Here is a 144179-nt window from a genome sequence, read left to right as displayed (position 1 = left end):
GGATAATATTTAGCTTTCTCCACAGTGTATTTAAAAAAGTAAATTTACACTGGTGCCTCATATGAACCTACACTTATTTTGTCAAGCATTTTCCATGTCTACATGTCAAAACTGCAAATGAACAGAATACCCTTATTATCTTCAATTACCAAAAACCTCTATAAAAACCTCATGTTTGCACTTCTGCACATGCTTTTAAATAGCTTGTAGCTTGCACTTTTTACATTTAGAATATAGTAACCTTTTTAAACACAATTAATCACATTTTTGGAGAACAACAAAAGGACTTTTGTGAAAAATTAGTAGTTTTTGATGTTTGTCAGTGTTTCTAAGGGAGAACAATTTTCAAAAGCCAAACAACACAAAAGCTTAAGAGTTAGGTACTCACCATCATCTGTGATAACTCTTATACACTGAATGAAAAAAACCAAAACATTGCATAATGTTATGGCCCGTCTAGGGGTGGCCAGACCATAACATAAGGGTGATCCATCCCCGTATGACCCCAAGCAGCACATCACACAACGAGTACAATTTTGATGGTGATGTACCAAACTTATCTATGAAAAGAATCAAACCAAATGACAATGACTTATCTCCCCAACTAACAAAAACATGAGAAAAAGGTCATCAAATAAAAAGGCAGTCCACCCCTACATGCTCCTGTATAAAGAAACAGCGGTCGGTTAAGGTGAGCTGAGGATGAATGACTGGCAGTCCATGGCGGTGTCATCATATACGTTGTCTCCAGGTAGTTAGCCAATCCGTACATGTTTTCTTGTCCGCCCCCTGTATGCACAAATCACGGAGAGGCACCTGCACACTCAAATTTGCATATCAGCCAACATTACGACAGCAGTTGTAACCAGTGTTGGTCAAGTTACTTGAAAAAAGTAATCAGTAACTAATTACTGATTACTTCCCCAAAAAAGTAATCTTGTTACTTTACTGGTTACTTATTTTCAAAGGTAATTAATTACTTAGTTACTTAGTTACTTTTTAAAAAACATAATTTACAACCTGAATAGGTGATAAAGCGATAGATCTTTCAGCCCAATTCTACTTTTTCTGCATAATCCATCATACAAAAAGTAATCAAATGGAAAAGTCTCTTTTTTTTTTAACTTGTTTTATCAGTTTTAATCTTTTAACTTTATGCATCAAGCAAAAATTTAATTATATGCACCATTCTCTGACTTGAAGAAATTAGTTTAACATCCATCCATCCGCTTATCCTTTTCAGGGTCGCTGGAGCCTATGCCAGCTGTCATAGAGCGAGAGGCGGGGTACACCCTGGACAGGTCGCCAGTCTGTCGCAGGGCCAACACACAGGGACAGACAACCATTCGCACTCACATTCATACCTAGTGACAATTTGGATTATCCAATTAACCTATCCCCTCAAGCTGCATGTCTTTGGATGGTGGGAGGAAGCCGGAGTACCCGGAGGGAACCCACGCAAACACGGGGAGAACATGCAAATTCCACACAGAAAGACCCCAGCCTTTCTGATGCTGGAATTGAACTCAGGACCTTCTTGCTGTGCGGCAACAGTGCTAGCCACCGTGCTGCCCTATTAGTTTAACATTTTCTCTGGAACTCGAATGCCACAAGCTGTCGGGACAGTTCACAATTGGTCAAAGTTTGTCCAATTTGAAGTCGGCCGGCACAAAAGAACTACATGCTCCCCCACTCCCCAAAAACTGAAAGGAGGAGGGCAGGCTATCATTAATTTCATTATGCTTCACTTCTTTGTCTGTATTGTTACCAGAGGACTGTAAGAACTCAGCTGTTGCTGAGGAGGATTTTAGCTTGGCATATCGCAGATCGCACTAGCACAACTCATCATTGCTCATCTACATGATTTATATGTTTTCTTGTCACAACACGGATAGTTACTGTATCTTTTGAATAACAGTCAATTGTTAGCTTGATTAAATTGCATCCTATGTGCAATTAATGTAATAGTGATGTGGTTCTTTAATCACGTTGTGTCTTAAATAACTTTTTGTTTTAGTTTTATTTTCTTAGGTTTTAAAAAGTACTGAGTGAATGTCTAAGCATCATCTGCAGACCAAGAAAACCTCCAACTCCATGAGTGCTGCTACCATAGAGTGCAGGATTTCAGCGTACTCATTGAAGTCGTGCTTGCTTATAAGAGCAACACTGGGCCGAACTGTACATTGAGAACATATATTTACTCATGAGAAATGCAGGAGGCTTTTCACTGCCACTTTACACCTTCAGGTGCTAAAACCACCACAAATACCAGGAAGTGTCATAACAGTATATTTGTTTGGTTTTAAATCCTGAAAAAAAAAGACTTTATATCAACAGCATCATCGGCTCTTCGGTGGTATGCTACTGGATTCATTTTCAAATTTTCCTCCCTGCTTAAATGGAAGACTGTAACCTGCATATAAGCTTTTTGATAATAACTCTTGGCAGAGTTAGTAAGTAGTTTTAAAATTAGGAGAGAATTTAAAAACCTACATGAGATAAGATTCAGATAATGTATTTGAGAGTTAGATAAGAAGTAGAGTGAGTCAAGACTAAAAATGTAAATAAGTGAGAGAATGTCAGAGGTTCAGTTTTCACTTTACCATGAAAATTCGAAAATAATTTGACTAAGAAGAAATAATGGCTACAAAATGATCGTGGTATCAAATGTAGGTAAAAGGAGACCTGTGATTTGCTCTAACCTGTACTGAGCAGCCACCTATTGCACTTGGTGATATGGAGCCTTGACAATTTACCCAGAATGCACTTTTTGTACTTTTCTCCAGTAAAATATTAGAAAACAGTCAGTTTCAAATGCATTTTTCATGCCTAATTTTTTTTTTTCATTTTTCATGTGGATATCACCTTATGAAACTCTCAGGGTTAAAAAAAAAATGCAGAAAAATGTGTGAATGTGAGTTTGAATGGTGGGCTGTCTCTCCGTGTTAGCCCTGACATAGACTGGGAACCTGTCCAGAGTCTACCCCACCTTTTGCTCAATGGCAGCTGGAATACGCTCCAGCCACCCTGCGACCCTGAATTGGATGGATGGATGGACAGACAGTCATGGACGGGTTTTTGTAGTTTAAAATGAATGCCATTCAATTGTTCTTCTTTTAAAGACTTCACAGAGTCAGCTAAATGGAGCTGAAGTGGTAAATTGTTCTTGAGTCTTGATGCTGCAGATGAAGAGCTCTGTCCATCCTACTCTTCAGGCTTGAATGAAGGACAACTAATAGAGTATATAGTATTTTAATGAATACAGTGAGCAGCAGTGTGTTTAACAATATGATTTTTTTTTTTTTTTACATTTCACAGGTCTGCTGGTTAACACAGGCGTGCCATCGGTCTGTCCATCAGCTGTCTCATTCTCATTTACATATTTCACATTAATTGTAGTAAATTACCATTTTATTCAAAAAAATACAAATTGATAAAAAATAATGTAGCCTTTGAAAGGTCAGACCAATGATGGAATAAGCATCACTGGTCACATATGGCCAAGTGAATACATAAAATGATAGACGCTGACCCCGGTGAAAATGACACATGATTGATGGTATAGACTCATGTGTTTCTGACACACACAATACTCCTATAAAGAGTCATTCACAAACAGAAATTCAATAATCCTGGTTAGCAGGTGACATCGCTCCTGTTTTCTTCCCATAGCCACAGAACAGCATTAGTATTTTATTTTTTAATAGTTTGGATTATAATATGGCAAAAAAAAATGATGCGTTGTTTGGTTTTGTTTTTCTAGGAATATCAAATTGACATCATCTTTGCCCAGACGTGGACCGACAGTCGCCTCAGATACAACAGCACAATGAAAATACTGACTCTGAACAGCAACATGGTTGGACTTATTTGGCTACCTGACACCATCTTCAGAAACTCCAAGACTGCAGATTCCCACTGGATTACAATGCCTAACCAGCTGCTCAGGATATGGAACGATGGGAAGATACTTTATACCTTAAGGTAAAGACAGAACTCAACACAGACATCTGTTCATGTTTTACTGTAATACAACACAGTCAGAAGATATGCAGAATTGTCCCTCAGCGTACCCGGACAAATATGGAGACACAGTCAGAGAGTGTAAGGAACCCTTTAATCCTGCGAATTGACCTGACCCCCAAAGTCCAGTTCAGTGTCCAGACATACCATGCCCTAAAAATCTAGTGCGATCACTAACCACAGACGCTTCTTCACTTGCAAATGCCTCTGTGAAACTCATGCCCCAGTTACATGCATTCAAAGATGAACCTCCCTGTACTTAATCCATACATTCTTCAGTTAATTTTTGTAGCCGCTTATTAAACTTGGGGGTCGAGCATATCCCAGCTGTCCAGATGGGGTACATCCCAGACAGGTTGCCACTTTGCTACAGTGTGTCTACATAAATAGCTCAGGAGGGTAGATCATCTACTAATCGAAAGGTTAGTGGTTTGATGCTCCAATCTGCATGCCAAAGTATCCTTGGGCAGGATAGTGTACCCCAAGTTGCTTTCTGTTATGTGAGTGTTAGCTAGAAAGCACTTTGGTGTAGAAACAAGTGCTTCAATGAATGTGTGTGAATGGGTGATTGAGGCATGTTCTGTTCAGCACTTTGAGTACTCAAGCAGAGTAGAAAAGGACTGTATAAAGCTCAGTCCATTTAGCCCATGCAGGCACAGGGAGAACATGCAAACTCCACACCCAGCCAATTATTAGGCTGCTGCGAGGTGGTGGTACCAACCGCCACCTTTTGAAGTTTTGAACTGAAAACTTTGAAAGGTATTTAGACCGTTACTGCTGGACTTTGTAGAGCAGTTGAAGCATTGAGTCAAAGTGTTCAGGTGCATTTTAAGTCTGGGCTTTTTGCTGGGCAACTCCAGGACAGAGATTCTCATTCTTTTGTGTTCTTTTGCCTCTATGCTTCTCAGCATGGCTTAATTGTATATGCATAAACTTGTATATCCACTAAGTATGCATGAGGTGCCATAAATAGCATATGGCATACCCACATTCTTACGTCTGTCCCCATATTTGCTTATTTCTTAGTTCTGTTTGTTTTAATACTGGACACATAATCATAATTTGGCAATATAGTATTATGTACACAAATAGTTAAAGTATAACATAGTGAACATAGTATAACAATAGATTTACTTGTGCTTATAAATAAAATTTGAAATGTATGTTGTTTCATTCGGCCCCATTTAAGCTTCTGATACATGTGCTCTCTATAAGGGTCTTTGTATTCTCACTGTGCTCATTTATCCTGTAATTTGAGCCAGTTTCAGTGTTTTTAGGTGGGACTGATGTGCCACCAAATATCACTTCCCTCATTACAGGAAGAAATGCTGCAGTGTGGGCTTTATTCTTTCAGTTGTTAAGATAATGTTACTGTTCTTACTGCTAATTTTGCTTGAGTTAGCAGGAAGAGGCGTTAAGTGATCGGATGTTTCATCTTCAGTATGTGATGGCATTTTATTTTATTGCACAGCATGTAACAGCAATGCAAAACAAATGTCCTCTGTCTGCTTTTAACTCCTTGCAAGAACATAAAATTTTCCCCAGTCCAGAAAATTGCCTGCATAAAACCTGCACATTAATCCTCTGCGTAAACGTGGGATTTCTGTAACCCTGTGACATCATTCCTATGGTACATAGCATATCAACATTTTTTTCCATATGATTTTTGTAATTACTTTTCTGGATCTTGATGTTTTCTGTGCCGTGTCACCTTTGAGCCAGCAACATCCATTCATTTCATCTTGTAAGGAAATTTAGCGTCCTTATTTAATAATAAAATGAAGGCAGCACAATTGTCCAAACAGAGCAGTGCAAGAGCAATTAGCCTCTATCTTCAACTATTGTAAGTGCAAATTGATTGCTTGAGATATAAGACCAATTTACAGAGGCATCTACCCTCGTACCCTCGAGCACTCTTTGTAATTGCAGCACTTCACATTTATAATAAAATGCTCCTTCGCTAATAAGCATCTCTCGACTGTCCTCGGTCTTTTTGTAGCCGCCCTTATGTTTGACATCTTCACATTTTTTAATTGACACTTTCTGTTGAGGCAACTGTATTGCCAAGTATTCCACACGTAGTGTCTTTAAAGGCTATCAGACTTTTTTTATTCACACAGAGTAGTAAATCCAACAAAGAAGTAGCAGCATTTCGGTGTCCAAGTCAAGCCATAAACAAAGATTGGTCCTCATGAAGCTCTATTCAGAAGCGTGCAAACTTTGAGGAGTAATATCCGCTGATGGCATGAGACAAGGCTATGAAATGTCATTTGGTATTAATTGTGCACTGGCTTGGCTGGAGTAAACAGAGATGACATTTTGTGATATCCATGCCTCTCCCACATGCATCGTATTGTCCCAGTTCCATGCCTTAATGAGGCTGAAAGATCATACCAGAGTCACTCTGCAAAGATCCTTCTCTCTGCTGTTCTTCGCTTTTTACCGTCTTTTTGTTAATGTGACACATGTAATCTACACGTACAGAGCATTCCTTTTATACTTCACTGTAACTAAATTGGGAAAGCCATTTTGGAATAATTAATATAATCCTTTAAGATTTTTTCTCCTTATTTTAATGGTTGATTACTCAGTCACATGGTTTGATGTGTGAACAGAACCAATTCCATTATGTAAAAAGAGGTCAAGGCATCCTCATCACTTCCTGTAGCCTCTTTTTTCAGTGAAATAAGAAATGCCATTTGCTCTTTTTGGTTTTGTCTTTTTTTTTATTATTATTATTATTTTAATTATATCTCAGTACAGCTTTACCCCTTTCTATTATTAATTATATTATTATTTTATGTCAAAGTGCATACAATCACATAGACCTGGGGAGAGGGATACAGCAACCTAAATGACTGTCTTTTGAGTTTTATAAATCCATTGAAGGACAATAAAGGCTGTCACAAGTGCACAGTCAGCCAGAGAAAGCCATGAAAACTGTATAAAACTATGCACATTCACCTTGTGTCACTAAAAAAGATCTAAGCCATCGGTCCCCTCTTGCTGTGTCCTGTCATGTGTGGCAGTGGGACATTTAGAACATGGAACATGGAGTAGAGTTAGATGGACTATTCTCAGAGAGATATCTCAGTCCTGAGCAGTTATTGTGCTACTGCCCATTAATCTGGAATGGGCAGTAACAGTGAGCAGTACAATGAGAAAGATTATTCATAAATGAAGAACATCCAAGGCAGTGGATGTCGTAGTAAATTCACTCCAAGGTCAGACCGTGAAATCCTCGGAAACTGGAGGAAAAAAAAGTGCTACATCTCAGACTCTACAGGCTTCGGTTAACACGTTAAATGTAAACGTTCATTACAGTACAATTCGAAAAAGACTGAACAAGTATGGTTTGTTTGAAAGGAGGCAGGAGAAGTCTCTTTTGTCTAAAAAGAACGTGGCACCACAGCAAGGTTTGGAAAAAACTTCTGGCACAACGTCCTTTGGACAGAGGAGACCAAAACAGGGATGCCCTTCCAGAACACACAAACCAAAACAGCGCATTAGCACTGATACCTCGTACCAACTGTCAGCACGGTGGTGGAGGGCTGATGATAGGGGCTTGGTTTTATAATTTACATTTTAAAATTTGCCTCCATTAATACACAGTGACTGGTGAAAGGAATATAATGTTTCGTCTATTGTATCGGCTGTCTACCCTGAAACAGTGACCTTTGCCCCAAAGGTGAACAGACAAAATGACAGATTAACGAGTCCAGAGTGGCATCTTCAGATGTTATTCAGTCTCAGTTGCAATCACAGAATTTTCAAGTTTTTCATTGTAAAGTAACTTAAAGAATTAATGACTGAAATACGTCAGCGAGTTCAACAGCAAAACAGAGTTAGAGCTTCGCTTCCAGGATATGAAACGCATAAGTGAGATGTGGGCTAACCTGCTGACCGAAAATAAGAAACGGGCCAACAAGAGTTTACCCGCCAAGTACAAAGTCTTGCTAGGAGATTGAATACTTATTTCACTCAATGACATGCAAATTAATATGCAACTTTTATAATATTTGTTTTTGTTTGATTTTAGTTTTTTGTTTGTCTCTCAAACTAGAAGAGTCTGTTTGTTTCTTTGTAAGTGAGCAAACTTAGCGATTCAGCCCTGGATCAAATAATAATTTTGGCTATTCTAAATTTCTAATTTATATTACTGGGCTTAATCTGAAGCCAGCAATATGCAGGCAAAAGAGCAAATAAAATTAAAAAACACCCCCAAAACAAACAGTGCAATCAGACTCCCAGAGGCACAGGCTGAAGCAAGAGTTTAAGGAATGGACAACATTGACACAGAAGGAAAATCTGAAGATCTGTTTTAACAAAGCTGGAAAGCTTAACTGCAAAGAGTAACGAGGCATTCAGCTTGTATAGCTGAACAAGGTGGGCCAGAAACCTCATAGGAAACTAAACCAAACTGGAAGTAAAATCCAATAAAATACATAACATGAAGTGCTCTATATGCTTGAGTCTAAAAAGGATTTGAGCACATTTTTGAGATTTTGTAAATCATTAAATGAGTATGTGAAGAAACAAAATACTTTCTCTCTTCTTTCACTTTCTATCAAGTCAAAAAAAACCCCTCAGTATTAACATTATGTTACACAGATGTTTTGTTTCATGGCCAATGTTTTCTTTGGGTAGAAATGACCATGGAAGGGCATAAAGAAGCATTTTACAGGGGTTACAAAGGACAAGCTGAAACTGAAATGGAAGAGTAGCTTCTTTGCCCGAGTGTGCAGTAGCTTTGTGATTTAGACGTTTCTCACACTTGAAGCTGCATCACACTAGCTGATTATCATACTTGAATCCCTAATATGTAGCTGCGAGGACGCTTTTATAGCTAAATGATTGTTCCTCCTTTCACATTCCACCGATTCCATCGAGATCATACTTTGAAAACCTGAATATGAATTTACACCATCTGGAGCAAAGCAGAAGAGGTTCATTACAAGAAAATCTTGTTCTCTTTGCAGGTTGACCATAAACGCAGAGTGCCAGCTGCAGCTGCACAACTTTCCAATGGATGAACATTCATGTCCGCTCATCTTCTCCAGCTGTGAGTACGCTGTGTTCAGTGCAGTGTTCATCTTCTCCTGTATCTTCCATGTTTATGAGAAGTACAGGATGTATTTTACTCCTCTGCATTTTCAAATTATGTGCATTGTTTCACCATGAGCAGAGCTATACGGGTCACACAGGATCCATATGATCCTGCTTTGTATACTGGGATATATTAACATGTGTTAATACATAAATTGAACAAACACGGAGAACAATTAAGACCAAAAATGACCTAGGTATAACAAAGACTTTTACATGTCTGCATCCAGTGGCCTATTGCGTTAAATCTTCCTGTACATATCATGTTTCCAAAAAGCAGTTGTTCTGTTCAGTTAGTAGTTTTGTTTTGGGCATTTATTTCTTACAGTTAATGTAAAGGATGTAGTATACTTCAAGGAAGAACCATAAAACCACCAAACGATTAGTTTGGTAGTTCGAACCTTGGCAGCTCCAGTCTATATGCCAAAGTATCGTTGGGTAAGAAACTGAATTCAATGATGTTTTCATTGAATTGTGAGTATTAGATAAAAAAGCACTTAGGTGTAGGAAAAAGAGCTTGTGTGGATGGGTAAGTGAGGCAAGTTGTATAAAGTGTTTTGAGAGGCATTATATAAGAACCAGAATGTGGGAACATTCCTGACTCTACAAAGGCTTTAAAACTTTGGCAGAGCAGATGCGTTCGTCCACCTGGAAAAACTGTATTAACTGATTACTCTATGTGTGTGAAAGAGAGTATGAAGACCCATGTCACATGTCCCAGAATTGTTGTGCTGTTGTCCAAATGGTTACCACAACTCTTTAATTTAATTAGGTATTTCTGAGAGGCAGCAGGTTTTATCCTCCGCTTTTCATTTCAGTGTGGTTATAAGTAGTCATGGCAACATTTGAGCAACATCTCTTTGGGTAAGCTCATACAGAAGTGCCTGGACATTTTAAAGAAAATAAGCATGCCATAAAGCAGGGGTCAGCAAAAGAAAACACTGTGAGCCGCAAATACTTTTTGACATCTAAAATCAAGATAACACTGTATATATTGTTTTTTACCTTTATGCTTTGTGTGAACAACTAAGGTGTGTTGCTTATGAAATCCATGAAGTGCTACAGAGAAAATTACATTTTATTTATGTAATTAACACATTTTGAACTCTTAAAGAAATATAACAAAAGGAAAGACACCCAGCTGAACTAAAACGATCCATGTAGCAAATAAAAACTGTTGTGAGCCGCCACCCTTATATCGCCTTTGGGCTTTTGGAGCCTTGACCTGGCTTTTAAAAAATAATTGGAAAAAAAGCACTCTTCTGCTGAAAAAAGAAAAATAGATATTTGCAAAATTCTGCCTAAATATGTATTTTACCTGGTTAATGTGTGTGGCGGGGCGTGGTCTAGGAGGACGTACCTGAGCGGCACCCGCAATCACGTCTTTTATGATGTTTTGGGCCTTTTTAAAACAGTGGGCGTTGTGTAGAACTTCCAGTGTGGGGAGAGGGCAGCCAGTGATCTTTTGGGCGGTGTTAATGATCCCTTGGAGTGCTTTCCTCTGAGCCCCTGTGCAGCTAGTGTACCAGATGCATATGCAGTAAGTTAGAACACTCTCAATGGTGGCTCTGTAGAAGGACACCAGCAGTTTCTGTGTGATGTTATTCCTCCTGAGAATTCTCAGGAAGTACAGTCTCTGTTGGGCCTTTTTCAGCAGCTCGGAGGTGTTCACACTCCAGGAAAGGTTCTCCTCTATATTGACTCCCAGGAAGCTGAAGCTTGCCACCCTTTCTACACAGTCCCCATTTATGAATAGTGGTTGGATCTCTGCCTTTTTCCTTCTGAAATCTATTATGAGTTCTTTGGTTTTTGAAGTGTTGAGGAGGAGGTTATTGGCCTTACACCATGACGTCAGCTGCTCCACCTCGTCTCTGTACGTAGACTCGTCTCCCTTGGAAATGAGCCCCACCACTGTGGTGTCGTCTGCAAATTTCACAAAGATGTTGCTGTGGTGGCGAGGAGTGCAGTCGTGTGTGTAGAGAGAGTAGAGCAGTGGACTGAGCACACAGCCCTGGGGTGAGCCAGTGCTGAGACTCAGGGCTGAGGATGTGTGATGGCCAACTCTGACTCTCTGTCTACGGCCCGAGAGGAAGCTGTTGATCCACATTAGTTAAAGTTAAAAAAGATCTAAAATAAATAAAATACACTTCAGCTAAATACTTCTAATTTATTTTCCCCAAGTCACGCGGAGCCGCACTATACGGACTAAAGAGCCGTAGGTTGCCGACCCCTGCCATAAAGCATGGCAGGGCCAAAAATAACAGTTCATCCAAGATTCCATTTGAGGCTGGCTTAAAAGTGAGCAAGTCACCATACACAACAGTTTATGAACATAGCTAACCAGTGTTAGCTGATTATTTAGCATAATTTAGTAATTTCTGTCCTCAAAATACTAAAACCGATGCTTTGAAACTGGCAGCCAGAGGGGATGTCACAGTGGCTACATCTATATTTTATTACAGTCTGTGCTTGTGTGTTTTTTGGTGGCTTTTAAACATCTGTTACTTGTAGCAGATCACCCAGTACAGATGTTACGGTCTAGTTTTATACTTCTAGTCATTGGCCACTTGTTTTGTCCACAGGCCAAACTGAAGGATCTTTAAACATTACCGCTTTCACCAGACTAGCATGCCTCAGCTAACAATTACAGCTTCACAAGGATATCATCAGATGGAACAATGATATGATGCTGTGGATGTTTACATCGCAGTTTCCGTCTTGATTTCAGGCTCGCTCCTCCCTTACCATCCAGTAAACCTGGCTCACAGTGAATGTAGAAACGTGTCTAACTTGAAGCTTGAGGTGTCTGTGATGTGTTATTTGCAGTGGACCTTCAGTGGCCTCTCAAATTAGAGGATTGAATTGGTGTGATGAGACCTTGCGCCCTGTGTTGCCTATTAGGGTTTAAAATATTCTCGCCGATCTGCCTCGACTGTGGACCCATCCTGCTGTGATCCAATAAACCCACTTTCTTACCAACTGACATTACGCTGGTTTCCATGACGATGTGTCAGTTTTAAGATTAGATTAAGTCAGATTTGCTTATTTTAAAAGCCATCATGCCTCTGGAGGATTAGAATAATCAACACGGCACATGATTCAATGCAGTGCACACAGATGAAGAGAGCAGGATATAGATTCTGTAGCTATTCAGCAAATGAGAAGCAGAAAACATGCAAGGGGTTTCCTCTGATGTCAAGTTTAATCCTAAACTTAAATGTAAACTTCACAGATGTTTTACGGAATGTTTTATAGTCTTTCAACTCGTTGTTCTGATTTTTGTTCAGACCCATCAGCAACCTTTTTTCCAAGCACTCAGGAGGCTGACTTCCTGCTCTTTACAGCCTGTGGAAACAGACAGCAGACACACAGTGAGGAAGTAAATAGTGAGCACAGGGAAGGGCAGGTGTAATACCTGTTGGCTGGAAACACAAACTTAACATAACTTTTGTCATAATATTTTGATGTACCTTCATATTTTTAGGGAGTTTGATAGCACCCCATCTAACATATTTTTTAGCTGCTCTTTGTAACTAAATTGTTCAGTAACATCAGGCTGTCATCATCCTTAATTTGAACTTTATGTACATCCATAAATCAGTGCTTTCTGGCTGAATTAAGGGTGATGGAGACAGTTTTTGAATTTAAGCTTTCTTACTATTTGTTTAAGCAAAAACAGCCCAGGTGTGGTTTACCCGTCTGTGTTATGAAAGTTACTTACTCTAAAGTAAGAAAGGTTAGAATGTGAAACTGTTCATTAATGTTAATGCATAAAGCTGAGCTAAAGACCTAAAGAACTTTTTGACCTGACTTTTATTAGAATTAATATTAATTCTGCTCACACTTTTTACCTTTTTTAGATTACTTATTGTACTTTTTATCCTCTCAATTATTGTTCTTTTAATTTTTTTTTATGTGTGTGTGTGTGTGTGTGTGTGTGTGTGTGTGTGTGTGTGTGTGTGCGCGACTATGCTAGGGGCTGTTTTGCATATGTTGTTCTGTAAAGTACTTTGAGCTGCAAAGCTGTATAAAGAGTACTATCTCATAGACACGTGCTGGATTGATTGAAGTTATGCATTCTTATCACACTAAAACTTTGTATCCAAAAATATTGTTTTCATATATTTTATTCATGTTTTGAATGTTTCTGGTTTGTGCAATATATCAACTATATATAATAGTTTTATTTTCATTAATTACTGAAATAAAGACCCTACACGATTACTGTAGGGTCTTGGTCTTACAATATAAAGCACCTTGAAAGAACTGTTGTTGTGATTTGGCATTATACAAATAAAACTGAATTGAATTTATTAGGTGAGAAAGTTATCAGAGAAAACTGCTCATCAACCTTAAAGTCACCATTAACTTCCTCCATTTGTTTAGTCTCACACTTTTTTCCTAAGAGTTTGTTTTATTGTCCTTTTTTAGTTGACTTCCAAAATCATGTCCATAAGGAGCTTACACATCCGGCGAATGTACTTATTAGAAACTAGTGTTCACTCTTATTCTGTTGTTATTCTGTTTTTGGTCATTGCCATGCTTTTAACCACTGCACTCTGTTTACCAGCTATTTGATAAATGTGTCTGTAGATCATTACTCTCCAAAAAAGAATTTATCACTCGGTTCTTCTGCATGTTTTTGTGAGAAATTAACATTTTGGAGGGAATATTGTAACTCCTGGTAATAAAAACTGTTTACTGAGGATATTACATGTTTTCAGATGAGTCCTTCATTTCCAGGTCATTACTGAGAGCTATCCAATTTCCTGCAGTTTTAAATGAGTAGTGTTATTGTATGATCCTGATAATCTCTTTTTCACTGGATTTCCTGCAGAAATGATCACGCAAAGCCACTGACCTATTTTTCTCCTTTGGGAACCTGTGAAACAGCCAGATGCTTCAGGTGCAGCTACTGTGGCTTCATTACAACAGAATTAAACAGAAAAAACAATACCAATGACAAACCTCATTCGTCATTGTCAGCTAATCAGCTTTATAGATCTGCACACTTGCAATTTTACACCAGAGCTCGGGGAAAAATCAATTGTAGAAGAGACTGAGATACCAGCTCCAATTGCAGCAGAGGCAAAAACCACAACACTGCACTTTCAGTCAGGAGCATGGGCTGTATATAGAAAAAATATACAATCTCTGGTAAGGAGCATGACACTTTTACAAATAGGAGTCCTCACTCCCATGTCAAATTTCTAGCATTTTAAAGACAAAATTCCCTCACTGATACTTTTAAATACTAATACTTTGATGGTTTTGTTTATTATTTTTAATAAAGTTCTTTTTCTTAAAGACCAAACCAATATTTTAACAGATTTCCAAAAAGGAATTCAAATAAATATTTCCATGTAAACCTGGAAATGATTCAGAAAATTTGGAGACATTGCTCTTGAACTGGTAACCACCACCAAAATGTCTCCAACCTGACCAAAAGAAGTAACTCTGCGTTCTTTAGGCACCTGTGTAAAGAGCAGCAGTTCTCTGCCTTGTCAATGTCAGAGGTCAGAGGAGAGATGGAGAAAGGCCAGATTGCTGGATTACAGCAGCATCCCACACTGGGTTACACTGCTGTCGGCTAAGAACAGGAAACTGAGCTTACAGTTTACATGGGTGCATTAAAAATTGGAAACATTTTGCTTGGTCTGATGAGTCTCGATTTCTTCTACTGTCAGTAGAGTCCGAATTTGGTGTAAACATCATGAAAGCATTCGCTCTACCTTGTGTCCAAGGTTCTGGCTGCTGCTCGTGTATCAACTGAGCATCATATAAACACACAGCCTGACTGACTATTGTTGCTGACCGTATCCATCCTTTTATGACCCCAGTGTACCATCTTCTGATGGCTGCTTCCAGCAAGATAACACACCGTGTTGCAAAGCTCAAATCATCTCAGACTGGTTTCTTGAACGTAGCAGTGACTGAATGACTGTACCCACACTCACAGCCTCCACAGTCATCACAGAAGATTCACATCATACACGTGCAGTCGACAAATCTGCAGCAACTGTGTGATGACAAGAGGGCCAACCCGCTACTAGCAAGGTGTACCGATTAACAGTGTTGGGAAGGTTAGTTTTAAAATGTATTCCACTACAGATTACAAAATACATGCCCCAAAATATATTTTGTAACGTATTCCGTTACGTTACTCAATGAGAGTAACGTATTCTGAATACTTTGGATTACTTAATATATTATCATGCTTTTTACAACTACATGAATGTACTATTGCTGTGTGGTTTCTTACTATTGCTGAAGGTCTGCGGCTCCGAACCGTGGTAAAGGGACCTCTGGCTAATACGTTGGGTTCGTGTTGGGCTCGAAGCCGAAAACTAGCTTTACCTTGTTGTCTGGGTCAACTTTGCTTGCGAGAGACAGAGAGAGGCTTTGAAAGGCTGCTCCAATGGAACTTGTTGTTTTTGGAGGAAAACACGAACACAGTGTACAGTCGAGTCTTAATAGCTTACTTACAACTGGGCTTGTCAGGCACTCTTCTTGGCTGCTGTGATTATTATTATATTTACATGCTTCCAGCTCCCATTTCTGCTCAATGACAACTCTACTTTTCCACTCTCCCTTTTCCCCCTCCTCGTGCTCACAGACACATAACGTGTATGGCAGTCCATTCTCCCTGCAGCATGGACTACACTGCCCATGAGGCTACATTCTTTAGGGCTATGCCTGTAGCATTCTGCCTATCCGGTTGTTCAGTCTGACGTCACTAGCTGTGTCTGGGTCTAAACTCCGCTGCAGGTCCATATATCAAACGATCACTATGGCATTACTGAGAGTTGAAAAACTGTCTAAAGTCTTTCATCTTTAATAAAATTATCAGCGTTCTGCTCTACCAGGTGTAACAATTGAGTTTAACATCCAGGCATCCATGAAAACGGAATTTATGACATTAAACCGAGTTAGAAGTTAGCAGGGAGTTAGCTCGCTAGCTTCTATCTAAATACAATATAGCATGTCCTGACTGCAGGGTTTTGGAAACAAATTAAAACGTACAGCTCTGCTATCACTTCCAGCATAAATAAAAGTTAACGTGAGTGTTCTCGGTGGTCAGAAACAAATGTAATCGCATGGCAGAATGCTGTAAAAGGACCAAACTTCAGCTAGGAGAACAACTGAGATAATCCATCCACAATACGAGGTTAGTCATTCATATACTGCTGCATGGGCTGGGCTGTAGTTACATCCTAAGGTTTTAAAAACTGAGCTTAAATAAATGATTAGCGGTAATAAAAGCCGAGGAGGTCAACAGGGATCACTGACTGTTTTAGGAGCTTTTTGAGATCAAATAGAAGAAAATACATAACATTAAACATGTTAACAACACAAAAGCCATATTAAACGCAGACTACTTTAGACCCGGAAGTAGGATTCGTCGCGTCATCACTGAACAACCGGATTAGCTTAGCACAACAACAACAACAGCTCTCTCACCCAGGAAACACACCCTCACCCTGTAACCATGGCAACTGTAACAGAACATAGCTGTCAAACAAAACCCAAACAGTCCTGACCCGCCACAATATGAAACAAATATCGCTGTGTAATCCATTTATTTCAACAAAGTAACTGTATTCTAAATACCACCTTTTTAAGCGGTAACTGTAACGGAATACAGTTACTCATATTTTGTATTTTAAATAAGTAACGGCGGTACATGTATTCCGTTACTCCCCAACACTGCCGATTAAAGTGGCTGCTGATACTGATATTAATGATGATATATTACAATGTGAACAGTGAACCCACAGTCATCTAGAAATCCCAGTCTCTGAAAACATGCATATGGATCAATACCTGCTTTTGCTGGTTATGGGATTAATTTGACCAAATAACCACAGATTTAAATTAAACACATTTTTATTTGTTGTTGTTCTTGTCGTGTCATATCTCTCGGATAAATCTGTTACTGTTTGTATGAAACAGCTGACGTCTGAAACAACCGTTCTGCCTCGTGGAGTACCTCAGGGATCTCTTTTGGGTCTGATTCTTTTGCTTTAAATTAGATGGCATATCAGCTTCTTCAGACTTTTCGGTTCAATCATGCTGGTGTCAAAGGCTGAACTTGAGATGAATTTTCATGCTTTTATCTCTTCGTATTTGGAATTTTTGTAACAGTCTTTTTACTTCAGATTTTAAGACTGTGCAGAATCCTGTCACAGAACTTTTAACTGGTGCCAACAGAAGATCACTCACCACTCCAGTTTTGGCTTCTCTTCATGTTTTACCAAACATTTTAGAATTAATTTTAAATTTTTAGTTTTAACTTTTAAGACCTCCATGGTGGATCTCCCCAGTAAATCATGACCTGCTGAAACCTCAGACTTTTTGCTGCTGGCCCCACTAACAGCTCTAAAACCTGTGGGGATCGGACTTTTCAGGCAGTTTTACCAAGGTTGTAGAATTCTCTTCTGCTCTCTCTACACAGCACAGACTCTACTTCCTCTTTTAAAGAAGCAGCTGAAGATATTTTTATAGAGTCAAGCTTTTAATCAGCCTGTTTTATGTTGAATTATATTATGCTTTACATTGTTATGATATACTTTTAGCTAACTATTGTAACCTTTCTTGCTGATGTGCATTATATGGATTTTGTTCCCTTGCAGATGCATTACGTATCTTCGAGCCATTACTAATGCTTTATGCAAATCCAGTGTAGGAGGCCATGAATGAAGTTAGTTTGGGTAAAGCGGTGCTCTCAACAGATGTTGTATTCTATACATTTTTAGTTTTACGAAGGGTTTGGTAAATATTTAATGACAGCATTAATGGCGAATGGAAGACTTGTGGAAAATGTTAATAGAAGTCATTCATCAAGCATGTTTGAAAACAATTAGCAGTTCCCTCACGGTTAATGTTTTTTGTTAATTGAAACCCTATTAAATCAAATTGCTGTCAGGCAGGATCATAATTTTGTTAGCCTTTCTACTTAAAATGATTATGTGTGTGTTAAAGATTCAGGCTAGCATGACACCAGAGCAGAAATGGAATCATTAACCCATCGTTAACCTCACATGATCAATTGTAAAAGCGCTTCCTGTGTGCAGCTCGTGAAGGTCAGACGTAACATTTAGATGGACTCACTACCTTATTGAACCAAAGCTTTCATTTAATCTGCTTTATTTTTGCCTCTGCCTCATCCCAGTCTTTTCATTAGCCAGCATCCACCTTAAGACAAATGTTGCTCCGGGTGGCCCTAGGTCTGTCTGCACAGGGTATCCATCATTAGGATGTGACATGTAGTGCCAAGGGTCACACACACATATGCTCTGTGTAATTGCAGATGGATACCCACAAGATGAAATGATTTACAAGTGGAGGAAGAACTCTGTGGAGGCGGCTGACCAAAAGTCCTGGCGTCTGTACCAGTTTGATTTTATGGGCCTGAGGAACACTACAGACGTCATAAAGACTACAGCAGGTAAAGAAGCACAAATTCATCTGTTTAACATTCGTAAACATTGCTGCTAACAGGCTGGAAATGGGTTGATATTTGGAGTCAGCGTGCATTGAGACAGTGCCGCTTCATTTCCACTCCTTCATTCTTTTATTGTGCAACGATTTGTGTTACAAAATCATGTTTAGCCAAACTGTTTGGAGACTAATTTGGGATATTAGATGACTATCATGCTCAGAAAAGAAACGGCAACAATAATAAGAAAATCTGGCAAGAAACAACAGATAAAATATTCACAGGACTTTCACTGCCTTCCACTCCCACTGCGGGATTTCATCCGGTTTTAATGAAAAATGACTTCTTTCTGTTTAAACTGCAAAGTCAAACTCTTGCTGTCCCTGGGAGGTCCCTACTAAGATAAATACATATTCATTAGTTAGACCACTTACTGTTATCTTTTTGTTTACACTGAGATTACAAACAGTAAAGGTCCCCAAAATACAGCTCTTTATTTCTCCATCTGTCATTAAATACAGTTCACTGAACGCGTTTTTGCCCAGTGGTTCCCAAAGTGGGTGAAGATGACCATAGGAAAAATATATAATATTATGTATAAGTATATAATACATATACTCATCAACTCCTCGTGAAGTGGTAAAGAAACTGAAAAGTCTAGCAGGAAATAGAGGCCCTTCACCTTCAAACTAAAATCTACACCTTTTGAAACATGTTGGTTTCAAAGGCACTTTTTCCGTTTCTGGTTTGATTTTTGGTTTTCTTTCACAACCAGTTGGTGGTTAGTTGGCAAGTGTTTGCAGACTAATTGGCATCATCTTGCAAACTATAGATAACAGCAATCAATAAAAAGAAGAACGCGTAGGATGTTCCATGAGGATGAAGTAATGCTTCATCAGCATGAGGTCCAGGACACCATTATCACACTTGCATCTAGAAGGTTTCAAAGTATGGCAAACTAGCTACTGTAGCAGCTTATTAATGTTAGTGTGCTTTATTGCCAATGCTTTCGAAGCCACGTCACTATTACTTTTTGTCTTGTGTGCAGTTTGTGTTGTCACCTGCTGACTTGGTGGACTCGGTACTTGAGAGTGTTTGGATTTCCACTGGAAAAAAATCAATTTCCATAACATGTGTTAAACTTCCATAACTTTTTTTTAACTAAAATAAAGAGTCAAGGGGCAACTGCTGTTGTGCATCAGTACCACAGAAAACAGCATTCATGCTGAAACGCATTCACAGGCTTTCAGAGGCGTTGAGGACGCTCTCATCTTTTAAGATTTGTTACAGTCTGCTGACATAATGGCAGTAAAAAAAACTTATTTTTTTCATATTCATAAAATTCTTATATATATTCTTATATATTTAATTTCAGCCCTACTTGCCTTCATTAATGTTGCCAGTTACTGTAGGAATAGTGAACGTCTGTGTCCACAAACAGTTTTTTATCTTCTTTTTTTTTTTTTTTTTTTTTTTTTTTTGACATATTCGATGAAGCCCAGCATTTACACCACTCACACTTCTCACTGCCTGTGTGGTTGGGAGATGAGGCTGATGTCACTAACATGACAGTAAATGAAAACGTTTGGAATTACTTTACCACAGACGCTGATACTAAAATACAGAAAAGCAATTACAGAGTGTAAACGGATGAAAAGGTTTTACAAAAAAAAAGAAATGACAATGATGTATATGTAGTATCGAAAACGGGTTCTGATGTTATGTCAGCAAATTTCTTTTAGGGTGTAAGTAGTTAACTTCATGGATTATCACTGACTGAAAGCATAACTTTTTCTAATGTATTTCAGTGTTCCTCTCAGTAATATTAAACATCGGCTGTAGAGAGAAATAATTTATAAGGGCCCGCATTCACAGGAAGCTGTATGTGATTTGCATAAGGCTGACTCAGCTCTTGTATTTTTAGAAATGCTATACAGTACTGTTCAGAGGTTTTTGGCTCTTAAAATTAAGTAAAAACTCTTCCAAAAGTAAAGATACTTCATACAACATGCAGTAAGCAGAAATAAAATGAGGCAGGTCATTTGTTCCAAGCATCTTGTGGAACTTTCTGCAGCTGTTCCGTGGATTTAGTCTCCGTGTTTTGTGTCTTTGTGTAATCCATATGTAATCTATGTTCGACTCTGTGGTGTTGTATTCAGGGGTCTGTGTGCAGGCAAATAATTCACAAGCAGCTGTGAGACTCTTTTCAAAGGCAAACTGAGGAAAGTTTCATTACTCACTGTAGAAATACCTGAAAGGAAAAATAAATTCTCAATATTCGCTTATCAGATTTCCTCTGGAGGCGTTCATTTATCATCCGAACGAAGCAATTTATAATTCATCTATATATGTGCCAACATAAATTTGATAATTAGTAACAATCTCTCAGAACATTAAACTTTAATGAAAATAAATTAATGGCAAAAACCATCAATAAAGAAATTTTAACTGGAACTGTTGCATTTTATATGACCAGACTTCCATTAACTGTCACGTATCTAAATATCCTTATACATGTTCACAGTGATACTGCCCATTGAGGGCAAGGGCAAGTACACTGACTGTGATGCTGGGAAATAGAGGCTCACTGCACAGTGCTGCCTTTATTAGATTCAACAGTAGAATTACCTGATCTTGTTTTTTAATGGCTGACAGATTACATGTTACTCCCCGCTGCCTGCCTGCTGTCTTTAAAGACATGTGATTGTCAGCCAGGTGGAAAACAAAGTGATGATTATGATTCTGGTCTGTAGTTCTCGTGTTACCCTAACTCACAGTTCCACCTGGCTACATGTGCAACAGTATCTTTTCATTTGCCATGTTTAAAAAAAAGAAAAGAAAAGAAAAGTTAATACTTGTTACTTTATTGGAATTATTATTTAATAATAAATTAATTATTATTAGTTATTATTCTGTAACATGGCCTGAAATGTCATTATCACATAATTACTCATTAACAGTATAAACTACACACACACAAATAAATATATAAATGAATAAGCCAAAAAAACACTTCAAAGTGATTAATCTGATGTGCAGGTAGAAATGCAGACTACGTTGCTCATCGTCACACACTGGTTTTTGGTCAAGTAGTCAATATTAATCCTACAGGATTTGTGTTGGAGAGCCACCACTGGTTTTCATCCATTCTATACTGGGCCATAATTGGACAGATTAGGCAGCCAAACTGTAAAACCAGTATTTAATGCTATAGCAATATAAACATCTGTATACTTAACTTATTTTTACATAATCTGTTCATAACTATTCCACAATTTATACTACCCTTATCTGTATATAATCTACTCTTATAGCATTTTCTGCTCTTGCACTTCTGATTAGATGCAAACTGTATTTCGTTACCCTGTATTTATACATGTGTAATGACAAAGTTGAATCCTAATCCTAATTAGAAATTTATGTTAAAATCATATACAAATAATGTATTACTGCACCAAATCTAAAGGACTGAAGTAAAACCACAGACAGCATACAAGAAATCACATATTGGCTTGTATATCAAGTCTTGTTATGAAGCCTCGATAGCAGCTTTTTAGCCATTGCCATCTTTGCGCTTTTAAACCAGATGTGATAAGGGGAAGGGGAAAGCGGGAAGTCATTAGCCAGTGAGCATACCCTGGATAATCTTCCTCTTGGAATGACCGAAATGTACAAAATGAACTTGATGTTTTAATCAGCATTACCTGATATAAGTTACTGAGCCCATAAACCAGAAACAGTACGTATTTATTTATACAGAAAAAGAAAGTCTTTTTGCAACAACGGATGACGCCCCTCTGGTGGCCTTTAAAATAAATGCATGTTTAGGGCACTTTTGATATACTTTTTAGACCATTTTTTTTTAATGCAGTTGAAAAACTGTTTGCACATTTAAACGGAACTTGTGTAACTCGTGTATGATAAGTGACCTTAAAGGTTATTTTATTAATCTTTTTAGCTGCTTCATAGCGAGCTGTTGTCACTCACTGCTGTTTGTTGGTTTGTTTGGGACATTTATGGCAAATGGCCTGTATTTGTATAGTGCTTTACTAGTCCCTAAGAACCCCCAAAGTGCTTTACACGTTCAGTCATTCACCCATTCACACACACATTCACACACTGGTGATGGCAGCTACATTGTAGCCACAGCCACCCTAGGGCGCACTGACAGAGGCGAGGCTGCCGGACACTGGCGCCACCGGGCCCTCTGACCACCACCAGTAGGCAACCGGTGAAGTGTCTTGCCCAAGGACACAACGACCAAGACTGTCGGAGCCGGGGCTCAAACCGGCAACCTTCCGATTACAAGACGAACTGCCAACTCTTGAGCCACGATCGCCATTTATGTACTTATTTAAATGGTAACAATGCAGGGATTGCAACAACAAAAAAAGAAAGAAGAAGAAGACATTTGTGGACTTTTCCACAATCTTTGTTTCAGCTTGCATTCTTTGGCCAGATTTACTAATGCCCTGCCCCAGCACAAACTGGGTTTGGCATAAAAAAAGTGTTTTCTATTTACAGAGTGCAGTAACAAGTGTATGGGAAGTCACAGTTTCACAACTGACCCTGTTGCATGAAATTCCTTCTGAAGTCGCAACATATAGGGGGGAGAATATTTAAATAAAGCTTGTAAACTTTTTTCCCAACGTTTGCGATATGTAGTTAATGGTTAATTGCACCAGTATTTAACATGTCTTATTTTTTGCACTTAATATCGAAATGAAAAGAACCACCCCATTGTGTGGAATTTTTTACATGATCAGAACAACTGATTGAACCATCCAGAAGTTTCACATGGTTGTTATTTTCACACACAGGCGACTACGTGGTGATGACCGTGTACTTTGACCTGAGCAGAAGAATGGGCTACTTCACCATCCAGACATACATCCCCTGCATCCTCACTGTGGTTTTGTCCTGGGTGTCCTTCTGGATTAAAAAAGATGCCACTCCAGCCAGAACAGCTTTAGGTACAGTGAACTGATGACACCTGAGGGTCTGTCTTTAAAGGAACAGTACTGCACCGCATTAAATACATGGAAATAATACAGGAAGCATTACTTCAACATCCCACTTACAAGATTTAAGTTTGCACTTTTTGGTTATGTGTTTTTGAGGATTCATCTTTATGTGCTTCTCAGATATTTGTCACTAAAATCACTCCATCTGTCTGCTCTTTTGTGTTTTTCTCTTTCGTGCATGCTTTCTGTTGTTGTGCAGTCCTGTGGAACATTTTTTGTGAAGGTAACAATTTTTATTTGCTCTCTTTTTCTCCATTATTCACATCTGAGTGAGGAAATATTGACCCAGCCTTGAGTTAAAGGATTGGATAAAATGCTGAGTTTAACCACTAAAATTTCAAATTTATAAGCCCTCTAAATGTAGCTGTGTAAGCTGTTTTTACCACTGTTGTGTGAAATTATATTTTTGCTGATGAATGTGCTGTTATTGGAGCTAAAAAGGAAAATGCTACAGCTCGGTGTCACAAGGCTCCCTGTATCGCCCACCATCACCGTGTTCGATACTGTTCGCTCACACAGAGTTAGAAAATGAACGAGTGCTTTTAATCTGTCATCTTTGCTCTAAAGCATGCCGATCAATCGCTTGCAAGTCGGGAAGAAGAATGAAGATAATGAATGGATCTTAGATGTAAGCTGATTGTAAATGTATCTGGCAAGCCAGGCCAGTGTGGGAGTAAAGATAAAGCCCCTTTAGGACTCAGTCAAGGTCAGAAAACCTTTCAGCTGACTTAAACACTTACACTTCTAACTTTGTTTAGTAGCATGCTTATACTCTATGAACATTTCTTTACAGAACCTCATAGTTTCACACTTTAAGCTGTCAGTAAAAATGCCTCCGAGACGTTCCTCTCATCCAGCCTGCTTTTCATGCTGTTGTTTAGAGGAAAAACTCTGTGTCACAGCAACAGCAGAAGTCAGGTAAGAGTAATCACTGTGGCAAGCAGAGGCTAAAGGAAAAGTGCGAGATGTCCGCCTAAAATAGATGGGGCCAGCCTGTTACCATAGGAACCTCAGTGAAACAGTAACGGATGTTTTTTTTTTTTCCTTTAAAGGCATCTCTTTAAAGCTCACAGAGGAGCGAGATTGGCGAGCGAACAAATGAAATTATTCAGAGATGCTGGAGGGATAGAGGTCTTCATTATATCTAATTAATTCATCGTTTGTCACATAAATGACACATTTGGCTTCTAACACGACTAAATAGCACAAGCAAAATAAAATAAAGGCCTACTGTAACTAATTTAATACAGAGCGAGCCACGACAATTAATAGGAAAATATGAATTAATACAACATAAGAAATAACTGTGTGTTTGGAGGACTGCACGTAAATACGCTTCTGTAATTTTTACATGGGATGAATTCCCACACGTGTTGCTCATTATCACTCTTCATGCCCATCAGTCGCATCAAACCCCAAACACAAGTGTTGTTGTTGGTGCTGACAAAGGATATGTTAATCAAAAACATTCGAGTGATTCAGTCACCTACTTTGTCACTTTTTTTGTTTTTACGTGCTATTAGTATGATTGCTCATGATTATTATTATTTATAATACAGAGGAGGTACAGGAGTTAGGACAGTCTCCTCACAACACGAGGTTCCTGAGTTGGAACTCTCCATGTGCAGTCTGCACGTTCTCCTGGCGTCCTCCCACAGGCCAAAGACATGCATGTTAGATAAATTGGTGATTCTGAATTGGATATGAATGGTTCTCATTGTCCCTTTGTTAACCTTGTGATAGATAGACTGGTAAACGGGTTGTACACCTCTCACCTGGTGACAGCTGGGATACGCTCCAGCTCCAACCCACCCACACCTGCCTTACACCCCATAAATCGAGATGGAGCTAGGAAAATATATAGAACTAAAACAGAGGATGAACTGAGAGGCCTGTTTTGAACACGCACAGCTACTCTAGAGTCCAAAACTAAATATGTGGAGCTGGTGATCAGCACTGAAAGGCAACTTTAACGAATGGGTAAATGGGTTCTTTGCTTGTGGTGATCTGTTGTGTTTAAAGCAACAGTATCACTGATCTCTTCACTGCGACTACCTTGTCTTTGTGTACTCATCGGTGTTTTCAGTGCTGCACTTTCATTGAAATGAAACCATCAGTGTTCTCTTGCGTCTCAGCGTCTAATGTGATCATAAAGGATCTCGAGGCAATCACCTCACAGATGTGTCGATATTTATGTCGATGAGAATCTCTCGGTTGTGTAATCCTCGTCCTGCCTGGCTTTTGCCGGACTGTCTGAGACACTGAACACGCAATGCTTTTTTGAGTTGTTTTTCCACAGTTATTGTTATAATTCTGCATCACCAGCTCAAGTGTCTGTAGAGATTTTAATGTCGGCATTGTGTCACTTTATAGTGATGTGGTTAGCAAGCGCAAACAACAAAACTCAGTTTGGACCAAAGTCACATTCCAAGTGGAAACAGATCCAAAAAACTTGTGTTTGACTGAGACGACTTTTGTTTGTCCTTCAGGTATAACCACAGTTCTGACCATGACCACTCTCAGTACTGTGGCCAGGACATCACTGCCCAGAGTGTCTTATGTCACCGCCATGGACCTTTTTGTCACCGTCTGCTTCCTGTTTGTCTTTGCTGCTCTGATGGAGTACGCTACGTTAAATTACTACTCGTACAGCGTTCGAAGACCCAGCTACATGGAACCGAAAAGACTGGTGAGCTAGTTTGTGCATTTCAAACAGATGTGTTAAATAGTCTCACTGAGTTAGGTCGGTGAACTCTGAGGAAAAAAACGGTAAAATGTATGCACAGGATTATTGTCACATGTTAGAAAAGTAGTTTTTTTCTGATAGTGCTTCAGTTCTGTTATCAAAGGATTGAAGTAAGAAAAGTGCTCAGAGATGAGATGATGTGATGGTGCCTTATCTACGCGCTTTGATGGGACCATCACTATTTTACAGGACAGGCGGGCCATCAAATACAGCGAGAACAGAGTCTACCTCATGTCCTGTGCTCTCATCTTACACTTAGTGTCGCACATGAAAATGTTTCCAGACACTGTTAGTGGACACACAACAGACTCAGATGTTCTTTTAGTTCGTCCACTCATGTCAGCAAAGTATCTACAAAGTATCTTTCAGCTTCTTTTATCAGCATCATGATTGCAGTGTGAAAACGTTCCCTGTCAGATTTTTAGACATCATTTCTGACAGCTTGCAGATTAATCAACAGGTGGAAAGCTGTTGAATTTTACTCTTTCATTTTGCCTCAAAGTTTCCTTACAGGGGAGGTTATTATGAACGATTATTTAAAAAATAGATATAAAGACATTTTAATTTGGACTTTAAGAGGCTACTGCCCGTGTTATGGCAAAAATGATTTACTGCCACTGCTGCACTCACTATTTCCCTCATGTCTGGAGAACATGTAGATATTAGACATGTTAAGAGTTTGTCCAGACTGAGCTGCCCTAACAAGGGTACAAAAACACACAGTTGAAAAACATAATCAATGGATATAAAGACGTAAGTTATTCTCCCTCAGAATACTTTAATCTTACTGAGACTAAATGGCTACAAATTGGACCTCAGATCTGTAACCATCAAACTTTCTGGACAATGTTCTGCTTTAAGAAAAAAAAACCTTCTAATGTGATGGGGGGAAAGCATTTGGTACTCAAAAGACTTCTTGTATTTTCAGAACTACTCAGTCCTCGATGTGAGACCTCCTCCACACACAGTCATCGCTTTAAACAACTCCATGTACTGGCAGGAATTTGAAGACCCTTGTGTCTACGAGTGTCTGGACGGAAAAGACTGCCAGAGCTTCTTCTGCTGTTTCGAGGAGTGTAAAGAAGGCGGTTGGAGGAGAGGCCGCGTCCACATAGATGTACATGAACTGGACGCATACTCCCGCGTTTTTTTCCCCACCTCCTTCTTACTCTTCAACATCGTCTACTGGGTAGGCTATCTCTACCTTTAGCACACTGAGGGTGCCTGCTCGGTTTCAGGAGATGGACAGTGCAGCTTAACAGAGGTAATTCAATCTGAATAAAAGGTAACACCAAATAAACTCTTTCCTGTGGACCCTGAAGAAGTTACCTGGAGATGAAAACACAGTCAGGAGGACTGTGTGTTTGTGGTGTGTGTGTGTGTGTCTGTGTCTGTGTGTGTGTGTGCAGCCCTGTGCCTGGCAGAGATTTCAGCCTCAGTGGCTTCAGGTATGAGAATACATCACAATAGTGACTCTCTTCATATGCTGTACACAGAGGGATGTCAGGATGGACAGTGCACTAACGACGACTTGAAGACGAAGAAGAAAATGTGTCCCAGACTCCTCAGTCAGGAGGATGGCTTGTGTTGTAGGGAATGCTTTTATCCAGTCATCAGTCAGATCCAGATGATGAAAATCCAAGGATGTTCAAACCACTCATAGTGCCTTCCTCTGGAGGGGTAGATACTATCTGCTACAATAATCAGGGAATAATGATTTATTAAGAAAAATAGAAGAGCCTGGCTTTGACTGATTATGGCTATTCTCATTCAGAACCCCATTTAAAAAATGGCCATTTCTTGGAAAACACAAAGGATTATTAGATTCTTATCACTTCATTATGACTTTCAGCCACTAGACATGGCTCATCCCTCCTTCGTCACAACACTTTGAGTTCTCTGTATGTTATAAAGATCAGGCTGGTAAAAGGACGATTCAAATGAACTTGACAGCCAAGATAACAGCGTGTGCTTTACTGGTATATTTTTAATACATTTTATGGTGTTAAACCAATTCTTTCAATGGTTCTTTATACTGTTTGTGTTACTATAGTAACAAGTCAAACTGTGGGTTTTACTTATTCTAAACCCAGAGGGGAGAGGAAAATTAAATTACTGAAGAAAAGTCTGTCTTTGGCACAAAAGACCAGCCAAAAGAGATCAACAACCACATGTATGCGCTTATGAAAAAAAACTTTCATTTGAAAGACGTGCTTTTTCTATATTCTGCGAAATACACCTGTTGAATTCCTTGTATTAGATAAGAAGACTTCTTCCAGGACCTATATATGAATTTAGAGCTCACAGCTGGATCGTTTAGGTTAGCATAAAGACTATCGTCTTGGAGTTTATGAATTTTTCCTCCCTGCAATTTGGTTTTTGCACATACGAGAATAAGTCTACTCTGCTTCACTTAGTTTGGCAGGACCAACATCAGTCACACCAATAAATCTGTAGGAACATGACAAAGATGTGGCTTCAGTTAAAATTATCCCATTTAACTCTAGAACACTAATGTGCAGTTTTGTAACATTATATTTAAGTATAAAACATACTTTCCATCAAAATATATTAAAGTACAACAATACATAACAAATTGAAGTACTCTTCCTTTATTTCCCCTATGATCTAATGAAATAAAACGGCTCTAGAATAAGTCAAAAATTTAGGAATCATTAAAAAAAATGAATAACAAAAAATACAAATAATGGAACTGGGAGCTTGTTTTTCGGTCCACCCAGTCCTGAGACATGTGAGCCTTGTCTGGTGAAGGCACAGTCTCCCTGCATTACAGAAAACAGTGAGCGAGAGAAACACAAAAGCACTTATTCTGAGAGGAGAAAATGATCTGCTTAATTTTTTTTTTTTTTTACCATAAAAATTCTATTGGACATTACCACTAAATGATATTTATTCATTGTGTGAGTTAAAATCACCCAACATTCGTGTTCTAAGGTTGAATTTAAATACATATTCCTGGTACAAAATAAAGTATGTCATAAAAAAGTAAAACTTCATCAACTTTTAATGCAAGAAGGATCTAATAAAGCTATGCCAGCTCCAGATTAATAATATGCAGTTATTAACACAAATAACATTTATAATATCCAGGGATGCTAGGCCTGACCTAGACTCATTTTAAGTTCCCACCAAAACAATAAAAACCAGCTTCCCTCTTATCTAATAAAAACCCAGAGACAGCACAGACAAAATATACAAGACTGCAACCTACCAAACAGTAGCATAAAGCATATAACAATAACATGAAAGAGCTTAAATAATACAGCAGGTCAGGTTATAACAGGCCAAACGAAACCCAGAACCTGCTTCAATCAATCATCTAACTCTGGACACGGAGGCAAAATATTCTAGAATGTGTAATTTTTCCTTTAAAAGAAACCTTAGCAGTGAGTTGTTGTTGATCAATGTGAGTCACACATATGGAATGAACCTGAAGTTTTCTTTTACATTTGCAGTAAGATGTGGAGGCTTTGGAGGTGGAAAATTTTGGGGTTAAATGTATTTACAGGCAGCAGGCGCAACAAAACTGTTTATGTCTACCAGCTGGATTGTCACAGATTGGGCTCCTTTGAGATGAAACACCCTGGGAGCCGAGGCAGCCATGCTTATAATGGAAGTGTTCTTTTTCTACATGAGCATATTCACACCGTGTATTGGCGTCACACAGCAGCCACTTCTTAGCGCACACTAGATAAAGTAACTAGGCAAAGAATAGTGTTTGTTCTGCTGTTTAACTAATGCCTAGGTTCAATATAATGGGTGTCACTGGTACATAATTGTAGGCACAAATACAATAATCCTGCTTATTACAATCACCAATCTCTGTTTGCATGCAATAAACAGTTACAATTACGCTGAAGAGGCTATGTTAGAAATAGAGTTATAGTTTTAATATGGACTGTTTGTATCATAATTTGATTTCCGTGTTTCCACCTGGCATTAGCGACCGTTGAATTGCCTTAGTGTAGCCCACCCTGAGCTGAGACGAACACCAGAAAGACGTATTTACCTCTGATAAATAACCTCAGCGTGGTGAAGACCTCACTTCAGCAACGGTTACTCCTTTGCTTTTAGCAGTAAACCAAGTCGGAACTTTTTATATCCCTTTTTCAGCTTTTTTCTTTTAATTATATTTGCTATGTTTGTGCCAAATATTTCACACAGGTGCCCTCTCATTTGTTTATTCAGACACGCCTGAGCAACCCTAAAATGGTTATTTTAATGTTTTAATACTGAGGAAACAGCACGGTGTGGTATGCTGGAAAAACACTCTACCGGGGTTGACACTGAGTTATGGTACAGGAACGCATACGTGAATAATGAATTCAGAGCTTTTCTTATTTCTTTATTTGCATCAGTTTAATTAAATGACATCTTAAATGGGAAATGTCAACTTGCAAAAGAATATTGAAAGAACATTTTCAGGATTTCCACACAGAAAAAGGGTAAACTATGTCAAGAATGGTGTAAAGTGCCGCCCACTATGCCAGCAGCTAAAATGAATGAAAATGAAAATGTTGGTGTGCGTGCTCAATGTGTTTCTTCAACAAACACAAAATGCTGAAAGCAGTTCTTTTGATCTCTTTATTTCTCAACTTGAACAGCCACGTATCATTTTCTCTGTCCTAATTTGGGGGCAAAAATGTACTTTTATGATCCATGTTTGTGTTAGCGGAGTTGCCCAGATGTGACAGTGCCCCGACTCCCTTCTGCTGACACATGAAGGGCGATGCAATAAGATTTTCTGAGTGGTGCTCTATCTTACACTCTTACACTACATTATCATGTAAAGATGAAAAACAAACAAACACATGCTTCAGTTCTTGCTTCTTGGAGGCCTCGCTTTGCTTTTGTCAAACAGGTGATTGAAAAAAAGGCGGACATGTAAAGGGGATCTCACGCTAGTTCTGTTTCACCGGCAGAATCACCAGGATTCACCAGTCGGTCAGTTTAACCTGCCAGATGAGATCTGCCTGTTCATGGACTCTCCACGCTTTGTATTATCAGGCAACAGAAACTAAAACAACAGAAACAGACATGGAAGTGGTATCATTTAACTCACTAACAGGTCAAACGTTACTGTGAGCTTGGCTCTGTATGATGTTCGGACGTTTCTGTAGGGGTTGTGTATTGCTACTTATGTCAGAGCTCATCTCTGGACTTTACATAAAAATGGAAGATGTTCTTTAAACTGTAAATGTGAAGCCAAAATACTGGCAGAGCCATCTTGTACTGATCATTTGTAACTGTGCAGTAATGACCTGGGTCTGGAAAACATGACAGTTTGCAATTAACACAGAATATTTCATATTTTTATCATTTCTAGTGAAAAATATTTTTAGGACGTAAGTAAGTTTCTGGCTGCATTGAGTCACTGAGCTCTTAGGTCACTAGGTATAATATTAACAGTAACTTAGTTAACCTTCAATGTATGAACGTATGAGCTCGTATGTCTGCCATCACCCATTGGATAGTGAAGCCTCGATCGAAGCTTCTTTTTTTTTTTTAAATAGCAGATGTCAAAAGTCAGACATTTACAGTTACAGGCAAATGATAAATTGTCACATTAAAATATAAATAGTTTTTTGGCCCTTTTGACTCTAATGTGTACCTTAATTTACAAAATTTTTGTTGTATTTGTGAAAATGTTAAACTTGCAGAGTTATCAGTTAACACTATAAAATACTACAATTTTACTTACCAAATCGGGAGCGCAGACATTTTGGACAATCTCTTTGATATTTGCCTTAAAAACGCACAAACATGCTATAGAGGTCTAACTCAGTGGCCAAAATTGGCTGAGGTGAAATCTAGCAGATATCTAGTGGCAAAATCAGCAATCACCAGCCACTCAAAGCAGCCACACACCTAATAATGTACAACTTCAAGCCTTAATTAAAAAAACAAGAACAACTCCACTGCAATTATTATGGAACAATAGCAGCTGCTTAAGCCAGGCTGGCTGTAAACACGTTTATTTCTGCAGCAAAGCTGCCCAAAACAAACCTCATGTGGAAAAATGAAGAATATGACAGAAAACATGTTGTTTGGCTCATGTATGAATTAAACTCCAGCTGGCCGTGTCACCACTAAGATAATTGAGATATTTTGGCTTCACTTCTGAAGAATTGTCTACCATCAAGAAATTCTTTTTTTTTTCATGATATACATGATAAAACACTTATGAGTCTCCATGAGGCACAAAGCTATGATTTTATTGAGCATAATGAAAACTAATATCCGGTCGTTAAGTCTGACGTCACTAGCCGTGTCTGGGCCTAAACTCCGCTGCAGGTCCATATATCAAACGATCACTATGGCATTACTGAGAGTTGAAAAACTGTCTAAAGTCTTTCATCTTTAATAAAATGATCAGCGTTCTGCTCTACCAGGTGTAACAATTGAGTTTAACATCCAGGCATCCATGAAAACGGAATTTATGACATTTAACGGAGTTAGAAGTTAGCAGGAAGTTTGCTCGGTAGCTTCTATCTAAATACAATATAGCATGTCCTGACTGCGGGGTTTTGGAAACAAATTCAAACGTACAGCTCTGTTATCACTTCCAACATAAATGAAGACAGAAAACTAAGCAGTGACGTTTGTAGGGTTACTGAAGTTTGGCTAGCTGGTATATAATGATGTGCTACGTGACCGCTAGCGACACAGCTATGTTAGCATAATATAAACACGCTAACTTTTTTTCCACTCAATAAAAGTTAACGTGAGTGTTCTCGGGGGTCAGGAACAAATGTAATCGCATGGCAGGATGCTGTAAAAGGACCAAACGTCAGCCAGGAGAACAACTGAGATAATCCATCCATACAATACGAAGTTAGTCATTCATATACTGCTGCATGGGCTGGGCTGTAGCTACATCCTAAGGTTTTAAAAACTGAGCTTAAATAAATGATTAGCGGTAATAAAAACATTAAACATGTTAACAACACAAAAGCCATATTAAACGCAGACTACTTTAGGCCCGGAAGTAGGATTCGTCACGTCATCACTTAACGACCGGATAGTGTGCCCTTTTAAATTGAGACGTCATTTTCCACTGACTCTACCGTGTGCTCTCTCCAGTGGCATTTGAAAAATTCTAATTTCTACCATCAATGTCATATTTTCTAGTTTTCCATGGACAGCCCAAATTATTTGGTATTAACTTTTGAGCCTGCTGGAAAGGAAAGGGGTAAACACAGGGAGAGCTACAGGCTGTGATTTGATGCTGGGCCAGTACTGGCATGTGTGTGACTCCACACTGAACCGGTGAACCAGCTCTGGGCTCTGTGTCATCTGAGGATGAGCAGGTCTCAGGCAGATGGGGAGGCTGAGCTGGTGACAGACAGGAAACGTATCCGTCACCAATGTGCTGGGAAAGCTCTTGCAAAGAAAGCTGTGTCAAAATCTTTGCAGTATCGGCGCAGCTTTGATGAGCTGAAGTATATCAAACCACCGAACTTACTCAAAGCCACATTCGGAGTATTGTTGCGACAAACAAGCCAAAGACATTTCTGTTTCATATTCTTCTCCGACGGCTGAAATAATGCTCAAGGAAGCTGGACTTTTTTTTTTCTTTTTTGATAAATGCTTTCCATGTGCTCAGTGCAGTACAGTGAAGTGTCATTGGAATGAAATCTATGAGTGTAACAGTAATAATTAGCCTATAAATGCTCTGAGGTGGTCTGTGTCTTTTTTCCAGTTTGTCCACAGCTGTATGATTTGCAGCAGAAACCCCACTAACAGCTTCTGTAATTGCTGAAGAGGCTTCAGTCTCTGCTGATGTACACAGTGTTTTTTCTACCACAAGCTTTCATTTACAGCCACGTTTTTGCTCTCGCCAGTGATTTTTTTCAGCAGTGGTTTCATATTTTGGTCGTCTCTCCTATTTAACACAAATTGAACTGTACACTTTTCTCCTGCTTTAGGTTTTCAGATTTGTGGCTCAAGTGTGACATACAATAGATGTTTCATTACTCAGTGGTATAGTCAAGTGCAAGTGTTGAGACTGTACTCCTCTGCAGCGTGGTGTCCTGTGAGTTGGGTTCTTTTGTTGGGTTGTTGTTTTTGCTCCTTTGGCTCCACTGCATCTACAGTCCATTTCCGATGCTCATGCTATTTTCATACCCACGGTTCTTTTTATATCTAAAATGTGCATTACTACTGAGGACCACAAAATATGGAATAAAGTTTCTTTTTCATAAATGAACATCATTGTGCTTGATTCTGATGTTTTAATGTTAACGTTTTAAGGCGTTTACAACCTGGAACAGAGGAATAGAGCGGAGGGCATTTGCTCAAACTGGAACAGACATTTTTTTTAACTGAAATTCAAATATAATCATTGGATTAATTTACATCTTAAATATATTACACTGAACAAAAATATAAACGCAACACTTTTGTTTTTGCTCCCATTCCCCATGGGATGGACGTAGAGACCTAAAATTCATTCCAGATACACAATATAACCATCCCTCCCAAACAGCGGTCACAAATCAGTCCAAATGTGTGGTAGTGGGCACATCTGCTATATTGAGATAATCCATCCCACCTCACAGGTGTGCCACATCAGGATGCTGATCTGACATCATGAGTAGTGCACAGGTGTACCTCAGACTGCCCACAACAAAAGGCCACCCTGGAATGTGCAGTTTTGTCTCACAGCAAAATGCCACAGATGCCACAAGCAATGAGGGAGCGTGCAATTGGCATGCTGACAGCAGGAATGTCAACCAGATCTGTCGCCCGTGCATTGAATGTTCATTTCTCAACCATAAGCCGTCTCCACAGGCGTTTCAGAGAATATGGCAGCACATCCAACCGGCCTCACAACCGCAGACCTCGTGTAACCACACCAGCCCAGGACCTCCACATCCAGCAGGTTCACCTCCAAGATCGTCTGAGACCAGCCACCCAGACAGCTGCTGGAACAATTGGTTTGCACAACCAAACAATTTCTGCACAAACTGTCAGAAACCGTCTCAGGGACGCTCAACTGCATGCCCGTCGTCCTCATCGGGGTCTTGACCTGACTCCAGCTCGTCGCCGTAACAGACTTGTGTGGGCAAATGCTCACATTCGATGGCGTCTGGCACGTTGGAGAGGTGTGCGCTTTACGGATGAATCATGGTTCACATTGTTCAGGGCAGATGGCAGCTGAGAATGTCCCAGTTCTTGCATGGCCAGCATACTCACTGGACATGTCACCCATTGAGCATGTTCGGGATGTGCTTGACCGGCGTATACGACAGCGTGTACCAGTTCCCACGAAGATCCAACAACCTCGCACAGCCATTGAAGTGAAGTGGACCAACATTCCACAGGCCACAATTAACAATCTGATAGACTCCATGCGACGATGTGTTGCACTGCATGAGGCAAATGGTGGTCACACCAGATACTGACCGGTTCTGGGTCCCCAGACCCCCAATAGCGCAAAAAACTGCACATTCCAGGGTGGCCTTTTGTTGTGGGCAGTCTGAGGTACACCTGTGCACTACTCATGATGTCAGATCAGCATCCTGATGTGGCACACCTGTGAGGTGGGATGGATTATCTCAATATGGCAGATGTGCCCACTACCACACATTTGGACTGATTTGTGACCACTGTTTGGGAGGGATGGTTATATTGTGTATCTGGAATGAATTTTAGGTCTCTACGTCCATCCCATGGGGAATGGGAGCAGTAACAAAGGTGTTGCGTTTATATTTTTGTTCAGTGTAAGATAATTTCCAGAAAAAAAGAAAATTTCAAAGTTATAAAGTCAAAGTTTTGAGATGGCTCTGCCAATCAGGAAGCTTTGTCATGGTATGTCTTTTCCTTGTTACACAGGAGCAGAAGGTGCAAGTCATCAGCTATCAGTGCTACAGCTGCTGGTCATGAATGAGCAAACTGGTTTTAAAAAATAATGTAATCCTTGTGTTACTAGCTAAATCGCATGGCGTTATTAGCACAACAGCAACTTCTTCATGTTTATATTGCTAGTTTACTGATGCCATCACTATTTGATTTTGAGCGCCTGTATCTGAACCATCTGTTTCCAGGTACTAAAGAAATGATGTTATTCACGGAGCTTCCTGATTGGTACACCTAACTGCAACTTAATAACTCCAAATTTGAAGAAAACAACAAAGATAATTTTGATTTATTCATTTGAGTTCTTCCTTTCAGTGGTGGAAACAAGCTTCCACGTTAAAGCGAGCTAAAAGAGTAAAATAAATTTGAAAAGTTAAAAAGATATTTGTCAGTGAATGACGTCACTCATGATGTCTCTCAAGGCTCATTGTTGTAATCCCAGAAATTATCTGAAAATCCATAAATGAAAAGAAATGTAATAAAGTATAAAACTTACAAAAAAGAAAAGTAATAGCACAAAAATGCAGAACATTTAGATACTGCAAAGTATGTGCAAGTAGTAAAGTGCCAAAAAAATGAAGGGCACCAATAATCTTAAACACCATTTACAATGACAAGGGTTTGGAGTAAGTGTACAATGATCTGCCACACCACACAATAAACATAGCAGAACTGACAGTGTCTATGAATTTGTAGAGCTGGGAGAAATTATTTGTAATAAAATGTAAACATTTTAGGTGCAAACGCTGAAAATGAGCAAATCAGCCAAGAGAGTCTGAGAAAATATGGAAACACAAGATCATTCAACAATGTCTTGCTGCATGGTTTTAAATCTTTTCTATTTAAGTCTTAATCTGCAACAGAAATCTGAGTTTTTGTCTAGATTTGGCCTCCAGGAGCTGCATGAACTCAGCTTAGAGGTTTCCTGCACATGAACAATGATGAAAAAAGCTGTACAGGACTGAATGACAGGTGAATAGGTTTAAAACACTCAAACAATAAACACTGGACTGTAATGAGCATGATGACTAGATCCACTTTCATGCAAACACACCCACATCTAAAAACCGCTCTTGGGGAGCTCAGTGACGTCTGTGATTTTTTTTTATTTTGTGGATTAATTGGAGACCTATTTTTTTGGCAGTGACACAGTGTTCTCGACATGCTTTATGGGTTGTGTTTTTGTTTTGTTTTTTTAACAGTTTTCACAAAATCAGCTGCTGTTTAGGATGTGATGGATTTCATCATTCACTTCCATTAGCGATTACGCTACATGTGTAGCATGCCCAGATCCAACTGAACCCTGCACACACTCTTAATGCAGGCCAGCACATAGCCAAACAAACTTCAACCTTTAGTCTTCAGGCTTCTAGATGAGAACAAAAAGCTTCAGGGATTCCAAGTTAAAATAATTAAGGAATCCTTAAAAAATAAATTCAAAATGCAAAAGAGGATGAAACCAAATGGGGAAAAAAAAGTCACACAAGCCAGGGAGCATAAGCAGCAGCTGTGTGAAAAAGTGTTTGCCCCCTACCTGGTTTCCTAGTGTGTTGCATATTTGTCACACATGTCTCAGATGAACAAACAAATTTTAATATTAGAAAAAGATAACAAAATGCAGTTTTAAATGATGATTTCATTGATTTATCCAAACCTACCCTGTGTGTGTCCCTGTGTGAAAAAGTTATTCTTGTCAAATCATGAATTGTTAACACTTTTAGAAAGCTGAGTTCAGTTTTACTAAACACACTCAGGCCTGATTACTGGAAGAACTGTTCAATCCAGAAGCCACTTAAATAGAACCTGTCGGTTTCTCGGGTGTTTCTTTTGATCGTGGCATGATGTGTTGCTTTTTGCGATCTTTTAGCTTGCTTCACTTTGTCAAAGTCACTGATGGAAAGGATTACAAAGCCATTTCTAAGGTTTTGGGACTCCAGTGAACCACAGTGAGAGCCATTATACAGACATGGAAAGAATACTATGTGGACTGATGAGACAAATAAACTTTTTAGAAGGTTTGAATCTTGTTACATTTGGCATAAAACTAACACAGCATTTCCGAAAAGGAACATCATTTCAACATTAAATTATGGTAGTGTTAGTGTGATGGTCTGGGGCTGTTTTGCTTCAGGACCTGAAAGACTTGTAAATGGAACCATCAATTCTGCCGTCTACCAAAAAGTCCTGAAGGAGAATGTCCGGCCATCTGTTTGTGTCCTCAAACTGAAGCACACTTGGGTTAACCAGCAGGACAATGATCCAAAACACACCAGCAAGTCCACCTCTGAGTGGCTTACGAGAAAACAAATGAAGACTTTGGAGTAGCCTGGTCAAAGTCCTGACCTGAATCCGATTGAGATGCTGTGGCATGATCTTAAAAAGGCAGTTCATGCTCAAAAACCCTCCAATGTGGCTGACTTACAACAATTCTGCAAAAATGAGTGGGCCAAATTTCCTCCACAGAGCTGTGAAAGGCTCCTTGCAAATGCTTCATTGAAGTTGTTGCTGCTAGGGGTTTAGGGGGCAATCCCTTTTTCACACAGGGCCATGAAGGTTTGGATTTATTCCCCCTTTAATAATAAACACCTTCATTTAGAAACTGCATTTTGTGTTTACTTGTGTAAATCTTTGTCTAATATTTAAAATGTTTGATGATCTGAAACATTTAAGTGTGACAAACAAAAAAATAGGAAATCATGACAGGGCAAACACTTTTTCACACCACAGTGTCTCTTTGATTCCTTTCCTTGCTTCCTTTACTTGCTTCTCTTAGCTTTGTTCCTCCACTGCATTTATCAGCAGAGGAGGTTATGAGCAGAGGAGGTGAGGAAGGAATATAATGAGAGAAGAGTCCAAGCAGCAGGCAAAATGAGCAAAATGAGGTGGTGATACTGTAATATTTATCTGACCTTTGCATTGCCTTTAGTGGTCATTATGAGTGTGTTAACAAGTCGTTAACTCAACTGAGCTGGTTTATAACCAAGCCACAGAGGAGGAGCAGTGCGTCACCCAACATTTGATTTGGAAAATAAACTTCTACAGCTCCTAAATCAGATCCTTCCACTCACTAACTCTAGTCCATGAGCCAAAAAGGCTAAATTTGCTGCTGTTCCTGACAAAACAAATGACAGAGCCATTGATTAATTGCCTTAATGCTGAAAATTAAGCACCACACAGGGAACAAAACAGAAAAAGCTATTATATTTTACCCTAAATATCATAACAGATAATAGTCTTTATTCTTAATGTGCAATTAAAATTAAACTATAGCAGTGCTGATGTAGGTTTACAACAGCAAACAGGGCAAAAAAAAGGAGCAGAGTTGCTAGGTCAAGACTATCCCCTCTAAGGCATAATCATAATTTTCATATCTAAATTAATGACGGAGTAAAAGCAAAGGTCTTGGAAAATCTCAGAAATGGTCCAGTAGGTATTAGCAAAGCGGAAGACATCAATCAGAGTAACAGTAGTGCAGCACTGATGTGCAGTAACGTCTGCTGTGAATTGTCTGTTGGGCTCCTGGTGCACACGTTGATTCATTCAGGAAACAGCGTGGCTGCACACTCATTAACGGTCTCCCTCTCTCTTTGTGACAGTGGTGGAGTGCTCCAGCTATAGCTGTGTTTTGCTGCTACAGGATAAAGAAAAACAAGAGTAGTCCATTTCATTCACAGATCAGCACTGTGGCTCCGTTCCCCTTTAACTGCCAACAAATTGCAGGTTGCTATGGTAACAGAGATCTCGCAGACAGAGGTGGACAAAGAATAAGTCCAGGATGGGAATTTGACTCTATCCCATGCCAGCTTGCTCACACAGACAACACAAGCACTCCTTTTTCTTTCTTTCTTTTTTAGGCAAACAGTGTGCGTTGAAGTATTGGGTATCAGAGCAGATAGAAACAAAAACTAATTAGGAATACATCATCCACAGAACATTAATCTACAAGATATAGCTGATCAGGTCAGACAGCATGTTGGGAGTACTGGGATATTCCCAGTTGGTTAAAAAAAAGAACATCACCATGCATCAGAAGTAACTCTCACCTATAGACATGTACACACTGCAATTTTAGCAATCTCCTAAATTAATTGCAAGCCACCTTGTGCAGCATGTATCCAGTAAACTCAAGTAAAACTAAATACATTATTCTCAACTCTCTCATATCTTCCCAAACTGCAGTCTCTGTATTAGTTGTTTAAGTTTAGCGAGCATTCTAGCAATGATTAAATTTTATATTGGATTCTGATGACTTCTCCTCGTCATCCTCCTTTGGGGAGGTTTTATCAGAGTCTGAAGCTTCCTCAGTCCTCTTAAGGTAACTTATCGATAGGTCTTCTTGTGTCTTGGGTGGTTGTAGCTCTGTATGCTGTATGAAGAGCTTTAATTGCTTGAGTAGAAAAGTGTTATATAAGAGCCAGTTCATTTATCATTCACCAAGGCTGAACAGGTGCACATGTCCAACTGTTAGATGTGTGATGTGTGTGTAAACCAATGCAGATAGCTTTCAGTTTCACTGGCTGCCATATTCATAAAGCTGGTTAGTTAGCTTGGTGATTAGGTACATGACCAATTGTGACTGTGACATAATGGGTGGATAAAACTGCTTTTCACTGGTAAATGTTAAGAAAAAAAATGTACCCACATGAAAAACACACTTTACTCATCCCAGTATTTTTATATACTACTGTTACGTTCCCCTAAAAAGGTCCAGGTGATGAAAGAAGGTAACAAAAAGTGTCCAGGTTGAAAAAAGGAGACAGGTAGGCAAATGGTTAAATTAAAGGGTTTTATTAATGTTTCTATTAATAAATAAACTAAAAAAGACAAACAAGCCTCTGTCACCTTTTAAAGAAATAGAACAACAAAACTCAGGTGTTGGTCAAGGAACTGAAAAGTAAGTCTCTCCACTGGTGCAACACACCAAGACACTCTCGCACTAGGGCTACGTCCACACGTACATGGATATTTTTGAAAACGGAGATTTTCAGTTTTCGTTTTAAAAAATTATACCATCCACACGTAAACGCAAAAATGAAGGAAAACGCTGCTAGGAACATCCCAAAGCAACAGGTGGCGATATATTCCTAACCGTGTAGAAATGTTGGCCAATCAGAAGTCTAGAAGCCTCGGTGGGAAATAGTAAACAAAGATGGCGCGTAGAAGCAAAACCGAGTCCTATGTGTGGAGGGACAGTAACTGTGTGTGTATATGTAAGCATTTAAACACTGCAGAGAGTACAATTAACAGTATTTTGTCTAAGTCGCCCATTGTAGAAATTCATTTCACCGAAACAATAATGTGGCGCACAGTGTGACGTCAAAAAAGGCGCACACCTTTGACGCTGTGTTTAATGCAAAAATGGAGTTTTCGAAAATATCCACCCTGGCAGACGTTTTTGAAAATCTCCGAAAACGCCGTTTACGTGCGGACAAAGGTGCAAACGCATAGAAAAATCTCAGTTTTCAAAAATACCCGGGTACGTGTGGACGTAGCCTAGAGCTCACCTTTCTCTGGCTCTAAGTCAGACCTTCCCAAAGTGTGGGGCCCGCCCCCTAGGGGGGGCGCAGAGCCATTGCAGGAGGGGGGCGCGGCATGAAAAGGGAAAAAAAAAAAACCAATGCTTGGACACTGCTAGTAAGGGCGCCCACACAAATGCAAAGCAGGAGATGAAGCATCGCTGAATATGTTTCCAAACCAACTTCATTCTAAGCCAAAGACTAGAAAATATGGTGAAGCATATCTTCCCTTTGGTTTCACCTGCACAAGTGCCGAGGTAGGTCTCCCCTGCAGAATTGGTCTTTCCTTCGTCGGGAGCAGCGCTGGGCTGTTTAAATCACAGACAAACAGTATCCCACATTCTTGATTTTTAGTTCACAAACACTTCTTGTAATGACTAACTACTCCTGACATTTTGGAGATGTTAGCTCTTTATACAGTAAAGTTACAGCGGGATACAAATAACATCAGGCTGATCCTGCCACGATTTGTTCCCCCTGTCTAAATCACGGACAAACAGTATCGTGTTGCGGGGGAAGCAGCCTGAATAGGGGAGTCCAGACCTCCTTCTCCCTAGCCTACTCCTTCAGCTTATCCGAGTGAACACATAGGTGTTCTCTCCAGTGTGTCCTCTTGAGCCTCCTCCCAGAAGGACATCCCCAGAAAACCTAACCAGGAAGGAATCCAGGAAGCATCCTAGTCAGATGCCCAAGCCACCTCAACTGCCTCCTTTCAAATTCGACAGGTAATGGCTGAACTCATCACGCTATCTCTAACTGAGATCCCAGCCAACCTTTGAAGGAAGGTCACTTCCGCTGCTAGTATTCGCAGTCTCTTTCTCTTAGTCTCTAGCCAGAGCTCATCAATATAGGAGAAGATAGGGAAGTAGGTTGATTGTTGAATTGTTGTAATGTTGCATGTTAGATCTAGTTTTTCTCCAAAGGGAATTTGTGCCTTCCGCTAGAATTTTTCCACAACCTCTGATTTGTCAAACAAATGTGTCATATCAAAATGTCATCCTACTTCTCTGCTAATGTTTTTGGTTTACTGGGATCTGGTCATCCTACAGCAGGAGGCTCCATACGTCCTTCATACCCGGTCTCTGGTGTTATTCAGTAGTCTTTCATTGTTAAAAATGAGGATGAATGGCAGTCACAAGCAGCCAAACAAAGCTGCACTGTTTTCCGTCATTTCACTAATTAGCTAATTATTTTAGCAAACAGTGAGGTGCGGACGACTTTTCATGGAAATAATCAATAACACTAAAAGTGTTATTCAGCCTCATTAAAACATGCTTTGAAATGAGCCTCCTGTACAACAGCAATTTGCTGTTTTCAGACCATTTCAGAATGAAATTCACAAACTGCATCTGCTTTGTCAATAATATTGAAAGCCTTTTTCACAGCAAAACTGCAAGATGTTACCCACCCACCACAACACAAAGCTGCACACAGCATGGGATTATTGTCATAGTAATCATCTTGTTTACTTGTAAAAAAAAGAAGAAGAAGAAGAAACAAGTAAAAAAGAAAAAAAACCACCCATAGCTATAAAACATAAATGGATAAATGTTTTGGATGAGAACTAAAAACAGAGCTCAAATACCAGTTAATGCACACTTTAAACCATTCTGTTTTGTTTCCTCCAGCAGTTTCTCTTGCCATTGAAAATCATACTAAGGTTTAAGCAGCATGTTTCACTTTCTACAGAAATAACAGTTTGAATAGTTACTTAAATATTACTTAACTGTATAGTTTCACCAAGTTTTCATGTCAGCTTTAATGTCCACAGTTGTCATGCTGCTCCAGTCTGCCTTGCTAAATGTTGGTCCCAGGCAAAGCAGGTTTATGATGTAACTCACACCTGTGACGATCAATGAACCTAGATCCCTACTGCTGTCTCTGAAAGATGACTTATAATCTGATTTAGCACCATGTTGTTTGGTTAGTCACCCTTGACCAGACTGAACAACACCAGTAAAGCTGAAGTTAATTTACAAATACATCAGACATTCATGAAGCACAGCTGACAACAGGTCATTTTTGAAACTGTTGTTCACCCATGAAGCAAAGTACTGAATAGATGTTAAAAAATGTAAATGTTGTGTATCAGTTACTAACGATACAACCAAATCGAATGCCAAAAGTATGAAATCAGTTTCATACTTCATACTTTCATAATAAAATAAATGCATCTTTTTAACTCATATATTTTAGCCAACACATTTACTGAGTTTTCATAGTAAAGAAATATTACTTTAGGTATTGTGTGGCTTTCAGTGGCTAACTTAAATATAGACAGCAGCAGAATAAAAGTCATACAATAGCTGTGTCCAAATTCAGAGGCCGCATCCTCCTGAGGCTGCATTTGTAGGCAGATTATGTCACAGCGATGCGACAAAGGCTGTCCAAATTCGTAGACTCCGACAAATGCAGCCGACAAATGCGCCCTCCTTCTCCCCAGATTTCAACGATGGGCCGGGTGTATCTTTTGTGGCCCCACCTATCCCAGAATTCATAGCACGGACAAGCTAAGTTTTAATAGTTTTAATATTACTCTTTCTGGGTCACAAAATAAACTTTTAAGATATTTTCAGGCGAGGATGTAGCCGTGTAAACTTCAAATATCTGCTCGATTTATCAAGATATCACATATTTGCAAAAGTGCTCCGACGTTTTCGGAGACGTCTGTTACCCACCAGCTTCATAGGTGACCGGGAGGTCGAGGCTCACTAGAGGCGGCAAGAACAGTGAACTCATCATTTTCAAACCCCCCGCGGTCTTTCGCTACTCAGGTTAAACATGACATATAAGTCACTTAGATAACTTAAAAATGTTATTGGTTGGCTTTTTTCAGTGTTTTATTTTGAGTAAATCAGTTTGGGTGAGATTACAGCTGAATAAACATCAAACAGAAAACTGGTTAAACAGAAGTGTGAGATGGTCGAGAATTTACGCCATTGTCCTGTTATATTTTAGTTAGCAAGGAGCAGACAGCTGAGCTTATTAAACTCCACCGAGACAGCTGGTGATGCAAATCTGAAGACTAGACTGTCCAGTTTCACAGCAGATCACTTCCGGTTTTCTCAGTCTTTCTCAGCCCACGTAGACCACGAAGGCCGGGTTCTCCGAAGGATGCGGCCTCTGAATTTGGACACAGCTAATATGCTGACACAATAGCAAAAGCTAGCTTTCACAGCAACGGCGTTTGACTGAAAAAAAAAAAAAAAAGATGAGTAAGAGTCACACGTGTCACTAAATTTGTAGACTTTTGTAGATGGTGATTACCAAACAAAAATTAAAGCCGAAATAAAGTTATGTTATGAGATATAAGAAAAAGAAGTGCACAACTCATAAAGGAATCAATTTCTCATCCACCACATGTGAAGGGAGCCATAAAGATCCATATGTGCACGCTGAAAAACATTCTGCACATAGAATGAACTGAAGCGCTACAAAGAGTATTGAAAGCACATGCTAGAGCCCTTACAGCAGCATCATGAATCATTGTGCAGCTTGTTCATAACACAATGCATTATTGAAAGCTAATAATAGCTTAAAGTACACCTTTATCCACGCACTGCATTTATTATTTGTCATTCTTTCAAATGGGACAGGTTTTTCACACAAATGACAGCTAAAAACTCCTCATCGTCAGTAAATGTTAATCTAACAAAATCACACATGAAAGTACATACATAGCACACCGTGCAGGTTTACTACCCATATTAATTAAAAGGAAAGCCCTTCTATGAGGTCAGTCATGGGCGATCAAAGAGGGAAGTGTTTAATTTGGTCTATATCGTATTACTTTGTCTTGTAAGAGGGGATCAGGGTTTTTTAAAATAGCCTTTAACGTGAATCCTCTTAAGCTCCCTCACTCCACTCTTAATTACAGAGGGCAGAGCATGTTTAATCCCTTCTTGATGAGGAGGAGCATTAGCTGTGGATAGAGGAGACTTTTTTAGAAATCAAATGAATTTCCCCATTGAATCCGTTTAATTAATTAGTTCATACCGGCAGAGAAACGATAGTATCACAAGTAACCCAAATACAGCAAGATCAGCAAACAGGCAGCAAACAAGATATGAGCAAATGTTATATTCATAAATAGAGATCTTCCCACCAAAATAATAAAATAAAAGTAAACTTATTGTGTGTTTATTGTGCATTTTTCTTATGAAACATTTGTGAATATCTTTGTCACAAAGTAGTACATTTAAACTTAAACTGATGAGCATAGTCATTTCAAGAATGCAGTCTGGTGATGAGAAGTTACAGTAGTCCAACTGTGAATGAGAAATAATTTTGTAGTGGTTTTGAGTATTTTAAAATGGCTGTGATTAGGTTGGGTTAACTGAAGGCAGCTGTATAATCACACACGTTACTTCTGTGCAGATATGTTATATACCCCAGACTCGAGATGATTAGGAATAAAAATGTTCAGTGAACAGTTTGCTTCTATTGTGTGATCGTATTTATAAGATGCAGAATATCTGTTTCTCTATTTTCTGTCTCTCTGGGCAAGCTAGGGTCTACATGTACCATATGCTACAGCCTAAGGGCAGAGTTGTAGTTCAGGGCATTGGGTTTGAGAGGACAACTGCTGTTGCCTGCTAAAGTTGTCAGCATGTGGAGTGTAGCTCATTTGTGGCATAGCTGCCATTTCCCTTGGACTGTATGTGTTTTTATCCCTTTTATGTGATGAATATTGTAGCTGGACTTGTTTCCCATTTCTCTCCATGATTTGATTCATTATAATTTAGCATTTTTACTGGTTGTCATCTTTTGCCCATGCCTGAGAGAGTTGGTCAGACCTAGATCTGTGTGGGAGATGAAGACTCCTCGTTGTTTACGTGAACACACTGGAATTAATCAGATAACTACACGCATATTTCCTTTAATAATGGTGTTCTGGCCTCTGTAGTAAAATGTTGTGAGCATCATGAGTGGAGTGCTCATTATGCTCACAATAATGAGCATAATGAGCACTGAGTTCTAGCAGGACAAGAACAGAGATGAATTCACAAGATACTTTGTAACCTTCACTGGTGCTTGTTTCTCTAGTATGATGAGCTCTAACTCCTGACTGAAACTCTTCAAATAAACAAAAGAAAGGTATTCAGAGGAATCATTCACCCTGGACTGGGGATGAACTAATAAGACACTACTTTAGAGTACAGAAAAAAAGATATGGAAATTCAGCTTGGAAAATTGTGGTGAAATAACTCAAAAAGAAAAACGTATCCTGTGTTAAGGAAAGATTTTTTATTTATTTATTTTTAAACATGTTTACGAGCTTAATTGGAGTGACAAATTGTTTTGTGTATTAGTTGAAGTTCTGATAAAACTGGTATGACACTCAGGCTTGAGACACAAATGATCTGATAGACGACCAAATAAAGAATATAATTATATACACACAGGATGGGCAACAACAGACAGCTAAATCAAATCTCTTAAGAGGACATGGGAAGTAAAACTAAAAGTAAGACACAAATGACTATCAAAACACGTCAGAGAATAAAACAAAAAATGCATAATGGAGAGTAAGACTTGCCAACAAGATACAAGATGATAATTAAGAACTTTGAAGACAAGAGAAACAAAGACTAACCAGACGCTACTATTAAAAATAAATAGTGCTGTCAGCATTAATCTCGTTAAAATGACATTAAGGCCATAACCGCATTAACGCGGCAAAACTCTGTTAGCGAGTTAACGCGGATCGCCCCGTGCAATGGGCTGCACGATGCTAACGCTTTAAAGAGCTAACCACGCTAACACGTTGACACTGTGCACGGGGCAATCTGCATTAACTCGCTAACAGAGATTTGCCGCGTTAATGCGATTATGGTGTTAACGTCATTCTGACAGCACTAAAATACATAATTTTTTTTTAAAAACTACAAAATAATAAGTTCAACATCAACACTCAGATTGTAATTGTAACTGAAAATGCTAAATACTAAAGAATTTAAAGTTCACGAAACGCAAAACTTTGAGTTTCAAAACCAGGGCCATTGCATGCTGGTACCCTTTGGTACGCTGGTGCCTAAATAACTACATTTCTGTTAGATGACAGCAAAGCTAGCTAATATTAGCGTTCCAATATTTAGGCTGTAATGACTTCTTTTATCATTTTGCTGCATCCTGCTGTGTGAGCAAACATTACTGATGTGAAAACTAATAGAATTAGTTGTTATCTAATCCCATCATTTCTAGATCCACGAATTGAAAATGTCACGCTTGGTTAATGTGAATCCTTTCATTTTTATAACATAAGCTGTATTTGACTTTAACAGCCTACTTCTCTTTTTGTATGCGTGCGTTTTCTGTTTGTTTTTTACATTTACAAATCTCACTTGTACATAATCAAATAAGTGTGTGATTTCTACATTTAATATCTGGTGCAGTAATTGTGCTTTTAAATTGTTTTTGTTGTTGTTGTTGGGGTTTTTTCCACAGTGGAAAAATTGATTTGTCATAAAAAGAAAAATCCTTTCCGCAGAGACTGGGAAAACTGTTCCACCAGGGCTCCACTCATAATATTCATATTACTGTACTGCAGTGGGTGGAAAAAAATGAATTTATTTGCATTTCTTTTTGCCAGCTACATGAAAACATGTCTAAAATCTGTGCTATACTTGACAGGTCTCCCAGCGAGACATCCCAGTGAGCGCAGTGAGACTGTGGAAGTGACAAATCAACTGTGCACACAATGCAGAAATTTTGATTCTATGCCTGTGCTTCAAGAGTTAAAATGTCGAGTGCAAAAAATATTGTCGGGGCTTCAGTGAGCCTCTCTCTTTGGTCTTTAGACTTTGAGTAAAGTGTGACAGGAAGTAAATCCATCTCTGCTTGTGATGTGATCAACAGTAAATAATGTGCAGGAAGCCGAGGGAGACGCACAAAGTATATTTAACATGCTGATCACTGGGATCCATCAATCATCCAGCACAAAAACGAAAATAATCTCTGGATGGCTGGAAATGTTTGCAGAGTCAGGCCAGTATAGCGTGTGCACTAGTATCCATTGTTTACTGCCGCTGGTACAACCTGCTTTGTCGTCTCCATGAGCAAACTGTGTATTCTACCAGTGTGGCACAAGCAGCACACGTCATAGTGAAGAACCTGTCCAACCAGCGAGCTGGCACTGTTGTGCTGTAGATCTCTGGTGGATCTATTAATATATATTGCTTGCTTGATTGAAATTCAAGTCCCCGCTCACCCACATAGGGCTTTTGAGATACTCGGCTTATCTGTCTTCTCCTCAGGTTGATGTTGAGTGGAGCAATTACGGGGATTAAGTAAGGTCATAAAGTTTGTGCAAGACTGATAAAGGCTTAATAAGTGCATCAAAACTGAGAGTATTGAAAGAAATGTGAACAGACACACCCTCCAGTCAGAAAGGCAAAAGAAATGGGGCAAAATAAGTGAAAACACCTGTTTGGGTGGAGTTTGGAGCAACATGAGTAAAGAATCACCTGTGTGACATTAAGGGAATTAAAAATAGGTTTGTACTGCAAGTCAGTACAAAGCACATTAGGACCACTTTAGCTAAAAAACAAAACAAAAACAACAAAATTGTTATCCTCTCTGCAAGGACAGTAGGAGGATCTGAAGTTTGAGTCAGCGTTAGAAGACTCATTTTATTGTTCTATAAGCATTAATATGTATGGGTCACAAAATAAACTTTTAACATATATTTTAACGTAAAAATGTAATTGTTTGGCTTTTTTCAGTGTTTTATTTGCTCCGGAGTAAATTGGTTTGGCTGAGATCAAAGTTATTAGATTATTAGATTAGATTAAATAAAACTTTATTAATCCATCAGGTGGGTTCCTCCGGGATTTTCACACAGCTGAATAAACGTCAAACAGAAAACTGATTAAACAGAAGTGTGAGACAGTCGAGTATTTACGCCAGTGTCCTGTTATATTTTAGATAACAAGGAGCAGACGGCCGAGTTTATTTAACTCCACCGAGACAGCAGTGACGCAAATCTGAAAGCTAGACTGTCACATTTCACAGTCTCGCACTTCCAGTTTTCTTGGTCTTCGAAGGACCCGGGCCACGTAGACCGTGAAGGCCGGGTCCTCCGAAGGATGCGGACTACGTCCTTTTCTTGCATTCATCAATGCTGGGTTAGTGAAAGATGGCAGCAGCTTCCACTCTTCTCTTAACTCCTCCATTAGCTTGTTAGCTTAGCATAGTTCATCTCATGTTTCGCATTTGTCAGCAAAGCATTTCTCAGTGTCACTCTGACAGAGTATGTCTGCTTTAAACCTGAGTAATGCATAGCTAAAAAAAAAAAAAAAAGTATTTCACAATGGATTGGAAAGACACAGACAATCCCAAGAAAAAGAAGGTATGAAAAGGTGAACAGGGCTGATATTTTCATGAGCATCACAAACTGCTACAGTTTTGTTATCAGAATGTTATCTGTTCAGTCCATTAACATATGGGAAGCCCAGGAGAACCAGATGAATATTTTATTTTATCTGGTACACACAGGCAGGCTGCCTGACTCAGCCTGCTCAGCTGGAGAAAGGCCCAAAAGTGCAGAACTCTGTGGAAACCTCCTGAAACATGGCAGACATTTCTCAGCGTATGCATCAGTGAGCAGCTCTGATAGGAAGTCATCCTGATCTTTGAATGTCATCTCCAGGTCTCCTTAACGCAGCCATGCTCTGTCTAATCAAAGGAGCTTTTACATCTGAATGTTGTTCAGGCAAAACAGGAAGGATCATGGTTGTGCGTCACTTCTGAGCGTTTAAAGGTGAGCACATCACATCCAGGGAGGAAAACTAAGAGAGCAAAGGCCATGAATTCTCACAGTAGTTGTCTGATAACAATAGTTTAAAAATTGTCCGTTTATTGTAATACTCTCTTTGGATTTCTGGAAAATATTATTGGGGTCAGTGACCACAATAAATATGCTTCAACTGTCATTGAGAATGACCAAACTGAACACCAGATAAGTGGCTCACAGAAGAGCTGGATTAGCTCCAGCTCTAACAAAATGTCAGCAGTTATGCAAAACAGCAAAGCAAACAACAGAAAAAGTGTCTCCGTGTCAGCCAGGATGCAAGCCTCTGCAGCTGTGTCAGCCTAATTGGACAAATGTTGTCAGAGACCTCAGTCATTAAAAGAAAAATTAAATGTTTGTCGGTGCTGAAGAAAAATCTTTGTTTTGTGTATGACCTATGAAGCTTAATTCTGTAATAAAACAGTCAAAAAGTCCAAACTGGACTAAGAAACAGAGATTATAAACACCCAGAGGGCTTATTGCAAAATGAGAAATGGATAAGTAAAAAGCACATGTGAAATTAAACTAGTAACACTGATGAGATCAGAAGGGAAAAAAGCAGGAAGTAAAACAAAAACAAGATGCGTGAGGAAACTAACTTTCAGAGTAAAACAGGACGTAACCTTGTAACAGCGTTTGCCAGAAGTGTGAGATGAAGACCTAATGCCAACATGAAGACAGAGATGGGGGAACACAGAAGACGTGAGAGGAAAGCACTAAAAACTCAGTAGACATGACAGGGTGCAAAATTCAACCAAAAACAAGAGCTTGCTGGCTCAGAGATCCCCCTTTGGGATTTTGGATGTTTTGCAGTATCGATCACCTGAGGGAAGGTGTGAGTGCAGGTTGAAGCGCATGGGAAGGGATACCAAGAGTCACCTCCACAAGGGACAAATTAGATGAATGAGGGATCACTTTTACAAATTTTTTTTCATCATCTGGCAACCACAACTCTCTGTTTAAAGGAAAAAAAATCAGGGTGATCCACTGAGTAAATAGTGAAGTATTTCAGATCCTGGTAGATCTGCTGGCAGACGGGCTGTCATTGTCATCCCATGCTAAAAACACTCTTGACAGCGTGTGACTGTGTGTGTCAGAGAAAGAGAGGTTTTAAAGTTTAGTGGAGATGAAAAAAGCAGGTTGAGCCTCCAGCTATAGATGACTCTAAATCCTGAAACACATTAAATACATTAATGTATAATGATAGAGCTCTCTGAGGTCTTTAATTAACTACCCGTGATCCTGAGCACAGTTCGACAGGGGCAACAAAGTGGATGCTACATATTTCCAGTGACTCTAACCAGCTGAGGTGTCCCCCACTTCACGTTCCCCTGGGAGTAAAAAGTGTTAATATGGAACAGCAGTCCTACAGGAACTGCATGCTGTACATCGATCTATGCTGCTGGAGTTTTGCTGGCCTGGAGCCTGACTCATTAAAGGAAAAACAAGAGTCAGTTTTACTCTCTCACTGCTGGTAAACAGTGAAAGTAGAGCTGTGAATGTAGCTCGAGAGAGTCAGTCTAACTGAAGAGCCAGAAAGCATTTCCCACACAGAAACAAGAAACGCAGTTTGTTTTCTACTGTACCAAAACCCTTCCTCTTCTTCATTCAGCTGCTTCTTTTCAGGTGTCGCCACATCTGCACATCTGAGCATCTGCTTCTATCTCACCCTATCCCTAGCATCCTCCTCTGTCACACCAATCATCTGCATGTTCTCTTAACTACATCCACGAATCTTCACCCTCTCCTCTTTGTGTTCAGCAAACAGTAGCAGTTTGCGGTGGCACCCTGATCAACTAACGATTGATTAGGGAATCACATTCTTCATGAGCTGCACGTTTGACTTGGCAAAGATTCTGTCCCGGATCCCATTTATCTGGGCTTGGGACCGACACTAGGAGTACACTGGCTTGTGCAGGTTTTGGGCTTATCCAAGGAACTTCAGGGTTTACTCTGCTAAGTAGGTGGTTCACTTACCAGACTATATCGCCATAGTACCTTTTGGAGCTGGTTAGGTTCCAGATTAGGGATCAACAGTCAATCCTCTGGAAAATAGCATCACCATTCCTGGAAGGTCTTTTGACCTCTGGCTGCAGAATAGACGAGTCTAAAGTTTTTCAATAGTGTCTAAAGTCTGTGTTTCCCTGATGAGCATCTGTAATAAATATAAATTCTTACACGCAAATTTATTCCTCGATTTATTTTTTCGTTCTCCTTTTGGCTGTTCAGGATGTTGGGCTGTACAACGCATACAGAAAAACAGATAAAGTAAGAAGATGCTGTTCAGTGCATTGAGAGCATTTACATGATGAATATGATTGCTGAAATAAATCAGTGAGTTTACATGTACACAATCCACTAGGTGGTATACAATGCTTCGACCACAGTCTACAACTGCTTTCTTGTCTCATCGGTTCTTTGCAGTTAAATTGATGCTGCCTTTGACACAAACCATTAGAAAATCCCTTTCACTGGATCTTGTTGTAAATATAAACAGAAGTTTGGTAAACCACTGGTGTAATGTTCGTGATTGGTTTTCTAAACAGGCCACTTTTTTCTTTTTTTGTTTCTTTTTTGTCTGTTTCCAAAAGAACGGACAGTCTGACATCAGCGAGCACACCTTCAAATGCTTACACTAGTTATTTTACCCTGTGAAGCCATAGCACCATGTACACCATAATGGACTGGTGACATTTTTGTTTCAGAAATTTCTTGCATTTTGGTCAAAGCTCAGATAAATCTGGTCCCTGATGGTCTACACTTTACTCAAAGACACCACTTTTCCGTGCTTTGAAAAATATGGCTGCAATGCTTCATATAATGCCGGTAAACTGAGCAGTCAGGTTACACATCACGTTACAGTGAACTCAGACTCTTGGAGGAGTGGTCACACAGTTTCTTTGGATTTCTGTGCAGCAGGTACAGTTCACATGTTCCATCCCAGTCCGATGTGCGTGGCCAGCAGGTAGCACATGCCGATCATGCATGTCATTATCATCATGGGGAATCCCAGCCTGTACAAAACAAGAGAAGAGCAAGTTAGTTGCAATGTGTCCTAGGATGTGTCCTAGGATGCTTAAGGCGTGTGCTGCTGAACTTGGGGAGCCGCTACAACGAGTCTTCAACCTCAGTCTGCGACTGGGGAGAGTGCCCGCCCTATGGAAGACATCCTGCATCGTCCCGGTCCCCAAAAAGAACCGGCCCAATGAGCTGAATGACTTCCGACCGGTGGCACTGACGTCACATCTTATGAAGACTCTAGAGCGGCTCTTCCTCAACCTCCTCCGACCACAGGTACAACATGCCCAGGACCCACTACAGTTTGCATACAAGGTGGGTGTCGGAGTGGAGGATGCCATCCTGTACCTCCTACACAGAGCCCACTCACACCTGGATGGGGGAAAAGGCACGGTCAGGATCCTGTTTCTTGACTTTTCCAGTGCCTTTAATACCATCCGGCCCTGTATGCTTCAGGAAAAACTGAACAGGATGGAGGTGGACCCCTGCCTGGTGGCTTGGATCTCCGACTACCTCACCGACAGACCACAGTATGTCAGGCTGAAGGACATCACGTCTGACACAGTGGTCAGCAGCACAGGAGCACCACAGGGAACTGTGCTGTCCCCTCTTCTCTTCACCCTGTACACCTCTGACTTCTGCTACAACTCTGAATTATGCCATATTCAGAAGTTTGCAGACGACACAGCCATCATGGGGTGTATCTGGGATGATCAGGAAGAGGAGTACAGAAGTCTGGTGAGGAACTTTGTCACATGGAGTCACACAAACCACCTGCAACTCAACACCTCAAAGACTAAGGAACTGGTTGTGGACTTCGGGAGGTCCAGAGAAGGTCCACTGCCAGTTCAGATAGAGGGGGAGGAGGTGGAGGTGGTCAACAAGTACAAGTACCTCGGGCTGTGGATGGACAATAAACTGGACTGGTCATGCAACACAGAGCACCTGTATAAAAAAGCCCAAAGCCGACTGTACTTCCTCAGGAGGCTGAGGTCTTTTAACATCTGCAGGAAGCTCCTGAGGATGTTTTACCAGTCAGTGGTTGCTGGAGTACTTTTCTATGCTGTGGTGTGCTGGGGGAGCAGCACAGCAAAGAGGGACTCATCCAGGCTGGAGAAACTGATCAGGAGGGCTAGCTCTGTGGTCGGCATGAAGCTGGACACTCTGGTGACAGTGGCAGAGAAAAGGACATTAAAGAAACTGATGGACATTATGGACAATGCTGGGCATCCTCTGCACACGGCCATAAACAACCAGAAGAGTCTGTTCAGTGACAGGTTGCTTCTCCCCAAGACAAGAACTAACAGACTTAAAAACTCCTTTGTCCCACACGCCATCAGACTGTTTAACTCCTCTCTGGAGGGGAGAGGGAGGGGAAACAGGAGGACAAAGGAGGGGGGAACAACTAAGCTGTAGTGCCTCTTCACCTCACTGTACAATACCTTGTGCAATACTTTTTGTAAATAGTCAACAGTGCAATAGACTCAATACTTGAAATGTGCAATTCACTTGTATTTTTATTTTTTATTCCTATTTATTCTATTTATCCCCTTTGTATATTTTATTTATATTTGTCTCTGTATTTATATATGTGTGTGTGTGTGTGTGTGTGTGTGTGTGTGTGTGTGTGTATATATATATATATATATATATATATAACAGTTCTGTAACTGTAACTTTGGTCGTTGCTGTGCTTTTTTTGGAAGTCGAATTTCCCAGAGGAACCCACCCGAGGGATTAATAAAGTTCTATCTTATCTTATCTTATCTTATCTTATGATCAGCACTTCAGTCAGGATTATTGGAATAAAAAGATTTACGGGCTGCAGTAACCTGCATGTGGGGGCCTGTCTCTGATCAGGGCATATACAGAAAGTCAGAAACAGCAATAAAGGAGGAGCAGGGGGACAGGTGGGTTGTCAAGTGGCTTGCAGATGTGCCCTAGATTAGCCATTTGAATTAACAGGATAGTATGAATTGTCCTGGACTAGATCTATGCTTCACTTGTTTTCTTTTGTTGAGATAAATATAGTTAGCCACTCAGAAAAGTCACAGAGCTCAACCTCCACCAATATGACCATTTTAAGGAAAATTATTTGGAGTCTCACCAAATGCTCCCTCTGTCCACCAACTCTTGTGTAATTTGTCTCTTGCCTTGGAGAAGGAGCTGGTTGGCAGTGTTTTTGTAGTTGTTGTCATCATCTTAAAATGTATTCATTGTTCCCATCAGTGTGTGTCTTCTATTATTTTGCTATTGTTGCATGATTCAATGGAAGCTGTTAGTTTAGCAGGAACGTAAGCTCCAGTACACACAGAAAAAGAAGTCAAGAAATGTTGTTTACTACTTTTATTATTTTCTACTATATACCTTTCACTCTTACTGAAGCAAACAGCAATTTGCTTCAATAAGTGTAAAGCATCGTGTAATGTCACATGAAGTCATAGCTTCCATTTATATTTATCCTGGTTTATTCTCTCAAATTTCTCCTTTAAAAAAATATATTACCAAAAATGGCATTAAAAAAATCCTGGCACTAAAGCTAGGTTTGAAAAAGTAATAAAAGACCTTTATCTTACAGGGATTTTTCTTCTCTTTATTATCACCTCTCTTTGTGAGAGACATATTTTGACCTTTGGCAGCCACAGACAGTCCAACTCCTCATATAAAGAAAACCAAATTATTGCAAAATCCAGTCTTATTGATGTGTGACACTTTGCTGAGCTCCACAACTTACTCTGTCTTCACTCAGCCTGCAGCACAGGGAGATCAGAGCTGCACAGCCGCTCAGAGCCGTTAAAAATTCAGCGTCTTGATCAAGGACACATCAGCCTGCAGGTGAAGGCTTGTCTTCCTGCACGCTAAAGCTAGCAGATGCTCCGAGACATGCACATTGCGTACAACGGAACAATCTAAAAAGTCCTCGGCTGCATGCACACATCTCATTAGTCCAAAGTTGTTTATTGAAACAGAAATGGCTTCACATGGTGACATTTTTAAAGGCCAGCTTTCTTCTGAATGTAATGACTGAAATGTAGTCCCCCTGGATGAAGCATTGGTGGTGACTGCTGCCATGTATGTTTCTGCTTCTCACCCCTGAATTAGTCTCCTTAATTAAAATGTGTCCTTAGATGACTCCTGAACTGCAGATGGCTCGTGTTTGGATGTCTACCATGTCCTATATGGACACATGGCAGCTCCGAGGGCCAGAGATCTGTTCATCCTCACTCTGTGCCACGGATCACTTTGGAGGACAAAAACTGCATGTATATTCAGCGTGCCAGCCATCAGTCTTCATCAAAGCAGAAAAGGACTAATTAAGACTAAAAAATAAGAGAACATATCATTAAAATATCATTGAGAGCAGATGTTGCTCTCACTCTGACAGCCTGAAGAGAAAAAGTTTGGGCCAAATCAGCCTGGAAAAAAAACATAAACATACAGCTGCTATATTATCTGTGTTAATCTTTATATTAGGATTAAAGACAAAATGACGACAGTTCATTCAAATGCAATTATTATGACGATAAACATTATATTTGGCTTATGTGTGGTTTTATGTGTATAAAGCACACAGATGCTTATATGAAATCAGAAATCAGAAATCAGAATGGGTTTATTGCCAGATGTTGAGGTTTACAACATTAGGAAATTGCTGCGGTGCTTCAGTGCAGACAATAAGAATTAAAGTGCTATGTAGAAAGAAAGATATGTGCATGAGATATACATGAGATATATACATGAGAATAAGAATTATGAGTGCTACGTAGAAAGATATATACATGAGTGCAGGTGGTGATCAGTGCCAAACATGAAATGATGCAGTTACACAGCGTAGGGTCATGTGTTAGTGGCGGGGACAATCATGTGGTTATTGTTCATGTGTCCAACAGCAGAGGGGAAGAAACTGTTCTTGTGGCGAGAGGTTCTGGTGCGAATGGACCGGAGCCTCCTGCCTGAGGGGAGCAGGTCAAACAGACTGTGTCCAGGGTGAGAAGGGTCAGCTGAGATCCGGGCTGCACGCCGCAGTGTCCTGGAGGTGTACAGGTCCTGCAGAGATGGGAGTCTGCAGCCAATCACCTTCTCAGCAGAGCGCACAACACGCTGCAGTCTCTGTTTGTCCCTGATAGTGGCTCCAGCGTACCACACGGTGATGGAGGAGGTGAGGATGGACTCGATGATTGCAGTGTAGAATTGCATCATCGTCCGTGTTGGCAGGTTGAATTTCTTCAGCTGCCTCAGGAAGTACATCCTCTGCTGGGCTTTCTTGATGACGGAGGTGATGGTGGGCTCCCACTTCAGGTCCTGGGTGATGGTGGTACCCAGGAAGCGGAATGAGTCCACAGAGGTGATGGGGGTGTCAGTCAGGATGATGGGGGGGAGTGGGGCTGTGTGCTTCCTGAAGTCCACAATAATCTCCACTGTCTTCTGGGCATTCAGCACCAGGTTGTTGTGGCTGCACCAAGACACCAGACGTTCAACCTCTCTCCTGTAGGCAGACTCGTCCCCGTCCGAGATGAGCCCAATGACGGTGGTGTCATCTGCGAACTTGATTAGCTTGACAGACTGGTGGGTGGAGGTGCAGCAGTTGGTGTACAGGGAGAAGAGCAGAGGAGAAAGAACACAGCCCTGAGGGGAGCCGGTGCTGATGGTCCGGGAGTCCGAGACATTCTTTCCCAGCCTCACGTGCTGCTTCCTGTCCGTCAGGAAGTCAGTGATCCACCGGCAGATGGGATCAGGCACATTCATCTGGGAAAGCTTGTCTCGGAGATGGTCTGGAAGGATGGTGTTGAAGGCAGAGCTGAAGTCCACAAACAGGATCCTGGCGTAGGTTCCTGGGGAGTCCAGATGCTGCAGGATGAAGTGTAGGGCCATGTTGATGGCGTCGTCTACAGACCTGTTGGCTCTATATGCAAACTGCAGGGGGTCCAGGAGGGGGGCCGTGAGGGTCTTGAGATAGGAGAGAACCAGGCGCTCAAAAGACTTCATGACCACAGATGTCAGAGCCACGGGTCTGTAGTCATTTAGTCCAGTGATCCTAGGTTTCTTGGGGACAGGGATTATGGTGGAGGACTTGAAGCAGGCAGGCACATGACATGCCTGCAGTGAGGAGTTGAAGATGCCAGAAAACACTGGGGCCAGCTCGTTTGCACAGTGTCTGAGGGTGGCAGGAGACACACCGTCTGGGCCGGGAGCTTTCCGAGCATTCAGACTCCTAAACTGCTTCCTCACATCTGCTTCATGAATATGAAGAGTTGTGGTCGGAGGAGGTGGTGTGAAATCCTCTTTTGTGTGGGGTGAGGGGGCGGGTGTTGCAGGTGAACAGTTTGAAGGTGGTGATGGCTCTATGGAGGGGGGGGGGAGGTGGGGGAATGAGTGTCCAAAGTGCCTCTATTGTTGGGGTCGTTGGAGGTGTGAAGGCTGCCTGATGGCTCGTCAAAACGGCAGTAGAAGTTGTTAAGGGTGTTGGCTAAGAGCAAGTCATCAGTGGAGTGGGGGGTTTTAGGCTTGTAGTTTGTAATATTCCTAAAACCTTTCCACACAGAGGCCGAGTCATTCTCTGAGATCTGCTGCTGCACAAATGGCAAGGTTAACCGTGCAAGTCTGATTGTCAGTGAGACAAAAGGTTACCTGTCTCTTTGCTGTGTGTATTTTCAGTTAACCTGGACATGACCTCTTCTTAGAGGATCTCAAGGAACTGAGATGACCATTTGGGTTCAGAATGAGTATCTGATGATCACTGCAGCTGCCCACAACTTTGTTTTCTTTTTCATTTTCTTATGTTTAGTTGCCTTTACGGGTCACTACGGTAGTCATATATGGTTGTCTGCTGAAGGCCAAGGCTTTTAAAGTTCTCATCAGAGAATTATCTTCCTCTGATGATGCAACTCAGAGAGGTGACACTGACCTTCAGCAGCTCATCAACCAGTTTGCCCATGCCTGCAGTGAGTCTGGGCTGGCTATCAGCATCAAGAAAACCAACAAAATGACTGATTATTTTAGCTGTTTGGGTTCTGTCGTCGCCAGCAGCAGCCTATAGTATCATTTACTAGGCAAAAAGACAAACAAGAGAGTGTGGGAGATCAAAAGAATCACCTAGAACCATTTCACCTTCACTGCCTACAGCAAATAGTCGCTAACATAACTGTGCTTAAACAAGCCAGCTCTCAGAGCATGCTTCTCCACCTCCTGTCAGTGTCGATCGGAGCCTATCTCGATCGACACGAACATCAGGTGACCAGATGTCCCCCAGCATCTCAGCAGGTCCTGTTTGCAGATGGGACCTGAACATCAGGGGAATGACACTAATCATCACAGTTTGGCGTCACAGTGCTGAAGGATTGAAGAAGGGCAAAACAAAAAAAGCTGCAACCAATAGCTAAAGGACAGGAGCCACAATAGCAACCAGAGACAACAAGCTCGAGCCCTTGATCCACACTTCAGCTATGTTTGCAGCACTTGCAAGGATCACATTACTGAACCACTGTTGATTCATGTTATATGATACTGCCAAAAAAACCTACATTACTTCTATGATAGCATGTAGGTATTTCCACCACACATCTAGTGTGTGTGTGTGTGTGTGTGTGTGTGTGTGTGTGTGTGTGTGTGTGTGTGTGTGTGTGTGTGCGCGTGTGAGTCAATGCAATATAAATATTTGCCAGTTCATCTACTGATTGAAATGAGACAGCTACCATCTATTTCCTGTTCTGTTCAAAAGCGTCTGGATGCATTTCTCTCTACCGAGATGGGTTTTGTTTTTATCCTAAAAGGGTACATTTTGTCAATTTAAGCTTTTTTTTTGTTTCTTTGTTTTATATGTCCTCTTATAAATACAATATGGGGTTATGAGATTTGTAAATCATTGTGTTCTGTTTTTACCTGTTTTATACAGTGTCTCTACTTCGTAGGATCTGGGTTTATATGTGTAAGTGCCTGTATGAAAACTGCAGTCAGTGTACCATGTCTGCTGCTCAAACTAAATTATGAGGTTTCCAGTGAATATGCTTGCAGAAATGGCAAATAAGTACTTGGACTGAAGAATATTAAGACTTTATAGGCACTTCAGCACTTTCATGATTTTAAGACATTCTGCATTTTAAGTGTAACAAAAAAACAGTTTCAAAGTTTCTCAACTGAGTCATAATGGTCATTGTCATTTTTGAGTGATTATCATTATTTACGCATCAGTAGCAAAAGTGGGGGAACTGTGAAGAAAAGATGAAAATAATATAAGATTTACTAAAAAGATTTTAGATAATATATATTAAGTTTAGAATTTATAATTTTCTTTTTTCTGATAATAAGTAAATAAGTAAAAGATCTACAGAAGAAAGCATCTTCTGTAGTACTGGTATCACATCTCTAAACTTTCAGTATGGTGAATGTCTTTTCTCTAGAAGGTGTAAGCATTTTGCAGTAGTAACATTCTTAGTTTCCTAACCAAACGTTCTTCATTTTCATGCACCTGAAAGGAACTGTCTTTTTCTTTTCTTGTCTACCATCGCCAGACACTGCTAGTTACTGTGGTGACCTAATCAGATGAAAAGCACCACCTTCAAGACACTGAAAACTCTGACTTCAGGCTCAACATATTTCAATAACCTATTAGTCTGTTTTCCTGTTGGCCCCCCAGCTCACCAGTGGTCCCTTCCAAGATTTAGATCACCATGTGGCGCTCTCAATCTTGGGGTTGAACTGCAGCTGCAGCTGCCAGAGTAGAGCCAGAGCCAAAGAAAATAGTTCCTTTTCAGTGCTCCATAGAATGCCTTTCACCTTATTTTCCATATATTAATAAAGAGTTTCCTAAGTCCAGTCCTTTCTCATCAATTTAGGTTTTTGCACATGACAGTTTGCAATCAAGCCGTGGTAGATCTGCTGCATGAAATTCTGTCCTGATTAAACAAAGACAAAAGCAGCCGATGATCTGTGTTGAATTTGTTGATTAAAATGGAAGCTCTCACAGGTTTTATTAGCAAGCCAAACACACAAAACGTTTAGTGTAGCTGTCAATATGCACCCCGACAGCTACTGGAAATAATATTGTGCAAAAAGATGCAAAGTGGTTAATGCTACCTATTTTGTGCAGAGGTCAGCATCCTCATATGTTGATGAACCACAGAGAAGGCATGGAATAGAACAGGTCTGTCAGTGCTCTGAAGCACCTCCAGACTGGACAGTAACGCAGCATTCAGCTGCACAGATGTAGGGCCATTTCAGCTTTGGTGTTTATATTGATTTGTAATGTGAGAATTCAGTTCTTTGACTACACTGCTCGGTTTCTGTTAATACCACATGCTTTTCATTTAAACTACACTATAATCACATATTGCTTGTGGGAAAAATGAGCCTGTCTGGCTGTTATCGCTGTCAGACAGCCTGAGGTCACCTCTGCATGAGTGAATCCCTTTCTACGGAGCAATACCTATTTCCCGATCACAAGCACATCATGAGGGGACACGGGGCACATGAAAAAGACACCACAATATACCACAGAGAGGAGCAGGGTTCACCTTGTCTAAAAATCCCCATCAAACCTTGTGATCTCACACAATGACTTAATTGCATATGATGGGAGCTCTTTGAAAGTCCTGATGCAATCTCAAAGACTCTTTAGATAAACCAATGGGCTTCTCTGACTGTGGAGGCTGTAGGACAGAGAGAGCAGCGCTGCTCCCCTGTGATAATGGTTGACCTGTTCTATTCAATGAGCACAAAAAGCACACTGGTGCAGTGTTTAAGCTGTGAAGCGGTACACAAAAAAACCTCCAAAAATATGTATGAGCGTGATTGCAGTGTTTATTAGAAATAAAGCTAAAACACCTGCCTCTGTAGTGCAGAGGCAGCTTTTCTGTATAGATTTCCTGCAGGTGACTGTACATGAGCAACATGTGGTCCAAAAGAACAAGACACTCTGAAGCACCTTACATTGTCTAATGTCATTTGTTTTTGTGTCTCAAAACTGTAGCAATTTGCTACATTGATAGGCATTTACAAGTACATTTTGCAGTGGGTCTATTCTAGAGTGCTTGTAATGCCACGGGTGCATTACAAGCACCCGTGGCAGTTTCTATTCAACCGACCAACATACAGAGCTGTTACTTTAGTGATGCACTTTAGGTTAATGGTTTGTGGCGAGGTGGATGATAAGGGCCTTGAGGCACGAAGGAAGCAACAGGGACCATGCTAACTGCTGAGCTATTCGAGGCTACTCATTTTCCTTTGTGATGGCTTATCAAAAAGGCATTTGTGCCCCCGTGGGCTCATCTGGCCCCTGAATTCATCCTCCTGATACAGCACTAGTCAATCCCAGCTGCCCAGACTTCGCTCCCCCTTGCCTGTCTCTCTGAACAGCAGTGACCCTTGCCACAGACATCCAATTACAGACAGTGCTTCAGCCAAGAGCAATGCTCCTGTCCAATAACTGTAAACACAGCTAGAGTGGGAGAGAAGTAGAGCTGACGGGTTGCAACTGTTCCCCTCCATTTCAATGAAATCCTTTGCAGACAGACGTCCCAGAGTCTTTTTAGTGCACTAAGAAATTTGTCAACGAGCTTTAACCAACTCTGACACATTTTCCACCAATTACTTCACTGGCTTTAGCGGCGTGTCAGAGCCAACTGAGCAGGTAACGAAGGCTGAAAAAGTAATGGTGGAATTTTCTTAATGCCAAAGGTCACCTGAAGTTGTTCTTTTTCTTCTCAGCCACAGTCTCATTAGCTGTAAATAGGAATATCAATGAAGCAACCTGCTACAGATCAGATTACAATATTAAAACGTAGTAGTAACATAGTAACATATCCTGTAGCTTAGGTATGTGGGAAGTACAATACTTCTGCAAGTCTTTAGAATAAATTACAACTCACTGAAAACAACAAATTGAGCATAGCGTTAGTTGAGTTAGGCCACAAAGTCACAATCCTGGCTGATCAGCTGAGCTGATTAGGGTGTGCCTTTCAGAGTGATGCTGTGCACAGTGTAGACTTAAGGACCCAAAATGCTGAACGCAGGAGGATTCCAACAGAAAGCTGATAGTAAAATCCACAAGGTAACAAAAAGTCCAAATACAAGAGAAAATAGACAGTGTAGACAGCAAGGCAAATACGAGGAGCCAGAGAATTTAAACAAAAGGTGAACAGGACAGCACAGAAGAAAACACACACACACACACACACACACACACACACACACACACACACACACACACAGGAACATAACAGTACAAAGAGGAAGTCTATTTATGGCCCTTGGTCTATTGATTGGAATGAGGGAAAATGGGCGAAAGAATTACAACGAGGTGAAGACACACAGGATAATCACTCAAGGGGAAGCAAAACCACACAGGGAATTGAAGAAAACTTTCACAGTAAAACAAGAGACCGGTACATGAAAACTAACTTCTAACAAAATATCAGACCAGGGAACACACTAAAACAGAGGAAGACAATGGGAAATGTAGGAGCCATTCTTGGGTTAATACCTTATGTGGTCACTAGAGGTCACCTTTTTCTGTTTTGATTATGTAATGTAAAGGTATTTAAGGTAGACGCACGTAATCGGCGTCAGGTGTGTCATTGAGAAGGCAAACAGTTTGTGACGTTGCGCTGTTATGCTAAGTCGATACAGAATAAAGACCAAAAAGGACAAGATACATACTGCTGGAGTTATTGGACTGTGAACTTAATTCATGCATACCAGTGACATCGCGTCACCCCCGTTAACGACCACCTCAGTGGCTTCAAGCGTAGGCTTAGCCTCTACAGGAAACATCTGAGAACTAAAAGCTAGAACATTTGGTTGGTCCCTGTGGACCTATCCCTGACTCCTCCGGTCCACATCCTTTGGGCATTTAATGGTGTGAGAATGTGTGTGTGTGAATACTAGAAAGTACTGAGTAGAAGGCATTAATAAGTTCCAATCAATTTAGCATTTTCCTTAAAATCAAGCCAGGATTACACAACTTAAACAACTGCAGCATCTGCAAACCTCTTAGCAACCCATCTCTTCCTCAGCTCCTCCTTTTTATATCACAGAAGTTTATCGCTGTTATATGATGAAGCCCAGTCTGTTCTGTCTGGGGGTGCTCGGTCCTGCTCTCCTCGTCTCCAGATTTTCACATGGAAGGACTGGGAATGGGAACATCAATGTTCTTTAGACTACAAACTGAAATGTCACCTTCACGGCGGCGCTTCAGAAAATGTTAGGTGGTAAGTATAGATAGAATATCAGTATAAATGTTGTCTGTGATTGATATGATGAAAGCACTGTCACTCCATCCAGTGAAAACACTTTCAGATCTTTGATGACAATAATCTACAGTAAGCCACAGACACCGCGTTCAGTCATAAGTGTCACAAGTTTAATGTTAAATCAAGTCTCTGTTCAAATCTGTTACACAAATCCCAAAAGAAATCCTCTGACTTTGTCTCTTTTCAACCCTCACGGGCATTACATTTCCACTGTTCCTAAATAAAATAGCGATGCAGTTCCAACCCAATGGCATATCAAGTCTAATCAGACTCATATTCATGCTTTTTTTCAACATAACTGACCCCTTCGGCTTCTCCAACATGCAAACCATAAAGCGTGTCTGACTGCTGTGTCGCCAGGGTGCAAATTATCAGTGAGCAGGTGGCAACCTGATAGGAAGCCTGCTGACCATCCAGCCTGCGATATAACCACATTTTCTGCCATTCATTCGACTTTTTTTCTTGTAACCACCCTAGAGTTCTGAAATCAGGCTCCACGGTTGGACGGTTTCACTCAGTATCAGTTCAATCAGTCACACATATGTTACACTGTTTATGCCTCTTTCATGGTTCAGCGTGACTGGGGGACTTCTATTTCTGTCGACATGAGAGAATATTGCTGCAGGTTGACTTCCTCCACACTCACTGTAGTAAACATTTCTCTACAGGGTCACTGAAGAGGACACAGACTCAAATCACTGCTTGCACTACATAACAAACCCGTGCGTGTCGTGTTGTTTCCTGGAGTCTGCTCACAGAACGCTGCACCTGCTGCACAAAGACAAACTAAACGTGTTCTGTCACATGATACTCAGTGCGACACGTTTTCTCTAAATGTTCTCAGGCTATTCATACACACTGTTGGCAATTTCTAATGAAACATATGATGGACATAAATGTGTAAGTAGCCCCTCAGGCTGAATAGCCTATCGTATTTCAGCACCACAAACCAAGAACAGAGGAACTTTTCAAACTTGCTGTTTATGACCTCTTTGTGCATGGGACTGCTTCGTGCTGTTAATGGCGCCTTTGCTTACTTGAAGAACTCCATGAAGGAAAAGCCATATCCATGTTGCTCAGCGATGCCTGCACACACAACATTGGCTGATGCTCCTATCAATGTGCCATTTCCTAAACAGAAAAGAGAAAAAAGTCAGAGAAAACTTTTCTTTAATGTCAGGTGTGTTTCCAGAACCACTAAAAACTGTAATTAAACCTATACTGAAAAAGGACAATCTTGACAAGACACAAATGAGCAACTACAGGCCGATCTCCCATTTTTAAGTAAGATCATTGAAAAAGCAGTTTCTCAACAGCTCAATTACTTCTTAAAACAGAATAACTGCTATGATGCCTTCCAGTCAGGTTTTAGACAGAGCCACCGCACTGAAACCGCTCTGACCAAAGTGTTTAATGACATATGTCTGAATACAGACAGTGGAAAAATGTCAGTCTTAGTTTTGCTGGATCTCAGTGCAGCATTTGATACAGTTGACCACAACATATTACTCAAACGACTGGAGAACTGGCCAGGTCTTTCAGGAACTGTACTAAACTGGTTCAAAACATACTTAGAAAACAGGAAATACTTTGTATCAATAGGTAACTTCACATCTGAGCAGACAAGTATCACATGTGGAGTCCCCCAAGGTTCCATCTTGGGACCCCATCTGTTTAACATTTACATGTCCCCACTGGCACAGATTATAAAGAACAACAAAATAAACTATCATAGCTATGCAGATGACACACAAATATATATCAGGCCCTGTACAGGCTCTTGGTAAATGCACTGAGGAAATTAATGACTGGTTGTGCCACAATTTTCTCCAGCTAAACAAAACTGAAGTAATAGTCTTTGGAGCCAAAGAAAAACGATTACAGGTCACCTTCAATCTATACACCTAAAAACCACAAACCAGGCGAGAAATTTGGGTGTAGTGATGGATGCAGACCTAAACTTAGAAAAACACATTAAGACAATAACAAAGTCAGCTTACTATCACCTCAAGAATATTTCAAGGATAAAAGATCTGATGTCTCAACAGGACCTGGAAAGACTAGTCCATGCATTCATCTTTAGTAGGCTTGATTACTGTAACAGCATCTTTACAGGTCTACCTAAAAAATCAGTCAGACATCTACAGCTCATTGAGAACTCTGCTGCTCGAGTCCTCACTAAGACCAAAAAAGTGGACCACATCAGTCCAGCTCTGAGGTCTTTATGTAACCCAGTGTTAATTTGGTTATCTGATATTGTGTGATATTCAGTATATATGTATATACCTATATTGGGTGTTATAAAATGTTCTTCAATGATTTTGAGGTTTTTTTTTATTGCTATTGGTTTGCGGCTGCTTTACGACAGTCGACTGTGGTAGTACATCCTAGCGGGAGGGGCTATGAGCTCACGTGGCTTGTAGCTGTGCCAGAGAGCAAGCTGGGGTGAGCTAGCGGGGAATATCGCCTTCTGCAGTAGCCTTGAAAAGGACTATTGTTCGTTCTCCTGCCAGACGCTTCGCTGCTGTGCTGCCTTACTGCTGTGCTGCCTCGCTGCTGTGCTGCCTTACTACTGTGCTGCCTTACTGGTGCCATTAAAGGACAAGCGGCCGCCATCCCTTCATCCATCCGGACCTTGATTATTTGGACCGAAGTACTCACACACACGCCCGCACTCAGTGCCATACACTCTCTTTATTTTGCTGGCCAGCTAATACCATTTGTTGTTTTTTTTGTTTTTTTTGTTTGCATTCACAAAGACTATCCAAAGACATTTTGGTTATTGTCAAATAGACACTCTCTGATTACGGACTGAGGAGGTTGTGGTGTTACAACCCCAGGACTGAGAAAAAGGACTCTTTACATAATATATTCACTTGTCTCCTGGTTAGGAAAAGTGACTATTGATGGAAATATTTTTCTTCTTCTTGTCTTTGTTTACATTGTATCCCAGAGAAGTTTTAAGTTGTTCAGGTTGAAACATTTGCATTTAAAGTCGGTTAAGTTTCCTTTGATATATCAGTGTCAAGCTGATGTTTAAGAGGGTATGTTAAGGACAGATGTGCTCCAGTCCATCAATCCTTTAAAGTGCTGGACACCGATGGTAAATTGCCATCAGACCCTAAATAAATTGTCCTCTGCTGTTATCCATATTGCTTCACTCATTCTTTGGTGAGTAGACGTATTGGTTACAACTAAGAGTAGTAGGAAAAAAATTGGCGCCCGAACAGGGACTGGAGCGCATCACTAACTTTATCCTGAAGCACATGCACAGACATCTGTGAATTCATCTACTGCTTTGCAGAGAGAGACAATGGAGTTTTGTGACAGGTATGGTTTTGATCCAGAGTACACTGTTTTGTTAAAAGGGGCTAAAGCCGAGATTAAACTACAAGAGGTGCAAAGAGCATTCGCTTTGCTGGATCACGTTGTCAAAATTCAACAAATAGATAGTCTCCCTGACACTATTTTGTGTCAGTTCATGGAGTGCATTACCCCAATGCTCTTAGATGGAGAACATTCAGCAGATGGGGAGTGTTGGGAGGTTATTCAGATAGATGAGTACTGTCCTCAGGGACCTGACAGTTTTCACCTGGCGCATGATGTGGTCCCCCTCGCTCGAGCAATTGATGATGTGACTGCTAGTTTCAGAGAACAAGTAAACGAACTGGCATTAGCATATAATGTGAGCCCCATGACTTTAAATCAGGCTGCAGTGAGCCACATGTGTGGGAAAAATGATACATATAAGGGGTTAGCTACCTCAACTCCTGCCTTGGGAGTTAAAACTCAGTCCACACCAGGTCCCAGGTCAACTGCCGCCTGTGATGATGGCCATGTGCCCAAGGCTAAACAGGCACTTGATGTGGACTCCCTGCTTGTTGATCCTTTGCCAGCGGAGGTTCAGAGAGTCATTGTGGAGCACATTGTAAAACATGACTCGCCCATGCACACTCCCTCTGGTTTTGAGCTCCGCTCATTTTCAGGAAACTCTCCAAAACCCCCTAATGAGGTAGAGTACAGGGTATGGCGACTTAGAGCTAAACAGGTACTAAATGACTCTACCCTTTCCGAAGGGCAGCAGCGCCGTGTTTTCCTCGATAGCTTGGCTAGCCCTGCTTTGAATGTGGCCCTTTCTATTGGGTCTCAAGCATCACCAAAAGACTATCTCGATGAGCTTGACAAGGCTTATGGCAATGTCACTGGAGGTGAAGAGCTGTATATCCAGTACCTAGAGACTCATCAGAATAGTGGAGAAAAGGCATCTGATTACTTGCGCCGACTCCAGACGTTGCTGCAGGAGGTAGTTGACGGTAATGGCATACCTAGAAGTGATTTTGATGTTCAGCTACTAAAGCAGTTCCTCAGAGGTTGCTGGGATGACTCTCTAATTGCCACTCTGCATCTAAAAGAAATAGTGGGATCTGCACATCATGTTATTCCCACTTTCTCAGAGCTGCTTTTTAAAATCAGAACGCATGAGAAAGAGAGTCAGTTAAAAGAAATGCGCAGGAGACGTTACATGAGCGGCACCTCAACTAAAGTGCAGGCTCGAACACTCGTAGCCACAGATGACGGCAGGCATTCTGGCACACCTCCCACAGCGCTGGATGCTTGTACCAGAGAGCAACTGGAGGAAAAGAAAAAAAAAAGAGGAGTGGAGGAAGTATGTTCGCCCCCTTGTACATGCTTATAACTGTACAAAACATGACGCAACTGGAGAAGCGCCCTTCCTTCTGATGTTTGGTAGAGAGCCACGCCTTCCGATTGATCTCTGTTTTGGACATAGTCCACGTGGCCACAGCACCAGAACACATATTCAGTATGTACGAGAACTAAAGAGTAGGCTGAAGTATGCATACGACCTAGCCTCAAGAAATGCTGAGAAGAGACAATTGTTGAACAAAAGACGCTGGGATGCTAAGGTTACTGCCCTTCCATTGGAAGTGGGTGACAGAGTCCTGGTAAGGAATCTGAGCCTAAGAAAGAAACACAAAATCTCTGATAAGTGGGAGCCTATTGTGCACATCGTTGTTAAGCAGACGGATGAGTCTATCCCGGTTTATGTGATTAGGCCAGAGGATGCAGAGGGCAGAGAGCGAGTTCTGCATCGTGACATGCTTCTTCCCTGTGGGTTCCTACCGGTTAACCTGCAATGTGACAGTCAGGATGTGCTAACCAGTTCGGTTCAACCTCTCATGAGAGTGGATGCAGGGAGCAACACAGAAGAAACTCGGCTGGAGGAGGAGTTTGGGCAAGACGAGGAAATAAACTTTACATCCAGCCAATTTCCTGACAATGACTTGTTGGCGGATCAAAGGGATGTTCTGGGAGAACAGGAGGCGTCCCAGCCACAGTATCCTCTGAATCCTGGGGCACCTGAATTCATTGTAGATCTGACAGGATCGGAGACAGCAAACGATGAGGAGGTGCTCAGCCCAGCCCCAACATGTGGTAGGCCACAAAGGAGGAGAGTGCCACCAGCTTATCTCAGTGACTATCAGGTCGGCTACAAAGTCGATTGTAAGCATCACAGTTTCAATGTGCCGATGACACTTGCATTGCTCAATAACTTTTTCCTGTCATTACAACAACAGATTGCTGGGTTAGTGCAATCTCTGTCGGGTGATAGTGACGGGGACGTCACACTTTAAGCAGGGGTGGATGTAACCCAGTGTTAATTTGGTTATCTGATATTGTGTGATATTCAGTATATATGTATATACCTATATTGGGTGTTATAAAATGTTCTTCAATGATTTTGAGGGTTTTTTTTATTGCTATTGGTTTGCGGCTGCTTTACGACAGTCGACTGTGGTAGTACATCCTAGCGGGAGGGGCTATGAGCTCACGTGGCTTGTAGCTGTGCCAGAGAGCAAGCTGGGGTGAGCTAGCGGGGAATATCGCCTTCTGCAGTAGCCTTGAAAAGGACTATTGTTCGTTCTCCTGCCAGACGCTTCGCTGCTGTGCTGCCTTACTGCTGTGCTGCCTCGCTGCTGTGCTGCCTTACTACTGTGCTGCCTTACTGGTGCCATTAAAGGACAAGCGGCCGCCATCCCTTCATCCATCCGGACCTTGATTATTTGGACCGAAGTACTCACACACACGCCCGCACTCAGTGCCATACACTCTCTTTATTTTGTTGGCCAGCTAATACCATTTGTTTTTTTTTTTGTTTTTTTTGTTTGCATTCACAAAGACTATCCAAAGACATTTTGGTTATTGTCAAATAGACACTCTCTGATTACGGACTGAGGAGGTTGTGGTGTTACAACCCCAGGACTGAGAAAAAGGACTCTTTACATAATATATTCACTTGTCTCCTGGTTAGGAAAAGTGACTATTGATGGAAATATTTTTCTTCTTCTTGTCTTTGTTTACATTGTATCCCAGAGAAGTTTTAAGTTGTTCAGGTTGAAACATTTGCATTTAAAGTCGGTTAAGTTTCCTTTGATATATCAGTGTCAAGCTGATGTTTAAGAGGGTATGTTAAGGACAGATGTGCTCCAGTCCATCAATCCTTTAAAGTGCTGGACACCGATGGTAAATTGCCATCAGACCCTAAATAAATTGTCCTCTGCTGTTATCCATATTGCTTCACTCATTCTTTGGTGAGTAGACGTATTGGTTACATTTACACTGGCTGCCTGTCCATCAGAGGATAGACTTTAAAGTTCTGATGCTGGTCTATAAAGCGCTGAATGGTTTAGGACCAAAATACATCAGTGACCTCCTGACGCAGTATGAACCTTCCAGATCCCTCAGGTCATCTGGATCCGTTTTTTTATCAGTTCCCAGAGTCAGAACCAGACACAGAGAAGCTGCATTCAGCTTTTATGCTCCATATATCTGGAACAAACTCCCAGAAAGCCTCAGATCAGCTGAAACACTCAGTTTATTTAATTCTCAGCTGCATTTGAATAAAACACCAAATCCACACTTTTAAGCTTAAAATTCAAAACTTATATTTTAACTACTGATTTTATCTACTGTTTTTTTGTTTTGTGTTTTTTCTCTGTAATCAATTTTAAATCGTGCTTTTTATTGTTTTTGTTTTTTAATGTCTCTGTAAAGCACTTTGAATCACCTTGTTGTTGAATTGTGCTATATAAATAAACTTGCCTTGCCTTGCCTAAACTGCTTTTTATTACTTCCCAGCAAACAGATAATGCTACAAAGCTGGACGCTCATATTAAACATGGCTAAAGTTGCAAATAAACAGGTCAGTGTCTCTGAAACGCTGCACTGTTTCACATCCTGTTTCAAAAACATTTTGTTTTCTATTCTTGGATCTGATTGGCATTAAATGGAGGGTCTCTCTTTGTACGGTTACAGAAGAAGCTCTGCTCTGATCACAGCACGCCCACCCACCTGCTCAGTCTGACTCAGAAATACTTCCATCAGTTTGCTTAAAAACATTTTTGGAGGTTGACCAGAAAAGAAAACTTGAAATACTATGCATTTCCTGAAGAAGTAGAGCCGTGGGTATTAGTTTTCTTTTTCTCAGAAAAAAAACAAAACAGCTAAAGACCAGAAAGTCAGCTTCTGCAATCAGAGCCCACTATGAAGGTGGATCTTTAGCTGATTAATGTTAGAAGATGATGATTTTTTTTTATCTGTAAAGGGAAATGAAGACGAGTTAGAAAAGCACATTTCAGTGATGTGTAAATAACCAATCTCTGAAATGTTTGTCTTGTATTGACACTTGAAACAAATCTCTACTGTAACTACTGTTTCAGAATGGGAAATTATGTTTCTCAGTTGGTTTCCTCTACTGCTGCAAGAGGAAGACACACTGCACAGAACCATCACAGCCTGTTTGCAGAAGCTCAATAGAAGTAACAGGAACGTGTGCTTTTAAGGAAGAGAGACCATAAAGAGACAGGATGCTTGTTTTAGGAAGAGAGTGGAGCGAGTGGCTGCATCAGCGTTTAGTAGAAGATGAGTAAGGACTCGTGTTCAACTCGTGCAATGCTGCTCTAGAAGAACCCAATAATAAAAATATAGAGCTGAGCAAAACACAAGTTAACGTAAAGTATTTCATCATTATGAGCATGAGTACTTTACAGTCTTATAATACTGTTGATCACTTTTCTGACTTAATCTCATAAAGCATTGCTTTAACAGTCAGCACGCGTACCCATCCTGCAGTTCAATACTGCCCACATCTCAAAAGGTGTCAGTGTGAGGATGGAGCTTGGCAGGGGCAACATCACACTGCCAGTCGATAAAGACCTGTCACAGTGCAGTTGATTAAACTGAAACACTATGACAGCTCTCTCTCTCCATTTGTGTCCTTCCCATCGGAGCAGAGTCACAGTCGGATGAAGGGCTGGCCACTGGGGCGCAGAATGAGCCTGACTGAGGCGATCTCTGAGAGCCCTGAGGCTGCTCCCACATAGAGCGCAGCCTGACCTCCCCGGGGAGCGACACAGCTGTACAAAGTGTGGCTGTCACCTGGAGCATATGTTGTCTTCTTCTGGCAGCCGTCATCAATAAAGATCCACACCTTTCAAACAGGGATAAACTATAAAGTCCCTGATGTCTGTGAGGGAGTCTGGAAGGCTGTTGTGTATTTTTCCCAAAACTGACATGCAATGCACTATTTTTATAATACAGCATATGAGGCCCAAGAAGCAATACTTACCACCCAGACAGGCTCCCATAGCCAAAGCAAAGATGAGCGGTTTAACTGGCAGGTTCACATCTGCATCCTGACTCAGGTTGATGAGAACAGGAATCTGCAGAGACAGATTTAAAATCATGAAAACAGCTCTTTCTTGAAATTTTACATACTCTGTTTTTAATATGGCGAAATGTTTTTTTTGCTTTTTTTAACTACAAGAAGGATGTGTGTGTGTGTGTGTGTGTGTGTGTGTGTGTGTGTGTGTGTGTGTGTGTGTGTGTGTGTGTGTGTGTGTGTGTACATGTTTAGACACCTTTGTGAGGACAGAAAATTGGGATGTCACTATACTTGTGGGGACCAAGAGTCACCACGAGGCATTTTTGAGGTTCAAAATGTGGTTTTAGTGTCAGGGTTACAATTAGGTTATGTTTAGGCTAAAGGTTAGGCATTCATTTTTGATGTTTAGGGTAAGCGGCTAGGGAAAGCATTATGTCAATTAGATGTCCTCACTAAGATATGAAAGTGTGTGTGTGTGTGTGTGTGTGTGTGTGTGGTTATGACGCAAGTGCTATACAATAACATGTTTATGGACTCCATGATGAATAAAGCCTGACTGTTCTCCTTTTGGAAAAGTATTATTATTTCTCTGAATTCTTTCTAATACCCAGCAGGGGGCGACTTCTCCAATGTGAAAGTACATGTATATGAGAGTGTACAAAAGTATGAGAAAACAAACCTACGCCTGAGTTGAGTTAAGGCCTCCATATACCTCTAGTATTTCCTGATAGGATCTTATTTGCTGGTCTTATTCATTATTGTTCATATTTTGAAATATGTACCAGTTTTGACAGCTGCTTTATATCAATCTACATGTCTGCCCCTTGTTAGGGAAGCAAACTTTAAATGTATTTTTGCAGGAATGGGTAAAATAGTTTAAAAAAATGCATTTGAAATGATTATGAACAAACAGTTGGATGTTTTTAAGGAGAATATTTGTTTGTCCTCTTCCGATGTACCTCTTGTTTCGATGCTCTCACTGCAAGATCGGTAATTTTTTTATATACAGACATGAGTGAAGTATCAATAGTTTCCTGTAACTCTGGCACAGAAAGCAAATAAGTGTAAATGCAGAACTGTTGCTTTGAAAATGCTTCTAAATTGATTCATTCATACATAAATTTCCTAATCTCAATCACTGCGGACTGAAGGGGGAAAACAAATCTTTCCTCAGCCTCACTCTATTGTGCCAATCAGGACATCTTTCTTCTTATCAGCGGTGCACTGAATTGAAAAGTGACGCGCTTTGAAGTGCTCTTCTTTTCAGGTAGAGCAATTCTTGCATGGACCTGAAACTATGGGCGAAAAAAAAAAAAACAATCAGAGAAAAGGACATTTTCAAAAAACCCCATGGACACACTGACTAGTCAAAAAATGTGATGGTTTAATTCTCACAGGCAGCATCTCATTCTGTCAGTGGGATAACGTCTTTCTCCTTTCTCAGTGTCATTTTAATTGAGCACAGAGGCACTCCTCTGAAACATTGATCTCTGCTGAATCTATTAATTTGGGGGGAAAAGACAGCTGACAATAGACGTGGTGAGGCAGTAGCTGTTCAGACAGTTTTTACAGAAATAAACCTCCAATTATGAAATGATTAACACATGTTGAGCCTGTTTTTTTCCTCCCACATCTGATTAATACATAATACAGCCCTAATCCCTGGTTGCATCTCTGCCTGTTATGTATTTTTTAATAAGAACCCCCCCTCCCCGAATGATACACATCTTTTAACTTCTGTATCAGCATTTAATTGCTGTAGCTACACATTATAAATCGTCTCTCTTCCATGTCACAGAATCTGCATGTGACTTGTTTGTGTAAGAGTGTGATATGCTGCAGCTGTGATATCAGGCTCAGGGCTCTTACCATGGTGGCAGTGAAGGGAATGTTGTCAATGAGAGAAGAAGCCAGAGCCGAGACCCACATCACCAAGATAATGGCTATAGCCAAGCGCTGGTCTTCTGGCACCGCCTGACAGGGGAGATAAGAGTGACAGATAACTGCTACTTTTATTGCCGCTCACACGCACACACCCTCTCTCCGCCTTCGCTGATTTAAATCAAACACAACAATTATGTTCAGTCTCTGACACCGAACCCCTCCTCGGGGAGCAGAAGCTGAGAGGATGAAGCTGTTTGAATGTGTGACACAACCACAGGTGGTGGCTTTGAGTGTTATCTGTGCTGTAGGCGCACAGCGAGGCTGGTTCACCGCATGCGGTGTGATTTGAACCCTCTTCATGGCGACAGTAAGGAAAACAGAGTCTCCTCCTTTATTTCAGCTGTCCTGCAGCCCTACGAAGAGAGAAAGGCCATGCAGCTCTCACAGCATGTTGTCCATGGTTCTGGGACACCGAGTGGGTCACAAACCACAAATAGCACACTACCTGTCATGTGTCATTATTAGGCTCGCAGGGGCCCGCAGTCTAAACACAAGCTGACGTAGCTATTACTGGTGCAATTCTCTGCTAAGAGACACCTCGCTTGCATGACGCACAGAGGCAAGAATATGGGTGAAAATTACTTCAGACCCCTTCAGCTGCCTGCAGGAGTCAGATGCAAAGAAAATAATTGAATTCCGAGCCAGGCAGAACAAAAGGATCGATATGCATGGAATGCAATATCGCATCACCTGTGCCCAATTATCAGCGATGCCAGTCGCACAGAGACCTGAGAGATGACTGTAAAGGTTCAGAATCAAAGGGGAAACTTACTTTTATAAGCAGTGCTGTCTGTTCTCCGATATAGTCAATAAGCTGCAGCTGGGCTAAAGCCTGAAAAGGGAAGAGGAGAAGATTAATAAGGAAAAAAAAAATCAGAAGAGAATCACTTAAAGGTGAGATTAAACCGAAAGAAGAAAAGCAATTTGGTTTCAATTTAGTGGCTATTAAATAGACAGAGACAGATGTATCCTTGTTATCATTCCTGAGATTGAATATTATTCATGTGCTGGTGAGCACTGCTTCACTGACTCTACACTGTGTTGTAGTTTTGCCCACAAAGAGAGAAACAACAAAGCCCTCACTGTGCTGACAGGACACTTTTCTTTGCATCCTTTCATTGAAGCTCATGGGTGAAAATACAGATAATTACTTTGCACATTGCGAGCTGACTGCCAGCTGCACTGTCAATTGAATCTATGCATTGATTCTGTTTTTCCTTAGTGTCCTGTGAAGCTGCTCGTCAGAGCAGACCCCAGCTAAACCTACATTTATCTTTGATCTGGATGCTTCAAGTGGCTCTAATTAAAAGTTGTTGTTTGGCATCAGTTCTTAGTTTTCAATGTTCAATTTGTGGTCCAAAATTTCCTTGGAAAAAAATAGAAACAAGCTTTCCGTTAAATGCCAGAAGCTTGGCCTGTATGTTAAATACCTCCATCAAAACGAAGAGGCCGGCAAAAAACAGCAGCGTGGCCCACTCCACTCGGTGCAAGATGATCTCAAAATCCTGAATGTCTGCCAGAACCAAAAGCCAGAGCGCACCCAAGATAGCGATCCAACCTGAGAGAGAACAAAAAACACCATCTGACATCTCCCTTTACAGCAGGAAAACATGTTCATATACATAAAAACTCTGAGCACTGACTAGCAGATTTTCACAGATTTATATTAGCAGATTGCTCACACAGTAAAAAACAAAACCTTTATCACATGTTACACATGCAACCACTGTTTTTAAATATCCATCGATCGATAGATAGATAGATAGATAGATAGATAGATAGATAGATAGATAGATAGATAGATAGATAGATAGATAGATAGATAGATAGATAGATGCCATTAATGATTAAAAAAAAAGAAACTAGCTGGTCTTCGACTTTCTCTCAAATGGATGAATTTTTATGAAGTTTGATGGATTTGTTTTTAAGGTCCCACCACAGGATTTCAGTCAGGCTGAGGTCTGGACTTTAACTAGACCAGCACCTTGATTCGTTTCTTTTTCAGTCATTCTGTAGAATTTTTGCTGCAGTGCTTGGGATCATTTTCCTGTTTCATGAATCGGTTTAGGCAAGTTTTAGCTGTCAGAAAAATGGCCTCATATTTGATATGAGTTTAGTACACTTTGGTATACAGAGTACTTCTTGGTCAGCGTTTGTAGTGTTTGTGTTTGTCCTGATATCATGTGTTTGGTTTACTTCAAACATGTTGCTGTGCACTATGGACAAAGATCTACACTTGGGCTTCATCTGAAATTGTTCCAGAAGTCGTGTTGTTTGTTTAGATGTAGCTTTGAGAGCCTAAGCCTTGCTGCCATGTTTGTCTTAGAGAGAAGAGGCCTTCTCCTGTCAACTCTTCCAACCAAGCCATACGTGTTCAGTCTTCTTCTAATTGCTCTGTCGTGGACTTTACCATTTTAAATGGCAACCAGGGCCTGTAGACTCTGCAATTAAACTCTTGGGTTTTTTCCAGTTACTCTGAGCACTGGACAATCTGAGCTTTTTGGTGAATTTATTGGGATGTCCAATTTTTTGGAAAACTGGCAGCTGTCCTGGATAGAATGAGCCTTATAACTGTTCACTGATTGGTGGACAGCAACAGTTGCTTGGCATGGTGTTAACACACACCTGAATGACCCAGACCAGCAAACCACCACAACGTCTGCTTTTATGGAGGTGCTCACGCTTACTGATGATCAATCAGCTGCATTTGATTAGCAGCACAAGGCTGCTACTTGCCCTCTTAATTCCTATGGAAAAAGTAAGGATGCACTTGGTTTTTCAGCACGTTGCAGAGTCCTGTGAAAACTACATCCACAGTAAGGAGACACTAGATCAGGGGTCCTCAATCCCAGTCCACGAGGGCCGGTGTCCCTGCAGGTTTTAGATCACACCTAAATCACATGATTAGTTCATTACCAGGCCTCTGGAGAACTTCAAGACATGTTGAGAAGTTAATTTATCCATTTAAATCAGCTGTGATGGATCAAGGACACATCTAAAACCTGCAGGGACACCAGCCCTCGTGAACTGGGATTGGGGACCCCTGCACTAGATGAACAAAACTGTCTGAGAATATTGAGAATATTTGGGTTTTGGCACATGTACTCAGTAGGATCTAATAAACAGATCATCGCAATGAAGTGCTACCCGCTGGAAACAAAGACCAAAGTATTTGGTTCGTCTGTGTGGGACTGATGAAGTGTTCATTATCACAAAAATGTCATTTCATGACATTGCATTCAGGTGGATGGGAGTTGGCACCAGCCTGCTGATATTTACAATCAGTGTTTCTGAATGAGGGAAGGGGGTGCATCCACTTGGAGAAAATTTGATTAAACAGGTGAGCACCAGTAATTGCCTTGGGTGAGGCCTTAGGGGAAATAATTTCACAACTAAAGGGAATTAGTGAAGAAGGAAGTGCCATGGAAGGACACAAAAGAGAAAGCAACAGAGGGTGGTTTATGTTCAGAGAGGCTGATAAGAAGATGGAAAAACAAACAATATTGCAGTTTAACAGCATGTTTACATGTTAATAACCTGCTAAATTTCTGTTTTTATCACCAATTTTAGTTCTCCAAAATGCCTTTACTCTGAAGGCAATAATAAAAATGAAAAAATCATCATAAAGTTAAAAATAGAAAGTGATTCTGAACAGCTGGGCAATGCGAAATGAGGTGCAGAGAGAAACATAAAAAGTTACATATCAATATTCAGTTTTGGGATTCGTAGCTTCTGTTTTGCTCAGACTGCACCCACCTTACATGTATAATCCATACACTGCCTAATTTATTTATTACATTCATATAGCCTTAACCAGAGCCTTTAATTCATACTTCAGTGGGGAAACAAAGAGACCCTGCAGAGGCAGGATGACCAAAGTTCATTAGGCAAATAGCATGAGTCCAAACGGGGTAAACACAACAGGAGGAACAATGAGTAAAGTGTACACAGGGCACTTTGGGAGATAACGATTTAACAGACTGAAAAAACACTAAGGAGAGGAGCATAACAACACACAGGAGACACTAATGAGAGCAGGAAAATGAACACAGGAGGGAAGTACAAACACAGTGAGAAAGACTGAAGGAACAAAGACAAAAAATAGGAATTTAAAATTAGCCAGAAGGGCAGAAAAACAAGTCCCGTATGTGAGTGACTGCTGTCTGGGGTTGTTTTACGCTACGCCTTTAAGCACTTCTTTTACCAAAATACTCAGGTACTGATGAATGCATTGGGGGGCTATTTGGGGTTCAATATTTTGCCCAAGGCCTTTTTGTCATGCAAACTGGAAATCAAAGCACTGATGATTGAATTGGTAGATAACCTGCTCTATGTCCCAGGCCACAGGCTCCCCCTGAGGTTCTGGCCTCTTCAGGAGTATCCTGAACTACCATCAGGCAGAGTTATGCGAGTCTGTAACAACATTACCCTGGCCGTGCATGTCAAAATCACATGAATGCCACGATCCACAGGGATGCTGGGCACTCATCAAGTGTTTCAGTGTTGCAGCTCATCAGTGTAGTTTCATTTGACACATTTTAACGCTCAGTTAATGAAAGTCAACTTCCGCCATAAACTTTAAACTAGCTCTGGTTCAGCTAACGGAAAATAATTACAACTCCACTTCATGAATTTCTATTTCTCATCACTGTAAAGACACCTTTGATTTCCTCTGTGCTGATTTTTACCTGATCTGTCTTCTGTATGGGAATAAGCCGCAGACACGCCTAAAGAGCTCTCCAATTAAGAAGAGCTTTAAGGTGAGTCTGAGCAGCTGACAGCTGCTGGGAGCACAGCGTCTGAGACAAGAAATATGCTGTAAAAACGTTTCATCACTGCTGTCTTTAAGGCATAGACCAAAGAAAGTGAACACAAGGCATCCTTTAAATGTTAGAATTTAACCAACATAAACAGTTTCAGTCAAATAAAAAAAACTAGAAATTCTCATGAAATTATTCACAAATTACAGATGTAACCCACAACACTGCAGACACATTAGAGGGATCAAACGAGCAGCCAATAATCAGACTGAAATGAAATCTTAGCGTGTAAAGTTAATGAAGCTTTAGTGAGGCTCAATTTTTAAAAGCCATGTAAATGAACAGCCTGGGACTGCTGCAGTAGTCGAATCTGACTCTCACCTGCGTGTAATGAGAGCTGTGTTTGGACCTGCTCCTGTCCCTCCACGGGGACAGAGAACATGCAGCTGTGGGGTCATTCCCATTTAACAAATGTCGCGGCGCAGCGACCTGAGCAGCACCTGTAATTAACCGAGTGTGTTTGGTGGCTGAGTGGCCTCAGCGGCGAGGCGGGGGGATGACAGCAAGTGTATGATGACGGCCATCTTCATTTAGGGACAGTGTTAGCATTATTAAGATGCTGTTAAGATCAAGGAAGTGGGACAGAGGATGAGGGAACGTGGTGGGAAAATAGAAGAGAGAAAGAGAGGATGGGGACAAAACACATAACAGCAGTTAAAAATAAAAAGATACACACAGATATACAAAACACTGGGAGTAAAAAGATGTGATGGCAGATGATATGCTCAGTGCATCATGGGAAGCGCTCCAGCAGCCTAAGCCTATAGCAGCATGAGTAAAAGATGGCGCCGGTGAGGTCGGCTGCCGTCACGACTGCTCCGACCACTTTTTCTTTGTCTTTGTTTTTTAAGTTAGTTTTCAGCGTTTCTAAATCGGCAAAATCATCACCATTGGGTACATTAGGTATGACAGTGACACTCTTGTTTCTATTGGTATACAATGTACTCACAATTCGAAGTTTTTAACTCCGGATCCGAGCTGGCCGAGTGAGCTCTCGAGGGAGAACAAAGGGAAGCCGCGGCGGCCTAGAGGGAAGCAAGCCGGCGTCAGGAACAGGCTGAGAGCTCGTGCACACCGCACACCTCTGCCTAGCATCCTGCTCGCCAACGTCCAGTCACTGGAGAACAAGCTTGACGACCTCAGGGCCAGGATAAAGTTCCAGAGAGACATTCGGGACTGCAATCTCCTCTGCTTCACCGAGACATGGCTGAACCCAGCGGTGCTGGACCACGCCATCCAGCCGGCCGAGTTCTTCTCGGTTCACCGCATGGACAGGACACGGGACTCGGGGAAGTCAAGGGGAGGCGGCGTGTGTTTAATGGTGAACAACAACTGGTGCAACAGTGCAAACGTTGTTCCTCTCACACGCTCCTGCACACCAAATCTGGAACTACTGTCCATCATGTGTCGTCCTTTTTATCTACCTCGGGAATTTACATCGGCCATTGTAAGTGCCGTTTATATTCCACCACAAGCGGACACGGTCACCGCCTTATGCGAGCTGCATGAGGCACTCACACAGCACCAGACACAACACCGGGACGCTGCGCTTATTGTGACGGGGGACTTTAATAGCGCCAACCTCAAACGCCTCAGCGCCGAACTTTTATCAACACATCACCTGCCCCACCAGGGGTGAAAGGACACTGGACCACTGCTACACTACGATCAAGGACGGCTACAAGGCACAATCCCGCCCTCCGTTTGGCAAATCTGATCACGCCGCCATCTTCCTCATGCCAAAATACAAACAAAGGCTGAAACAGGAAGTTCCGGTTCAGAGGAAGGTCGCGCGCTGGACGGATCAATCGGTGGCCGCGTTACAGGACGCAATCGATGACGCAGACTGGGGCATGTTCAGAAACAGCTCCGACGATGACGTCAACGTGTTTACGGAAGCGGTTGTGGGATTCATCGGGAAACTAGCGGATGATACCGTGGAGACAAAGACTATCACAACGTTTCCCAACCAGAAGCCGTGGGTGGATAAAACCATCCGCAACGCTCTGAGATCCCGCACCGCTGCCTACAACACGGGACTCACAACGGGGGACATGGACCCGTACAAAGCCGCGTCATATAACGTGCGGAGGGCGGTAAAAGAGGCGAAGCAGCGCTACGGGAGGAAACTAGAGTCACAACTCCAACAGAGTGACTCTAGGAGCCTGTGGCGGGGACTAAGGACAATAACGGACTATAAAGCACCAACAACCGGTATGACGAACGCGGCCGTGACTCTGGCAGACGAGCTGAACACTTTCTATGCTCGCTTCGAGGCTGCAGCTAAGGTCTCCAACAATGCTGGTGTTAGCGGCGGTAACGGCTGCAGACAGGAAGATACTGCCAGCACCGGAAACGTGCTCGTCATCTCCGAGCATGAAGTAAGGAGAGCCTTCAAAAGAGTGAACACCAGGAAAGCAGCAGGACCAGACGGCATCCCAGGTCGTATCCTAAGAGACTGCGCATACCAGCTAGCTCCTGTGTTCACTGAGATATTCAACATCTCTTTATCTCAGTCGGTGATCCCCACATGCTTCAAAGAGTCCATCATTGTTCCTGTCCCGAAGAAACCCCACCCTGCTTCTCTCAATGACTATCGCCCTGTAGCCCTCACCTCAGTAGTGATGAAGTGCTTTGAACGCCTGGTCAGAGACTTCATCATTTCTTCACTACCAGACACACTGGACCCACTACAGTTCGCTCTCTCATCTCCTCCACACATCACTCACTCACTTGGACACTAGAAGGGGGAATTATGTTAAAATGCTCTTCATAGACTACAGCTCTGCATTTAACACCATAATTCCCTCCACACTCACCACCAAGCTGGAGCATCTGTCATGGTCGGACGGTCCTTCCCGGAGCGACCTGTCTGTGTGTGTATGTGTGTGCTTCTCTCTCTCTCCTCCTCCACCCAGTGGCTGACACACCTGCACCTAATTTGCCATCCAGCTGTCACTGATCATCCTCGTTGTGGACTGAGGTACTTAACTATGTGTCCGGATGGCAGTCGACGCTGGATTGTACTGGAGGCTCGGTAGTAAAGAGTGTTTTCTTACTTTTAACATAGCCTTAGCCGGCTACCCTTCTCACCTGTAGCTGTCGTCACTTGTTTATAGGAGGAAGTGATACGGAGCAGAAGGTTGGAGAGAAGGAGTCCGCTGGATTAAGCCCTCGGAGGAGAAACACACTCAGATAATCACTTGGGAGACTCACCTGCACACCACTGGGAATTTGGAGATGATCACCGTTGGATTTTTGTACTTCGCTTTGTGACTGTTTTTGAGCACTGTAAATAAATGCACTGTTTGCTTTGCATCCAGAGCTCCGCGACTGAGTCTGTATTTCCCCCATTACCCGTGACAGAACAATCCAGCCAGCTATGGACTCAGCGGACTCAACCCCCGTCCAGCGCGAGCTCGCGCTTCAAGCTGAACGGTTGGAGCGGCATGAACAGATGCTGCAGCATGTGGCCAGGGAGCAGTCCGCGCTACTACAGGTGGTATCTGAACTGAAAGGTATGTTGCTTGCTACACCTAGGGCACCCATTCAACCACCAGAGCCCAGTACACCACCACAACCACCAGTGGAGCTTCTAAATATAGCGGCGGCCTGTCCCCTTCCCCCATCTCCGCCTCCGCCTCAGCGAGAACACACGTTCCCTATACCTGAAAAATTCAGTGGAGAGTTGGACAAGAGCCGGGGGTTTTTGGCTCAATGCTCTCTGATTTTTAGGCAGCAGACTCGAGCTTATGCCTCTGATATCGCCAAGATCACCCTCATGGTGGAGCTCATGACCGGACGAGCGCTACTCTGGGCTCAAGCAGTCCTGAGCGCCCAATCCTCCATCTCATATAGTGATTTTTTGAGCAAATTTCGGTGTGTGTTTGACAAAGGCTCTAACCCTGACAGTGCTGCTCATCGCATGTTTACTTTAAAGCAGGGCCGGCGAAGCGTGGCAGACTTCTCCGTGGACTTTTGGATCCTGGCCGAGGAGACGGGTTGGGAGGAAAAGGCGCTCCGAGGAGCATTCCTAAACAGCTTAAACGAGAATGTCAAACGTGAGTTGGCCACTAAAGAGCTTCCTAAATCGTTAAGTGCCCTGGTTAACATGTGTATCAGTCTAGACGACCATATGCGGGAGTTTGGCAGGCGGACTGGAGATGGGCGACGGTCAGTAGGGGTCGTAGGAGTTTCGACTGGACTCCCCTCTCTCGAGTGGAGAGAGGAGGGAACGGACTCACCTGCTGACGAGGAGCAACCCATGCAGCTCGGACGGACTAAATTCACCCGGAGCAGAAGACAACTGGTGGGTGAGTGTTTTGTGTGCGGGAAGAAGGGGCATTTCGCGGACTCCTGTCCCTCACGGCTAAAAGACTCAGCCCGTCAGTAAAGGTGGGGATACTGACGGGTGCGCCGGTGAATACATTCCTCCACCTCAGCTGCCCTGCTAAATTATGGTTTCTTTCCCGCACCCATTCTTGTGATGCACTAATAGACTCAGGAGCTGAACAAAGTTTTTTGGATGAGGCTTTGGCCCACAAGATGGGTTTGCCTGTTGTTCCTCTCCCGGAAACACTCCAGGTGTCAGCGCTTAATGGCAGGCCTTTAGCCGCTGTCACTCACCGCACTCAAGAAATCACACTCACTCTCTCCGGCAACCACACTGAACAGATGTTCCTGTTTCTCTTCAAGGCACCTGACACACCCTTAGTTTTGGGATTCCCCTGGCTCCAGCGACACAATCCACAGATTGATTGGGCCAAGGGATGTATCGTAGGGTGGAGCACCCGTTGCCATGAGCAGTGTTTACGCTCTGCTGTGCCGGGTTGCATGTCAGACGATCTTGCGGGGCCGCCCTCTCGCCTCGACTTGTCAACCGTGCCAGCCGAATATCATGATCTAGGTCGAGTCTTTAGCAAAGACGGGGCCCAATCGCTGCCCCCCCCATCGTCCGTACGACTGCGGGATTGATTTGCTCTCAGGCGCCCCCTTGCCCACTAGCCGACTCTACAGTATCTCGAAACCTGAGCGCGAGTCTATGGAGCGCTACATCACAGACTCCCTGGCAGCAGGCATCATCCGTCCCTCCACCTCTCCCTTGGGTGCAGGCTTCTTTTTTGTTAAAAAGAAAGATGCGTCCCTACGCCCCTGCATTGACTATCGGGGACTGAACAAGATCACTATCAAAAACAAATATCCTCTACCTCTGCTCACCTCAGCTTTTGAACTCCTTCAAGGAGCCACCCATTTCACCAAACTTGATCTCCGCAATGCTTATCACCTGGTCCGCATCCGCGAGGGGGACGAGTGGAAGACGGCCTTCAACACCCATCTGGGCCACTTCGAGTACCTGGTAATGCCGTTCGGACTCACTAACGCCCCTGCCATTTTCCAAGCCCTGGTAAATGACGTCCTACGAGATTTTTTAAACCACTTCGTGTTCGTTTACCTTGATGACATTCTGATTTTCTCCAGGTCCAGAGCTGAGCATGTTAAGCATGTGAGACTGGTGTTGCACCGCCTGCTGGAGAATCGGCTGTTTTGTAAAGCGGAGAAATGTGAGTTTCATGCCTCAACTGTCTCTTTTCTGGGTTTCATCATTGAACAGGGCCGGTTGCGAGCAGACCCGGCTAAGGTCAAAGCTGTGTTGGAGTGGCCTGTGCCCGGCACTCGGAAGAAGTTGCAAAGTTTTCTGGGATTCAGCAACTTCTACAGACGCTTCATCCGGGACTTCGGTAAGGTGGCATTGCCTCTTACCCAACTCACGTCGCCCAAACAGCCGTACCAGTGGTCTCCAGCGGCTCAGCAAGCATTCGACCGTCTCAAGAGCTTGTTTGCCTCGGCCCCCATCCTGGCCCAGGCTGACCTCGCCCTGCCGTTCGTGGTGGAGGTGGACGCTTCTGATTCTGGAGTTGGGGCGGTTCTCTCTCAGCGCAAGGCAGGTAAATTACACCCCTGTGCCTTTTTCTCCCGTCGGCTCACTCAGGCTGAAAGGAATTATGACATGGGCGACCGGGAGCTTCTTGCCATCAAGTTGGCGCTGGAGGAGTGGCGGCACTGGTTGGAGGGGAGCGAACATCCTGTTATCGTGTGGACGGACCACAAGAACCTCGCCTACCTCCAAGCGGCTAAGCGCCTGAATGCCCGACAGGCCAGGTGGGCACTGTTTTTTGCACGGTTTAACCTAACCATCACCTACAGGCCCGGGTCCCAGAATACGAAGCCAGACGCCTTGTCGCGCCAGTTCGCGCCAGACACGGACCCTGAGGAGAAGGAGAAACCCATTCTGCCAGCCTCATGCATCGTGGGGACCCTCACCTGGGAGATAGAAAGGGTGGTCCAAGATGCTCAGCGACAAGAACCCGACCCCGGCACCGGTCCAGCAGGTAGATTGTACGTTCCCTCAGCGGTCAGGGGTAAGGTCATCCACTGGGCACACACCGCACGGTTTACCTGCCATCCGGGCAGGAACCGAACTGTCACCTTCTTACAAAGGCTGTTTTGGTGGCCCTCTCTCTCTCTCAGGACGTCCGGGAGTATGTGGCCGCATGTCCTGTGTGCGCCCGAAATAAGACGTCCAACTCCCCTCCACCGGGACTCCTCAGACCACTGCCTGTCCCCAGCCGGCCGTGGTCGCACGTCGCTCTGGACTTCATCACTGGCCTCCCTCCGTCCTCTGGTAAAACTGTTATACTCACCATCGTTGACCGTTTTTCTAAGGCTGCCCATTTTGTTGCCCTTACCAAACTTCCCACCGCTCTAGAGACTGCCCAGCTCTTGACCCAACATGTTTTCCGCCTTCACGGCATTCCTCTGGACATTGTTTCTGACCGTGGGCCCCAGTTCACCTCGCGGGTATGGAAGATGTTTTGTACCGAGCTGGGGGTCCAGGTCAGCCTGTCCTCTGGGTTCCACCCGCAGACTAATGGGCAGACTGAGCGAGCGAACCAGGAGCTGGAGGCCATGCTGCGCTGCGTCGTTTCCTCCAACCAGTCGTCATGGAGTGAGCAGTTGGCGTGGGCCGAATACGCCCATAACTCTAGCACGTCGGCCGCTACGGGTGTCTCTCCCTTCGAGGCGTCCCTGGGGTATCAACCCCCGCTCCTCTGCATCACGGAGGGAGAGGTGGCCGTGCCTTCCGTGCAACATCACATGAGGCGCTGTCGACGGATCTGGCGGGCAACTCGAGCGGCACTGCTGCGTACGAGCGCTCAAAACAAGAGACTGGCTGACCGCCGCCGCGTCCCTACACCGGCCTATCGGGTGGGCCAGCAGGTGTGGCTTTCCTCTAAGAACATCACTCTGCGGACTGAGTCCAAGAAGCTGGCTCCCCGGTTCCTTGGACCCTTTTCTGTGCAAGCCATCCTGAATCCAGTGACTGTCCGACTGGCCCTCCCGCGCAACATGAAGGTACACGACGTGTTTCATGTTTCTCAAATTAGGCCGGTCCGGACCAGCCCGTTGTGCCCGCCTCCCGGGCCCCCGCCACCCGCCCTGGATATCGCTGGCGCTCCGGCGTATTCCATTACTCGCATAATGGATGCCAGGCGCCGCGGTAGGGGCTTCCAGTTTTTGGTGGATTGGGCGGGGTACGGTCCGGAAGAGCGTTCCTGGGTGCCGCGGTCTGCGGTTCTCGACCACGCTATGGTGAGAGAGTTCCGCCGTCGGCACCCTGACAAGTTTCGTGGGTCGCCCGGGGGCTCCCGTTAGAGGGGGGGTACTGTCATGGTCGGACGGTCCTTCCCGGAGCGACCTGTCTGTGTGTGTATGTGTGTGCTTCTCTCTCTCTCCTCCTCCACCCAGTGGCTGACACACCTGCACCTAATTTGCCATCCAGCTGTCACTGATCATCCTCGTTGTGGACTGAGGTACTTAACTATGTGTCCGGATGGCAGTCGACGCTGGATTGTACTGGAGGCTCGGTAGTAAAGAGTGTTTTCTTACTTTTAACATAGCCTTAGCCGGCTACCCTTCTCACCTGTAGCTGTCGTCACTTGTTTATAGGAGGAAGTGATACGGAGCAGAAGGTTGGAGAGAAGGAGTCCGCTGGATTAAGCCCTCGGAGGAGAAACACACTCAGATAATCACTTGGGAGACTCACCTGCACACCACTGGGAATTTGGAGATGATCACCGTTGGATTTTTGTACTTCGCTTTGTGACTGTTTTTGAGCACTGTAAATAAACGCACTGTTTGCTTCGCATCCAGAGCTCCGCGACTGAGTCTGTATTTCCCCCATTACCCGTGACAGCATCTGGGACTCAGCTCATCTATGTGTCAGTGGATCTCCAACTTCCTAACTGGCAGACCACAGGCAGTAAGGATGGGCGGACATGTCTCAGCCTCCACCACTCTCAGCACTGGAGCCCCCCAGGGGTGTGTTCTGAGCCCCCTGCTGTACTCTTTGTACACATATGACTGTGTGGCCACTACCAGCTCCACCACCATCATCAAGTTTGCTGACGACACCGTCGTGGTGGGCCTGATCTCTGATAACAACGAGACGGCCTACCTGAAGGAGATTAGGAATCTGGAGAACTGGTGCCAGAGGAACAACCTCCTTCTAAACGTCAGTAAGACAAAGGAGCTGATAGTGGACTTCAGCACTAAGCAGGAGAGGAACTACCAGACCCCCGTCATCAACGAGTGCCCAGTGGAGAGAGTGGACAGCTTCAAATACCTCGGAGTTCACATCACGCAGGACCTGTCATGGTCCTGTCACATCAACACCGTGGTGAAAAAGGCCCGTCAGCGTCTCTACCACCTCAGACGCTTGAGAGACTTCCAACTGCCCTCCAAGGTGCTCAGGAACTTTTACTCGTGCACCATAGAGAGCATCCTGGCGGGAAACATCTTAACCTGGTTCGGGAACAGCACCATGCAGGACAGACGAGCTCTACAGAGGGTTGTGCGGTCAGCTGAGTGCACCATCCGCTCCGAGCTCCCTGACCTGCACTCAATCTACAGCAGGCGGTGCTGGACCAAGGCCAGGAAGATCGTGAAGGACCTCAGCCATCCCAACAACAGACTGTTCTCTCTGCTGAGGTCAGGAAAGCGATTCCGCTCCCTGAAGACCAACACAGAGAGACTGAGGAGGAGCTTCTTCCCGCAGGCGATACGGTCTCTCAATCACACCACCACACAGTACTGACCCACACATATGGTTCTTACACACACACACTGGACATTCTGGACATTGTTTTTGCACAACACTGGTCACTATATTCTTCATTTCCGGTTAATACTTGTACAGCTGCTGTTATTGTGTATATATTTATTTAGATTTAGATTTCTTCATACATTCTTATATAGTTCTATATTGTGTATTGTGTATTTTGTTGTACAGTTATTTTATTTTCAACTTTAATTTATATATTTTATCTTATTCTTTCCCAGTTAAATTTACCCTTCATTCTAATTTGTGTTGTACAGTTATTTCATTTTTAACCTTAATTTATATTTTATTCCTTCCTAGTTAAATTTACCCTTTTTAATTTTTCATATTTATTTCCTATCTTATTCATAGCCTTTTCCTTTTTTGTTTTCTTTAGGTCACGAGCAGTTGTCCAAGCATTTCACTACATATCGTACTGTGTATGACTGTGTACGTGACAAATAAAATTTGAATTTGATTTGATTTGATTTGAGTAAGGGATGTTTCCACAGCAGTGGTACCTGATAGCTGAAGGCTCTGCCTCCCATTCGCAAACTCTAGAAGCACAAATAAACCTGCAGTCTAAGAGAAATGCTCTGTTAGGATAATATGGGATCTTTAAAATATGACAGAAACTGATTATCCAGGAGAAAGGTTTTAAATTCAATTCTGGACTTAACAGGATGCCAGTGAAGAGAAGCCAGTATGGGGGAAATGCGGTCGCTCTTTCTACTCTCTGTTCAGGAGCTTTTAGTTACTCTGAGATGGGGTGTTTCTGATTTTGGCAATATTGCACGATTTTAAATGTATTTTTGATAGGAAGCATTTTTCATGTCTGTGGCTCTTCGGGGAGAACCCGGACATCCAAGTAAATTGGGTCTTTCAAAGAAGTGGTAGTAAAGGTGGTAATCCATGCCAAGCAGCACGAATCAGAATATTAGAGATGACTATTTCGCAAACTGCTGTGAGATTGTGTTGAACTTGATAACCTGTTGGTGATAATCTCATGTTAACTCTACATGCTGCAGCAGATATTGGATACTGAGGAGCAAAGTCATGGTGTGCTGTACTCTCCTCTTTCTGTCTTTATCTGTCTTTGGGTTACTTTATGTTTTACGTCATCGGTTTGTTTTCTCGTGTGACTTCAAAATCAATGCCCAGCTCACATTAACTTTAATCTGTGATTGTATGCTTTCAGATTTGCATCACTGAAGTGTGGTTTTAAGCTATATTTTACACAGCATCCTAACTTTTTATTATTTTGTCTTTTCCTTTGATCTCGTCGGATTATTTGCTTGCCTTTCATGTGCTTTCTTTACTTGTTTCCTGGTTTCTGTTTTTACCTTTTGTAGCTGTTTTCTTGGACTTTGGTTCATCATTTTATTTTATTCTAAATTCTGGACCACGTCTGTACCTTTGTGCAATCTCCTAACACAAACAGCTGTAAGTGGTTAAAATTTCTTCTGGAAACCTAAAATAATAATACTTAATTTTTAAAGCAGCTTTTTATGTTTTTGGCTTTAAGGAAAAAACATGCAAAGCTGTCTCTATTAAGAGAAGCAGAGACATATGTGCAATTATGCATCTATGGAACAGCAGAGACAATCTTTCCAGCACTCGCTGTTGTTTAATCAACATTTTATAATATACTGAAACAGAATGGAATAGATGCAAGTCGTAGTTACTGCTTAACCCTGATCCAAATATATAACAGGCGCATTGGTTAGTCAAGCACAAACCCTGACCTGCAGACCTATTATCAGCATTGAAGGAAATGATCTTTGGAGAAGCTTTGGAAAAGTGAAAAATCCCACCGGGCAACAGAACCTTTCTCTTGTGACTGTGATTACACACCTGAGAGAGTTTTTAAAAAACAGAGAATTCAAAGGGATCGAGAAAGCCCGAAAAGAAAAAGGGATTTGATTTCCAGCAGTATGCCTGAACATGTGGATCCACTGGGACCCCGGGTTATCCGGCACTGCTCAAGAGGTGCAGTGAGAGCTACAGAGACAGAGATTTCCACTTGAATGAGGGAGAGAGCACCTCATCTAGCTGTAGGGGAGGCAGTGGGTAGCAGCTCACTGTGAGAGCAGGGATAAAAGTCCAAGCCAGAGGGGGGGGTGCTGGGGGTGGAGTGAGACCGCACCGCAACAAATCAGGATTCAGATTTGGGGGGAAAAAACTGAGGATTGTAGTGGGTTAAGGTCGTAAACTAGGCTTCATGACTTAATTAGATAGAATAGCAAAATAATAATGTAATAGTAATATAATGGTTCGCTATCACACACACACTCCAAAGGATGTATGAGCAATTACAGGGTTCAGTTTCTTGCGCCAGACTGTGAGGAGCCAGGAATCAAACCACCAACCTTTGGATTAATAGGTAATCTGCTCTCCCCTGTGGCTCAGCAGCCATTGACTCATGAGTCATCTGAAACAGTGGAGGGGAGTTTCCACAGCAAGCTCCTCCTGTGTGTGTCTGGGTTTTGAATGCTAGTTACTCAGAATCTGATGGATTCATAAAACTTAAAGTTTAAAGCCCAGATTCAGGGTTCCTGCGTGGTCTGCAGGTTCTGCCCAGACTATTAAAAAAAAAGGTGCTGCTGTTGGTTCCTTCAGCTTCTCCTCTGCTGCAGAGTCCATGAGAGTCATATATCTGCTTAAAAAGGCAATATTTGCTAAGCAGATGATGAATTGCTTTTGAACGAAATGCCACAGGGAGTTTGCCACACTGAGGAGCCAGTGTGACCAGCTAACTTACTTCCACCTATAAACACTTCTGCAGTAGACCCTCAAGAATAAAGTGCACAGTAAAAGTTTTACAGGTGGCATAGCTCCAGAATGCAAAATGTAACACAACAGCAGCAATTAGACTTTCAAAGCGATAAGTATTTTACTCTTTAGTAAATATGTATATGAGGACGAATCAGTCAGGGGTGAACGGTTCTGAATGTAAGCAAAGAGTGTTTCGAAATCGTATGATGCTTTACAAAATGTATCAGAAGAGAGAGATTTTCTGTAAAAATGACATGGGAGCTTGAACAAAATAGAGATTCTGACATATCTTTTTCAATATGTTACATCTAGTGGAGGTTTGTCAAACTTTGCACTGCCTATTTTTGCCCCAAATTTTGGTTGAGTGTCTTAAGACAGCCTTTTGCAGCTTTACTGAAATTTTGTTCATCAGTACAGGCTTAGAAGCTCGTGGAGGGATGGAACACGGTGGCCTTAATTGCAGCTTTGTAGCCATGTAATTTGTTGGTTTCATTTGCTAGTCAACCCATTATTTACTCTCTTTTAAATTGCAAGGGCAGAGGAAGCTGTGCTTCATAATTACATGACGGAACCCATAACCACCCAGTGATGCCCGTAACAACAGTGCAATAATGAGAGAGTGCGGGGCTTACCAAGATCGAGATGAATGCTGGGAACGAAGGAGTTGAGAAAGAACATGAAGATCACAACGCCAAGGACGGACACACACTTCACCAGCAGAACTTTGTCAGTAATTCTGTGCTGCGTAGGAGGAAAATGTATTTTTTGTGAATGGTGGAAAAGCTGATGTTATCAGAAGAATGACAGGATTTGTCTTAAGCGAACTTTCAAAGACTAGACCTACTTCATTACTGAGATTACATCAATGCACCAGTCACAGTGATTGAGGAAAATGTGTGAGGTGAAGAATCAAAGCCTACCTTCTTCTGCAGTTCTTGGATGTTTTGCTCCCAGTTCTTATCCTCCTGAGAAATTTGTCTGTCAGACACAACAACATTTAAATCTCACATTAGGCGAATGCACAGTGTCAAAAAACAAACAAACAAAAAATGGAAAAAGTATCATCTCATAGAAACAGGGTGCTTATTTTTAGCAGTTTATAACCGTATGCTGAGCGTTGTGTAGTGTGAAGGATTTATTTCTGCATTTCCTGCCCTTCAAAATTTGTATTTATTTTCTGTAATTGCTATGATGGTCCGGAAAGCAGGCACAGGAAAATAGGAACAGGAAAAAAAAAAAAACTATTTCTGGACTGAACTGAACATGTCATGCTTGGTGCCATGCTTGTGTTTTAAATAATTAGAGGGGACCTATTATGCTCTTCTCCAGCTCCATATTTCTAATGTTGGGCTGCTAGAGTTTACAGCTTTGTGTGATTCAGAATTAGGAATAATCCTCATTTGTTTGAGCTTGGATTTGGAGCAGCACCTAGTTCATCCAGTGTCTGAAAAAGATATTTAAGCTCCTCCTTCCTTTAGCTAACTTTCTTCCGATATATTGATATTGCACAGATCCAGGAGCAGTCTGAAGTCTGAGCTTCAGGGTCATGGGTCTAACATACATGCACTGACGTTAGGGAGACACACTTCTAGATTTATACTTAATTTCAGAAGTAAAAACAAATGCCGTATTTTTCGGACCATAAGATGCACCGGATTATAAGGCACATTAAGCGAAACAAAACAGTCAGATAAGTCAAACTTTACTCAATTCATTATACTAATATAGCTGTGTCGCTAGCGATCACGTAGCACATCATTATATACCAGCTAGCCCAGCTTCAGTAACGCTACAAACGTCACTGCTGTTTAGTTTTCTATCTTCATTCATGTTGGAAGTGATAGCAGAGCTGTACGTTTTAATTTTTTCAGGAATCTCTCAGTCAGAACATGCAATATCATGTTTAGGTGGAAACTAGCGTGCTAACTTCCTGCTAACTTCTAACTCAGTTAAATTTAATAACTTCTGTTTTCATGGATGCCTGGATGTTAAACTTAATTGTTACACCTGGCAAAGTAGCAACGCTGATTAAAGATGAAAGAATTTAGACAGTTTTTAACTCTCAGTGATGCCGTAGTGTTCGTTTGACTTGGGGCCTGAAGCGGATGGAGTTTGGACTCAGATTACTCCACGAGGCTCCTGAGTACAGTAGCCATAACGCTCCGACAATCCATCAAGCGGTGTGGCTTCGTAGCTTACCAAAGTCAGACTAAAACATTTTTGACAGATTTCTGAGCGGCGTGTACTACATAAAATCCATTCGAGGTCTGTAAGCACAACCAGAATTCATACATAAGGTGCACCGGAATATAAGGCCCATTGTCAATTTTTGAGAAAATTTAAGGATTTTAAGTGCGCCTTATAGTGCAGAAAATACTGTAACAGTGGAAGTGGAACGTGCAGTTACAGTGTTACTATTGCATGCAAGAGTTTTATATGATTGCTACTTTGTAACCGACCACACATCGCGGTGCTATCGTGGCTATGTCACATTTCTAGGCTTTAATGAGCCTTTTCCTTTTTCCTTTGTTACTACAGCGGCCCCTTGTGGTCAAAGTCAGTCTTATTCGTCTGTTTTCTTGGTGGTCTCGATGTGTACACCAGCCAGGTTGCGTCAGTGACGTGTGTCATCATCCCAGGTCTTTTGTTTAGTTTTTATTGAGTTCTATCGAGTTCTTCTTGTGTTCTGTCACCTGTTATTATACAGTGGAACCCCGACTTACGAAATTAATTTGTTCACAAAGTATTTGCAGTGTGTGCTTTCAGTAATCACACCAGCCATGAATTCTCTTGTTAAATCATGTATTATTGATTAGTACTGATAACTGCATCTAGTGAAAAGATCTGTACGAAGCAATATACAGCAGGTTGGCTTTTGAAAAACGACATTAACAGTACAGACAATGTGATTCTTAATGTTCTGTGTTCTTGTGCTTTCTTTAACCTTTGGAAGGTCTTCATCATGTTTCGCAGCAGACTCTCCAGGTTGAGGACTTTTTGCATTAAAAGACATTTCACAGCTGTCTCCTCTCGGCTGGCGGGGTTTATGCGCTGAGCCGTTTGCCTCCAAACCAGGATCTCATGCTTGAGTTCTGCAGGGCAAAGAGAGAACGGCACCTGTTCAGTGCATGTACGACACACAGACTTCAAAGTTACAGTGATGAAGCTCAGCAGCAGAATGCAGTACGCTTATAACGGATATTTGTCTGGTAATATCTTCTACAGCTGAGAGAACATGATGATGTTTTCAGTCAATATGCCCAATATGTGAGCCCCCACAGAGGGCCTAATGCAGCCTGGCGATGGGTGCATTGACCAACCCAGGAACCGCCAGTGCTCAAACACAGATACAGCCTGAGGATATGGGACCCTTATGTAGATATCAGTAGGTGCCATCCTTTTTCAGGAAGGTTGCTAGGTGACCATAATAGGATCTAAGCAGTGCAGGGGGAAAGAGGAAATAAAAACATTTCCTGTTAGCAAATCTGCACAATTACCAGCCGTGGCGGGGGGTTTGAGCTGATCCAGCCACATGCACTCTTAGCAAGACCAGGCTGGCAGGAGAAGAAGAAGAAACTCCACGGGGTCAGATTTAGGCCAGCATCGAACGGTCACCGTGGTGATGGGTAAAAGCTTGCTTTAGTTTGCCCGCTGCTCAGTGTGACAGAACAGCTCCGAACAGTCGGTGTTGCTCACAGCTTAAATGTGAGGATTGTGGTGACCACTGAGCAGCCTCATGGTCTCTGCTTCAATCATCCCATGCTGGGGTCATCTCAGAGGGGGGAAGTCTGATAGTGTGGGTAAACAATGATAGGAGGTGACTGTGTTTCCGGAAGAATTCTTAACAGTTTCAAACAAATATCTTTTTTCTTTTATTGTTGTTGTTGTGTTTTGTTTTGTATGCTTATTATCTATCTCCCCAGAGTCTTACAAGCCAGATCTAAGACAGAATGATGGAGGACAGTCATGCTCCAAACCACCACAGTCTGTCATCCTTTCTCTCTCTCTGAACATTGTTCCAAGTCTTCAGGGATGGCCAAATCATTTTCTTTCCTGTTGCTGGATAATTAAGAAGATACATAAAAGGGCTGTGGTACACCAGATTAGATGAATAGTTTTTTAATAGAAAAGAAAGGAGTCCTGTGTCGCTATCAGGCTGCTCTCTGGATGAGTGAGTCTGTTCACTGCCAACTAGTCAGAGCAACTAAACATCAGAGTAAAGGGGTTTTCTCACATGAGCCATGTGGTGTCGGACACACTGTGAGTCACCAGACCCTCGAGGGATGTTAGCTGGTGAAAAAGGAGATAAAGGCATTCTACCCCAGTAAATGATGTCTGAGTTAGGTTATCATCACAAATACTTTTGAATTTTAAAGGTCAAAAAGTTAGTTTTATCAAATTGATTGTAAACTTTGTTCACCAAGAGGCCCAAACTTTGGCATCGAGGCTCTGAGCTCATGTTGCTTTCTTTCCATCTCCAGATCCCTAAAATCCCCTCGCCACATACAAGCCAACAGGCAAACTAACTAACGGGTAAGCAGACCGCGCACGCACAAACAAGCTGTGCTTATCGCGGGCCAGACATGACTGAACGAGTGTGCCGTGGCTGTAACCCTGCAGTTCTGTCACCTGGGAAATGGAGCCAAGACAAACTGGACAGTGGGCTGTGGAAACCTGGCGCTACAGGAGCTACAGTAACCCGGAGACCACATATTGCTCGCGTCGGCAAAGGCCAAAATGTCACATGCACTGAACAGATGTCACATCAAGCAGTTGTGAAAATGTCATGTCTTGTAGCGATTTAGCATCATGCTCCTCTGAGTATACAAAGAGTGAAGGTTATGAGAGGAACATGCAAGTCAATGCCCTTTTCAGACAGCGACACTCTGCTCTGATTAGCTTAGTAAAATGTTGTCACTGCTGTTTCAGCTTTGTCCAAACTTGTGCAACAGATGATAACTTGTGTCTAAGTGGGTTTCCAAAAGGCTCAGGTAATGAATAATGGCTGGATTTTAGTTAAGCCAGAACATGGATCATCATAGAATACAGATCAACTTGACAAGGCAGTACTGGTGTAGTACTGGGACTGCAGACTGTGGCAGCTTTTCACTGGGAGTGACCAGGATGGAAAAGATCATACATCAGAGGGACAGCTGAACCTGAAAGTTATTGGATGTTTCTAAAAGTTAGAGGCAAGGATGAGATAGTGTAACATGTGCAAAGGAGGGACACGGTAAAAGGAAGACTACAGAGAAGATTTATGAATGAAGGCTAGGATGAGATGGAGGCTAATGATCCTAAAGGGAGCATCCAGAGGAAGCAGAAGGAGAAAGTAGTTATAATGTGCTGTAGTAGAGAACTCCCAATTTCTAAAAATGGGAAAAGTTCCACTTTCTGACTTCTTGGGCTTTCCAGAATAAATGGAGCCCACAAAAGTAAAAACAAGGGTTAAGACAATTAACTTTGGATTTTGTACCTGGTTTTGATTGCAGGAAATACTGTTTCTGTAAGTATGAGGGACATAATCCAACCACAAGCCACGTTACAACATTCACAAAACAGGAAGGAGCAGAGAGTTTTCTATCAACAGCTACATGGTGCAGGTGTCCATCACTACAGGCTGCTACTTCCACACACGTGGAGGTTTCTGCTTTGCTTTAACCACACTCCTAACATCCTGTCATAAAACCTCACTACACCGATCAGGATACGTAAGCAGGATGCTGGCATTTCATTAGCAAAATCAGCTTCATTGTAACAGCAATCATCAATACCGATTCAATATGCTATATTCCTGAAAACCGCTGAATCCCGTGCAGGTGTGTTTTTAGAGTTTCTTTAACCTGCCTACATTTGAAGAGCATCTGCAAGCCACTTTGCAACGCATCTTCACCCCACTTCATGTCAAACCTTTATACTGCTGCACTCCCCACTTTCATGCTCACGCGTACACATGGAAGGGTCCCACAGCCCTATCACCAAATATACCGTTATGTGAAAAGGTTTTTCACAGGTTTCACAGTAGCTTGTAGATTCAGCTTTAGTTTTCTTTTTGTTAACTTTAATACTTAGCATGCTAACGCTTGGGGTTTTTCCAGTTTCTCTGAGCATTGCACGGTCTGATCTTGGGACCGTCCACTCCTCGGAAGATTTTGGGTTCAACAATCCTGAATACTCAAGAGCAAAAAACTGCACAATTTTTGTTTTTACAGAGGTGTTCACATTGTTGATGATCAGTGCACCTGACTTACCCTCTTATTCCCTATTCAAAGAGTAAGGCTTTACCTGCAGAGAGTCAGGAAAACTTTCTTTTTCACATATAAATGACTGCAGAGGGAAATGAGCATCTTTCAACTGTAGTGGTCCCGACTGAGGTAAAAACGTTGAAGACAGAGGTGGTGGATGGATCGAAGCAGCAGGCAGAGATGGAGGGCAGCAGCACTGCCACTGAGGCTTTTATATATGATGTGAAGAGATTGAAGAATGTTACACGTGCATGATGGGCAGCTTGGTTTGACTGTCGAACTGGATCACAGGCTTTGTTCCAATTATAAACTTTTTTTTTTAAACCTTGACTGATGTGGAAATCTGTATCACCCGGCTCTGAAGACTACTCTTCAGCAAAAAGTATGAATATTTTACAATTCCACTCCCTTCTCAATAAGGCGAACACAGTACTTTTTTTGGTTATTTTGTATGTTTTTGTTTTTTGTTTTTAGTATAAAAAGGAACAGGGAGTTCTGTCCTGTGTTCCTAAATAACAAACCTCCAGGAGAGGCTCCATTGAGCATGACCTTTTCAGACCTCTCCAAATTAAGTAACCTACTTTAAATAATACAATAAAAAAAAATCACGCACACACACAACCATGAACTATTACATCACACACACAGAATCTTTTTGCAGCAATATATGGTCCAGAAATGTAATATCGGAGATGGCAGAGATATCTAACAGTGTGAGTGGAACAGTGTGGAAATTGAAAAAGTGAAAACTGAAGGCAGCACGCATCTCAAGTGGAAATTAGAGGGATGAGGCTGTAATGCCGAGTTAATTATGTTTGTGTGAGGCCAGTGCCTGAGAAGGTTTATTGGGAAGCTATTGTGTGCAAAGATGTTATTGGGAGTTAATACTCTTCTTAATAATACTCAAAAACCATCACAAATGATTTCAGGTTGTGCTGTATCCAGCAGGTAACTATATTTTTTATAACTCGAGTCCACTCAGCTTAATAACCATCTAAAAAAATATTTTTCATGTAGAAAAACATAAATTAACCCAAAAAACTACTTTTTAAACTGAAAAAATGTTAAACTCGGACATGTGACATCACCATTTTGATTGTTTGAAACCATGTTTGACCATAATCAGTGGATCTGACTGAGAAACAGAGGGATGCTGGTAGAGTAGCATCTTGTCAGTCAAAGCTCCGCCCTAAGACACCACAAGTATTATCATCTTTTTTTACTCTACTGCAAACATTAGAACATTAGAGCCAGAATTCATGAAAGTTAACTTTCTTACAGTGTTTAAAAAATTACAAAATTACATGTAATTACATGTAATTATATTACTTAGAATTTTTTGAGTATAGGTGTCACCCTCAGCAGTCTACAGGATTAGAGTATCAGTCTATGAAAAAAGCAGTGCTACTTACCAACTATTTCAATGGACTCTTTGTTGTAAAGTTTTTTGTTCCAGTAGAGCATCCGCAGGAAAGGAAATGAGGTAAAAAGGACGAGGCATATTCCGAGGAACATGTAGCCTGTGAAACTGGCAAAATCAATCCCCTGTAGGAAACATAATGAAAATGTGTTAGACATTTGCCGTCTGGTCGAATTTCACCCAAACGTGACAAACTGAGCCTGGGCTTAGGCAAAAAATGTGTGCATGCAGCGATGGACTTTTATGGAGAGACACAGTGTGAAAAAAGTCGTGTGGTGTTCTGAGGAAAGAAAACTCAGAGTTCAGGAAAGCAGCTACCTAAAGTGTCCTCCCACACAAGTGCATTATAATGATGTCAGACTATGTTCCTTACTATATAAAGGGCCTTGAGAGCACTGAACTCTTGAGGATAGCAGGAGGTGCATTCACACTCCAAACTGTAAGTATGAGCCGCACAGCGTACCTGGAATTTTTGATTTAAGAGCGAAATGACACAGAATTTGATTATTGCACACAAATCGGTGCGATCTTTCATGTTCTGTCTACACTCTCCTTTGTAATTCCTGCTGCTCTATTTTCCTCGTCGCTTCAGTTTCCCACGCTGTCAGATTCACTTCACTCATCAGCCTCTGTTCCCCGATCAACCCTCCTCCTTCCCGTCTCCACCTCACTCACTGCATTTCACTCTTTATCTCCATCAGCCATCTGCTCCACCACCTCTAGCCACTATCTCCTGCCTTCATTTGGGATTCTGCTCACTGATGGTCCTCTCATGTGACTCCCAAAAAATACATTTTTGGGATAAAATTTTCCTCTTTTTTTCCAAATGGTCTCTCCCTGTTGTAAGGAAACTTAAAGTGACAGAAAAACAACAAAATATAAATAAACACTTGGGTGTTTCTCATTGAGCAACATTTAAAGACACTGCAAGTAGCTCACGCTGCCTTTATTTCACATGCTTTCACAGTATAAAGAACACGTTTCTGATATTCAGTGATAAAACTGGTTAATAGTAAAAGGGTGATGCAACTAAACATGAGTGGAAGTGTCTGAATTATTAAACAGCAGATTTAATCCACATATTCCCTTTGGATCACAGAGTTAATTTTGTCACTTGTAGCACATCCCGGCTACATCCTGGTTTATGCGCACCCCCATGGAGACCTGCTCTCCATCTGCAGTGACCTGCAGGGCAGCCTGGTGGACTGAGAACAGCTGCTTGCATGAACCTGCTGTTTATGAAAAAAATTCACAATTCCTGTTAAAATCTCGGTTTCAGCGATGAAACTAAAAGCTGAAGAATAATAAAATGTTGTGTGCCCGCAGCCTAATGAATACAATATGTGCTTGCGACGGTCACAAGACCAAAAAGAGAGAAACTTAAACTTGTTGATGTGATTGTATTTCTGTTTGCAGCCATAAACTGCGACCCCGGTATGTCCATATTTCAGAGCCAATGTCAACGATTCTGGTTGGAGGGGATCCAATTGGCAAGGAAAGTCCCTCTGTGAAATGATACCAGAGTTTTCATATGCACAATGGTACCTTGGATTGCAACAAGCTAAAGAGACGGACACTGTGATGAGGAGCAGAACCTAAACGCATACACACTTTACGGACGTGCCTTTCTTTCCATCTCCAGATCCCTAAAATCCCCTCGCCACATACAAGCCAACAGGCAAACTAACTAACGGGTAAGCAGACCGCGCACGCACAAACAAGCTGTGCTTATCGCGGGCCAGACATGACTGAACGAGTGTGCCGTGGCTGTAACCCTGCAGTTCTGTCACCTGGGAAATGGAGCCAAGACAAACTGGACAGTGGGCTGTGGAAACCTGGCGCTACAGGAGCTACAGTAACCCGGAGACCACATATTGCTCGTGTCGGCAAAGGCCAAAATGTCACATGCACTGAACAGATGTCACATCAAGCAGTTGTGAAAATGTCATGTCTTGTAGAGATTTAGCATCATGCTCCTCTGAGTATACAAAGAGTGAAGGTTATGAGAGGAACATGCAAGTCAATGCCCTTTTCAGACAGCGACACTCTGCTCTGATTAGCTTAGTAAAATGTTGTCACTGCTGTTTCAGCTTTGTCCAAACTTGTGCAACAGATGACAACTTGTGTCTAAGTGGGTTTCCAAAAGGCTCAGGTAATGAATAATGGCTGGATTTTAGTTAAGCCAGAACATGGATCATCATAGAATACAGATCAACTTGACAAGGCAGTACTGGTGTAGTACTGGGACTGCAGACTGTGGCAGCTTTTCACTGGGAGTGACCAGGATGGAAAAGATCATACATCAGAGGGACAGCTGAACCTGAAAGTTATTGGATGTTTCTAAAAGTTAGAGGCAAGGATGAGATAGTGTAACATGTGCAAAGGAGGGACACGGTAAAAGGAAGACTACAGAGAAGATTTATGAATGAAGGCTAGGATGAGATGGAGGCTAATGATCCTAAAGGGAGCATCCAGAGGAAGCAGAAGGAGAAAGTAGTTATAATGTGCTGTAGTAGAGAACTCCCAATTTCTAAAAATGGGAAAAGTTCCACTTTCTGACTTCTTGGGCTTTCCAGAATAAATGGAGCCCACAAAAGTAAAAACAAGGGTTAAGACAATTAACTTTGGATTTTGTACCTGGTTTTGATTGCAGGAAATACTGTTTCTGTAAGTATGAGGGACATAATCCAACCACAAGCCACGTTACAACATTCACAAAACAGGAAGGAGCAGAGAGTTTTCTATCAACAGCTACATGGCGCAGGTGTCCATCACTACAGGCTGCTACTTCCACACACGTGGAGGTTTCTGCTTTGCTTTAACCACACTCCTAACATCCTGTCATAAAACCTCACTACACCGATCAGGATACGTAAGCAGGATGCTGGCATTTCATTAGCAAAATCAGCTTCATTGTAACAGCAATCATCAATACCGATTCAATATGCTATATTCCTGAAAACTAAAATAAAATGTGGGCTACTTAATAGAAGCACTCTGATTCATTGAGGCCTGACTCATTGCAAATACTGCTGGTTCATTTTGATTAACAGGAAGGGAGCCGGCTCTCCGTGGATCTCTCAGAGGCTAAGCAGAGTGTAACAGCCACTTTTGAGGGGTTTCTGGTGCAGCCAGCAGATATCCTGCTGTTCATTCTGAACTTTATCCACTAAAATGATTTAGTTGAACTCAAACTGAAAGAGGGCTGCAAACCAGAAAGCTTCCGATACTAAAAATGTTTTCCGGTGACTGCAGATCCTGCATATCCTGACACATTAGCAGAGATGGGATGATTGAAAACACTTTTATAACACATCATCCACCACTGGAAAAAAGCTGGGTGTTACATGGTTTCACACATTATTGCATCAGGAGTGGCAGTCTTCCTCACAGGTTTAATCAGAGACTAACCCCAAAGCTGGGGTCACATCACATGTAGATGGCTTTACCAACACACTGTAAGCTTATACTGCTACAAACGTCACAGGAAGGTGAACGAATAGAAGGTGTTATGCTACACAGCTGTCACAGCTGCTGCAAATGATTACATGTAAGAAAATAAGGGAAAATGGCTGTATGGACTTTCACACAAACACTGTACATGTGTAAACGCAAACCTTTGACCAGGAACAGAAATAAAATCAACCTGTAACGCTGGTCAGCTGCACTGAAATAAGAGGAGGTAGCAGCTTCTTTTCCCACCGACATCTTGACATCTTTAATTCTTGTGATTTATGATAGCTGCTGCAAAAATATAAATTGGATTCATTGCCACTACACATCAACGTAAACAAGGGTCACCACTCACGACTGTATAAATACATGGACAGATTGCGCTAAACAAAGATTGCAGATGTACAACCCTGCAAACACAGATGATTACATTTGCTCACAGGACAGGAAAAAGTCTATATGTACAGTGTACATGCGTGTGCGTGCTGGAAATGCAGCATCAGGCTGTTAATTCCTCAGTTTGTATGAGAAAATATGAAGGCTTAAAAAACATGCAACCTTTAAGGAAACACTAACTGTACACAACTGAAAAATATTATTTTCATTATCATCTCCTGTAGATCGAAGTTACATTCAATTAAAAAAAATAATTCTGTCCCTTCAGACTGAATTATTGTACAGTCTAATACCAAGTTAAATATCATGACTGACTTTAGCAAACATTCTCAAAGCCTGTTTATAAAACCTCAGTATTCAGTCTGTTCATGCTGTAACACAGACGCTTTTCCTCCTCCGTGCAGAGATTTTACCTGCTGACTGAAATCCTCACAAGGTCCGGTTTGAAAAACAGATTTAAATAAAGGAAAAAGAACAGCTGTTCAATAAAATTTTAAAAAACTGATAATGATAAAAGAAAAGGTTTGTCATTATTTTTTAACCATTATTAATCATCATTTTTAATCATGAGCTTATAACTTAACTTTCTACCCCATAGCCCTCCAGTTGTGGTCCCCCCCAAATTCAGTTCAGTGGGTCATTCAGTAGGTCATTCAATGGGTCTTTCATTTGGTCACTGAGTGGGCCATTCACGGGGTCGTTAAGTTTATGGAGGAGGTTGAGTAGACATTTCCTGTGGTGATCATCAATGTTCAAGTGCATAGTGTGGAGGATGTCATGATGCCTTGAGGCAATCAGATGTAAAACACAATATTTCTGAGTGTTTTAAGTCAGATTTGACCCGAACACGACAGGGAGGCTAAGCTAAGTATGGTTACTTCAGGCTCTAAGAAGCCAAAAACGCAAAATGTGAGATTTGAAATTAGGAGTTCACAAGCCAGTGTGATATGCATCGTGTAAACTTTTACCAAACACCTGCAAGATGTTTAGCCTCAATCCTTTTTTCAGCCAGTACTAACAAGTAAATCTACCTGTCAGTGTTGTACACATCAGTAATGTCTTTGCTTTGCTAGATGATTACTGTATATTCGAGCTGTGAAGGTGCCTACTTCTCTGCGCAGGTCCTGATTTGATACTATAATCACATTGGGCGGATCTCCGACAGCTGTGGCGGCCCCTCCAATGTTGGTGAAGATTACTTCTGCAATCAGGACATGTCTGGGGTCTAGATTAAGCACCTCACACAACCTGCAAAATCAGACAGACAGAAAAGCCCTTTAGTCATGATTAGATTACAAAGGGTGGGGTAAATAGAGAAATATGAAAAGGATGTTGGTATTGATCCTTTAACCTTTTGTGCAGGACAGCCACACACAAACCAAGTGGACAGCAGTATGTGTGTGTGTGTGTGTGTGTGTGTGTGTGTGTGTGTGTGTGTGTGTGTGTGTGTGTGTGTGTGTGTGTGTGTGGAATGTATTCCACCTGAGAATAAAAAAAAAAGGCACCTTATAGTGACGGGAGTAAAAAGCATCATAGTGGTCACGTTGTCCAGAAAAGCAGATAAAATGGCAGCAATGAGACAGAGGATGATGATCATGGGCCACACTCTTCCTCTGGCTAACTGGTAAGCCTGCCGAGTGGAGACAGATAATGGAGAGATGAGGTTAGGTTGTTTATTATCGGCACCGCCAAAACAGCTGACTCAGAAAACACATCCGGCACAGCTTCGGACCAGTTCTGACTGTTCTTTGGTGTGTTTAAAAAGTCAAAAAATATGTAAATCTTTCCATAGTAGCACAAGATATAATATCAGAGAGATAATCCCATACAGTTTATGACAAAATTTAATCCGAAGTGATTGATGGCCCTAATCACGACCTTTTGACCTCCCCCCCCCCCCCCCCCCGGAAGTGTGTAATGAGCGTGACGAATCGCATCCGGAGAAGGGAGGGGGGTGAACCCCGGAAGCGCGCCATCTGTTGCTAAGCGTGTCGAATTGCATCCTGAGAAGGGAGGGGGGTGAACCCCGGAAGCGCGCCATCTGTTGCTAAGCGTGTCGAATTGCATCCTGAGAAGGGAGGGGGGGAAACCTCCGGAAGCGCGTCATCTGTTGTTGGGAAAAAAAGTTTTTAGAGGGAGGGGGAAACCTCCGGAAGCGCGCCATCTGTTGGAGGAGAATAAAAAAGCAGAGAGGTGGAGTCCGTCACAATTTCTAAGGCACAGACACAAGATGGATTTCCTTCTGCAGCCCAGCAGCGTTCCTGTGTCCGATGAGATCTGCTCTCCCAAAGAAGAAGGCTTTGAATATGACAAATATCCCTTAGTGAATACTACTTTTCCTTTTGAGAGACTGAAAAACAAACCATAATTGCAGCGACAGGCGATCTTGTTTCACACACACACACACACACACACACACACACACACACACCGCGGGTCAAGGAGGAGTGAGACGGCGGAAGAGTTTTTTTCTTCATTACTTTTACAATGGGATTTCTCAATAGATAGAAAATGATGACGCTGAGGAGTCAACAGTCGATATTATCGTTGCTTGTAACCCGGTAAATAATTTCGTACATCTCCCCATAAAACAAGTCTTAGTGGAAAAAAGCTCATATTCGAATAAGTTTATTCCCCTCTGTGGGAAAGAGTTTTTTTCTCAGAGTCAACCATGAGGCGAGTTTTGTCAACAGCAAGAACAACTGTTGCCCATAAAGTAAAACAAATATCCGCCTCTAAGTCGTATTTTACCGTTGCAGAATGTGGAAAACAGACAGCCCTCACAGGAGGCACCATAGTTAAAATATTTAAATTTCAACTAAATTTGTAGTAATGATCGGATTTCCTCACTTATCTACACCACACTCCTTGTCCTTGATTTCTTATCGTTTCTTATCGTTCCTCTGTCCCTATAGAAACCACATATATAGAAACTATCCTCCCTTTCAGTTGTCTTTTGCACTTTCATATCGCAAAGCAGTTACTGTAGGTTATTTTCTGCTTATGCATTAATGTAATTAATTAACTTATTTATCCTTAAGTAAGGTAATGACTTGAGTTCTAATGCTTTTTGTCTCTTGAGTTAGCTGTCAATGTGGGATTTTTTTCCCCTTTTGTTCAGTTAAAGCTGCCTTTCATTCTTCAACACAGCTTAAACTCTAATAGGTAAGCTTTCTTGTAATTTCTTAGTTCTGCAGGCTTCTTGAAAGACATCCGAGACTCTTCTTTGGATGCTGGCTGCCTTTTGTTTTGTTTTCTGTCAAGATGATCCCACACTGCTTCGATTATCTTGAGGTTCGAACCCTGGAGAGATCAATCCATGACTGATGCGTTGTTTCATCCAGGCATACTTTGACTACATTGGCAGTATGTTTGCGATCATTGTCGTACTGAAAAATGAAGTTGAAGCCAATCAGACACTACGTGGTATTACATGGTCGATCAAAATCTGGTGGAACTTTTCTACATTCATAATTTGATTAATTTGGATAAGAGCTCCAACAACACTGGCTGAAATCCAGCCTCAAAGCACGGTAGAGTATCCACGCTGTGTTAAAGACGGCTATAGACATTCACTGTTGTATCTCTCTTCGGACCTCTTCCATGCATATTTCAAATTTGGATTCATTACTCCATAAGACATATTACAGCTGATTTCTTTTTCCAGTCAATTTCTTGTGTAATTTGGCACACCTCAGCCTTATTTTTCTCTGTTCTCCTTCCTTAAGAATGGCTTATTAACAGCCACCCTTCCAACTCAGATAACTTTTGATGAGGTTTCATGAAATGTTTACAGCACTTGAGTTACTCGCCACGGCCATCCTAAATGCTAAAAACACTCAACTTTAATTCTAAATTACGTAATTAACGTTAACCAGAAAAAACAAGCCAAAGTCGAAATGTTGCTGAGCTGACCTGTGGTATGCTATGTCTTCTAAAGCACGTATAATGTAAACAGAACTGGTCTTTGCACAGAAGCCTGTGGAGCTTCATAATTAACCTCAGTGTGTGAAGAGGACTCTCCATTTAATAATAGCTGTAATAAAATGTTCTGGCCGACGGTGTTAAACGCTGCACTTGGGTCTAGCAGGGAAGATTTCAACTTTTCAATACGAATGAAGGCTGCAAACTGATTAGATTAATGTCTGATGATCTTTTCCGTGCTTCTTCAAGTTTGTAACACCAAACATATTAAAGGATGATGTAAGGCTCACAGGAAGAGTTTAATTAGACACACATTTACTATTTTCTTTATACTCTTTCTTTCTTGACATGTTTAATATGATTACTATCAGAGGAGAAAATGAACCTTGTGTAGTCTAAAAACTTTTTTATTTAATCAAACTGTAATGTTGTTGAACTCTGACGGACGTGTCTTTTAATCTTGTCAACAAATCCTTAATCATCTAAATCTGCCATTTATCATCTTGTAAAATGTTCCCTCTGCTTCTGTTGCACATCTCCCCCCGACACTCTCTGCTTCACCAGCCCTGTGCAGCTGGTTCAACCCCTGCCTGCCTCCTTAAACTGGGGTGTTTAAATCTCTTTACCTCTGTTGTGAACTTCACACAAAGTTTGTGGTAACAAAATCAAACTGACGAGGATCTCGTTTGAAAAACACACACACTCACGAGACAAAATAAAAACAGACTGCTCAAAGCAAAAGCAGAGCCCTCACAGCTGGTAGTACAAACACAGTGACAACATGCGTATTAGATACCCTCAGTGCCAAAAGCATAAATATGAAAAAATGTGATCACCAAGAATATCCTAAAAATGGCATTGAGGTGCGTGTTACAGTAAAGAAAAAAAAAAAAGTAGCCAAATTTTCATCGGAAAATGTTGAATTTTAGTAAAAACAATGCTCTGTAGTTTGATACTGTCGTTACAGACAAAGCAGATGTTTAAAGCCTTTGGACGCACATTTGAAATGCACTCATTCTCCTTATCAGCTGGAAACATTAAAGCTGTAAAATGACTTTTTCAAACGGATAAAAACTATTGAACAAACAGCAATGTTGAGCCTGTTCCAAAATTTGAATGTACATGTGTTGAAGGTGCGGGTCTTGTTGAATTATTAAACATACATTCTTTAATTTTTCGAGCCACAAAAACAACAACTTTTAATTTTCTTCTGCTTGAGTATCGGCCTCGGGTAGCTCTACTTATCATTGCTCAATCAGTTGTCTGTTTGTGCTACTTTTTTTCAAGGAGCAGTGGATTATTGGTAAGGGTGACTTTATGTGTTTAGTTACTTAAGTGGAAGTACTGTGGATAGTTTTACCTTACATACATAGATCTACCAGTACAGCTTCTGAGGTATCTGTTTACAAAATGTTATAATCTATTCAAAGGTTCTTTGCAATTTTACATTGATAAACATTATCCTTAACACATTTGGCCCACATAAAGTACTATGGCCATCGCACGGTCATTTAGAATTGTTTAAATAACTCGTGTCTTAAGTCCTTCCATCAAACAGAAAATCAAAAAAAAAAAAAAAAAAAAAAAAACATGGTTCACTTTTACATCACAAAATGTTAGAAATATAAGCCGTTCATAACAACCTGAAAGGTTGGGAGTTTAAAATGCAAACCGATGGAAGCAGAAGTAGAAGACTATAATGTCTCAGAGCACACGGTGTCTATTAATGTGTAGACATGTATAAATAAGAGCTTAATAAAGATGCTTAATTTCTTAAGAAATAAACAGGTGGAGTGATCTTTATCAAAAGTGGATGTTGCATCTGTGGCTAAACCACTGTACCCAAAAAAACTTTAAAAATCTACTGTGTGTGAGGCTGTGTAAGTAAAGCTTGCCCTTCACACCTGCGTGTAATAAACCGTTTGTTGGGGGTTGTGGATTTGGCACCTCAGCATTGTGAAAGTGGGGAAACATGTTTCTGGCTGTGCATAAGATTCCTCCTTACAACTTAGAATCTCAGTTCTAAATGAAATTCAGATGTTTTTTTTAAGTATGGCTAATGTATTATTTGACTTCTAAGGCACACACACACACACACACACACACACACACACACACACACACACACACACACACACACACACACACACACACACACACAAGAACAACACAGAGAAGAAGAAGAGGGGGTCGTTTTACTACACATCATAAAAACGCAATCATTCATCTTCCAACTGTATCTTTCTGTTCTGTCTTTAGAATCATAGGTTGTTTACTGAGCCGTACTTTGGGAGTCATACTATTGTGATACAGGGGAGAAAAGGGTAAGGTTTTATAGACTAAACCCTTACACACACACACATAACTTGAAAAACCTAAAGAGTGTGTGAGACTGCTAGCTGTGTTGTTCAGCATTAAACTCATCTACAAATGTGTTAGTAAAGAGCGACTTGTACTTCTGTCCCATTAAGCAACGGTTTAACAAATTTCACTGCAAACTATAAAAGGAATCTGGATTTATATAGAACATAGTAGTGATAGATTAAGTGCAGGAAACACTAGTATAAGGTGTCTATTGAACAAATCTCCTTCAGCGTTCAAAATGACCAAAGTGAGGCCTACAGGCGTTTCTCTCGATTGGTTGTGTTCAGGGAAAAAGCAGCTAAATACACTGAGACTGCTCCGCATTGTTAGCGAGTTAACTCTGGATATCTGTAGGTTTTGTCAAACTTGGAGTGAACAAAAGCAGAAAAACAGTAAAAGATGCAGACAGTGAAAGTCTGGTTTATTTCATGAACACAATGAAACATTTTACAGTCCACAGAGCAAAGTAGCATACATGATAAATAGATACACATAACATGAGAAGTAAAACTCGTCGTCTTACCACATGTTATATTCTGTAAACTTAAAATAACCACAGAAATTAGAGTTTAGTGTTTTAAGTCATCTATTAAAAAACATGAGTCAACATTACTGAAGTGACGCTTTAACGATGCGTCTTATCACCGTGTTTATGATGATAAAACATGTTCTCTCGTTAGTAGATGTCAGCGCTGTCACTTGTCATGAAAATGTCCAGAGCCAGGGTTCCTCTTCAATTACCATTGATCATTAATAGGGTCACAAAAGATTTGTCACATTATCCCCATAAACAAAATTGCTTTTATAGAAATCATTGTGATACAAATATTTAGATTCTTGATTCACAATGTGCACGAACTCAAAATCTTTAGAGGTTCATATTTATAAAGTATCGCAAATAATACATTTATACCATTGTATGAGCTACACTTCTTGTAAAAAAGCTCCTGTCGTGACCTTCCTTCTGTGAGGACACACACACACAGAGAGAGAGAGAGGGGGGGGGGGGGGGGAAGATCATTAGGATTGGAGGCGTTTTTGGACTTTCACTTATTGTTGGCTTTACAGTCACATAAAATTCATTCCAATTTTTTTGCCTTTGCTTCAATTAAGGTGTTTCTTTAAATCTACAGCAGCTTCCTTTTCAAAAAGTTTACTGACATAGTAAGGAAGTAGCTAGGGAACTCAGTAAGTATGAGCAACAACAGCTTAGGGACTGTTTCTACAATAAAGAGGAATTCATCATCATCTGCAGTTCATCAAAAAAAAAAAGCGCCATTAAAAACAATTCAGCAGATCCTCAAAGTATGGATACAATCTGTTTTCAGCTGTAGAGGTACGCTTCATGTACTTATCAACATGCAGTTTAGAGGCTTGCATTAGAGTGCTTTGGTACTTGGGCGTCTTTTATTTAGCACGGTTATACCATTGTGTATTTAGCTATATAAATATGCTCAAGAGTCTATTGTATGTTTGTCATGCAATTAAAAATTCAAAAATATAATTTTTAAATCAGTAACTTTGCAAATTTAGCGCGGACCCTCACCCCTCCCTCCGGCTCCCACGGCCCCGCTGTCACCGTAAGACTCATACTCTTCCCCCACGTATGCTGCTATTTCCCCGCGCCCCAATAATTCTTGTCCTTTTTCTGTTGCAGCCTCCCACAGTCCCGTTTTCGGCGTTCCTGCGCGACTCATCTCCCGGTCCCTTGGTTTCTCGAGTTTCACGCGTGTTTTCCTTCTACCCTCCCGGGACACCTTCAGTTAAAATAAAGTTTATTTTCTCGTACTCCTGTGTGTGTTGGCTCTGCTTCTGGGTTCAGCTTGTGCGCTGAACTTCGGTTCATGACACTAATAGTTTTAAATAGAGCACCACAAACAACAGGTATTCCTTTAGAAATAAACTTTTCTTGTGTTACTTCTAAAAACTACAGATTCTTAACTCTGCAACAGTTAGACAGAGTTGGTTACAGTTAGGCCCTCAACAGTCAGCAAAACAAGTCATAAAACAATAAAAGAGGCTGCCTTATCAAGAGCATCCCAGCACTGTAGTTCCATTACAATCAGTTTCCTTTATTTTATCTTATCATGTCAGAGGCCAACTGAAACCAAGTCCACCTATATAAAAACACCCCATCAGACACACAGTAGTTTCCTCAGCACTTCACAATTCCCCCCAAGGTATAGCGTTTTAACTTTTTATTTTTTCGGATCCCAGACACAGCGGTGTGAGGTAGTTAGCACACAGTTTGGACGTGTAGAAAACATTGCTTGTTTGGAACACATCAGCAGAGAGGTAGAGTTCATAGCTGTTCATAAGAGTTTAATTTAATCAAACCTCATTTTACGGATCTAAGTGGCTCCTCATCACTAGCCAATTCACCATTTTATTTAAATATCTGAATTTTCGGAATGAGGATCCAAGCGGGACACAGAGGCTGCTTTAACGCACCAGAATGCAAATATAAATAAAAGCCTGACTATCCTGAGAGCCTAGCTGCAGCGAGACCTTTCTTTCACACAGATTCCTGGATGTGCGTTGGATCCGACTTTGCTACCCACACAGAGCGTTTCTGACAGTCGGGCGCTGCTTATACAATAGAGAAAAGCAACAATACACCGTGTTTCTCTGCTCCAAGGTAAGGATGTCTGTTATACCCAGCGCATAAATGTCTCTGTGTTAACGCTGATTATTCAAACCCTGTTGAAAATGTGACACATTTGTTATCCAAAAACATTTCCTCTATAGCTAAATACACAATGGTATAACCGTGCTAAATAAAAGAGGCCCAAGTACCAAAGCACTCTAATGCAAGCCTCTAAACTGCATGTTGATAAGTACATGAAGCGTACCTCTACAGCTGAAAACAGATTGTATCCATACTTTGAGGATCTGCTGAATTGTTTTTAATGGCGCTTTTTTTTTTTGATGAACTGCAGATGATGATGAATTCCTCTTTATTGTAGAAACAGTCCCTAAGCTGTTGTTGCTCATACTTACTGAGTTCCCTAGCTACTTCCTTACTATGTCAGTAAACTTTTTGAAAAGGAAGCTGCTGTAGATTTAAAGAAACACCTTAATTGAAGCAAAGGCCAAAAAATTGGAATGAATTTTATGTGACTGTAAAGCCAACAATAAGTGAAAGTCCAAAAACGCCTCCAATCCTAATGATCTTCCCCCTCTCTCTCTCTCTGTGTGTGTGTGTGTGTGTGTGTGTCCTCACAGAAGGAAGGTCACGACAGGAGCTTTTTTCAATCAGTTTTTTACAAGAAGTGTAGCTCATACAATGGTATAAATGTATTATTTGCGATACTTTATAAATATGAACCTCTAAAGATTTTGAGTTCGTGCACATTGTGAATCAAGAATCTAAATATTTGTATCACAATGATTTCTATAAAAGCAATTTTGTTTATGGGGATAATGTGACAAATCTTTTGTGACCCTATTAATGATCAATGGTAATTGAAGAGGAACCCTGGCTCTGGACATTTTCATGACAAGTGACAGCGCTGACATCTACTAACGAGAGAACATGTTTTATCATCATAAACACGGTGATAAGACGCATCGTTAAAGTGTCACTTCAGTAATGTTGACTCATGTTTTTTAATAGATGACTTAAAACACTAAACTCTAATTTCTGTGGTTATTTTAAGTTTACAGAATATAACATGTGGTAAGACGACGAGTTTTACTTCTCATGTTATGTGTATCTATTTATCATGTATGCTACTTTGCTCTGTGGACTGTAAAATGTTTCATTGTGTTCATGAAATAAACCAGACTTTCACTGTCTGCATCTTTTACTGTTTTTCTGCTTTTGTTCACTCCAAGTTTGACAAAACCTACAGATATCCAGAGTTAACTCGCTAACAATGCGGAGCAGTCTCAGTGTATTTAGCTGCTTTTTCCCTGAACACAACCAATCGAGAGAAACGCCTGTAGGCCTCACTTTGGTCATTTTGAACGCTGAAGGAGATTTGTTCAATAGACACCTTATACTAGTGTTTCCTGCACTTAATCTATCACTACTATGTTCTATATAAATCCAGATTCCTTTTATAGTTTGCAGTGAAATTTGTTAAACCGTTGCTTAATGGGACAGAAGTACAAGTCGCTCTTTACTAACACATTTGTAGATGAGTTTAATGCTGAACAACACAGCTAGCAGTCTCACACACTCTTTAGGTTTTTCAAGTTATGTGTGTGTGTGTAAGGGTTTAGTCTATCAAACCTTACCCTTTTCTCCCCTGTATCACAATAGTATGACTCCCAAAGTACGGCTCAGTAAACAACCTATGATTCTAAAGACAGAACAGAAAGATACAGTTGGAAGATGAATGATTGCGTTTTTATGATGTGTAGTAAAACGACCCCCTCTTCTTCTTCTCTGTGTTGTTCTTGTGTGTGTGTGTGTGTGTGTGTGTGTGTGTGTGTGTGTGTGTGTGTGTGTGTGTGTGTGTGTGTATGTGTGTATGTGTGTGTGTGTGTGTGTGTGTGTGTGTGTGTGTGTGTGTGTGTGTGTGTGTGTGTGTGTGTGTGCCTTAGAAGTCAAATAATACATTAGCCATACTTAAAAAAAACATCTGAATTTCATTTAGAACTGAGATTCTAAGTTGTAAGGAGGAATCTTATGCACAGCCAGAAACATGTTTCCCCACTTTCACAATGCTGAGGTGCCAAATCCACAACCCCCAACAAACGGTTTATTACACGCAGGTGTGAAGGGCAAGCTTTACTTACACAGCCTCACACACAGTAGATTTTTAAAGTTTTTTTTTGGGTACAGTGGTTTAGCCACAGATGCAACATCCACTTTTGATAAAGATCACTCCACCTGTTTATTTCTTAAGAAATTAAGCATCTTTATTAAGCTCTTATTTATACATGTCTACACATTAATAGACACCGTGTGCTCTGAGACATTATAGTCTTCTACTTCTGCTTCCATCGGTTTGCATTTTAAACTCCCAACCTTTCAGGTTGTTATGAACGGCTTATATTTCTAACATTTTGTGATGTAAAAGTGAACCATGTTTTTTTTTTTTTTTTTTTTTTTTTTGATTTTCTGTTTGATGGAAGGACTTAAGACACGAGTTATTTAAACAATTCTAAATGACCGTGCGATGGCCATAGTACTTTATGTGGGCCAAATGTGTTAAGGATAATGTTTATCAATGTAAAATTGCAAAGAACCTTTGAATAGATTATAACATTTTGTAAACAGATACCTCAGAAGCTGTACTGGTAGATCTATGTATGTAAGGTAAAACTATCCACAGTACTTCCACTTAAGTAACTAAACACATAAAGTCACCCTTACCAATAATCCACTGCTCCTTGAAAAAAAGTAGCACAAACAGACAACTGATTGAGCAATGATAAGTAGAGCTACCCGAGGCCGATACTCAAGCAGAAGAAAATTAAAAGTTGTTGTTTTTGTGGCTCGAAAAATTAAAGAACGTATGTTTAATAATTCAACAAGACCCGCACCTTCAACACATGTACATTCAAATTTTGGAACAGGCTCAACATTGCTGTTTGTTCAATAGTTTTTATCCGTTTGAAAAAGTCATTTTACGGCTTTAATGTTTCCAGCTGATAAGGAGAATGAGTGCATTTCAAATGTGCGTCCAAAGGCTTTAAACATCTGCTTTGTCTGTAACGACAGTATCAAACTACAGAGCATTGTTTTTACTAAAATTCAACATTTTCCGATGAAAATTTGGCTACTTTTTTTTTTTTCTTTACTGTAACACGCACCTCAATGCCATTTTTAGGATATTCTTGGTGATCACATTTTTTCATATTTATGCTTTTGGCACTGAGGGTATCTAATACGCATGTTGTCACTGTGTTTGTACTACCAGCTGTGAGGGCTCTGCTTTTGCTTTGAGCAGTCTGTTTTTATTTTGTCTCGTGAGTGTGTGTGTTTTTCAAACGAGATCCTCGTCAGTTTGATTTTGTTACCACAAACTTTGTGTGAAGTTCACAACAGAGGTAAAGAGATTTAAACACCCCAGTTTAAGGAGGCAGGCAGGGGTTGAACCAGCTGCACAGGGCTGGTGAAGCAGAGAGTGTCGGGGGGAGATGTGCAACAGAAGCAGAGGGAACATTTTACAAGATGATAAATGGCAGATTTAGATGATTAAGGATTTGTTGACAAGATTAAAAGACACGTCCGTCAGAGTTCAACAACATTACAGTTTGATTAAATAAAAAAGTTTTTAGACTACACAAGGTTCATTTTCTCCTCTGATAGTAATCATATTAAACATGTCAAGAAAGAAAGAGTATAAAGAAAATAGTAAATGTGTGTCTAATTAAACTCTTCCTGTGAGCCTTACATCATCCTTTAATATGTTTGGTGTTACAAACTTGAAGAAGCACGGAAAAGATCATCAGACATTAATCTAATCAGTTTGCAGCCTTCATTCGTATTGAAAAGTTGAAATCTTCCCTGCTAGACCCAAGTGCAGCGTTTAACACCGTCGGCCAGAACATTTTATTACAGCTATTATTAAATGGAGAGTCCTCTTCACACACTGAGGTTAATTATGAAGCTCCACAGGCTTCTGTGCAAAGACCAGTTCTGTTTACATTATACGTGCTTTAGAAGACATAGCATACCACAGGTCAGCTCAGCAACATTTCGACTTTGGCTTGTTTTTTCTGGTTAACGTTAATTACGTAATTTAGAATTAAAGTTGAGTGTTTTTAGCATTTAGGATGGCCGTGGCGAGTAACTCAAGTGCTGTAAACATTTCATGAAACCTCATCAAAAGTTATCTGAGTTGGAAGGGTGGCTGTTAATAAGCCATTCTTAAGGAAGGAGAACAGAGAAAAATAAGGCTGAGGTGTGCCAAATTACACAAGAAATTGACTGGAAAAAGAAATCAGCTGTAATATGTCTTATGGAGTAATGAATCCAAATTTGAAATATGCATGGAAGAGGTCCGAAGAGAGATACAACAGTGAATGTCTATAGCCGTCTTTAACACAGCGTGGATACTCTACCGTGCTTTGAGGCTGGATTTCAGCCAGTGTTGTTGGAGCTCTTATCCAAATTAATCAAATTATGAATGTAGAAAAGTTCCACCAGATTTTGATCGACCATGTAATACCACGTAGTGTCTGATTGGCTTCAACTTCATTTTTCAGTACGACAATGATCGCAAACATACTGCCAATGTAGTCAAAGTATGCCTGGATGAAACAACGCATCAGTCATGGATTGATCTCTCCAGGGTTCGAACCTCAAGATAATCGAAGCAGTGTGGGATCATCTTGACAGAAAACAAAACAAAAGGCAGCCAGCATCCAAAGAAGAGTCTCGGATGTCTTTCAAGAAGCCTGCAGAACTAAGAAATTACAAGAAAGCTTACCTATTAGAGTTTAAGCTGTGTTGAAGAATGAAAGGCAGCTTTAACTGAACAAAAGGGGAAAAAAATCCCACATTGACAGCTAACTCAAGAGACAAAAAGCATTAGAACTCAAGTCATTACCTTACTTAAGGATAAATAAGTTAATTAATTACATTAATGCATAAGCAGAAAATAACCTACAGTAACTGCTTTGCGATATGGAAGTGCAAAAGACAACTGAAAGGGAGGATAGTTTCTATATATGTGGTTTCTATAGGGACAGAGGAACGATAAGAAACGATAAGAAATCAAGGACAAGGAGTGTGGTGTAGATAAGTGAGGAAATCCGATCATTACTACAAATTTAGTTGAAATTTAAATATTTTAACTATGGTGCCTCCTGTGAGGGCTGTCTGTTTTCCACATTCTGCAACGGTAAAATACGACTTAGAGGCGGATATTTGTTTTACTTTATGGGCAACAGTTGTTCTTGCTGTTGACAAAACTCGCCTCATGGTTGACTCTGAGAAAAAAACTCTTTCCCACAGAGGGGAATAAACTTATTCGAATATGAGCTTTTTTCCACTAAGACTTGTTTTATGGGGAGATGTACGAAATTATTTACCGGGTTACAAGCAATGATAATATCGGATGTTGACTCCTCAGCGTCATCATTTTCTATCTATTGAGAAATCCCATTGTAAAAGTAATGAAGAAAAAAACTCTTCCGCCGTCTCACTCCTCCTTGACCCGCGGTGTGTGTGTGTGTGTGTGTGTGTGTGTGTGTGTGTGTGTGTGTGTGTGTGTGTGTGTGTGTGTGTGTGTGTGTGTGTGAAACAAGATCGCCTGTCGCTGCAATTATGGTTTGTTTTTCAGTCTCTCAAAAGGAAAAGTAGTATTCACTAAGGGATATTTATTCATTTTTTACACATAGGCAGCCTGTAGGTTACAAGCGGATAGAAAGTTCTTCTTTTCATCACAAGCTATGGTGTATCTTAAAGGTTTTTTACAGCGTCTGTATTATAGGAAAATAAAATACTATTGAAATCTCTACAGGAAGTCACTCTTTATTTCCATTACAAACGCCGGTGCAGCTTAACCCCTGGAGGGTCTTGGGTCGATTTGTGGCTATTTTTCGGCTATTTTCAAATTTTGATTACCTGCCATTTGCACAGTGTTGAATGGAATATAGCGAAAGTCTGCAAAAAAAAGTTTGGTCACATTTACTGTTAAAATTTCAGTATGACTTCCGGAAATTAGCTTCAGGGGCTAAGCTAGCGATAAACTTACGCTATTGATCCTAGGGTCGATTTGTGCCCCATTGAAACCCATTATAAACGCTATTTTTCACGGCAAAAAAAATACGGTCAAATCGATCTCGATCGGTAATGCTTCCGCTTCCGCTTGCAGTACTGGCCTTGGAGTTGTAATTTTTTTATTTGTCCACCGGGTGGCGCCCTTGCTCCACATTTGACCCGGGGCTGGAAAACAGCGGGCTGCTTAAAGAGACCTGCGGGAAATGACGCCTCTTTTCCGGCGTGCTGCAGCGGTTTCGCCCGCTGATCGGGCGGGACAATTTTCGGCCCCAGGACCGTTTGAGGTTGGATTTTTTTTTTTTAAATCAACAGGAAATGACGTATTTGTTGTGACGTGGTACCGGATGTGTGTGTTGGAAAAAGGGGTCCGACGCAACATGCCCCGGTCATCGTCGCGAGTCAACCCGGGAGCATGCACCGATTCCGGGCTAGAGGAGGAGCATTTGCCGCCTGGAGACCATTTTCTGGTCCTGAAAAAAAAAATAAAAGGCGATCGAAATGACTGTTTGTGCCAATCTTTAGTCCATCTAAAGGCCTAATTATAATAACAATCAAATATTACTTCAAATGTTTTTTTGGGAAAATATTTAGTTTTTTCGTTTTTTTTTTCGTTTTTTTGTCATTTAAAGGGTTAAAACAACGAAAATATAATTAAAACTTTATATGAATATTTCAGGGAGAAGTAGTTTTAAAAGACTGACCAATTTAAAGTGAAAAAAAAAATTAATATTTAATATTTTTATTGCACTTTTTGGGCGTGGTCGATAGTGTGCATTTTATGAAATGCGCTCCTGGAAAAAAAATAAAAGGCGATCGAAATGACTCTTGGTGCCAATCTTTAGTCCATCCAAAGGCCTAATTATAATAACAATTGAATATTACCTCAAATGTTTTTTTTGGAAAATATTCAAGTTTTTTGTTTTTTGGGGCAAAAAAAGCAGTGCGCTCATGTGACGAAACCGGGATATAAAGGGTTAAAATCCGCGAAATGTAATTAAAACTTGACATGAATATTTCAAGGAGAAGTAGGTCTAAAAGATTGGCTAATTTAAAGTGGAAAAAAATATTAATATATAAATTTTTTATAGTGCTTTTTTGGGCGTGGTCGATTTGTGGCTCTAAGACCAATAGTGTATGCATTTTTCTAGGACCCTCCAGGGGTTAAGAAAGTAAAATTACATCCGCTCTGTCTCTCTATACATCACAGAATCATCTGCTGCATCACCGCTGTGCTTAGGGAACATGACGCATCAGGTCTGAAAATGACTAGACACTTCCGGAGTATTTCCGGTAGGGTCATAAGGTCCGGATCGAGGCCTTCCATAGTAAATATGCTGTATTTGAATATGTCATATTCAAAGCCTTCTTCTTTGGGAGAGCAGATCTCATCGGACACAGGAACGCTGCTGGGCTGCAGAAGGAAATCCATCTTGTGTCTGTGCCTTAGAAATTGTGACGGACTCCACCTCTCTGCTTTTTTATTCTCCTCCAACAGATGGCGCGCTTCCGGAGGTTTCCCCCTCCCTCTAAAAACTTTTTTTCCCAACAACAGATGACGCGCTTCCGGAGGTTTCCCCCCCTCCCTTCTCAGGATGCAATTCGACACGCTTAGCAACAGATGGCGCGCTTCCGGGGTTCACCCCCCCTTCTCCGGATGCGATTCGTCACGCTCATTACACACTTCCGGGGGGGAGGGGGGGGAGGTCAAAAGGTCGTGATTAGGGCCATCAATCACTTCGGATTAAATTTTGTCATAAGCTGTATGGGATTATCTCTCTAATATCATTAAGATTCATAAAGAACTGCACATGGATTCCCACTTTAAAACAGCACTCTTACATCACCAGGTCAGGATGGCCACCTTTCAAAGGTAACGGTGTGATGTGTGAGAGCTGCTGAGCTCTTCTCTGAGAATACATTTTAATTTGGCGTGGCTGCTTCTTCTCCAAGTCGCACTTAAAATTTACATGCTTGCATGATCTCACTGTTTTCCAGGACTCGCTGTACCTGACGCACAAAAGTGCTCGTCCTCGTTCACCATGTACAGCGCACATTCGGTATAAAAGATTGCTGTTTTTCTGATGGGAGACTTTGACCTTCTTTGAAAAGAGAAGACGGATGTGTTATCTTCAATAGTAGAGCAAAAGAATAATTTGAGAATGTGTATTCCTCTGTCATATGGAGGACAGATAGGACTGTGAAACTGTAGCGCTTTTTTTTTACAGTTGCAGTTAAAGAGCACTTCTTCCCGGAAAAAAACCCATAAAATCTGATTATTTTGAAGATTTAGTTTTCTGAACTTCACCTCGAAACACAACGAATGTCATCCTTGTCAGCCTTTACTGCTGTTACTGTATTTTTAGGTCAGGATGTAAAGATAGATTTGCAAACTTGATAGGTTGTCTGACGTTGGAAAGGTCCTCCTTTGTGAACCTTTGTGACATTGGATAAGTCAAAATCAAAACTACAGTCGTGTCGTGTGTTGCTGCTAATTTCAGAAATAGCTCAAAGCCTGTCGAGACATCTCACAAGCGGGCAGCTTATTTCATACACTTCCGCTCAGCATCCTACAGCCCCTTAAATATCTTGAGGTTATTTTTTTAATCTAGCGAGCGCACACAAGACATTCATCAGAAGTGATCATCTTGTGCTAAAATTATCTTATGCAAAAAAAACAAGAAATATTTTGTATCGACAAAAACTTGTCACCTTCCAAATTTAAGTAGGTTGAACAGGATCCCACGTGATTGAAAGTAAACAGAAATTTAAAATCAATTCGATGCTGTATGTGGGCCTTTGTGTTCTTACTTACAGTCATGTGACAAAGAGAGTTGTCATCAGCTTGTGGAACCAGCAGCAATAACCTGAGGTAAATGTGACTTCATCAATCTCTTTTGGCCCGTTTTTCTTTGCAGCATCGCTTCAGATCATTGAGGATTGTGGATATTCATGCAAAGCTCATTTCTTTCAGATCGGGGTCCATTCTGTTGTACGTTTGCTCCTGTGCTTGAGATCAATGTCCTGTTTCATGACTTGGTTTGGGCCAAGCTTTAGCTGTAGTACAGAGATGGCCTCTTATTTGACTTTAGAATACTTTGGTTTACAAAGAAGTCCACGATTAATTCAATGACTGCAGGGTGCCCAAATCATTACCCCTCCACCACGGTGCTGACAGTTGGTATGCGCTGTTTGGTTTTCTCCAAACATGCTGCTGCACATTGTGGACAAACTTCTCCACTTTGGTCTCCTCTGTTCAAAGAACATTGTTCCAGGAGTCGTGAGGTTTGTTCAGATTCAGCTTTGCAAACCTTAACCCTGCTGCCATCTTCTCTTTTAGAGAGAAGCTTTCTCATTCAGACTTTTTCTAATTTTCTCATCAACATCAATTATTAATATTATCATTATTATTATCATAAATCAACTTACCTTCACTGCACAGTAATCGAAGAAGCCAGTCTCTGAGAAAATGGCCACCAGCACCATCTGTGTTGTTGAAAAGAAGAATTTTCCTTTAAGTAAGATTATATCTCCCTGTGAGATTTCAGAAACGGCCCCCTAAGATAATAAGATGCTGTTTATCTTGGATGAGATGGTCAGAATGAAATATGTGCCTGAGTTCCAGGGTTCATTAATACTCGTGTCTCTTTATTACCTTCCTTATTATCATCGCGATGAGTTCAAAAATGTTTTTACAGGTAAGTTCGAGGATTTGAAACTGCTTTTAAATGGATTCCAGAAATGTCTCAAACTCCCTCTTCATAATTTTATACCATAACTGACATATTTAGGACATGTTTGTTTCCATGGAGACTGGATTTTTTTTGTTGTTCGTTTCACTCGCCTCCATAGAAATGTATTTCGCTGTCAGACATTCAGAAGACTGATAGAAAGGGCGCAGAGTGCAGTTGAGAGAGTCAGAGAGCTCTTTTTTTAATGCTCTGAGATTTGTTGAGTCAGTGAACATGTGAGGAGTTAATCACCATGCCAAACAGAAGAGCCAGCGTCTCATAGTCGATCCACTCCACCACTGTAACAAGGCTGGGTCTCTGTGGGAGAGACAAAGAATGTAATTACACAGATTTATCAAGAATTTCTGGATCTGAAGGGGAAAAAACAAAAGGACAAGCTTAATAAATGATGATCAGACTCGTTAACAGCGTTAAACTTTTGGGTACGGCTGTGTCTGGATGCTGCTATAACTCCTCGCTGGCCCAGTTCCTGCTTCATTTGCCGAAGCAGACAAAAGCACAGGTGGAACTAGGACCACGAATGACTGCTCTGTTCCCAAAGCGTCCCGCTGAGGTGAAAATGTCCACTACTCTCAAACTTGGGCCAGTGACTAAATTTGGAAACACATAGATGTTAATGAATGACAAACTTTGAAATTAATCATGACATTTCAGAAATTAATCCTGCAGTTTCCACTGGTTTTGTCTGTATTGTGTGGCACAAAACGTACTTACGCCTGAATAACTGTTCAACCATAACTCAAATACATGAATCATATGTTAAAGCGTTCATAATATGTTCTGAATGTACCACTGCATCCCTAAAAAATCAGTAAAATCAAATAACGAGAGAGACTTACATTCCCGATGATAGACAGAGCAGCTAAGGCTGCCAAAGATCCCAGCATGGCAGCCAGGGTGCGGTGCACAATCTGAAAGGACAAAACATTTACCACACTCACTTCTAAACAAACGAGCACTCACCTTCACATTAACTCTGTAAATATTTTTAAGCAGTGTAACATTCCTGTTCGTTCTGATGCCGTCTCAGTCATCTCTCGACTGATCTGTGAGGCATCTCTGGAGGAAGGAATGGTTTGAAAAAAAAATTCTGCAGCCATTTCTTGAAAACGTTTATTGTTATACAGTAGGAGTCACATGCCTGGCTCTTTTGTCCATCTGCATCACCATCCTCCTGTGGCTTTGACTAATGAAAATAATAATCCTAATGTGAAAAAAACACTGTTTTTTAGGACATTTTAAATACAAATTAGTTTGTTTTGTTGGTAAATAAAATACTTCTTCATTTTAATTGTTTAATTTGAGGGAAAAGGGCAGAAAACAGTATTAGCGCTCCAAACAATCACAAATAGGCAGGCAAACACTGATAATTATTTACATCTGTTATTCTTGTGTGTTCTGTTTGATTTATTGTTACAGAGGAGGTCTTCTGTGAGGTTTTCTGCTGCTAGCATTACTGATATTATTCTGAGGACTATTATATATAAGAGAAAGCACCTGCGTGAATGACAGCTGCAGCGACTGGGACGAGGAGTCAAGAAAGTCTCGTGATCCATAAGATCTATGATGTTCTGTCATTTTCATCTATCAAAGTCCACAGTGCTATTCAGAGGCGCTCATTACCACACATGCAAAAATATAATGCATCTTAAAATGAGTGCGTGATGAGCACAGATGATCCTTTAACATTTCATGTTGTGTTCAAAGGAGAGACGCTTGTTATTTTGGGATTTAACAGTAACATTTGTGTGAATTATTTATTATGTAGAACAACTACTGTGTATATAATGAATATAGAAAGCAAACTGTTTAACGATGAAAACGCTGCTTTTTTTTAGAGTAAATCAGAAATATTTTACTGACACAGTAAAAGTGCATTCGTGTTGCAAAACCATCAACATTTGACTCTAGGCACAAAAAGAAATGAATGAATGTTTTTAAAAGTCAAAAAAGACATTTTGACATCTGAATTACTCTTGATTTTTAAGCTTTAATTGCATAAATTAATGTGAATTTAAATGTGCTTAACATTTTTACAACATTTTATGCCACTCTGTGTGTTTCTTGCACAGCGTAAGAGGCTTTCTTTAGTCTATTTTATTTCCTTTAGTTACCATGTTTTTATTGACAGATCTGAATCTAATTTTATTGGTAAAAATAAGATTCTGCTGTCAGTTAAAAACAACAGCATCACAGTCGCAGTGTCTTTAATGCATTACCGACCTTTGTGAACTGCTCAGCACTAAACTGGGTCTTTTCACTCACAATGAATAATAGCTCAGACGCTCTGTAGACATTTATAATCTATTTGTCTTAATACTTCTGCTTAAATAATGAGTAAAGTGGAACAAAAGCAGCGAAACTTTCTTCAGCCTCAGCCTGTCTCAAAACTGACAAAATAAAAATTACATCACAGTTCTTTACTTCAGATCTTTTGGAACATTTCACTGAAATGCCCATTAAAAAAAAAATCACAAACTGGTGCCCAATTACCAACACTGACAAATCCCTTTGTTTGAGCTCAGCATTCAGAATACCCTAAATGTGAGAGACTGCATATGCACTCACTCATTCGGAGGCTGCGTCAAGTTATCAGACTAGAGACTAAAAGCATAATTCTGTGGAGGAGTGAGACATTAGCAAATGGAGACCTGACAGCGCCGAAGTCAGACAGCATCCTGATGTCTGAGCGCTCGTGCACTGCATGCTCATCTCTTTCTGAGACGATCCCTCTGTCTTTGAATTACAGCTTCTGTGAGAGGATCTGTCAGTTACACAAGCGACGCATGAGCGAGCGTGCAGAGTAAAACTGCGCTGTCATCTCTCAAGGCCTGCGCTTGACTTTCATGTCCCAGCGACCCCGTCGGTACAGTTTAGTGAGTTCACATGCTCTCAGACAGAGGAGTCTGTCTGATTTAAACAAGCAAACGCTGAGTGGAAGTAAAACTCATATCTAAAGCCACAAACCAAGAACCTCCTCAAAGTGATAGCGGTTTCAGAGATTGATACTCATCTGATTATATAAGTCATATATTAATCATCCATTAATGATGCAGATCAGAAAAGTATCTGACTGCTGCCTGAAACATGCATTCTTCTTAGTGTCCAGCAGGGGGCAAGTGCTCTGGTTGCAAAAGGACTTGGTTGCGTGGATGTTAAAAAGCTCAACCAAAACAAGACATGATGCACTGCTGGTCATATCATATCAAGGTCTTGAGTCAATTTACAGTGTTTTGGGAGTTTTGTTTATCTAAATACTCTTGGTTTTCTAAGTGTTTGTATTGTTTTATGTATTTTTCCACTTAGTGCATTTAATCCGCTCTTGTTTTAGAGTTTAATGCATCTGTGTCAAATCTAATGTTCACTCTCCCGCTGAAGGAGGGAAGCATGCAATCTGTTCTGTTTGTTTGTTTGTTAGCAGTCTATGGTCTACAGTTTCCAAGATATCCTGCTCAAATTTTGTGTGATGGTAGATATCAATAACAGCTTGAGCTGATTTAATTTTGGCAAAAATCAGGTCAAGGTCACACCAAATTTGAAATTCAGTACGAGCATTTGACCTTCATTATTAGCACCCAAGGTCAAAGTTAACCTTGGAAAAAAATTCAAGAAACCACCACTTAGTTTTTTCAATCCAATGCCCTTTGATGTCACAATGACTACAAAATATTGCAAAATCACACACTGGATATCTGAAAATGTCACGTTTTAACAGCTGAAGATTTCAGCCAATTCTGTTCCAATCATATGGGTAAAGATAATAAAATATATATGACTTTATTATGTAATGCTTAAAGCTCATAGGTCAAAGGTTGCATGTTAGCATGCTGCGATATAAACATTGTAAAACATCGAAGTTTTAGTATAGCCCTTGACCTTTAGGGGGAGCTCTATGAGCTTATTTCACTTCCTGCTTTATTTTGAGCTTCAGCGTTCCTTGTGCTTTGCTTTTGTCTCCTCTTCTGTGATTTAGTTCAGCTGTCTCTCGTTCTCCCCACCTGTTTCCACTTCCTCTACTGCCATACTGTGTGTAAATTTACAGTTGCTGCCTCCCCCTTTGTCAGAGCATCTGTTCTCCTTGGTCTAGTGATTCTCCTCAGTATGTTATCAGGTTTTCCTCATTGGGCTCTGTTTTGCAATCAATCAATAAATGACTTTCTTTAAGTTCAGCACAGTCTGTGGTGTCCACAGACCCATGTGAACAGAGTTCATCTTTTAGTTAAGTGAATTCTTATTGGAAAATACAACATATAATATGAGGAACACAGTCATTTTATAGTAATGACACAGAAGTAGCTTTTTTTAAAAACTAATAACATAGCTCCCCATTTCTGTTTGGCTGCTGTCATCTGTCTGATTTAATTGTGTTGGGAGCGGTCATCATTCAGTGTTGCCAAATCCCAGTCCAGTACTATGTGCAATCATAGACACACTTCAGCACCATTAACTGAGGAGGGCAAAGTTTAGTCAATTGTCCCGCTCTGACAGGTGCATCGAATCTAATAAAGTTAACACAAGTGGGGCGGCGCTGCCACTGAGGCACAGACTGCACATGCTCACTGGCAGAAGAAGTCTAATCAGGCAAAATAAAAACACCTGTGTGGCAATGAGATACCGGTGAGGCTCTTTTTTTTTCCATGACTTGGCAGAGTAGGAAAAGCACAGGTGCTGCTTATACCGTTAACGATTGCTCTGCTCTATTTCAAGTGTCCCTGCAGGCCATAGGAGTGTGACAGTGAGCCAGCATGAACAATACCAGGAGCCTGAAAGTGGAGCAGCTGAATGGAATTCAGCCATAATCAATTTTATAAATCCCACCTGTTTTCTTTTTCTCTGACAGTGAAATGTTTTTAATTCTCGGATTAAAAAATGATGTCTGAACTAAACGCAGCTCTGGAGATTCAGTTTCCCGGTCCTCATTCTGACTCAATGAGCATACTTCTGTTTACTTTGTGCTCGTAGCATAATATCACACATGCGGTCCAGTGTTCTTGTGTGAGTGTGTCGTTGTTGTTCGCGGGCCGCGCTGAACTGTGCGTTTCACATTTCAAACTCTTCCACAGACACCGAAAACAAGCTCGTTCATCACCCGTAGAAGAGCGTGAGCACCACAGGCTATTTACCTCAAAGATGATGAGAACATAGACCCCAGCTAGGATGATTCCAGCGATGGCCACCTGTGTCTCCATGCTGACGTAAAGCGGCTGGTGGGTCATGGATAGCGGCACCACCTCGTTATCCTGCAGGAACGCCTGAATTGTGATGGCGATGGGATCACTGTGCAAGAAATGAAATGGCAACAAGAATGGTGGGAATGATCATCTTTCATTGCTTTTGCTGGAATTACGACCGTCTGTCAGAAATCTATCAGCAAAGACAAAACACCAGAAACACCTTAAGTCAAGTTATATTGTTTAATTTGCTCCTTTTCGGTGGGTATCATAGCGCTTTCAAAATCAATGCCACCTATCAAACACATTTTATTCAATTAATTGTTTTTCATTTACATTTATTTCTGTGGGATTAATTCACAACACCAATCATTATAGTACATCACATTCAGTAAAGTCTTTATAAAGAGACAAAAGGACAACACGCTATGCAGAATTCCCTTTCAACAGGAAGAGACCTCCAGCAGAACCAGGCCCAGAGAGGTGCAGCCATCTGCCATAACTGGGGGGAGTGAGGAGGAATAGAAGAGGAAAAGAGGGACCACAAACAGCACAAAACTCGAGCTGCAGAAGAGAGAAGTTAATGACGACAAGGCGCAGCAGTGAAAAAGGTCTCAGTGCATCATGGGAAGTCTCCCACCAGCCTGAGCCTATTGCAGCAAAACTAAGGGATGGTTCAGCCATAAATATATGACCTTTATCAAAAAGGAAAGTTTTAAGCCTAATCTTAAAGAAGAGAGGATGTCTGTCTCCTGAATCCAAGCTGGGTTCCAAAGAAGGGCCTGAAACCTCTAGGCTCTGCCTCCATTTCTATTTTTAGAAACTGTAGGAACCACAAGGAGCTTCTTAAAGCTGATAATAAAGAATTACATCAGTCCAGCATAGAGATAACAAATGCGCGAAATACTTTTTCAGCATCCCTCTGAGACAGGATGTTTGTAATTTCAGTGATATTGATAAGATGAAAGAAGGCCATCCTACAGAGATTTGTTCAGTGTTTGAGCCCCAGAAGCCTCAGAGCTCAGACACCCAGGAGGGATCTAATCAGATGCTCAAGCTGGCTCCTTTTAAAGTGAAGGAGCAGCAGTTCTACTTCAAACTCTCCCAGAAACTCATCTCAGCCATTTGTATCTGCAGAGCTCCTGACCAAAGGAACGTAGATCAAGTCGAAAACATGTCCAGGCTTATCAAGCAAAAAAAAAAAAAAAAGTCAAAGAAAGTGACTTTAAAAAAAACCAGAACAGAGAGTAAAGAGTTGCTCTCTTGAACCAGCAGACTTGCTCGCTGGATATATTGTGCATGTCTCTGACACCAGTGGCTTCTAACTGGGATAAATGTTACACACTCTAAATGATAAATGCACACACAAAGAGTCAGAAATATGACAGTAAAGGTGGTAGAAAGCGTGCAAACTACACTGCTTTGAAAGTCAGAAAGGTTAGCTTTAAAATTATTATTGGTTTTGTTGTTTTTGTATATCACATAAACAACCCCAGTGATAACCAGAACTACTTTTAGGCCCATGTGACCATTAAAACCGAGGCGGTCATATCAATACACTGTCACAGTATTCTGAGTACCTGTTGAGCATCTCAAAGGTTTTTGTTTCCACTATCTGGTCGCTTCTTTCTGCATGTAGAGGGATGGTCCAATTATGAGTCACCTGTTTACAAACAGCACAATATAAATGAGGCAGAATCTCATTAGTGTAATAATACTGCGAGGAAGTTGGAGCTCGAGGCTGCTCTCACCTGCTGAGTCCTCCTCCGCCGCTGTCCTGGCTGCTCGGTCTGCTCTACCTGAATGAGGATGTACTCCTGAGTGGTCAAATCTATCATCCCCCCTGCAAAAGGCCCGGCCACCTGTAGCTTCAGTAAAGCATTGTCCCGAAAATCAGTCACATTCATTGCTGTGAGACGTGGGCGGTCAAGAGAAAAATCCAGACACATTGAATGTTTTGTGCATTTGAAATGAACGGGGGCATTAAATCCACACCTAGAGTGTGTTAGCATGGCTCATACTCGATGTAAAACAACCCTGCTTCATTTTCCAGCCCTCTCCTCTTTGCTGTGATCTCAGAACTAGTAGGGCATGTCTACGGTAAGTCACTGGAAAGGATACAGAAACTCTCTGTGGGAGAGACTGCCAGCATCCTCCAGGGGTTGTCTCGATCAGGATACATGCTGAAGAACAGCTGGAACCAGAATAAAGTCATCGATATATTTTATAAAGAACATATTTTAAACAGGATCATAGCAGGTAATTTTAGTGACGACACACTGTGCTTTATTTACAGTGTTTACAACTGAAAACAGCTCTGATGCTCTGCATGGCTGGAGCTGCACTGTCTCTGCAGACAGCTCCGCTTCCCCCCTGCATCCACTACCAGCCAGTCATCCTGCCACACCTCTCCCTCCTATAGCTGAGCCACAAACCACACCCTACCACCACAAAGATGCACTACACAGATTCAGTGAATGCAGTTTTTATGAAAATGGTCTAAAATGTGGTGTTTTATTTGATTTAATCCAGTGAAGAGTAAACAGACCAAGAGGTGATTAGCTAAGGTTAGTATTAAAAAACAGAGGAAAGCAGCTGACCTAGCTATCATTAACTTTCAGTGATTTCAGTAATACCAAACAGCTTTTTTTGTAGTAATTAGGTTTTTACCATGTTATACTTTCCATTTTATTATGCGGTGGTGTCTGTTCTACGGGGACATATATACTTACACTGCAGAGAACAACAAATGCAAAGATGGTGGCAGTTTTGGAGACTTTGAAGCAGCATCTGGAAAGACCAAAAAGTGGATAGTGAGTTAAATTGAATGAGCTTGGTGTGATACTATTGGTTTTAAACCAAGAGGCTCAGGCCCCATAAAACGGTTTCAAGATTAATCTGTAACATGATAATAATTATCTTTTTCCACTGGCCCTACTTTTCCTTAAGCACTTTTATCTGTTTCTCTGAGGAATAATGGCATCACACTGAGGGATCAAATGGAGAAAAGAAGTTGGGACTCACTTCACATTGCTTGTGAACCTGAAGCTGAGGTTGAGGTTGTCCAGAGGGTCGTACTTCTCCGAGGAGCTGGAGTGCGATAGCGACAGGCTGGTGACCTCGCTGCCCAGCCGGTACCGCCTCTCCACGTCCAGGGAGCCGTTGTTCCAGGGCTCCTCCCCTCCAACAAAGCTGGGGTCATGTAGGGTCATGTAGGTTATGCTGGAAAATGAATAATCACAGTCTCAGCCCCTCATCAATCACTACACCTCAATATAAAAAAATAAACACAACACTCAGCAGCTGCAGATCGCAGAGGTCTAAAATAAAAAAATGTTTCTCCCATCATCCCATAAGTCTGTTGTACAACCCTGTAAGAAGGGCAGTACAACACACTTGTAGGATGAGTCATTTCATTTAATACAACCACTAATGGTCCCCACAAGTATTCAATTCTTCAATTCAATTCTTTATTTATTTGTCACATGTAGTTATAACTAGTACAACACACAGTGAAATGTTTTTTCCGGCTAAAAAGTACTCCCCCCCCCCGACTGTGCATCTTACTAAACTTATAATAAAAAATATCTATATAAAAGTATAAAAATGTATAATATCGTGCAAAATATTACGCTGTAATAGTTAAGAGCTAAAGTGTACGTATTTACATAAATACAGATGTATATGATAAAATACAAATAAAAATAAGGATAAAACTCAAAGGAAAATTATATACTATGTATGGAATTGTCCATCATGTTGTCCGATTTGTGTTTTGATTGAGGAGTCTCACTGTTTGTGGGTAAAAACTCCTCCTGAACCTTTCAGTTCTTGTTTTCAGGCTACAGAGGCGTTTCCCTGACCTCAGTGGCCTGAACAGTTTGTAAGCGGGATGGCTGGAGTCGTTAGTGATCCTGATGGCCCGGGATCTGCACCTTTCAGCGTAGATGTCCTGCAGTGTTGGTAAAGATGTTCCCATAGTGCGTTCAGCTGTGCGCACGACCCTCTGCAGGGCTTTCTGTTGCTGTACTGTGCAGTTCCCATACCACACCGTGATGTTATTACACAGGATGCTCTCAATGACCCCGGTGTAGAATCTCCTCTGGATGTTCTTGGAGATCTTAAACCTCTTTAAACGCCTCAGATGATAGAGGCGCTGTCTGCCTTTGTTGATGAGGAAGTCCGTATGTGTGTTCCAATTAAGGTCCTCGTTGATATAAACACCGAGGTATTTAAAATTAGAGACTTTCTCCACAGGGTTTCCATTGATCTGAATTGGGGTGTGAGTTTTCTCGCCTCTCTGTCTCCTAAAATCAATCACCATCTCCTTTGTTTTGCTGATATTCATGGAGAGGTGGTTTGCCACACACCACTTTGCTAATCCGTCCACCTCGCTTCGGTAGGCCCTCTCGTCATTCCCGGAGATGAGTCCTACCACCACAAGTATAGTAAACTTCCAATTTTTGGTCCCCACAATGATATGAATGCACATTCACTCACACACACACACACACACAGTCCCCTTTTAAGGAAAAATATTCCCGATTATAAAACTGCTTCTGTAAAAACCTTGGAGTTTAACAATGACAATTTCCAGATAACATATAATAAGACATTACAAAAAACATGTTTATAAATTTTTTTTTAACTTATTAGTCATTTAAGTGTGTTTTTTGATTACTAAAGCTTATTTTTCTTGAAGCTACAGCAGATCATCTGCCTCCACCTCACCGTATTCCAGCATCCTCCACTGCATGTCCTCCATCACTACATCCATTAATCTTCCCTGTGGTCTTCCTCTCTTCCTCCCTCCTGTTACACCTGTCTCCCTCGCATTCACACACATATATTCTGTCTTGCTTCTACTGACTTTAATCCTCTTCTCACCAAAGTATCCACCTCTACAGGCTCTCTTCCAGCTGCTTCCTTTTCTCACAACAGATCACAATATCATCTGCAAAAGTTAATCGTGACTCCTGGCTGACATCATCTGTCACAAAATGGGCTGCATGTCCACATCTGTGTAACTGTTTGTAGAAAGCAGTGTCACAAATGATAGATTCTGATATGACCGTTGTACAGGTCAGTAGTAGATGGAACAAAATTATTATAAGTGAGGTTCTAATATCTCAATTAGCTGCTCAGTATTAAAAATATATATTAACTTTTGCAGTATTAAAAATACTGAGCATGTCAATGTAGCATAAAACTTGAAATTTCTAATACATTAAGTTGCTGGCTGGTTGTATGTTGTCTGAGAAGCCTCCTTAGAAATACTGCATAAGTAACTCTGATCATATTGTCTTCACTCTGATGCTGACTGATAACCCAAGCTCAAAACTAGCAGAGTAAATTTGCACTTTTGTTAAGCTCAAATGAAAATGCTGGCTTCACACTGCATGTTTGTATACGTCTGCGTGTGTGTGTGTGTGTGTGTGTGTGTGTGTGTACATAAACTATGAAGCATCAACCTAAAAAGTCAATGAAGCCCAACAACCTGCAGTTCCAGTTCTGTCCACTAGAGGCTGGCTCCAAAGCTGAGCCAGTGCCCGCACACTCCCATCTTAAAATTCCTTTAAAAATAGTTTCATTCTACATGACAGCTGAACTGAACTGTGCCTGTTTGTCCAAATATCATCACTTCTGGCTTAAAATAAAAGCCTGACAGCAGCTAAGACTCACACAGCGAGACTCCACAATCAGGATGACCCTGTTTTGTTATAAACTTATATCCAGTTTATGACTCATGCACTGTAACAGCTAAGAACTGCTTGCTAACAATTGCTAAGTAGCTAAATACGGTGGAGGTTTTATAAGAATCAACTAAATAAACTGATTATTTATCTTTTTTACCTAATCCCACGTGTAATTATTATTTTTGTTTCATTTTGAGCATCTTAGGGTTTAGAGCAATATGCCCATGAAAAGCCTGAGGAAAGACTCACCTGTCATCTTGAGAGAATCGCAGCAGAGGCGACCTCTCTGTGAGGTTGGCTGAGTTAGTTTTTCCTCTGAGGATGTTGACAGCACTGAAATTTTTCCTGAAACTACAAATGCAACAGAATACAATTAGTTTTTTAAAAAAGGGGTTAGAAAGTAACCAAACAAAGCGTTTCTGAAATATGATCCATTGAAAGGCTTTATCACCCTGCTGCTGCATCCAGTAACCTCTTATAATCAACAGCCACGCATACACACTATATTTGTTTTCATCTATCATATTATCACATGCTGAAAGTGCAGCATCAGTGGTCAAGTTTAAAAAAAAAAACCTGTAATCCACTGTTTCAGGGAACCTATGAGGTGACGGCTGTTATAATGTGTCCAAACTGACGTAAACCTTTGAAAATGTAAAGTCCCCCACAGCTAATCCTATAATCTTCAGGTATTTTAACCTTTGCTTGCCAAAAGTTTTAGGTGATTAAACCAGTCTGTGACAGAATCAAGTTCTTTTCTTTTATATAACAATATTTTTTTACAATGTAATGGGCATTGATTACTGTATTATTATAAGGCTCAAGAAGTCGGGCGTCTTTTTTGTGACATTTCTATTAAATTTCTATTGTACTGAGAGAGAATTCTCCAGTTATAAAATATACCTCCTGTATTTGTTGTTATTGAGTTAGTGGGCATCATTGAACTCCTCACAGACAGTTTTGTGAAGGTGTTTTGAAGTAATGAATGTGGCAAGTTTAGTGGATAAAGGACAAGATTACATCTGGCAAGTCCGCCCCATTAATCCCTCTGATACTTTTATACACCCATAAAGAGATTTACTGCATGTCTACAAATGTTTTCACCTCCCTTTTTTCCATATTTCCACTCTGATCCTGTCTAGTAGATGTGACTTAGCAGAAACATTTCCCTTCACTGCGGAGTATTTAAAGGATATTAAGCAAAAAATAGTTGGTCTGTTTGGAACACCTACAACCAACAGCCATCGTGACCAACTCACTGATGATACTAGACTTAATTTTCACTTGAGAAACTTCTACCATTTGAATTTCCTGCAAAAACAGTGTCTGTTTTTTCAACTTTGTCTAAACTATTGTTTTACCTTCTCTTTGGAAGTGGCTTAAACCTGTATTCTATCAGAAGGTCACTAGGGGGTGAGAGCAGATTTTGATCCTGTAGAAGTTTATGGGAAAATAAATTTTTGACCTCTGACCTCTGTAAACACTTTCCTCTTGAGTTAAATATTTTCTGTAAATTTTGGTCATAAGATGTTTCAAAATAGGGGATTATCTATGATGTGAAACATCAGTAAGCTTGCAGGTTAACAGTTCCTCTTCACATTTTCTTTTTTTTCACTGCGCACATTTTTCAGGTCAAGAATTCAGAACACTTGTCCTCTAAATGAGCATCCCTTTATGTTCCCACGGTCTGTCATATTTCCTTGTTTTAGTCTCCCTTTTGTTTTTTCCTGTTTTATTTTGTCAGTTGATTTTCCTGCCTCCAGGAAATCTTTGTATTTCCTCTAATTCCTTCATTGTTTCTACTTGGGTGTTGTCCTACAACCTTGTGTATGTGTAGTGGGAAAAAAAGTCTGTCTAGTTTTTTTTTATTATTAGTCCTTTATTTAATAAAAAATAGCTCAGCTCACCATCGTCTTCTTATGTCTGTATAACTGTTAATACTAAAACTATAGCTAACTATAGTTAGCTTCGTAACCATTAAGTCATGTGGCCCGATCTGTCACATGACAGATGTTCAAACCTCAAAAAGCTCAGAGAGAAAGCTGCCCTCTGCTGGAGAGCACCACTTATTTTATTGAGCACCTACTGTCATGGTCCTGAGTCTTTGACCCATTGTTGTTGTGGTTTTGGACTTTTTGACTCTTTGGATTCTGGTTTATTTAATATTCTAAAGTGTAGTTTATATTTCTGGCTTTGGTTCTTTTGCTTTGTGTAGTATTTGTATGTTCTGGTCTTTAGGTTTCTGTTACCATGCCTGCCCCGTGTTCCACTTTTTATCATTTACAACTTTAATTTGGTTAATGAAGCAGAAAAATACCTCACTTTAATCCCAATACCACCACAGCCACAGGTTTGAGATTAACCCCACCCCACCCCGGCTATTTTAGCTACCCACCGACACACACACGTATGTCTCTGTCCGTGTGAATGGACATGACTCACGAGGAAAATCAGGCCTTATACATGTATATTCATGCATCCATGAGAGGTTTTGGCCAGCAGAGCATGTGTAATATGTTTCTGCATGTGTGGTTTAAATTTTTGTTATGTGTTTATTTCAGATAATCCAGTAAGAGAGAATGAGGGCTTCTGCTTAAAAACACAACAGTCTTAACCTGAGAAACAGCTGATGAAAGTAATGAGAATGAACCAAAGTTAAAGTAAAGATGTGTCACAACCAAAACTGAAAGCTGAAAGATGCCAAAACACTCACTTGAGCTGAGGGAGAAAGCAGGGTCATATCTCACTGGTTTCAAAAGCTTCCTGTCTCATGTACAGGCTTTCCTTTTGGCCTTGTCACCTTCTGTTTGTGCTCAGTGTGTTCAATGTTCCCTGGCTTTGGATTCTTGGTTTGTTTCCTTCGCCTGGTCTTTTTCTTGTTTTTTGTTCTAAAATATCTTGTTGGTTTTTCTAACTGAAAACCTGTTTCAGCTTTTGATTGTTTGCTTGTTGTAAACAGAAGACTATTGGAGAGAACACAAATTTAAATGGATTAAATTCATTCTGCAAAGAACCGTAACTGTGGCCAAGTAGAATTATACCTTATTATTCTGTGCTGTAAAGCTCCATGTTACAAAACTTATCTTAACCTTTAATCAAAAAGCCTTGAGCAGCTTTCTTTCACTCCCTCTTTCTCACCTAGAACTTCAGTCTAGGGAAGGACCCCCAGCTAGACCCCCTACAGCAGAGGTAGGGAACTCCAGGTCACAAGAGCCAGTGTCCTGCAGGTTTTAGATGTGTCCCTGATCCAACACAGCTGATTTAAATGGCTAAATTACCTCCTCAACATGTCTTGAAGTTCTCCAGCTGCCTGATAATGAACTGATCATTTGATTCAGGTGTGTTGACCCAGGGTGCGCTCTAAAAACCTGCAAGACACCGGCCCTTGATACCTGGAGTTGCCCATCCCTGCCCTACAGTATCTTTCCCCTCCAATGGTGGATGTAATTCATGAATGATCATGAGAACACAGTAGTTACCCGTCCTCTTGTCGAATGGGGACGAAGCCCTCAGTGTGGATGACGCATTGTCCTGCAGACTGCTGCAGCTTCTGGGTGTCTAGCCTCTCCGAGATGCCCTCCAGCAGACATAGTTCCCCGAAGTTCCCTGCCACCGCCTTCGGTGACCTGAGGCTGCTCCTGCTCTGGTGGCCTTGGGATGCCGTCTGAGACATTTCAATCTCCAGGCTGGTTTTGTTCTCCAGATACATGGTGAGACTGCTGCAGGGGGAAAACAGTGGCTTTATCCTTCTTTAAGATGCTGTGACTTACACAAAAAAGTCACCGATTGCTGTTCACTCACAGACTGTGTATATAAAAGAGCAACTCCTCATGGTGTCTCACAGCACTTCTTTTTGTTTATTGACATATAATGATACAGCATTGATGTTTTTGGAGCAGAGAGTTTTCACTGTTGCCGCCTTAGCTTTTTAAAACCAGGTGTCAAAACCATGGAGTCTGTCCAACAGTGAAACTGTAAAAAATGCAGTGTCAGTCTTAAGTTAGGCCAATCCTAAGGTATCCCCTGCTTTATGTGCATTTTTAGCTCTAATGGGGCCATAATTTCACAAAATCAACACCATGTTTTATTCAGTAAGGTTTGGAACCTGTGACTGAGACCATAAACGCAGCAAGAAGGAGTTTACTGTGCTCTGGGGATATGAGGGGTGCATACTGGCGACAAATTCTTCTTGCAACCAGAGGAGTCGCCCCCTCCTGGACATTAGAAATAGTGCAGTGAAACAATAAGTGGTGATCCAGGCCCTTCAAGGACTTTGACAAATGTTTTTAGGGCCTAAAATTGGGATGTGTCCAAACATAATGAAGGCCATGAACACCAACATTGCTCCTCAATTTTAAAGCAATATTAAAGCAGCACAATAACTCGTGCTGAGCAGCCACCGATCCCACGTGTTGATATGCTCCTTTGAATTTTTACCCAGAATGCACTTTCTGAAGGAAACGATGAGCTAAAAGTGCTTAAAGGTTTTAAAGAGTGAAGAGAGAATACACTGGTGTCATCACTGATTTAATGAAGAAGTGGTGATGTGATCCATGCTTTTGTTGTTGAACAGCAGCTATAAAATCCCAGCAGTGATTGTGGTTAAATCTCTAAATTATACTTTGCATTCATGTGACGAAGTATTACATCGCAGCTTTGCATACCCAGACGGTTACATTTCCATTGCTGAGTTTCCTCTGTGAGTGAAGGGACCAGCAGAGATCCTCAGAACTGCTTCATGCCAGAGTCTGATATTCTCTATGATGGACATTCAGTGGTTTTCATGATAGAACAACACAGCAGACACGGTCTTCATCCGTACAAAGGCTTCATGAGTTTAAGGAGATTATTTCTCACATCAAAGTCTACAGGAAGTCACATGTGACTTTTCCTGCTATAACACCACTTTCAAGGAAAGACTACACCACAGTCCTGCCACCCAAACACTATTTCATACTGATCTGCATTGACCAGTTGCATCATAGAATCAACAAATATTTCTATAACAGAACTAAATATTCATTTAAGTTGTTTGTTTGTTTTTTAGGGGGAAAAGCCAAAGGAGTCTGTGCATCTCTGCGACATTTTTATTATTTTTGATTGTGATCATTCCTGTAACAATTTTCCTCATTCTAAATTTGGACTAGAGAAGTATAGTCGGACGGTAACAAAGAGAGGGAAGGTAGTCAGAACAGAGGGGATTGGACTACCAGAAGGCAAAAGTTGAGGACAGGTACAAGTACCTAGGAACCCCACAGGCAAACGGGAGCCATGAAGAGGCCATTAGGAAAGCCACAACCACTAAATACAGTGGGGCAAAAAAGTATTTAGTCAGCCACCGATTGTGCAAGTTCTCCCACTTAAAATGATGACAGAGGTCAGTAATTTGCACCAGAGGTACACTTCAACTGTGAGAGACAGAATGTGAAAAAAAAAATCCATGAATCCACATGGTAGGATTTGTAAAGAATTTATTCGTAAATCAGGGTGGAAAATAAGTATTTGGTCAATAACAAAAATACAACTCAATACTTTGTAACATAACCTTTGTTGGCAATAACAGAGGTCAAACGTTTACTATAGGTCTTTACCAGGTTTGCACACACAGTAGCTGGTATTTTGGCCCATTCCTCCATGCAGATCTTCTCGAGAGCAGTGATGTTTTGGGGCTGTCGCCGAGCAACACGGACTTTCAACTCCCGCCACAGATTTTCTATGGGGTTGAGGTCTGGAGACTGGCTAGGCCACTCCAGGACTTTCAAATGCTTCTTACGGAGCCACTCCTTTGTTGCCCGGGCGGTGTGTTTTGGATCATTGTCATGTTGGAAGACCCAGCCTCGTTTCATCTTCAAAGTTCTCACTGATGGAAGGAGGTTTTGGCTCAAAATCTCACGATACATGGCCCCATTCATTCTGTCCTTAACACGGATCAGTCGTCCTGTCCCCTTGGCAGAAAAACAGCCCCATAGCATGATGTTTCCACCCCCATGCTTCACAGTAGGTATGGTGTTCTTGGGATGCAACTCAGTATTCTTCTTCCTCCAAACACGACGAGTTGAGTTTATACCAAAAAGTTCTACTTTGGTTTCATCTGACCACATGACATTCTCCCAATCCTCGGCTGTATCATCCATGTGCTCTCTGGCAAACTTCAGACGGGCCTGGACATGCACTGGCTTCAGCAGCGGAACACGTCTGGCACTGCGGGATTTGATTCCCTGCCGTTGTAGTGTGTTACTGATGGTGACCTTTGTTACTTTGGTCCCAGCTCTCTGCAGGTCATTCACCAGGTCCCCCCGTGTGGTTCTGGGATCTTTGCTCACCGTTCTCATGATCATTTTGACCCCACGGGATGAGATCTTGCGTGGAGCCCCAGATCGAGGGAGATTATCAGTGGTCTTGTATGTCTTCCATTTTCTGATGATTGCTCCCACAGTTGATTTTTTCACACCAAGCTGCTTGCCTATTGTAGATTCACTCTTCCCAGTCTGGTGCAGGTCTACAATACTTTTCCTGGTGTCCTTCGAAAGCTCTTTGGTCTTGGCCATGGCGGAGTTTGGAGTCTGACTGTTTGAGGCTGTGGACAGGTGTCTTTTATACAGATGATGAGTTCAAACAGGTGCCATTCATACAGGTAACGAGTGGGGGACAGAAAAGCTTCTTACAGAAGACGTTACAGGTCTGTGAGAGCCAGAGATTTTCCTTGTTTCAGGTGACCAAATACTTATTTTCCTCCCTAATTTACGTATAAATTCTTTACAAATCCTACCATGTGGATTCATGGATTTTTTTTTCACATTCTGTCTCTCACAGTTGAAGTGTACCTCTGGTGCAAATTACTGACCTCTGTCATCATTTTAAGTGGGTGAACTTGCACAATCGGTGGCTGACTAAATACTTTTTTGCCCCACTGTACCTACAGAGGGTCAGGCAAGACCTGAAGTGAATGGGAAAGATACAGACAATTGGCACCTATGCCCTGGCAGTGACCAGGTACACTGCTGGGATAATAAGCTGGCCAAAGGAGAAGACAGAAGCCACTGATATCAAGACGAGGAAGCTCCTGACCATGCATGGTCAGGTCCAGCACCCTGAGACTGTATGCTAAGCCAAATAAAGGAGACCAAGGACTGGTGAGTGTCAGAACCATGGTCCAGGTTGAGAAAACAAACATTCACAAATACATTAGGAAGATGGCCCCAACCGACCGCCTGCTCAGTGAATACCTCAGGCAGCAGAAACCCAAGAAAGAGGAGGAAGAGGAAAGACAGGCCCTTGCATGTTATGTACCACCAGCAGATAAGGGAAGTGGCTGACATCCAGAAATCCTACCAGTGGCTGGACAAAGCTGGACTGAAAGAAAGCAGAGAGGCACTAATCATGGCAGCACAGGAACAAGCTCTGAGCGCAAGATCCATAGAGAGTGGGGTCTGCCACAACAGGCAGGACCCCAAGTGCAAGGCTGTGTAAAGATGCCCCTGAGACAATCCAGCATATAACAGTAGGGTGCAAGATGCTAGCAGGCAGGGCATACATGAAACGCCATAACCAAGTGGCCGATATAGTATACAGATACATTTGTGCTGAAAATGGCCTGGAAATCCTGAGGTCAAATGGGAGACACCCCCTATGGTGGTCGAGAATGACGGAGCTAAGATCCTGTGGACAAGCAGAGGAAGATGGCCGTAGCGATAGTGAATAACAGCAACATCATGAAGAAGGAACACAAGAAACTTGAGATGTACCAAGGGCTCAGAGAAGAGCTCGAGAAGAAGTGGAGGGTGAAGGTAACAGTGGTCCCAGTGTTAATCGGAGCAGTTGGTACAGTGACTCCCAAGCTAGCAGAGTGGCTCCAGCAGATCCCGGGAACAACATCCAAGATCTCTGTCCAGAAGAGTGCAGTCCTAGGAACAGCTAAGATACTGTGCAGGACCCTCATGGCCTCTGGTAGAGGACCCGAGCTTGAAGGGTAATGACTGCCCACAGGGGCGAGAGTGGAATTTTTAATCAGTCATTTGGCCATTCAAGATATTTGGGTTGACTGTTTAAATCAGTTGATAGATTACTAAAATATGAATCAAAACTACAGTGAGTATCAAACCCTGGTATGACTTGAAACTATGTTACCAGCTCTAACCAATAAGATTGCTGGAAAATTCCAAAACATGTGATGGTGGTCAGCTGACCTCCATCACATGTTTACATTGTCTCCAGCAGTGTCCGGATTCAGACCTAACATTTATAGGAATTTTCTTTGTGGAATAATAATGTTTTGTTTTGTTTTTTAAAAAGAAGAAAGAAATCCAGCCAGGAAAATTCTTTCTTCCGGGTAGAACCAGAATTACTGCCATTTATTGTACATTTCTTTAACCAGTCTCCATCTGTCGCTGTTATATATACTTCCCTCACCCACTTAATACAGACATAAAAGGGAAAAGCTGTCAATGAACACATTCTAGATGCCAGTTTCTCATGGATGCTCCCATCTACACATGAATAAATAATATTCATGATGCTCACATCAGATTTCCTCTTAGTTTTAATGTTTCCATCAAAGAGGTGGCTCAGCCTTTTCGTGTTCAGTCATTTGTTTCAGCGTTAAAGTTCAAACTTGGACCACTTATTGTTCGCATGCATTTCCTATGCCTCATATTACATTTGTTCTGCTTGTCCCATGCTTGTGATGTGCCTCAGAGAGGAGAAAGAGAGACTTCTGTGTGACATCTTGCCTGCAGGCTGCATGTAAAAGCAAACACAAACTGCTTTCTTAAATTCTCCACCCTCGTTCACAGCAATTAGAAATTCAGCAGGACAGGAAGCCGTAACGGCACGGTTCTCTGACTCGGATGTTTGTTACTAGTGGTTTCTTTCAGTTGTAGTATTAGGTAATGTCTAAGCTGTGAAATATAAAAGAGCACGTTTCATCCATTGAGCAGACATCATTTAGAAATCAGTGGAATGACTGAGGGGATTTTTACAAAGCTACAGCACTACTTATAGAGCAGGATTAGGGCATGAGGCTTAAAGCCCTGAAACAAAGGCCAACACTGTAGTGTAACAGAGGCACATCCAGGCTTTAAATTCAAGCTTTTATTTTGTCAGGAAACAGGTGAAAAATGTCAACCTCACCTTGATGAATGAAGACAGAGAACGAGGACGAGGACTAAGACAAACAGGATGATGATGAGGAGGAGGATGGCAGTGCTCAGTTGATGCTGATGTTGAGCCAAAGAAAGCGGAACTCATTCAAACTGATAATCCGACAAAAGGTAAAGAGTGATGGTCTCACATCTGCTGGGGCTCGTTCTTTTCGATGTTATTTGAGCACAAAGACGTGATGGAAGGCTAGAGAGGCTGAGGTGTTTCGTGTCCTCTCGGGTGCTCTCCCAGAAAGGAGGGAGATGTTCCTGAGGCGCAGGCTCTAGAGGCGCTGAGGAGGGTGGAGGTTCTTAACAGAAAGCTTTCCCATTCAGTTGCTCTTACTCCAGTTTTTTTTTTCTTTTTTTCTTACAACCAAACCGCTCCCACCCCCCTGCTTCACATCCGCCCCGAAAGCACATCCGCCCCTGCTCTAAACAGAACTTGAAATGTGCATATAGATGTTTTAATGTTAATGCTGTTTTTGTGTGATAAATTATCAGAATATTTGCAGTTTTTCTTTTTTCTTCTGGGATGGGGGGGGCTGTCATGTGGAAAGCACTGGGTCTAACTCATCACAGCAGGGAGCCTCAAAGCCACAGATTTAAGGTGAGGAGGGGTCAGCGAGGTCAGAGACGGACAGGATTCGGACAAACCCAAAATTCTAGTTTCAAAAACGTCATGTTCTTTGTTAACGTCATTTACATCTCATCACCCAAGAGAAAAAAAAATCTCAAAAATTGTGGTGCTGCGGCTTCTATGGTGGATGTTTATGACTAAAAAATGAGAGAAAATGGCTTTTTTTAAATTATTCTTTTAACAAAAGAGAGAAAATGATTTGAACTGTTTGTGAAAGTGGAGAAAGAAAAACTGATTAATTAAATATCATTGAAAATGGTTGCTGACGCGAAAGGTTACTAACATTCCTTTTGTTAGAAGTCAGGGGTTTTTATATTTTAAAAATGGGAACTTTAATCAATTTAAATGAAAACGCAGAATTTAAAAAGACAAAAGAGAGAAAAAAGATTCACAATAAAACTTGATGCATCTGAAGCTTTTTTTTTTCTTTTTCATTGTGCTAAACAGCATCTAAGGTCAGGACTGGGCAGAAGGATCTGATTTAAAAACTATTATTTTTAAATTTCATCTCTTTGTTTTGTGACCTTGTTTTTCTACATTTTTTCTCTTTATTTAAATAAAGAAAATTGAATTTTAAAAACAACTGAGGCTTTTTAAAATTCAAGGATTTGCAGAACGCTTCAACAAAACCAGGGACTGTATCTTTAATTTAATCTCTTAATATATTTGCATTTGACCCAACACAGCTGAGCAGATTAGGATTTTAACATCCTGCCATCCATGAGTAAAAGCTAGTGAACCAGACTAACAGGACCTAAGTAATTAGAAACTCCCACCACTAAAACCTCCAGCCTATAAAAATGATCTGTTCAGTGAACTGAACACAAACAGCGATACAAATATATTTCTCATAAGTCCCCAAAAATGACCTTAAAGAGTTAATTCTCAGAAGTCTGAAGACAGCGTCCCCCATTGAGCGGTCTGAGTCACCTGGTCTGGACTCGGGGCTGCCTGTGAGGATAAAGCTTGACAAAGAAGATGTCCCGGGGGGGGTGAGGGCGGCTACGCTCTGGTCTTGTGGGCTGATGTGAGATGTCGTAGTGAGAACAGAGAAATCACATGAACGACAGAGAGGAGAGTAAACTGGGAGTCTGACGGAGGTTTAACCGGCGTCACCGCGGCGTCAGAGTG

The 144179-nt window shown here is 41.3% G+C and overlaps 2 protein-coding genes across 3 annotated transcripts in view; one reads left to right on the top strand and one right to left on the bottom strand.

Annotated features, from left to right (window-relative positions):
* Positions 1-27548, top strand: part of gabrg3 (gamma-aminobutyric acid type A receptor subunit gamma3) — a 74510-nt gene extending 46962 nt beyond the window's left edge. Inside the window, exons 4-10 of one of the 2 annotated variants that reach the window (XM_085347155.1) lie at positions 3764-3984; positions 9003-9085; positions 18440-18577; positions 23389-23541; positions 23792-23815; positions 26082-26281; positions 27267-27548. In XM_085347155.1, coding sequence (XP_085203281.1) covers positions 3764-3984; positions 9003-9085; positions 18440-18577; positions 23389-23541; positions 23792-23815; positions 26082-26281; positions 27267-27548 — 1101 coding nt within the window. The remainder of the gene's footprint in view (positions 1-3763; positions 3985-9002; positions 9086-18439; positions 18578-23388; positions 23542-23791; positions 23816-26081; positions 26282-27266) is intronic. The other variant, XM_085347156.1, reaches the window with a different exon arrangement.
* Positions 27549-53453: 25905 nt separating this feature from the next.
* On the bottom strand, positions 53454-136980 carry oca2 (oculocutaneous albinism II). The gene is made up of 23 exons (XM_085347762.1): positions 136751-136980; positions 133521-133622; positions 130600-130797; positions 130308-130365; positions 129697-129769; positions 129327-129484; positions 129156-129238; positions 127528-127681; positions 123244-123315; positions 122636-122701; positions 122082-122138; positions 105190-105314; positions 104794-104932; positions 99828-99960; positions 95115-95262; positions 93091-93148; positions 92803-92911; positions 76849-76976; positions 76191-76250; positions 75344-75448; positions 73439-73532; positions 65829-65922; positions 53454-53541 (listed from the first exon to the last, which is right to left on the bottom strand). Exons 1-23 carry the CDS (start codon positions 136978-136980, stop codon positions 53454-53456), a joined length of 2532 nt encoding a protein of 843 aa, XP_085203888.1.
* Positions 136981-144179: the final 7199 nt, after the last annotated feature.

This window comes from Diplotaxodon limnothrissa, linkage group LG23 (genome assembly GCF_057381915.1).
Source record: "Diplotaxodon limnothrissa isolate DT_005_m linkage group LG23, D_limnothrissa_male_GT1.1, whole genome shotgun sequence".
NCBI classification, from domain to species: Eukaryota; Metazoa; Chordata; class Actinopteri; order Cichliformes; family Cichlidae; genus Diplotaxodon; species Diplotaxodon limnothrissa.
The sequence above is the reverse complement of the archived record's forward strand: the minus strand, read 5'-3'. Positions and strand labels throughout refer to the sequence as shown.

What these genes read in the sequence shown, in the direction of transcription:
- oca2 (XM_085347762.1), bottom strand. Translation starts at nt 136,980, where the DNA reads ATGTATCTGGAGAACAAAACCAGCCTGGAGATTGAAATGTCTCAGACG. An exon ending in GGCGGAGGAGGACTCAGCAG is followed by an intron (nt 129,239 to 129,326) that starts GTGAGAGCAGCC and finishes GTTTGTAAACAG; the next exon opens with GTGACTCATAATTGGACCAT. An exon ending in CAGCATTCATCTCGATCTTG is followed by an intron (nt 76,977 to 92,802) that starts GTAAGCCCCGCA and finishes GTTCTCTCTCAG; the next exon opens with GTTGGATCGCTATCTTGGGT.